This window comes from Leuciscus leuciscus (genome assembly GCF_965113295.1).
Source record: "Leuciscus leuciscus genome assembly, chromosome: 6".
NCBI classification, from domain to species: domain Eukaryota; kingdom Metazoa; phylum Chordata; class Actinopteri; order Cypriniformes; family Leuciscidae; genus Leuciscus; species Leuciscus leuciscus.
The window spans coordinates 39,467,180-39,611,358 of NC_138730.1; the positions used below are offsets into that span (position 1 = coordinate 39,467,180).

Below are 144,179 nucleotides of genomic sequence, written 5' to 3' on the forward strand. Positions count from 1 at the left end.
ACATGAAAAACGTGCAATGAACTTACTGTAGGCTACTTTGTAACTTTAATTTGCACCACTTTTGTTTTACATTTAAAACGTCAATACTTAAACTTCAATTTTAGTTGGTTGATATAACACGGAAACCTGTAACCCCTCTTAAGATCGGAGCGAGGGGCCCTATTACATCTGAAGTCTGAAAACGAGAAAGAGAGTTATAAATTATGAAAATTATAAATTATGAACAGAAATGACCTACTGCTGAGCGTGTACATCAAACCATATCTTCAGTCACTTCGCTTCTGTTTCAGTCCATCACTTCCTTGCAGTCTCTCCTCAGAGCTGAAACATTGTTCTTGAGTTTAATCATAATGGCATTTTTTTTTCTCCATAGTTCTATGAAACACATCCCGGGGTTATTTGGTTTTAGAGTCTAAACTAAACCAGGGGCGCTTACATTTCTCCAGTGTGGCGTTTGCCTCTTTATTTATGATGTCTTTTCTTCCACCGATGTAGAAAATTTCTGACTTGGATTTTTCACTCCAAAATTGATTTGACACGGATATCCAGTATCCCTTTAAAGATAATCAAACTGAGTCTCTCCTCATTCCGCATATATCCCCACTCACTTTATGACCATATCGAGTTACCGCGAGCCTGTTGTGTGCAATAGAAATTCTTCAATCTGAAAACATTATTATAGTGTTTATTGCACTGTAAGCGGGGAAAATAGCTCATGTTTGTCCTAAACATTTGTTCATAGCAGGATTTTTTGAGATATGCAATGCAAAGAATTAATTAAAATAAAGTTGAATTACACCCCCCCCCCCCCCACACACACACACACATACACACACACACAAGCACGCAGCCTGAAATGCACGAGCAACCACAGGCCAAAGTACAAAGAAACAATTAGTAAACAGTCAGTTGAGCCAAAAGTAGCCTACCGAAATGCAAAACTTAAGGAAAATGCATAAAGGTAAACAGGATGATTTTCTTAAATCTGAAAAACAGCCATATTATACTAACATTTTACAGCACACATGATAACATCGCATTCATACTACGCAAAGCATGCAAAATAATAATGAAATTACTGTCAACGTGTTTTGTCAGGAAACCGAAAATGTGCTTTATGTGGTTAGGTTATTTATGTAATTCTACTCTTAAATGAACTGCTTTATGTCATGAAAGCAAGTCATGAATATGATTTATTTAACTTTTAACAGACCTGGCTAGGGCAACAACGAGTTATTAGGGGTATTTTGTAGTATTTTCTTCTGATAGTGGGCTACCTACATTTTGACTTTTACGTTGTATTTAATGCAGGCCTATCCTATATTAAATAACTACTGCGACATTTTCGCTAGTTGACTTTCCCTGAGACAAATTCCAGCCTACTAGTTAATAGACTCAACTTTAACACAACATCACTTTTCCTTTATTATTGTGTGACTTAAATGAGTTCACCTTACAACTTAGTTTTAAAAATGAGAGAAGTGTTAATAGTGCGTAAATGAACGCGATTTCCTCCATCTGTTGTCGAAGTTTAAAGTATTCTTTTTTATCTATTATTATTAATTATTAATTATTACTATTATTATTATTATTATTGCTCAGGCTACTTTTTTTTGAAAAATTAAGAAAAACAACGATGTTAGTTTAAAACATGTTAGTTTTTTTGTTTGTTTAGGCTACAAAGTTTAAATGAACGCCAACAATAAACAACCTTTTTCTTCTTCCTCCACTTCTTGTTGTTACATTTTTTAAAATAAAATATAATACAAATACTATTAAATATGCTATTACTAATATTAATATGGGATTTTATGGGGTTTTCGATAGATAGATAGATAGATAGATAGATAGATAGATAGATAGATAGATAGATAGATAGATAGATAGATAGATGAGAAATGTCCGATATTAATTGCAATGATTTCACTTCACTTTTGATGTTTTGTCCCTCAGGCCAATCCGGCAGAAACGGTCAGATGTCAATTAAAGTCAGTTGTGCGTCTGTGGGCTTCTCTTGTTCTGAGGGCAGCCTGGCCTGTGGCGCACCGCTCGGGCTCCGGGCTCCACTCTCCACGCCGCTGCGCTAATCCGTTTATGAAGCACCTGGGACCGCAATAACATGCGCTTATCCGCCGCCGCCGCGAAACATGCGATAATGCCTACATCCCAGAGGACCAGAGGGGCACTTTATACCCTCTGATTGAACTGTCGACGTCTCTGAGATGACAGCCAGCGTATTTGTCACATTAGTCTGATGGAAATCGGATTCAGGACTTTATGCCCCCTCTCTCAGTATTGTAATAGCAACAGAACTAAGTTTTTTTTTTTTTTTTTTTTTTACTCGGAGTGGGTTCTTCTGTTTGAACAGTTGAAAGTGTGATAGTTTTTCTGTTTGATTGATAAGGGGTCACTCTGAATGAACGGGCCCGTTTGACTGACGTGAGGTTCTCAATGAGCTCCTGCAAAGAAAAGGAACTTCAGTGACTGCGGGGAACAGAGGGGGAGCATCTGAATGTGAGATGGAGAGAGTGAGAGAGTGTGTGTGTGTGTGTGTGTGTGTGTGTGTGAGAGAGAGAAATGCAGAGTAATGCAAGAGAATGAGTGGGATGGATGGCTATATTGAATGTCTCTGCGTTATAAATAACGCTTCTTCACAATTGTACTCGTCTCCACAGACACATTTTACGGCACTCTCGGCGTCATACCCTGCTGAGACCCCCGCAAGCTGCTCCTTTCATTCTGCAGAGACTCTACTGTCCACAAGCATACAATAAATACCTCTGTGCTGTGCAGCTTTGGGGTTTTTTACTTAAAAGTTGGGGTTTGAAAAGGATTCATGTTCAATAGATAAACACGGTTGTGACAGAAGAACGCAAAATGCATGGAGCAACTCTGAAGTGCTTCCCAACTTTGTTCCTGAAAGCTTCCCTACTCGTCCCACTACATTTTGTATATCCTTCTTAGCTGACTCTTCCATTGCAGGTCTTGTGGCCTCTATTAACGATAAGTTTGATAAGGAAGGCATCAAAATTGTTTAAATTTGGAGGGCTTTTGGGAACGGTCGAGAACCACTGATCCAAACCACTGCATTAAAGAAACTGAAATGTTATTGAAATGAAATCATTTTCGTCAGTGCGTCAGTGTTATCTTCCAGATTGCTCTCAGCATCACAGTTTATGTCTGAGGGTGTTATCAGTGACACATCCCCTTGAACTCCCGAGGTCATGGCACAAGAAAGTTTCGAGATTTGGACCAATCAGAAGGCTTTCCCAGATCTTTGGACCCTCCCTCCTTGACCAATCACAGTCCTCGATGGGTAGAAGGAGCCAACAACTCAACAACTGATAAAATGTTTCGCCACTGATCACCATTTCAATTCACAACAACAAGTGTGTCAACAACAACGGAACTGAAGCTCTGAGAATTGTATCTTCCAAACCGCTTTGAGAAAACCTGGATATCCGTGATTAACTTCAGAGGATTGACAGCGACGTTTTGACTTTTGAAGTTGACTTTTCGTTTTTAACTGAAGACTAGCTGTACTTCAACAGTCCACTGACACTTGACGATAAGTGCTTCTCCTTTGGATAAATCCCCTTCTTCTATCAAGTGCTCGTGAACCCGTTTATTTCCGCGCAGAGGAGATATGACCGCATTAGCGGGGGGCATTTCCAGGATGATGCGCCCCACGCCACCCCAAAACTACCCGAGAGGAGGCTATTCCTTGGAGGGTAAGGTGTTAGCTATACTACACAGCCTGGGCTTAGATGCATTCACAGACTTGATTCTTCATAAAGCAGATTTGATCTGATGCACTTCAATGTTCTGATTGGAGAAAGAAAAGGGACATTATAGACCTTAATATTGGAAATTACAGTGTAAAAATTTCAACTCACTAACATTGAAAACTTGGGTCTAATTCTTTTGTGGTGTCAAGGTTACAAAATTGTAGTTTTTCAACCACGTTCAAGCTGCAACAAAACAAAGAACAAACAACATAATAGCGAACATTTTGTACAGTGATATAAATTTAGTAGAGTAATGAAATGAAATGTATTTAATAGCCTACTTAGCTACCATGTTCTATAAAAACTTTGGGTTACACTTTATTTTAAGGTGTCTTTGTTACACTGTAATAATACATTTAAGTACTGAGTAATATTAAGTAACATGTACTTACTATAGGGTTAGGGTTTGGTTGAGGGTTAGTTGCTTGTAAATATGCATAATTTATAGTTATTACTATAGTAATTACATGTTACATATGTAACAATGACACTAAAATTAGTGTTTCCAAACTTTGTTTTAGCCTATATAAAATATTATATATATATATATATATATATATATATATATATATATATATAAACTTTACAGGTTTTATATAGCTACTTTTTAAATACTTTAAGTGTAGTAGCATTTGCTAATTATTGTTATTCTTTTTTTTTGTCAGATGGCCAACAATTTTTTTTTTTTTTAGTTGTAGTATTTATAAATAATTAGCATTTGTTATTAGTATTACGCAATTAGTTTTATTGTTGTTGTGTAGTTGTTTTGGAGGCTCGCTGATCATAGGAAAGAACTTACCGCTGTCATGCTGAATATATTTTGACTTTTAGCACAAGGAAATGGTTGAATACAGTGTCAGTCACTGACTTTTCCTCCTCTTGCTGCAGTCTCCACGCCGTTAGGTCAGGGCCGCGTGAACCAGCTCGGTGGAGTCTTCATAAACGGACGGCCTCTGCCCAATCACATCCGCCACAAGATAGTAGAGATGGCCCATCACGGGATACGACCGTGCGTCATCTCCCGACAGCTGCGCGTCTCGCACGGATGTGTGTCCAAAATTTTATGCAGGTACCAGGAGACCGGATCCATTCGGCCCGGTGCTATTGGTGGCAGTAAACCCAAGGTAGGACATATGTATAGGGCTGCATTGTATTATTGACTTTATTATACAGTTTGTATCAGTTTTACATTTAACTTTGGAGTTTTGCAAATAAAGAGTTTTGATTGACTTCAGAACTACCAAATGTTTGGTATTTTTATGGTTGTGCCCATAGTTGTTTTTTTTCAGTAGACAGAATAAAGGCTAATATTTTTAATGGTTCCCACCTATAGGTTCAGCAACAAATAAGTCATTTTGTATGGTTCTAATTAGCCAAAAATGTCTTTATATCAGTTAATTTGTCTGTGAGTCTTTTGAAGCACCAGTGCATTGATTTTTTCTTTAAAGAATTAGAAAATAAAAAGGTATTCCATGGCATGAGTTTGTCAAACTAATTGTTTAAGTGCAATGCGAATTTACTGTAAATTGTTTTACAACCCACAATATATTTTCCCCTCGTTTAATGACTGCCAAACAATGAAATAAACATTATATTATGTTATGAACTTCAAAAAACTAAATACAAACCGATTATTTTACCCATACATCCTTGTTCTAATTGTTGCTAGATATTTTAAAAGTGTTTTAGAAAACTATATAAGGATATAACAATTTAATAAATTATCGTGTTACCTTTGTAATAAAAGCAGAGCACAACTCCCGATGTGGAAAAGAAAATCGAAGAATACAAGAGAGAGAATCCAGGGATGTTCAGCTGGGAGATTCGGGATAAACTTCTGAAAGATGGAATCTGCGACCGAAATAACGTGCCCTCAGGTACTGAACTTTATCTGGCAATCTCTGCAGTTTAGTTCATGTTTTTAAGATATTGTTTTACCACACCTGTTGCTTAAAAAAAACAAAAAAAAAACACGTGTGACTTTAAAACAGCCCTAATCTTATATATTAAGATTTAAATGCCTCGTGTTAAGGATTTAAATGTTATACTAGCGCATTTTCAGGCGTTTAAACATTCAACAAGTGCAATTGTGTGATGTGATTTCATGAAGCTTTCCATGTCTCTCCGCAGTGAGTTCCATCAGCCGCATGCTGCGCTGTAAATTTGGTGGAAACGGAGATGAAGATGAGGATGATGATGAAGTGGAAAAAAGGGAGATCGAGGAAAACGAAAGACGAGCCAAACACAGCATCGACGGGATTCTCGGCGACAGATGTAAGTTCTGACGAGTTTTATTTTTTTCCTTGCGGATTTGAGATAAGCACAATGCGTTTAGTTTTATTACAGCCTTTAACATCTTTTACTTAATACCAACAACAACAATAATAATAATACTAATAATAACAATACAATCATGCATATTATTATTATTATTATTAGATGCTAATATACATATTTTCTGTTAAGACAGTAGCCTATTTAAAAAGAAAAGAAAGCGGAGGGGTTTGGAAGTGCGTGAATGTCATAAGCACATTAAGGTTGTTTTTTATGGATTTATTTTTCCCCGAATGAATATCGCTTTTAATGTTTCAGTTTGAATCTTTTGGCACCAAAATGCAGTAGGCTAGGCCTATATTTTTAACGTTTTTTGTTGTTGTTGTTGTCTTTCCTTAAACTCATTGAAACTGAATTGAGGAGCATCGGAGATTAACCTCCTAAAACGAGACGTTCCTGGAGTGAAACTGGCCGAATCAGTAAATCAAACATTTGTCCAAGAATAGCGTTCACTAAAAGACGCTCCTGCGGTGCACAATCGGACACTTGAGGATGAACTTGGGAAACAAAAGCGAAAGAGTCCATGAGACTCACGCTTCAGTTTCCCCAGGACAAAGCTCGGCCTAGCAGTAGCTTGGTCCTGACAAAAGACTCCAAGCTTTTCAAAATTTGGAAAGAAAGGAAGAAAAAACGGTCCAACAAAAGGTGCAGAGAGGACATTATGGACGGGCAATGAGAGATGAATTATTCACGAATGACCGTAGTCCCGACTCAGAAGTGTTTTAGACTTCGAGGCCTGAATAATGTGTCCATTTCTAGCTAGATCATGTCTTGGAACTTTCTCTTTCACCCTAAAAAACGACGTCAATAACATTAAGAGGTTATGCTTAATTTTTAGGATGTTTTAATATTTACCTACATTTAAGCATAAACTTAACACTTGTTGATCAGCATGTAGGTAGGCTAAGAATTTTAAGATCGAGGCCATTAAAAATAACGTTTCACATTTAAATACTTGGATTTAAATGTAATTCCTTGTTCGATTGTTTAAATTAAAAGTGATTAATAGGCTTAATAAAAATAATTTTTTTTTTACATAATATAGCCTATTTTTTTTTAAAACAAGTAAATAATAGGCTATTGAAAGTTTGATCATCTGGCCCCCATGATGAACTTTCCCAAGGATGTCAAAACAAATATAGGTTGATGTCTGAAATTGATTCTTTTTGCATATGCTGTTTAACAATCGTTTCAGTAACCATAAAATCAAAATTACGAGTTCACATAAGGTAGGCCTATTCATATCAGTTCGCCGCTCTACGCTTTCCTGTATCAAACGGTATATCGACAAATCAGAAGTGGCCTACTCTCAGATCATTTGTTAAAAATGCACACATCACATATATCATTAAACAAAAAAAAAATGTTGTGCTTAAAATGTTGCTTGTTTAAAATGCTTTACTGATAGTTGATTGCTAACATTAGTTTGGGATACACGATAACGCCGCGAAAATCGCTGAAAAGTTCGAATAGATATAGTAATTCGTTAGATATGCCTAATTAGCGAATTTAAACTGCACTTTTTTCATTGAATCTTAATTAGTAACTCAAACATTATCATAAAAACGTTTTTGTGCTTCAAATTTTGCTTGTTTAAAATCCTTTACTCCTAGGCCTAGTTCACAGTTCCCACGGCTAACATTGCTAAGTGTTGCGAGACACAATAACGAAAATCGCTGAAAAATTCGCACAGATAGTAATTCATTAAATAGGCTTAATTAGCCAATCAAACTGCATTTTTTTCATGGAAATTTAATTAGTGACACTCAAATGTCAAAACAACGTATCAGAATATCATAAAAATCTTTAACATTCACACAGGCGATAGCCTCGAGGCAAAACCCATTTCCCCAGTTGAAGAAGAAATTGTATGTATTAACTTGGAAATTGATACAGGCAGCGCGTTTTTCTAACCCCCACAGGCCTGAAATTCTTGCGCAGTGGAGTTTGTTCTAGATGTCAAGTGGAGAGAGAAACTGAGCTCTGTGCGCGCTATAGCCGGATTCACCCCGCGTCATGGGCCGCGCTACAATTGGCGCACATTATACTCAGTCATTGCAATGAAAACCTTTTCTAGTAGATTAAATCGAGCCCTTTATTCCTCCCCACTTTCATCTCAGGACAAAAACCCGCCCCCTTCCTCTCCGCCCGGGGCGCGCATTCATTCCTCACTGGCCTTTCCCTTCTCTCTTTTCCAGCACCGCCATCACGAATACAGATCAGTTGGTAATTAGTTTAACAAACGACTGTCGATATGTTGTTGTTGTTTGGAGATTGATGATTGATATGAACTTTTGAAACGCACAACTTTGCTAATGCACTGTTAAAAACCTTGCTGCGTTAAGAAAAACTAGTGAAGTAAACTCAAAGTTGTTTTAGTCATTAGTTCAACTCCAAATTGTTATTGTATTGTATCTTGACTAACTTTAGATTGTGCATTGCCTCAGTTGATATAGGCATTTTATTTTGCTTTTTAAACGTTGAAATGTGTATATTAAACAACATGCACTGTTCATTTGACCTGCTTTATTGTTTCAGTGACTTAATCCAGTTAAACAAACTTCTACAAAAAAAAAAAAAAGTGCTCTCAGGTATATGGAGTGTTTTTTAATCAGATATGAGAAATGTTGCTGATTTGATAAGAGTTTGTTGCCAGCTCCCAACAGGCATTTTTAAGTATGAATGTGATTGTTACAGTATGTTTTGCTGTTTGCAGACTCTTTCCGTATGTTTAATTACACTTAATCCAACCACTCTGAATTTATTTGTGATGTACTTGCCAGAAATGATTGTGATAAGTCAAAACATAGAACTTTTTTTTTTTAACAATGTAGCAGAGCTAGTTTTCATGAAACTTTTTAGGGCTAAAGCTTTAGAAGCTTTTTGTGTTGTATTTGCATGCATTTAAACCTGGACTTGCAACACAGTTAGTTAGATGTCTATATCTGCATTGGAAAAAAGAAAGAAAGAAAGAAAGAACAAAACAGTGAATGAAAGAAAGGAAGCGCAAGGGGAAAGGAGAAAGGAAAACAGCCTTTTCAAAGCCCCGTTAATGTTTTTGTTTTCCTAGAAGGATCAATCACCTCTGGCTTTTATTCACATGTAGATGTGTCTACATCATAAAACTCAATGAGTCCTGATCTCCATTGACACACTGTAAACTTCTCCTCTCTCCATTCACTCTCGTCCGTTTGTTTGCAGTGGGCTGATTCTGCGCTGGCTGTATTTCACTCTCTCCTCCCTGCTTGTGGGAGTTGTTGTTTTTTCCTATTCGGTACTCAGTTAAAATCTCAAAAGGGTGTTTTCAGAATCAAGAGGGTGTTCTCTAGCCAAATATTGATTAAGTACATGTTTGCTGAGTCTATAGTTGTCGGGTAAGAGGGGTGTGTTGGATCTGGGCCCCTGCTCCTTCAAAACCTATTGTTGGGCCCCTTAAAGGCTTGAGATCAAAGCAAAGTCCCCTTCAGATTTATTTGTCTGGGAAAAGGCAGAGTAGAGGACCATTGCTTACTAATACATGGATTGAGCATACGCTTTAAAATATGTTTCTTGAAAGTTGTTTGATCAGGAGGCTCAGAGCAAACATTTAGATTTTTTTATCCTGTAATAATTTGTGATTTTTAAATTATTTAACATTCTTTACACTTTTTTTAATGTTGAAATAAGTCTCTTATGCTCAGCATGTCTGCTTTTATTTGATAAAAAATTCAGTAAAAACAGAAATATTATTACAATTTTAAATAACTTTTTTCTATTTAATTATATTTTAAAATGTAATTTATTCCTGTGATGCAAAGCTGCATTTTCAGCATCTTTACTCTAGTCTTAAGTCACATGATCATTTAGAAATGATTCTATTTATATAAAAAAAATATAAAAAAAAAATATATATATATATATATAGAGAGAGAGAGAGAGAGGGAGAAAAAAAATCATGTTTTTCATAAGTTGGATTTCCACCCTTAAAATTATTGGATCAGTCTGGCCTCCTCTCTTGTTTAGGTTAAAAATATTATAATGACTTCAGTTAACAAAATGAAAGCTAATACGTTCAAGACAGTTTTTAAGAACGTCAAGGGACGGTTCTAGTGCCTGGCGTCATAAGTTAATCGATAAAACTTCTCCCACAATGCTGTGTTTGCCTGAGCACATCCCCTCCTTTTTCCTATACCATTAACTTTGGGAAAACTGACAATCCTCGAGCCTCATTTAGCTAATTAAAAGTAACTAAAGTCATCAAAGAGCCACGGCCCCTCTCTCACAGATTCTCATTCACGGCAGGCGAAAAAGAAAACTCAGAAATACAAACAGTCAAAGGGATCAAGTTTTTTTGAAAGGGAGTCCCGTGGAGGCCAATTGAATGAGCTTAGTGCTTTCAGACGTGCCATGGTGAACGCAGTCAACATGTAATAATTAGTTTCATTGAGCTGCATTCCAACAATCTGCTGCTTTTCTCCTGGGCTCATTGTCTCCCAGCAGGCCAATAGCCAGGAGGACAGAGAGAATCAAGCAATGACAACACATGAAAGATTCAGCTGCCTTTGTCCCAGAAAGCAAGGAGGACTTTGTTTGTGTAAATAAAATAGGGCTTTTGCCTGCTTTGCTGACTGGATACTTGCTCAATAGAAAAGGGGGGAGATCGAGGAGGGAGAGCAAAAGATGCACGGCAAAAAAAGACAGCTGTGTCACACAATAACAAACAGATATTTTTGGGCCGATTTCTTTTTTTCGCAGCCACAATTGTACTCGGAGCTGTAAAGCCAGATGTATTTGTCCAAAACTGGACCACAGATGGGCAACTATAGCCATATCTAGCTCGTTGGGGTCTAATTTTATACATTCTTTTGAGATCTGCCTCTTCGATCAATAAACAAGGGTTCTTCTCTCTCTGCTGGAATGTTCCTCAGTCATGATTCCGGGGCCCTGCGGGAATGGAGATGAGCAATCATCTGCCTTTTATTCAGCAGTTCCTTGAAACCTAACAAGCTTCGCCCTTCTCTCTCCGAGTTCATCGAGGTTACGGATCGCAAAGTTATCCGAACATCAATCGAGGTTTTTAGGCGGCAATAAAGATTAAACGTCTTTTGACCGAGAGACAATGTGTAGAGTCGTTGTTGTCCCATTCGCACGTTTGCGTGGCGTTCTCAGAAACGACGTAGACCGTGCATCATTTCCACATGATGTCATTCCATTTGATTTCAAAGTGGCACGCAAAGGAAGAAAACATGCATGCACGCGGTCGCACCAAGCTTATCTCCAAGTGAATGCTGCCTGTATGCTTCATTAGGTCCGCTTTATACGCTGGCACCAGCATTGTGATCCTCAAATATTAATTCAAAGAACAATTAATGAATGCGAAGCATCTTTGAAGTGGGGGTGCGGGGTCAAACCCGGACCAGCCCCTAGCGACTGATGGACTCCTCTTCCACTCCTCTCTTCTCAAAGACGGTTTGAAGTGTCCAAAAGAAAAAGTGAGCAATAGAAGGTCAATGAGAATAGGGGCTCCTCGCCGAATAGAGCGCTCTGTTTTCTTGCAAGTGTTTGTGTGAGTGAAACTCTGGCAAAGGAGCGATGAAAAGGAGGAGAAAGGAGAGGTCGAGGGTTTCAGGGGCCTTGCCATAAAGACTCACAATGAGGCAGTTAATTGAGAAGAGCTAGACGCCGTTGTCAATCACTTAACTTGAGGAAATTCACTACTTAACTGCCAAGTGCTGCTGGTGAGAGAGGGAGAGACCCGGAGAGAGAGGGAATCTTTTAGAGATGACGGCAGAATCACGTTAAGATGGCTAAAAGCTTGAATGAGCGGAGTTTTCTCGTTGTTCTGGAAGGTTTAGTGGCTGCATGAAGCTCCAGCCTTATGACTTCAAGCTTCTACAGTGGACCATTGTTAGCTGACTTTATTTACTCTATGTAACTTAGACGAGCAGAAATCATCGTTTCCAACTCAAACGTGCAATTTCTGATTTGTTTCAGACAGAATTCATTTGGTTTTGGAGAATTTACAGAAGACTGTCAATTGAAACTTCAAACATGTTCCAACTGTTGTTTTTGCCTGTTTACATCATTTTAAAAAGTGAGTTTAATGAGTACAATTTTCAGGGGAAACGCTGTCATTTTACAAAACCAAGTCTCAAATATGCTTTGTTTAGTGTTTCTTATGCATTACACGCTTTGTTGTGTAGGTTTTTGAACTTCATGTTTCATCATTGCATCATAGCCTTTGAACATTAACAATTACGATTCTTCAACGCTGTAAAAAAAATATTGTTGCAGTTACTTAACAACTTAAAATTTGTTGAGATAACTTAAATATCAACCTTACCTAAACCTAACTAAAGTTAACTAAACTTAATATTTTAAGTCAAGTACAAACACATACCTTTTTTTTTTAAGTTGAAACAACACATTATTTATTATTCAAATTTTTTATTTTTAAATTGTGATAAATAATCACAGCAATACTTTTTTTTTCTTTTTTTTTTTTTTACAGTGTTTCTAGGTTCAACAAATACCTGTATTCATATAAAGAATTAGGTTAAGTTCACTCAGTGGTATTTTGTTGGTGTAAAAACTTGATGTTGCATATATACATCGATTTGATATTTTAAATAGGTTCCTTTTGGCATTAGACTGTAAACCCCTTTTTGATTCTTTTTTAAAAAATGTGGTGCATATTAGCTGTTGTTTAAAGAAACACAAGACGTTTTACCTACTTAGTGTGGTTACCAAGTTCCTGCTGAATCCAAACGTTTGTGTGTATTTGAATCAGGGCCGCAGGGCATTGCATAGGACTTTCAGTCTCTTATTTGTACCCCAGAGAGGGTGAGATGTGGCTGGGCAGGGTCAAGGGGGAGTCCTGGGTCAGTGGCTGTGCAAACTCCCTCTCTGTTGGAAGTGCGGGTTAAGATAATGTGTTTGTTCAGTGTGACAGGTAACAGACACTCTATGATGGCCAATAAATGCTTTGAAACTAAAGAACACAAAGGAGAACTGATTTGCATTAAATGGTTGCATTATACTGTGTTTTGAATGTGCTATTTAGCATCTTTTTCCACAGAAAATTTTAATATATGATTCAGAAACAATGTAAAAAATCAAATTCTTAATCACTATATTTGTATTTATTTTTTTGTTGTTGCAAAAAACATCTAAATATCCCTAAAACAAGAGAAATGTTGCATAATATATCAGATTTTCAGAGCATTCTTGTTAAATAAAAATATATTTAGTCTTAAAAAAAATAAAAATAATATTTTAAATATAATTCATATAATTATTTTTAAATATTATATTAAAGATAAACAAAATATTTGTATTAAATTTTTATTTAATTTTTAAGCATAAATGATTCAATTAATTCTACAGTTTATTTCAAAATGTTTTAATGCTGTGTAATAAGTTTTAGTTCTTTTGTAGAAGTAGAAGTGAATATCAAAGATAATGTGTTTTGTATGTTGAGAGGTGCGGTCTACATTTTGCTCCACATGTGGATTGTATCTGCAGTGATGTTTTGTGTCATTTTGTCATATTAGCATTTGACCCACCTGTCCCAGTAATGGCTTACTCAATATGTGCATGTTTGGTACAAAAGCATGCATAAATATAACGTGATGTCAATGTAATGAGCGCGTATATTTAGGAGCATGTGGTGTGTGTTCCTGCGGTGCAGTCGCTGCGTGGGTGCTGCGTTTTGGCTTTGTCCCGTTGTTGGGAGCGATTCCATGCTGCAACAGGCACCTCTGTCCTGTTCTGACATCATAATGAGCAAAGCATGCTGGGAACCCAAAATGCCTCAGCATCCCACCTTTATGTTCCTTGTGTCCTTCTCTTAAATTGGACCTTAACGTATTTCTTTTTAATACACAGAACAACGATTTAAAAACTCACGGGCTTTTTTTAAACCATAATTCACTTTGTGTGATTATATATGAATTTATTTATTACATTAGCAATCAAAAGTTTTGGGTCAGTAAGGTTTTTTTTTTTTTTAAACAAAATGAATACTTTTACTCAGCAAGGATGCATTAGATTGAACAAAAAGAAAGTAATTAATAAATATTTCTATTTCAAATGAATGCTGTTCTTTTGACATTTCTATTCATCAAAGAATCCTGATAGAAAAAAAGAAATAATATTAGGGTTTTCACAAAGAACTTAAAATAATGTCTTTACCAGAAAATCGGCATATTAGAATGATTTCTGAAGGATCATGTGACACTGAAGACTGGAGTAATGATGCTGAAAATACAGCTTTGCATCACAGGAACAAATTACATTTTAAAATATAATACAATAGAAAACAGTTATTTTTAAATTGTAATAATATTTCAGTTTTTACTGAATTTTTTTATCAAATAAATACAGCCATGGTGAGCATATTTCAACATTAAAAAAAATCTTACTATCCCCAAACTTTTGAACAATAGTGCATATTGATAAATTGACATTATATAATGATGTAGTAAATAAATATCATATGAGCATTTCCAGGCCATTTTAAATTTATGTTTAATAACTTTTGGATCATGCATATTTTGCACCCATATAGGCAACAGGCAAACTCGACCCCTGATACCATAGTATTTTTAACAGTAAGCACAGTTAGTCATCCAGAAAGTAGGCCTATTTCAACACTGTAAAAAAAAATTACATCCCCAAGTCAAAAATTTCTAGTGACTGATAACATCTAAATTTTTCAATTAGTCTGACGTATTATTTCTCATCGAGTCAATGTTAACAGACTATTGCAACAAGAATTGCACTTGGGCCAATTTAAAAATTTAGATGTGACCAGTCACTAGAAAATTTTGACTTGGAGAGGTTAGACATTTTTTACAGTGAAGGATGATACTGTCCAAAAGTGTCCGATCTTGTTTTAGTCCACCTGCAAGGTTAAAAATGATCTTTCAAACGCGCTCTTCTCCTCTTTGTCTCTCTTCCTCCGTCTTCCTCTCTTTCTCTCTCGCTCGGTTTCTCTCGGGGCAGCTGCTGGGGTCGTGGCTCTTTAGCGAGTTGAGTGACTCCCTGCTCCTCCCTCTTAACAAAATGCCAACCCCAGATGGAGTCGTGATCGTTCCGTTAACCATTCTTCTCCCTACATCTGCTGGGATTCTATATACTCTTTAATTCACTCACCAGTGGCTGGCTGGGGCGCGGGCTGAAAGGGCCAGCACTCCTCCACGCTGCAAATAAATGCTTCATTTGTCTCTTCTCTCTTTTGTTTTGTTTGGGGAACACATGTCAGGAGCTCAATTACCCAACCATTTAACAGCCCCTGAGGAGGAGAAGACTCTCCCCTACCAGGAGCTATAAACTGCCCAGATGGTCGTCTGTGGACTCTGATGCTCTCGCTCCAACATCCCTGTGTTTACTTTCACTTTATCTCTTTGTTTTTGCGGCTTTGTTTGCGTGTCAAAGTGCGTGTAGCGTTAGAGTTGCCAACCTGACTTTCCTGTAGGAAAATCACAAAGGAGATCTTTTCCAAATCTCAATTTCTTCAGCAAATCGAGTCTGTTTCCTCTGAGGAAAACCACTCCAGTTATCTCACATGTTGCAGATAAGACCCTTAAAACGCCTCAGACTGCGCTCAGATATGATGTCAGGTTAAAAGAACTCAAATGTTTCTCCTCAGATTCTTCCAAGACTAAATTCGGATTCATTTTATTGTATGTTAATAATGAACACAGTTTTTGTGTTTTAAGAAACATTGGGAGAAGCATCTGAGACAAAGTTGATCATTAAAGGATAGTTCACCATCCCTCCTCCCCCCAAAAAAGGTCATCATTTACTCACCCTCAAGTTGTTCCAAACCTGTATGAGTTTCTTTCTTCTGTTGAACACAAAAGACGATATTTTAAAGAATGTCGGTAACCAGAGAGTTGACGGTAGCCATTGACTTCCATAGTATTTCTTTTCCCCTACTATGGAAGTTAATGGGATCCATCAACTGTTTGATTACCAACATTCTTCAAAATATCTTCTTTTGTGTTCAACAGAAGAAAGAAACTCATACAAGTTTGGAACAACTTGAGGGTAAAATTTTCATTTTTGGGTGAACTATCGCTTTAAATAGAAATTGTCATCATTTACTCATCCTCATTTTGTTTTAACTTTCTTTCTTCCGTGGAGCATAAAATAAGATATTTTGAGAAGTAAGTTTGATGACATGCTGAGCTATGAAATTAGCAACCTTCGAGCAATAGTTTTCCTCTGGGTTTTCAAATCCATCATTTTAAAGTCAGCAAACTCTCTTCGAGTTTTGCATAAAGCTGCGTTTGCTTTGCGTCATTTTGGCTTCTGTTTTGCAGTCTTCTCTTGTTTCTCTGTGATTATGCCTGGAATTCACCACATCCACTTTAACGTCCATCCAAATGCTACGGAGTTCATTCAGAGCACTCATTTCTCTCTCTCTCTCTCTCTCTCTCTCTCTCTCTCTCTCTCTCTCTCTCTCTCTCTCTCTCTCTCTCTCTCTCTCTCTCTCTCTCTCTCTCTCTCTCTCTATCTCTCTCTCTTTTCTCGAGTGCACTGATAAATGCTGTGTGTAGCTGGCAGGCTGCAGGTTTGTGGGGTTTGTCCTGTGTGTGAGAGGAATATAAATCTGATGTGTGAGCGAGAGGCACCATGTGCTGGTATCGTGAATTAACGCTCACTAAATAACAATAGACCTTCTGATGACTCTTCCTGTGGTTAGAAGCTCCAAAACTTCCACACATCCTCCAGCTAATGGGATATTTAAGCAATGACTGCAGAATTACTATTATATATAACTACTGTGAAGTTAAGCAGTCATTTTAATACGTTTTGATAATTTCAGACATATTAAAGTGTCTATAGGTGTAAAAATCTGACAAGTGCGATGTTTTGATTACAGAATTTTATTTTGAATGTAATTAGTAACCAAAATAATTTATTTGAATTAATACAATAAAACCCAATGTAATGTGTTCATTTTCTATATAAAAATAAAAATGTTGTCCTATTTACAGGAAAATTCCTCCATATCCAGATCATATCAACTCGTAGGTGTAGATTGTCCTTCCAGTTACACTTTATATTTGAAAATAATATAGTCATACCAAACGAAGCCAAACCAAATCATGACAAAAATTCCAAATTTTGTGACACATTGCATAATTTAGTTTTTCAAAGCAAATGTTTACTCCCCTAGTTCTTATGTATGTTGTTTCATAATTTAATTTGGTTGAATAATGTCTTTACTTTTACTTTACTTTTACTTTTAAGTGGTCCACAAGCTACCTGTCTTGCCTCCTCAGTCTTTTTCTCCTTTTCTTGGTGCATCATATCACTCATTGTAGCGAGACATTCAGTTGTCTGCTTTAATGGATTTTTTGCAGATGAAAGACAAAACCTCTGTCAAAAGTCAAAGAGATGCAGAGTAGATGAGCGTGAGAAGATAGATGGGCTGAGCTGTCGGTGGTGTATTGGGACAGGTATGCTGTGGGAAGTGGACACAGTGTGAGTTTCCTGTCCTGCTGAAATTCTGAAGGACAGTGACTGAATCTGTGAGTTTGTCAGTGTTGCCGAGATGTTTTCAAGTCATAAGACCCTTGATTTATTAAGAATTCAAACATTTTCAGTGCCATTTTCAGCAGCTTAACAAGTGTTTTCACACAATTACAGACTAATGGTATGTTTACGCAAGAAACAAGAAAAGTTTTTCCTTTGCGTCTTTCGCGTAGAGACGACAACATTGTCAAAAGGATCCCCGTTCACACGGATCCGCGAAACCGACTACAAACGCTGTATCATTCATGCCAGGCCAGTACGCGCCTATACACTGAACAAGTATAGACTGAACAAGCACGTGCATGAAGTCACTGTTTTCACAAATTCTCATTTTTGTAGTTTACAGGGAGACGATAACGCTATCTTTTACAGTAACGCTTGAACTTTGAAACCCGTTTTCAAAAGTTTGTGTATTTCAGGCCACCAAAACACTGTTGTCGTGTAAATGAACTGCCAAAATGTATAAAAAGTTTCCCTTTTTTAGTTGAAAATGGTGTGTAAACGGCGCCTAAGATGATTTGTTGACATACGCTACTCTCCATATGGGAAGCTTTTGGTATTTCTGTGAAAATTCGATGCATTTTTACTTTGTCATTTAAAAAAAAGTGTTGATATTTAAAGGTTGTTAAAATCCTGTTTCTTTTTAAAGGGGAATTATGGGAGAAATTTCTGTCTGTATTGATCTGATTCTCAGAGTAAATCTGGGGTAACACTTTATTTTACAGTGTCATTGTTACATTGTTACATGTAGTTACTATGGTAATAACTATAAATTACATGTAACTAACCATAAACTAAATTAAAACCTAATTCTAACCCTATAGAAAGTACATGTAGTTAATTAATATTACTCAGTACTTATATGTATACTTACAGTGTAACAAAGACACTTTCAAATAAAGTGTAACCAAATCTGGTTTATGATGTTAAATGAATCTCTAATCTGATCTATGGCTGTATGGCTGCTTTGCCGGTGAAGTTAAATATCCATGTAAAATCATGGAATGATAATTTTTTTTCCGAGAAGTGCCTGTTTAGCGTACGTCAGTGCTGTAAATGGACATGATGGACGAGACCGGGGCTGACAATCATCTTAAACTAGAATCGCTATTCCCACACACCCTCTCTAGTCACTAAACTAGTCCCCCAGGTGCCATTGAGCGATCAGCCCCCTCTTCTTCATCTTCTTTTTTTCTCCTTAACTCTCTCCATATCGCTCTTTCCCCGTCACCCCCCCGCCACCTCCACCTCCGTAACCCCCTGGCCGTGGAGGAGGAAGGGTTCGGGGGCGGCCCCCCGCTGTTCCCCTGCGGAGCCCCCATTGCCCTGCGTCCAGCCCTCATTGTGCCCACCTCCCCCCCCGCCCCCTGCCAGGCAGGTGACAGGGGCCTCAATGCTGCCCGGACCCAGCTCATGGAACCTACAGATGGAGCGTGGAAATCAGACTCCAAAGAGCTCAGTCACCATTCTCACTAAACAGGCCAACAAAAGACTGCCAAATAACTCCCCAAAAGAGATGGAGTGAGAGAGAGAGAGAGAGAGAGAGAGAGAGAGAGAGAGAGGGAAGCGCGCAAGAGAGAAAGAGCCACATGAAACAGTGTAATTTACAGATTACAGTCTATAGCGTTTGACTTTTTTTTGCTGCAGTAATGATAGAAACTCAAGAGAATTAGGTTTTATTTGATTTATTTACTTTTTATTTTGGGTTATTTTTTATTTTATATTACTTTATTTATTTGCAGCGTTTGACTTTTTGCAGCAGTAATATTAGAAACTCAAGGGAATTATGGGAAGACCGACTTGCTTATTCACCTATTATTTCATTTTATTTATTTAATTTTTAATTTTATGTTTGCAGTGGCAATAATAAAAATTCAAGAGAATTAAGGGATGTTTATTTTTTTGTTTTATTTTTTCAATTTTTCCCCAAATTATTTTTTTGTACTTTACTTTTTTGCAGCTGTAATGATAGAAACTCCAAGTAAATTGGAAGACAAAGAAAAAGAAACCGAAAACTGAGATGTTTTGCTTCTAAAGTGATTTGAAAGCTCTCTTGCTCTTTTTTTTCTTCTTCTCTTGCCCCTATAAACTTGATTTGATTTCTGGATGTTAGTTTTGGGAGAATAACATGTTTTTATGTGCTTTTTTAATTTGTGAGTCAGTTCTCTGAGGGCTTTCTGTATGAAGGATATGATGTATACCATGTCCTCAAAAACTGTCCGTTCATTCATTCCAGTCTACTGAAAATAGTCCAGACTTTTGGGAAAAATGGCATGAAAAAATAGACTTTTCACTAGTGTTAGAGGGTGGAAAAGTGGTAAAGGACAGCCATCCCTGTCTCTCTTTCCATTCCAATTCCTGTGAGATGCTGGAGAGATGCAGTAGCATTTCCTGTGTGGCTCCAGGGTGGAGACCGAAGGGTTTGCTTTGCGTGACTCTCACTAATCATTTTCAATTAAACCTTGAATTCTCTCTTCTCTTTCTTCTTCACTCCGAAGGAGAAATACACCTGTATATTTGTTGGGAAGTCCAGATGAGTTTTTGTTTGTGAAATAGAAGCATTACCTGGTATATTTATGGCATCTGCATTACTTTTTCCAACTAAAAAAGTCAAAAAGATTTGACATCTCTACTGTAAAAATGTAGTAGATGAGTTCACATAGATTACTAAAGGAAAATTCATGCGATTGACACATTGCGGATCCTACTTTTTGCATATCCTTTACTTTTTTGGTTATTATACTTGGTGAATGTGGACTCAAGCTTAATGAAAAGTAAGTTTAATGGACGTTTTTAATTGCAGTTTTAATTTTAGGGTCTGCGGATGCGGTGTGGCTTGGCGAAGTCTGGGCGTCTTTTTACGTTTTGTGTTTTCAACCATATGGGGGTGAAAATCGAAGAGAGAGCGAACAAGAGAAAGGAGATGGCTAGTGTCAGACGAAGCAGATGTGGCGTTGGCGAGTTCTGGACGGGGGCTTTCGAGGCGTATTACTGGACAATAGCTGGCTGTCACGCTAGTTTGAGGAGCCTAATCATTTGATAGGGCCCCCCTCCTCTGGGTACAGATTCCCCGAGCTTTAGTCCACTCACACTAACATTCTCTTCTGCTGAATTAGCTACGAAAGAACCTCTCACCCGGTCCAACTTCACCCCAAATAATACCTGCATATGAGCGAGTGATGTGTGACGTGTGTATTGGGTGAGAGTAAATCTTACAGATACTCGCCTTCAATATTAAGCAGGTGGAAACAAAATAACTCACAACAATATTGCAGTCAATTTATCTAGCCCCATGTAAAGTTTTTAAATATAAATGTTCAGATATTGGTTTGCAGGTGATTTATAGAATTGTCATGCTGTGAATTCTGTATGCTGTAACTTTTTTCCTTATGGTATCTTGTACATTCTTTACATTAAATGTGTATGTTTGTGTATTCAGGATGTAGAATTTGTTTAATTTAAATATTAGTGATCCCTTGTGCATCAAGACATGAACTACAACATAATTTCTAGAGTATTGCTGCTCAAGGACTAGCGGACTTGAAATTATATTTTATTTAATTACATTTTAATGTATATATTTACTTACTTTTTATTTTATTTTATATTTTATTTTATGTTATATATTATCTAATGTCTCCTTGAAAAAGTCAAGACTTAGGGGGAAATGGCTTTTATTTTATTTTATTTTATTTTATTTTATTTTATTTTATTTTATTTTATTTTATTTTATTTTATTTTATTTTATTTTATTTTATTTTATTTTATTTTATTTTATTTTATTTTATTTTATTTTTATTTTTTTTATTCCAAACCTATGACTTTCTTTATGCTGTGGAATACAAATATTTTGGTCACTCTTTTCTATATCATGAAACCCATTAAGGACTGGGGTATCATAAAAATGTATCATAAAAGAGTCTTTTTAGCTATATATTCCAACTCATTTGAAGCCATGCTTTGTACAAGGAACTGATCTAAATTCTAGACAATAACTTCTCATTTAAAAATGTGTGCTCTGCTGAAATAAATGAAAATCTCTCACAGCTGATAACAGAGTGCTGGTTTTATTCTTTATGTAATAATAATCTAATTTTAATGTTTACTTTGTAGCAAGCCACTCAGATGAGGGCTCAGACGTGGACTCAGAACCGGGTTTGCCACTAAAGAGGAAACAGCGGCGCAGTCGGACCACGTTTACGGCTGAGCAACTGGAGGAGCTGGAGAGAGCTTTCGAACGCACACATTACCCTGATATATACACCAGAGAAGAGCTCGCTCAGAGAGCCAAACTCACAGAGGCACGAGTACAGGTACATTCATGCACAGACTTGTAATATCCAACTCTTTTTCTTCCTGTAGAAGTTTTGTTAATGATGTGACCATAACATATTTGGCTCTTTTTTGTGTGTGCCGGTGATCACTCTACACACACTTTCTCGTAAGTTGCATTGCCGCTAAAAAAACGTTAATGTGGTTTACACTGGGAGACTAAATTTACCAGCATTTAGCCCTGCACCCCTGCCCCGAAGTCACATGACACACTCGCATAAACACAGGCTTCTTTGTGCCACGTCTGACCTCTTGTTTTTACCCTAGTATTCTGTCGCCCAAAACCCCCAAAACAGAATCTTTTAATAAACTCTATTATTAAGTCCTTCTAACCCAATTAAACTAGAACCCGTGACGTGATGTCATCGCTTTTTAATGAGCACAGATGTTTCGATTGAAATCAGACCAAACAAGCTTCGAGCTACTGAACACACAAAGAGTGCCTGTGTAAACTCAGATACATGACACACACAAACACATTCTTATAGGAATAACATGGTTGAATATCATATTCCTGAATAAGAAGGGGTGTTATAGGAAGTCCATGCTGAAATGTGTCATGTTTTAAGTTTAGTACCAGTTTGAGTATAAAAACAATCTTTCGAGTGTCTGAATGTTCAATATAAGTTTTTTTTTCTTCTTTTTTTTTCTGTCCTACAGGTTTGGTTCAGTAATCGAAGAGCTCGCTGGAGGAAGCAGGCAGGAGCCAATCAGCTGATGGCGTTTAATCACCTGATACCTGGTGGTTTCCCACCCTCTGCGATGTCGAGTCTTCAGCCCTATCAGCTGGCGGACAGCCCTTACCCTCCCTCATCTATCTCACAAGGTGAGAACTGTAAAGCATTGTAATACACTACTTGTCAAATGTTTGGGCAGTAAGAAAAAAATAAATGGTAACACTTTATTTTAGTGTCCTTGTTACATTATGTTACATGTACTTACCATAGTAATTACAGTAAATTATGCATAATTACATGTAACTAACCCTCAACCAAATCCTAATCCTACCCTAACCCAATAGTAAGTACAAGTAGTTGCTTAATCTTACTCAGTACTTAAATATATAATTACACTGTAACAATGACACCTTAAAATAAAGTGTAACCAAAAAAAATATATATATATTTTTATTCAGCAAGAATGCATGAACTTGAACAAAAGTGACAATAAAGACATTTACAATGTTACAAATGATTTCTATTTCAAATAAACAATGAAAAAAGAATCCTGACAAAAAATGCATCATGGTCTACACAAAAATATTGAAAATAACAAGAAATCTTGCCTGATCACCAAATCAGCATATTATAATGATTTCTGAAAGATCATGTGACTCTGAAGACTGGAGTAATGATGCTGAAAATTCAGTTTTACCATCACAGGAATAAATTACATTTTAAAATATTTTCAAATTGAAAACAAATATTACAACAATATTACAAAAACAATGTTTCTGTTTCAGCATATTTTTGATCAAATAAATGCAGCCTTGGTCAGCAGAAGAGACTTACAGAAATCTTACAGACCCCAAACTTTTTTTGAATGGAAGTGTACTTCATTTTTTAAACAATCATGTAAATGGTTAAATAGTAGCCCTATGGCACTTTCGAAACAGTTTCTGAAACTATTTTTGGTTCATTTAGTCCTTGGAAGCTCAAAGATATGAATTTGGATGGTATTTACATCAGCACAGCACCTTGATGTTTTTTTAAAGAAGCTGTGTCTGATTCTTTACAACAATTATCATTCAAAAAGTCCTAGTTTTTACAAAGATCAACTTTTAATAATAAAACGGTATATAACTTTAACAAAGATTTTTCATTAATATCTTCTTGCCTCTGTCTTCCCTTTTTCTCTTTCTCTTTCTCTCTCTCCCACCAGTGTCAGATCAGCCCAGCACTGTGCACAGGCCTCAGCCTCTTCCCCCCACCTCAGTGCATCAGTCTGGGCTTGGCAGCGGACCGGGGGCCCAGGAGGGGAGTTCGGCCTACTGCCTCTCCTCTGGACGTCATGGATTCTCTGGTTACTCGGATGGCTATGTGGCTGCGCCAGGCCATGCAAACCCAGTGAACCCCAACAGCCTCCCATCACAGGTCAGTATCATCTCATGTGACATATACGGTTCTGGATATATAGTATATGGCTGTATATATTGACCAGTTGCCAGAGGTTTCCACCACACAATCTTGTGTTATGGTTGGGACATTGTCGTTACTCAATTCTTTAGGCAATCATACAGGGTCATAAGGAACTCTTAAAGGTACAGTAACAAAATACAGCTGTTTAATTCAACGAGTCTTACTAGAAAGTGTTGACCGCTGGACTGTAGTCATTATCAAGGTTAGTACAGATACAGTTTGGGGTCAACATTTAAAAAAAAAAATTTGTAAGAAGCATCTTATAATCACTAAGGGTGCATTTATTTAATTAAAAACACAGTAATATTGTGAAATATTGTTACAATTTAAAATAACTGTTTCCTATTTTAATATGTTTTAAAATGTAATTTATTCCTGTGATGTCAAAGCTGAATTTTCAGCATCATTACTCCAGTCTTCAGTGTCACATGATCCTTCAGAAATCATTCTAATATGCTAATTTGGTGTTTAAGAAACATTAAATATTATTATTATTATCAATGTTGAAACCAGTTGGACTGCTTAATATTTCTTTAGAAACCGTGATACATTTTTACAGGATTCTTTGATGAATAGACAGTAACTTATATTTGAAATCTTCATTATAAACGTCTTTATGGTCACTTCACTTTAATCAATCTAATGCATCCTTGCTGAATAAAAGTATTGATTTCTTAAAAAAATTAAATAATAATAAAAATAATCTTTCTGACCCCAAACTTTTGAATAGTCCATACATGCTTTATTTATTGTGATGTTGCTTTCTGAAGGTCTCTGTTTTTACACCGAGCGGATTGGCAATGTGAGTGAATGTGAGAATGAAGGTGTGAGAAGGGGTAGGACATGACCGATAGGATGATGATGGAAACGAGAAGTGAAAGACAATTATTTGTGATTACACACTCATCAGCTGTTATCTGTCGGCTCGCCTGCTGCGCACAACGTGCTAACAACCAGAAAATGAGCTCCTAACTGCCTCAAAGCATCCGGTATTAGACAGGAGCGGCATTCTGGGTACTGTCCTCAAGCTCAAACCCCTCTGAGTGCTGCGTGATACAGATAAATAGAATGAGAGATATGGACAGAGAGAGAAAGAAATGGACACGGAAGAAGAATTAGTTTAGATAGAGAGCGGCCCTGAGGCTATGAAACAGAAGATGGTGTTGAGAATGAGGTTCTTTCTCAAAACACACACACATAAAAGAGACAAAAGCCTGAAAATGCCGGGAAGATTTATGGAAAACAAGCAACACTGCTGTCTAAACACATATCGCCATTGATCAGATATGATATGTCACAATAACGTTTTTGTTAAAGGGGTAGTTCACCCAAAAATAAAAATCCGGTCTTTATTTACTCACCCTCATGTTGTTTCAAACTTGAATGGCATTCTTTCTTCTAGAGAACATTTTGAGGAATAAAACAACAGCTCACTGTTTCCATGTCTCCAAAAAATAAAACACAAAAAAAGCACCATAAAATTATCATGAGTCCATACAACTTAAATTTGGGTGTGTTCCTCATAAGTCTATAATATTCATGGCTCCAGAAGACCACTTTTATGCTTTCACTTTTGAGACTTGACAGTCGCATGGAAAAATCTGCTTGACAATTTGACTTTTGCGTTTCATGGAAAAAATGGAATGACATGATGAGTAAATAATGACAGAATGTCAACATTTCGTATGAAAAGTTTGGAAATGCTTTACAATAAGGTTCCATTTGTTACCATGACCTAACAATGAAAAATACTTCTAAAGATTATATTATTGTTATGTTCATTTCAATCTTTACTATTACATTATTCAAATACAAATTGTATCTGTATCTCTTAATATTATTGGTTACACTTTATTTCAAGGTGTCATTGTTACAGTGTAATTAATGTACTTACTATAGGGTTAGGGTAGGATTAGGGTTTGGTTGAGTGTTAGTTGCATGTAATTATGCATAATTTACTGTTATTACGATGGTAAGTACACGTAACATGTAACAAGGACACTGTAAAATAAAGTGTTACCATATTATTTAATGAACCTGAGCTAACATGAACTAACAATGAACAATTGTATATTTATATAATGAATAAATACTGTAACAAATGCATTGCTCATTGTTAGTTAATGTTTGATATCTAATGTTAACTAATGGGACCTTATTGTAAAGTCAAAAGACAAAATAAAGACAAAATGTCTTTATTTTTCTAAATATGCAAAAGTTCACTTCATGATTTTAAAAAGCGTAAACCTTATGAAAAAGCGACTCCACTCCGTGGATTGTGACTATCGCCTCGTGTACAGTAATTGAACTGCACAAAGTTATTTAACATGACGTATTAATTGAAGTGTGTCTAATTGCAGCGCCCCCAGCAGCAGGGTTTGTAATCAGAACCAATTCCTAGTCATTAAGCCAGCATTCCTCCGTCAGGAATGACTTAGAGGTCAGGTAACTCTCACACTCACACTCAGTCTGTTATTGCCATTAGTGTGTGTGTGTGTGTGTGTTTGTAACCTGGCACAGGGTCGGCCAGTGCCGTTGTGTTGTTGAAGGGCAGGGATTCTCGTCGTCATGACGATGTTAGAACTCTCAGCGTCTGGGATTCTAATTATGAGATCCTCCAGACTCTTAATTGATTGGAATGGGAGAATTTACCCTCCATAATGCGCTGTGTAATTTATGCAAATGAGCCACTTTGTTGGCTAATTGTTTGAATTATGTATTTATCTGTGGTTTAATGTATGCTGAAATAAGCTTGGGATTCAGGGTGTGTTGAGGAGGGTTGTCCCTGCAGATTGGTTTGTAATTTATTAGCAAACGAAACTGTGATTATTTAGAATTATATATTATTATATTTATTATCTATTAATTTAACAAAAATTATGATTGTACAGATATGTTTTAGATGGAGATACTTTGATAAATACCACGGTACTGAATGATTGCCATGGTACACAACATGAACAGATACTATATATATATACACAGTACACACACACACATGGTTTTCTGATCCTATTCACTCTTTTTTTATCCCTTAAATTCCTGTCCATTGTCTCAAGTGTACTTTTTAGTAAAAAATAAAACATTGTGGTAACACTTTATAATGCATTATAAAGGTATACATAGTGTATGTTATATGGCATTATATCTTTTCCTAAATAATTGTAAGCAAAGTTAAAATACATTATAATATTAGCAGATTCCTTGATATACCTGAAGTGAGTTGTTTGTCATGTTTTAATGCATTATACTTTCTAAAAATGTGTTCAATGAATAGATGAGTATCATAATAAGGATGCAATTATTTTCGAGATCATACAACGCATTATAATGTCCATTAAAAGGCATAATTAATGCATTAAAAATACTTTTATAATACATTATATATAAAGGCTTTGTTACCAAATTCGTAGTAAAACTCCGTAAATAGTGCTAAAAAAGGCACTTTTGTGAAAAGAAAATGTGTGTTGTGTTTTGCATGGTGTTATTGTTGAAACACAGAGTTTAAATCAAATTAAATATAAAAAATAATTTCAATTTATGCATCAGTTTGTAAAAACAACAACAAAAAAGAATTAGTAATTACAAAAATCGCTTAACTTGTATTTAATCTACAATATTCCATCAAAATGGCACTTTATATGGATTTGCTGTTTGAGCTCTAGCTGTGGTGGGATGCTTTATCCCACAGGTTCCTCTGGACAGCTGCGTACATGCATCACACTGGCTGGGAAAATGTTTTATGAGGAAGCTTTTTGTCAACAACTCCTGTCTGTGGTCTCGACATGGAAGGAAGATTTTCTCTTTCACCTCACATGTAGCCTGGGCCCGGGCCCCCCATGGGGAGGTGAACGAGAGAGTTTAACCTCCATGTGCTTTTCATTTGTTAAGCATCACACATCACCGTGTGACTCACACATGCGCTGCTGTACATGATATACGCTGTCAGCTCGTGTGACCGTTGAGTTATCTGCAAGGTGGGGAAAGCACCTGAAAATCTGTGAGCGCTTAGAGCTTTGAGCCCGTTTCTGTCCTGAACAGCTGTTGAAGATGAACCCCGAGAGGAATTTCATGACCCTTCACACAGCTTGTAAAAGTGTTAACCGCACAAACACACATGGTTTCCTAGCTGAGCACCATAGATGCCTATTGTTTTGAATTAATATCCTGGGTTTAAAACAAGCTCATTGCACTGCATTTGTGGCATAATTCTGATTACCACAAAAAAATTATTTCGATTGTCCATCATTATTTTATTTTTTAAAACAAAAAAACTAGGTTACAGTGTGGCATTAGAATGGAAGTGAATGAGGCCAAATTTTGAAGGATTAACTCTTCTATTAGAACTTTCATTTGTATTCATTTTTATAGTAATTTTAGGCATTGCATTGTCAGAAAAATGAATGGAAATTTACACAGAAAAGTCAAGCATTTTTTCATGCTCATCATATTCAATTTTAGTATCATTGGGATGCTTTTATAGTTTTTATTAATATTTTTAATTAGTTTTATTTTTATATTGTCCGTTTTAATTTTAATTTTAATTTTAGATAAAGGTTTGGTAATTTTTTTTGTCATTTTAAATGTTTTTTTTTTTTTTAAATGTCTAAATATTTTTATTTTAGTTATTTTAGTATGTCAAGATAAACTATACGAAAATAAAAAATATTGCCTTGGCATCTAGCCGAAATATTTTTTTTATATTTTCTTTGTTAATTAACGTTTATTTTCTTTTAAAATATATTGTATAGTTTTAGTTTTAGTTAACTGTAATAACCTTGGTAAGTGCATCACTGCAACCGAGATTTTTGGTTTTAAATAAATAAAAACATGATTTATGAATTGTTTTTTCAATTGAGGACATTTCCAGATGTCCCCAAAGGGAGGTTTTTGTAAGATTTAGCTCACATCTGAGGACAAATCTGTCCCTAAAGTATATCTAAGCAAACCCACCCACGTATTTAATGTGCAATACTTTCTCTGCGACTGTTATTCCTCTTCCCACAGCATGTGGCACAGGCATTCCCTCTGCTTTTCTTGTTCTATTGGATTTCTTGATAGAAAAAAGAAGAAAGTTTTCTTACTCTTCTTGTTTTCTCATCTGGTTATGCTCTTTACCCAAACACACAACTCTACAGTTTTTCAGGAACGGGGAAGGAAACACAGCCCCTCTCGTCTGACTCCGCCCCCTCTTTGGTTGCACCGGGTAACTGTTTAAAAGGAACCATGTGTCCTGCAGGATGGGGAATAATTTGACTCTCATGGACTCTGGACGGAGTCAGTGGGCCGGTTGTTCAGGCGGTGTGCTGGAGATTTTTTCTGGGCCGGGCTGGTTTTGATTAATGATTAGCAGGAGGGAACTGATATGTACTTGGCCCATCAAGGAGCGGTCGAGAGCTCACAGACACTGATGGCACACTCACGTCCCACTTCCATCTGTCTGTCACTGGTGTCAATTAGACACGGGCGGCCAGAGGCGCTGTGTGTGAGCTGGAGAGATCTTTACTCGCTGTCACCGAATCATTTCAGATGGTGTTTGATAGAAAGGAGGGTTTTTTGAATTAAAAACTTTACCGTTGTCATTATGTTTAGTTTGGTATGCTGAATTCAAATTAAAAGCAAATGCTCATGGTTTTATTTGGTTGAAAATGCAGCATTCTCATGGATCTGGGAACTTTAGTTATTCCAGGTGTATTAAAAATGGAAAAAAATTATTTTCTTAGCTCTTACTAAGAGCTAAATGTAAATAGGCTACTATGTATTTACATACACAATTCAAAAATGATTACTTACATTTTCTGAAATGGTCGCCAGGGTATTGCTAGGTGCTTCAATGTAAGTCAGTGGGATTTTTCACCCATTTTATCATCTGCCAGGTGAAAATTTGAAGTCTGATCACTTGGGAAAATAATAGCTTACCTGCAGGATTTGAGGTACCAAACAGTTTGAGCACAAATGTGGGACAAATTATGTGCCATTTCATATTAAAGGGATTGTTCACCAAAAAACGAAAATTCAGTCACTATTTACTCACCCTCAAGTTGTTGAGTATTTCATCGGTAGCCATTGACTTCCATGGTATTTTTTTTTCTCCTTACTATGGAAGTCAGTGGCTACTGTCAAATATTTGGTTACCAACATTCTTCAAAATATCTTCCTTTGTGTGAAGCAAATAAAGAAACTCATACAGGTTTGGAACAACTTGAATGTGAGTAAATGATGACAGAATTTTCGTTTTTGGGTGAACTATCCCTTTAAGTTTACTAAGTATGGTTAGCGGCTTGTTTAAAACTTAAACCGAAAGTATGAGCAATAGTAAAAGTGATGCTTGTACCAAAATGTGGTCATGTATCAGCCAATGAGAATAAACCAGCCTGAACAGCACAGAAATCTATACTGGTCCAGGCTAGTCTTTTCAGCAACTTGCTTGTTAAAAAAAGGAACTCAACATAATGTTCTCTTCTTCTTCCTTTCTCTCAGGTGATGGGGCTGTTGAATCCAGGTGGAGTTCCCCACCAGCCGCAGAGTGATTTTGCCCTCTCTCCGTTGACGGGCGGTTTGGAGCCCAGCGCGGGCATGGCTGCCAGCTGCCACTCTTCTCAGAGACTGGAGGCTCTGCCAGGCCTGGCCAGCATGCCGACTCTGCCCAGCTCCCAGTCCTACTGCCCCTCCAGCTACAGCTCACCTGGGTACAGCGTGGACCATGTGGCATCTTACCAGTACAGCCAGTATGGGCAGAGTAAGGTGAATACCAGCACTGTTTGTACTGTAGTGAGAGTGACCCACATATTTCTATTCTAAAACATTTAAAAACATTTAATGTTCTATTTTGGAGTTGCTTTGTAGTATGTGAGAACACAATTTAAATGTTTAAGAAAAAATCCACCAATGTTCTTCTAACATTGTGAAAAGTTTTAGCAAATATATATATATTTTTTTTACATTTATTTATTATGCAAACAAATACTATATTAGAAAAAAAAAATATTAGCAAATATTCCTAACATCATATGCATGTACCATTAAGGTTGGCATGAAACAATAGTTGTGATTTTGTCAGAAGTTTTCTTTTCTTCCTTAATGTGACGTATATCCGAGTGAAACGGCTTCTTGAACAAGAAACAATGTAGGGTGGGATTTGATTTTGTCCATTGGAAATTGATTGGATGGTTGGATGGTTGTGGTTTGCTATTGGTCGATCTCATGTGCGTTTGTCCCGCGCTCATGCCAGTATTCATGTCATCAAAGAGGAGATGTCGCTGCAAGAGGGAGAAGTTATTTTGATTAAAGATTACGAGGGCACACAAATTTAACAAATAATGATGATCTGCACAGAAAAATAATTTATAATGCTGCAATATTCCATAAAAAATAGGATTTTACCATTTTGATTTCATGGTGACTTTAAGACCCTTCCTAATATTTACACGTTCACATAACATTAACCAAAGAAACAAAATACTTTAGCCAACTGTTTTTTCCCTTCTGCTTAGCATATGACATTTTGGAAAGATTTTTTTTTCTTGGTTAACTTGGTTTAGCTTTTTAAAGTTGCGATGTAACAGAAGTAGTGGCAGGAAGAAGATATTTTAATTAAATTATACAAAAATGATCAAAATAAAATAAAAATTTAATTATATGCATGGACTAATCATTCACAATATGAAAATAGGATGAATTTCCATTTCATGACGACTTTAAATCATCTCTTTACTGAAGAGTGATTCATTCTACGGATGAAGACTTTAGTCTTTTCAAACTTTTGAAAAATTGCTTTTTTTGATAAGTGCATCAATGATTTGATGATTTTGATAAATTGCATCACCACAGCTCCACTTTTTAGAGTAAAAGTGCTAAGCTACAGTCCTTCCAGAGAACTTAAAAAAAGGTCATTGATTCTATAGAGAAACACGATCATCTGAACGTCAACTGAGATTATTTCCAGTGGAGTATTCGTCTTCTAATCTGAGACGTAATCATCAGTTTACGTTAGTTAGTTAGTTGTAATCCGCTGGGCCGCCGCACAGGTTAGCGCTGTCATGGTTTATGATGCTTAACCCGTAACCTTTCACGACCCTGTGAGATGAGCTATATCTCATCAGCTCCAGGCATCCGTCAGCCAGCCATGTAATGAGCTCTGGGTAACAAAGATATCGTTCATGATCCACTCAAACAGTGAAATGAGAGGAGCAGCCATCTCAGAGCTTGTTTGACAGAATCGGAGGGGGGGAGGCCTTACACACCAGGCCTGCATGTCGGGTGCCCAATCCAGGACTGCATCTTGATATCGTTAATTTGCTGGGGTCCGCACCCCGTAAGCACAGAGCTGGGGGTCCGTGGAGGAGTTAGCGGGGGTCTCGTGTTGGAGTAGAATGGCCCGTGGCAGGCAGATATTAGAACCATGTGTTTCAGACGGGTCAGATCTGTAGTTGCTGTTGATCATTGACTCTGATCCATACAGAGCTGAATATAGGACAGCTCTCTTTTCACCCTCCAAAAATCAATTTTTTTGCTCTGTCTGTCTGTATTCTTAGAGGAATTGGCACGCACTGGCTCTCTCAATCATGTGCTTTATTTTGCTGGATCTTTTGCATATTTCAATTTGTCTTTCTATTGGCAAAGGCTATGTTGAGATAATCATATACTGATGTCAGTGGCCCTGTTTACAACTGGTATTAAGATGCGTTTTGGTTGATCGGATCAGAAGTAGACGAGGGAGACACATTCCTTTTTACACCTGGTGTTTTAATCCGTCTCTGTTGCCCTTTTTCGACCAGGGGTGCGTTTCCCGAACAACGACGTTACTCACTGCTTAACTACCATAGTACGATGCATCGTTGGAGAAATCAACTAGCTAGTCACGACTGTTTCCCGAAACCGTATTGTCGCAAAGTGGTCGTTCAACCACCTTGGTTTATGACGTCACCCACGTGGTGGAGTTATAACTTCTTTTAATGAATCTGTTTGAGATCGAATTAACGCTAGATGTTTTGCTATAAATTACAGACATGACATCTGAGGACTATTTCTCAGTTATTTTGCTTTATTTCCAGATTCAGTCTTAGGCTCGTTCTTACATAGTAGAGCACGTTCACACATGCGCACTCTTCAAAAACTACGCTTTAAATCTCTTGACAAACTAAAAGTCATAAATGACATTTTTATGTATTCTAAATAAAATACACGGGTTGTACTGAATGTCAGCTTGCTTATTTTGCTCAAGATAAGGATTTATTAAGTCCACATGTCATGCAAACTAGAAACTATGCTTCTAACCACAGGTCGAGAGCTATCGTTTCAACTACACAACTCTGCGATGCTGTTTGTGAATGTTCATTTGAACGATGGTTTCGGGAAACACAGACTCGTTGAACTATGCTGATAACGACGGAACTTGCCAAAATACAGTAGTTGGCTAACGATGCTTTTGGGAAACGCACCCCAGGAGGGCTATGGGTGGGTAAATGTATGTTTTTTTGTTTGTTCAGATCTATCGATCTAATGGACAACATTTTTTTCATGGACTCGACCAGAGACGACAGAAAAACATGGAGAGCAGCAGCTTTCGTTTCTGCTCTTATAGCCGCAAAACAACGACAAACACTGTGTGTGTGTGTGTTAGAAATCAGGAATGGTGAGCGAACATTGCGCTTGGTACATTTTTCGTCTTCAAACCAAATTTGGGTCTTCAGGCGACAAAGTTTAAATCCCGTCTGGCTAGTGTGTTTCCCGTAATGTTTACTCATTAAGTCAGTAGGCGGAGAGTAGACGGTCTTTTGTGGCTGTTCAAACACATTCGACCACATGAGCGTTTACACTACAAAAGCAATCTGGTCAATGAGTTTTCGACTACCTCTGGAAGTGGTTGAAAGTGGACAAGCTCAAAATGTTTTAGACCCCGCTTACACCGCAAAACACATCTTAATACCAGGTGTAAACAGGGTCAGTGTTTCTCAGCCATTGTCCCAGGGCCCACCAGGAGGCATCAGTAAACTTCCCAATGTTTAAAATAATTTTATTCATGTAAATATTTCAGGCCTATAAAACAATAAAAAAAATTCTAAAGGCTACTAAAAATATTAAATTCTGCAACATATAAACAAAACGGTCAAATTTTAATTAGTCCCCAAAACAATTAGCAAAGGTTAATTAGCAAAAATGATGTGATATTTATTGTATTGTATTTTGTTATTTTATTAAGTTTATTTACTCTCCAGAGATATTTACTGATGTTAAATTTGTCCACAGAAACAAAGTAATATAAAATATTGTAGAAGCAGGTTGAAATTTACATTAATTTATATGCAATTATATACATTTAAATATGTATTTAATTTTTTTTAAACATAGATGTTTAAATTTGTGTACTGTATATTCAATAAAAAAAATGTATCATTCATTTTAATTGAATTTAATCAGTATTATTTTAGTATCATTGATATTCTATCATTGTTTTTGGCAATAGTTTAAATTTCTTCTGATGTTTTCATTTTCATTTTAGTTAAAGTTTTACTATTTTTGTTGTGTGTCATTTTGTTATTTAAATTTTTTTTTTATAGTTTTTATTAAGTTTTATTTTTATTTGTAGTTATTTTAGCATTTCAAGCTAAACTATTTGAAAATGAGAAATGAAATAAGTGAACTAGCTAAAGTAAAATGTTTAATTTGTCATATTTTTAATGTATGTCTTTGTCTCTTTCAGGTGCCTTTCATTATCTGAAACCCAGCATTGACTGAATGAAGACAGACAGGAAGGAGATGAAGAGATCTATGGATGGCCTGACCATAAACTCTTGCACTTGAGCTCTCCTTGAATGTTTGACCAAAATGACCATCCATCCTCAAACTCCCGCTCCTCACTGGGTCTCTGAGCGAGGAGCGTTGTGGAGTAGCCAGGGGTGACGGCGGTCCTCCCCAACGCACGTGGGTCCAAAGTGCGACTGAGTTGTTTTTATGAGGGGGATATTGTGGGTAGGGTTGGGTTGGGTTTAGGACCAGGATCGAGGTGAGTGGTGGAAGGCTTAGTTTGACAGTTTAGTCCTGGAGGAAACAGCCTCTCCGTATATCCATCCCGTTTTGGAGCAGGCCACTGCATCACACGTTCTCACGACACTTACTGCCTCCTTCCTGAAGAGCGACATGGGACACACGGAGGACAAAGGGAAAGGACAAATAAACAACTCAAAGACTGAGACTGTGCTTATAAACAGCATGGAATGGCAGGGAAGATATACTCTGATATCAGCTGTCCACTGACGGACGCACTTTAGTGACGGTGACTCTTTGGTTGAGACATTTTTATTGATATATTTAGGAAATAAGGGCTCGGAAAAGTGTGCCAACTTTCCTTGTTTTTCATCCATAAATAGACAATAATGACATGTTCGCAAGTCAACGCTCTCAGGTCCTCTTCAAAGAGAGAAAGAGGTTGACCTTGAAGGAATGCACTCAAGTGTCCGATGGCATTTCAGTTGTGTCAGAGAGATAGATGGACTAAACAAAGTGTGATCCCTTTACTACCAGTTCATCTGAGCACACACAAAATACCGTAGTATGAGACAGAAGTGATGTTCAGAATGGAATACTATCGTATCGCTTATTGCATACTGTATACTACAGTATATACTAAAATTGTTTGAGAAACAGAACATATGCAATGATAAATACTGTCAATTGTAGTATGCAACCTGTTGCATTTTAATGTAATTTAGTGTAAAACATCTTTTGTATGAATCAAGAAATTCGGATTACTATCATACATCTGTCATACATCTGGCGCAATGCAGCGCCAGGCGCGACGCAAGTGTGTTTTGCTAGTTTCAGCCCGACGCAGTTATCATTTTCTCGTCCTGCGCCACGTTGTTTAAATAGCAAATGCATTTGCGCCCATCTGTTCGCCCATGGGCTGCTGGTCTGAAAACGATGTGTGTTCGGGCGCATTGATGGCGCATTGCTATGAGGCAATTGAAATAGACTGTGCCATTGACCAACTGAAACCTGGTCTAAAGTAACAAAACAAAAACGGTCTTTTTGTTATTTAAAGAGTGCGTTATTAATATGCGCCTATAGTTTCCTCGCTAGAGAAGTGGTCAGTTTTTCCGCTTGCAAATTCCGTCATGTATATAGCGAATCCGCCAAGGTGTGAGCACAACTGGCTTTTAAAGGGAATGGGAGATGAGACTCTGATTGGTTTATTGCACGTTACGCCCAAAACACACTTATTACTCTTTAAGAGAATAGGGACAACCCTTTTAGACCATGCGCCGAGCGCGCCGACCATTTTTCCCGTCGTTAAACTAACAAAAGCCGATTCGGACACGACCTAAGTGCACTTGCTCCGTGCGCTTTAGACCATGCGCTTAGATTGTTAAGATAGGGCCCAAAGAGTTCATTGGTCACAATGGAATAGGAAGGTCAAGTTGAATCTATTGCATTGTGGCATTACGTATTTCACAGTGCAATGGCAAATGTAGAAGGTCATCTAGTTAGTTTTGCTTGCAGAAAATTCACATAATACACATATTGCATACTGCAGAATTAGCATGAGTCGTATGGTAGTACGCTATTCTGAACATTCAGAGAGAGACACACGCCACAAAACGAACCCAATGAAAGTGCAATACACACTCAATACCTCATAAACACTCGTCTGTTCTCACTCGCTCAAGAAGATCATCTGTTCTTCAACTCTGTGTGTTCCGATTGTTTTTCGTGCAAGAAAAGATTCCAGATGACGCAGCGGTTCATAATGTTTCATAATATTTTTACACTGCAGTTTGCATAACTGAGTACTTTGTTCTGTCTCTGTAACACAATGTTCATCTGCCTTCACATCTTAAGAATTGGAAAAAAATTTTTTTTACCTTGTTTGTTTTTTATACTTTATGTTTTTTTTGGTTCTCGACTGCATATAATTGTTGATGGAGAATGTGTCAAATGCAGCACTATTTACTATTTATAAGAAAAAATAAATAAATTGCATTCAAGCTTGTTGTTTTGAAATTATTGATTTTTTTACCTTTAAAAAACAAAAACAAAAAATGGGATCTTTCTTGTTCATCTTTATCTTTCCCATCTTTTTTGCTCTCCCTTTTTTTCCCCTTTCATTTTTTTATAGTCCTTCTACATTATTATTTTTTTGTGTGGAAATAAACAACAAATTGCATTATCTTTCTGGATCACGTCTAACATTTTTTAAATGATTCTGCACTTGTGTAAAACAATAAACCATGTATGAAATTCTGTTTTTGGAAAATTAGAATGAGGGTTCAGAATAACTATCAGGTTTATTCAGCCGTTAACTTCATTGAGCAATTTTATTCATTCAGAAATATATTGAGTCTCATAAACACTCTTTCATGACAAAGTCCTTCTCTCCAGGGAGCTCTTAAAGGGTCAATGACTGAAGCACAGCCTGCTGTAAACCATCAAACACTACAGGGATCTTTCTTTCACTCTTTCTTTCTTTCTTTCTTTCTTTCTTTCTTTCTTTCTTTCTTTCTTTCTTTTGCTCGTTCACTCTTTCTTTTGCACTGTCACTTTTTCTTTTGCTCTTTTTCTTTTTCACTCTTTCTTTCCTTTCACTCTTATAAGATTCAAGATTCAAATACCTTTATTGGCATGGTGAAAGAAATCTTTACATAATATCATCAATAACACTATACAATAATAATAAAAAAATTATAATAATAATGAAGAAAATAAAAATCTCTATCAAAGTGTCTATAGTGAGTGTGGTGGTATAGTTCATTCTTTCTTTTGCTCTTTCTTTGTCTCTTTCAGTTTTTCTTTCGCTCTATTTCTTTTGTTTTTTTTCTTTGGCTATTTCACTCCTTCTTTCTTTTGCTCTTTCACTTTTTCTTTCGCTCTTTCTTTGGCTCCTTTCTTTTGCTTTCACTTTCTGGGTTACGTTCTGACGTACAACCCAGACGCGCTGCGCTGTTACACTACGTGAACTCACTCAGAGGCCCACAGAAGAAAATGAATAGTTGAATAAAGTTGTTATTTTTGTTGTTTTTTGCCCACAAAAAGTATTCTCGTCGCTTGATAAACTTAAGGTTGAGCCACTGTAGTCACTTGGACTATTTTAACGATGTCCTTACTAACTTTTCTGGGATGGCATATCGATTACCTAGCAGCCGATGAAGGAGTGAGCCAGCTCTCAGATTTCATCAAAAATATCTTAATTTGTGTTCCGAAGATGAACGAAAGTCTTACGGGGTTGGAACAGCATGAGGGTGAGTAATTACTGACAGGATTTTTGGGTGAACTAACCCTTTAAAGGGGTGGTTGATTATGATTTCACTTTTCTAACTTTAGTTAGTGTGTGATGCTGTTTGAGCATAAACAACATCTGCAAAGTTACAATGCCCAAAGTTCAAAGCAAAGGAAGGAATTTGCTTTTAAAGAAATAGTTTTTCAGGACTACAACAAAAGGCTGGTAGGGCCTACAGGACATTCCTCCCGGGTTAGTGACATCACTAACCCTAAAAGGTACAAAAACCCCGCCCCCGAGAACACGCAGTCTATGTTGAGAAGGCTGTGTACATTTGTGAGTCTGCTCAAGCTGTCGCATCCGTCTTTTCACATAAATACAGTACGTAACACAAATGCAATAGCATGTCACTCTGTAGGCATCTTAAACAGTTCCCACACGAGCGATTTTATAGATTATCATGACAGAATATGCTAATTAAAAAATAGTTAACTCCACATCAGCAACATAAATTTATCAACTAACCATTCAGAAATGTCCTGTTGCATTCTACATGTTGTCACTTCTTCTTGAGTCTCTCCATCATTGTCCGACTCCAGTTAAACATAAAAGGCAGAACAGTTTCTGACATTTTAGTGCTTGTCTGCGTGAGGTAATAGGAGCTGCTAACACACATGAGCTCTTGAAGCTCCGCCCTCTGTGACGGGAGCTGCAGCTCATTTGCATTTAAAGGGACACACACAAAATGATGCGTTTTTACTGACACTCAAAAAGGGACAATTTTAACATGCTGTAAAAAATTTATCTGTGGGGTATTTTGAGCTAATACTTCACATACACATTTTGGGGACAACAGATACTTATTTTACATATTGTAAAAAGCCCATTATACCACCCCTTTAAAGTCCCCCTGTGGTGAAAATCAAGCTTTAAGATAAACCATGTGTAAATTCATAAGTCAACACCATTGCTGAGTATTTTCTCTATAAAACTGCAGTGAATCAAAAACAGGCTCAAAAACGCAGTTTGAAATCACTGGTGTTTCTGACGTCACAAACTACCTTGTAACATCAAGGAGTGGATCTCTGAGCTGGTGTGAGTGGAGGCGGGGCTAATTTGCATATTCATAGAACCACGTATACTAAATGAGGCAAGGGTGTAGAGTTACATTCAAGCTATTTTAAGGCATGAAGAAATGTTTATTTTTTTCTCAAGGAAAGTAATTTTGTGTTTCCCAACCCGTTTTTCCTCTTGTGCCAGTCTGAAGTGTGAAACCAGATCAGAAATGTGTTCCCATCCACATTAACTCACAAAATGCACACCCATTTTTGCTAACACTTTAGTTTAGGGTTCAATTCTCACTTGCTTAGCTTGCATATTACTAGGATATTGGCTGTTTATTAGTACTTATAAAGCACATATTAACGCTTCATTCTGGATGACGATATTCTACATCCCTTAATCCTATCCAATACCTAAACTTAACCTTACTAACTATTAATAAGCAGTAATTAGGAGTTTATTGAGGCAAAAGTCGAATCAAATCATGAGATCATTAACTAAATGTATCGAATGAATTTTTAATTTTGCCCTCATATTTGTATTTTAATTCCATCAGTTTTGTTTTATAGGCTTTGTCAGAGCAGTTCAAATCTTTCCATCTGTCTGTTTAAGGATCCCCTGGGGTTAGGAATCGCCGCTTTAAACCATCCTTTGGACATTAAATTTAATGTAGCACATCTTTTTACATTTGTTTTTCACATCCACAAAATCTGGATGGCTATGGAAGTGTCCCTCTCTTTTGCTCGCTTTTCCAGCATGGAGCCTGGTGTCAGACACAATAACATATACTGGAGACAACTTAACCTTTGACCCCTCGCACTCTTTGAAATCAGTAGACAATCACAGCATAGCTGACAGGGCAAGAGTTTCTCCCCACTCCCCCACGTCATTCTGAGACAGACGGCTGAAAGAGGAGAGAAACGGTAAAAAAAATAAAAAACAACAGGGAAAAAAAACATGAAAGACATGAGACTGTTTCTCGCAGTAACAAATGACGTGGAATTTGGTCAGTTGAACCTTTCGGTTCATGCACAAACATGCAGGACAGAATGTGAGAGCAAATAATTCAGGAGTTCAACAACTTTTTGAATGTTTTTCAGTGTCCTGAACAGCTACATCAGTCCTACAGAATTAATCATTACTGAAATATTTACAGCAGTCATTCTGAACTGGACCAGAACGGCTTGCATGTCTGTTCTGATTGGTCACGGACAGCTTGGAAAAAGATAATGCTTCTAAATGCTAAGTGATAAAATGCAACTAACTATACAATTGTGTATAGTTACAATGGCAAATAAATAGGCTCAGTAACTAACTCAGTAAGTCAAACGCTAATGTGTTTATTTGTCACTTGGAAGAGATACGGCCTAATTAGACAGATGCCAATGTAGATGAGTTGCGTCACATGTTCTCATGCTCAAAAACCTTCAAATACTATTGTTTTTTAAATGATTGTTCATGGTAATATTACAGTTTTTTTATTGCTTACACACAATTTCTCAAACTATGGCTCCTTTTCTTACTCTACACACAAAGCCATAAAACACACACACACAAAATGCAAAATGTCACACATCTCTTGCAAAAGCAAACACTTTATTCATAACTATTTTAACTCTTCTAAAAATTGTGTTTTTGTAACTCCATACACAAAGCATTAAATGATTGGCCACATACACGTCAAACTACACACAGACGTGAAAAGTGTAAATCTGTGTATTTTGCTTGTTCAGTGTGCAATGGAGTGTACAGGAGTTTGTCACATGTATAATACATACACTGTATATACAGTATGTATGCACACTGTACGGTTGATGAACTTTACAGTTATTGAACTGAACTGAATCAACACTGAACTGACTTGAGCTGTATGATGACACTTTTGGCGTGTTAGAGCTGCTTTACAACATAATTTGAATATGTAACTATTGTGAAGTCGCTTTGAAACTATTTGTATTGAATAAAGTGCTATAGAAATAAAGGTGATGACTTGTATGCATATTCAGAATACATTCACAAAATAAACAGGAATGATAGGGTGAGACTTTTATTTGTTTCTCAAAACATTGAGGTATATTTATACACTTAAACAATGCAAGGGGGTAAAATTATTTCTTTCTTAAAACATTGAGATATCAGTTAGGTACATGAGAGATGGGTTTTGATTCAGTGGGCATCAAATACCACTTTTAGTGTGTAGCAATTTTAAAAAACTTTTTTTTTATTTTATTTTATTCATCTAGATATATAGGATATATATATATATAACAAAAACGTGTTTGCATGCGTGGTCAAATTGAGGTTAAACCACTGGAGTCACATGGGTTACTTTAACAATGTCTTTAATACCTTTCTGGGCCTTGAAAGTGGCAATTGCTTAGGCTGTCAGTGGAGGGATAGACACTTCATCTGTGTTCTGAAGATGAACGAAAGTCTTAAGGGTTTGGAAAGACATGAGGGGGAGTAAATAATCACAGAATTTTATTCTGGGTGAGGTATCCCTTTAACATTGTTTTTCTATGAAATGATGTATGGTTAATCAAGCAAACCTATTTTGCTTCAGTCCAGTAAGTTTTCATCTTGAAATATTACTAACAATATAAAAAGTGATTGTAATGTTTACTTTATAAAAGATTAGTAAAGTTTTCACAGCAAATAAACACATGCATCACGACCTGAAGGTGGACATTTTTATATAAAAAAGTATAAACTATCAATCAGACGACAGAAGGCATGTTGCAGATTGTGTGTGTTCAACAGGTTTATCAGCAAAGATGATTATGCATATTTGGTCATTATAATAGGATTGATTTAGAATTGCATTGCTGCTCAATATGTAGGTCTACATGACTTTCAGCTGTATTTGTCAGATAATAAATCAAATAAATAGTGACGTTCTGTTGTCAGCTTTAGAAGAGCATGTGGACCATGTATCCTACTGTATGTTCAGTATAGTGGTGGTGCAGGGCCTTTATCACAGCATGAATGATAAAGAGGGTTTATCATGGCAGTGAGAGAACAGACAGCATTCCTTTCCAAAAGTGTCCCGCTATCGTTTCTCTCTCTCTCTCTCTCTCTCTCTCTCTCTCTCTCTCTCTCTCTCTCTTTGGTCATGGCTATGGTGTTCATGCAATAGACCGAAACCCTCACAATCATCAGAGCAGCTCCAGTGGATGAACTTCAGCAGAATCCTATTAAAGTCTCTCTGACATGAAGTTTAAGGAGCAAAACAAGCTGCTTTCGATAATTGAGTGACTCCAGCATGTCCAGGACTGAAGTTGAGTGACAAAAGAAATCAGAAGCCTTTTTAAAAATGTCTTACTGAAGAAAAAGAACTTCAATCGCACATTGACATTCTGGAGTAAACGCCTCCATCAGAGCGGCACGGATAATCTATCCCATACTTCTCCAGCAGCTCCATATCTACTCTTTACATCAGTATCAGCAAGTCTTAGTGAAAATATCAGCGATGTTCATGGACAAACAGTGTATGTTCTGAACTATTGTTTTTACCACAGCTCAAGGTGAAGGAGTCTTTTTGACCTTCTGGAGAACCACAAACAGATGATTTCTTGAAATTCAGTGAAGTTAAAGCATCTGTTTCCTCTTGAGAGATTGAAACCTTGAATCTCACCACATCATTAGTATCAATATGCCTCTAGGTGGCGCTACAACGAACCAAACTTTGCTCCTCGCTCTGCTGGACAGGTGCAGACAAGCCATTCTGAAGGAAATGGAGACGAATCTTCAGGTTTCCCAAGAGAATGCGAACACAACAGCCCCGACATCCACGGCTCCCGTCACAACAAGCAGACGTTCCTATGACAACGCCTACTTCTACATCCTGTTTGTGATGTTCTTCTACTCTTTCCTGGCTCTGACTCTGTTTAAAGGTTTTGTTCAATATGATAAAGGCAAGAAGGATTCCTACGAAGAGTTTATGACCCCCACTGACTCCTCAAAGCAGAAACACAACGCAGGCCCAGTCGCTGACAAAATCGATTTTGAGGAGGAGAACAGCATCTGAGTATCTATATTTCTCATGCATCGGCTCAGATTCTAACAAGAACGCTACCGTTCAAAGTTTGGAGTCAGTGAGATTTTTTTTTTTTTTAAAGAAATTTTATTTAGCATGTATTAAATTGATCAAAAGTTACAGTAAAGTCTTTTAAATTGTTAAAAAAATCTATTTCAAATAAATGCTGTATGAAACTTTCTATTCATAAAGAGATCCTGAAAAAAAGGATCACGGTTTCCATAAAAATATTAAGCAGCACAACCGTTTTTCGCACTGATAATAATGTTTCTTGAGCAGCCAATCAGCATATTAGATGGTTTCTGAAGGACCATGTGACTGAAGACTGCAGTAATGATGCTGAAAGACATCACAGGGATAAATTACAGTTAAAAAAAAAAATATAAAAATATAAAACAGTTAATTATAATATTTCACATTATTACATATAAGCTTATTAGCCTATATATTATATATGTTGAACTGTAACAACGATTTAACAGTTACAATTGAATATGTCTATATCAAAAGGCAAACAAAATCTTAGCTAGGTTCTATAAACAAGCTTTGCATATAAAACAACAACATTAACTTTTACTGGCTGTAAAATTCATGGAAGAATATGCATGAAAAACAAGATGTTTTACTTCATCCAAATATGAACATACTGAACCATAAATGTGTCTATGCAAAAAATAGGATGTTTTAAAAATCTACTGTAAACACTGAATATGGACAGTTTGTCACCTTCAGGACCTGACCTGCATTAAAGTTTAAATGACACTTGTCTGAATGTATGTTAGTCTAGTTTGTGTTCACTTGTTTACCCAATAGGTGATATGGTAATATTTACATTTAAAAAAAAATACAACCCCTATGGCAATTTCCATCTTGTCTTCCCTGCTATGTTTGAATCAAATAAAACCAGTCAATTTATGTTTTTTTTTGGTGGTTATTTGGCAACACACATTATTTGACAATGTAAAAAAGTTTATAATTTGAAAAAAAGTGAACTTAATTTTGAAGTGACCATTTTTAATAGCAAGACCAGCCGTTTCTCTCTCAGTGACCCCTGTGCGTAAACTTACCAGCAATTGCAAGGTGAATTTACAAATTAACAAACGCAGCCCTGTAATTACATTTGTTTTGACAAAATCAGTATTAGGAAGTAAGGTTATACGACGTGTGCTCGAAGGTTTTCTGATGTGGAGAGGTTAGATTTAATCAAGCAGAAGGCAGGAGGCAGGGATGCGGAGCATGGGACGGTCATGTACGGGATCTGATCCGTGCAGAAAGCGGCGCAGAGAGCGCTCGTCTAATTTCAACCTCCCGCTGACCCCGTGTGATCTTCCAGTGAGCGGCGAGGACTCGTGGAACCTTAGACTTTATCGGTTCTGTGAATTAACGTCAATTGCATCTTGCAAGGACGGCGGGGATGCCTTTAATGAGAACATACGCTTTTCATTTTGACGACATTCTCTCGGCCAGATCATGAAAGCCAGATTGAGAGAGAGAGAGAGAGAGAGAGAGAGAGAGAGAGAGCGAGCAAGCGGTGTAATCTTCAGTAACGGACCAACAACTTGCTATACTTTCCTCGAGTTTCCAAAAGCTAATCAAGGGCGCATCATATGATGGTGGTCGGAGCTGGAGATGTCGGAGGGACCTGAGCGTCACACTGAAGCTGGAAACGGGTAGGCTACCTACATATAGCCTAGCATTAGCGAGGACAGGTTAGTTGTGGGGTTGGATGTTTTGTAAAAATAAATAAATAAAAAAGTATTTGATAGAGAGATAGACAGAGAAATTAGTACCACAAATATGAGAAGGTCGTGATTGTGAGATGAAAAGCAAGAAATAAGGTTCAACATAACAGATGGACCAAACACATGCAAAGAGAGAATGTACCAAGACAGATTAGGGGGTTTTCAGTCTTTTAGATGTCACGGACCCCCAAATATGACCATCCTCGTGTGAGGGACCCCCAATGTCCCCATCCTAAAACTTAAAAGGCTTCTATCTTTGATATACACACAATTAATGCACAGACAAATTAATATTACAAATCTAAAATTCTACTCTATCTATTAAGTTACAACAATTATATATATATATATATATATATATATATATATATATATATATATATATATATATATATATATATGCTACTTATATGTATATACGTATATATATATTCTTACTGTTAAATGTATTATTTATTTATTTGCGTATTTATTTAATTTTAATCCCATTTTTATTTATTTATATTAACCCACATTTTTTTTATTCTATTCTAATCTAATTCAATTTGTTTAATCATTGTTATAACTAATAATTTGATTTATTTTAATCTAATTTGTTTATTTATTTATTTTTATACTATTAATTAATTTACATTTTATTTTATTATTATAATGTTTTTTACAGTTTTTGTCTAGATTTTTCCACGAACCCCCTGTGACTCCCTTGCGGACCCCTGGACCCAATTTTAAAACCCTGTACTAGAAGGTGTTAAGGAGGAATATTTATTTTTATGTATTTTACATAGTGCACATACTAGTTATTATAGATATTACTATAACTGGTAGTAAGGTACTAACCCTGAACCTACCCCTAAACCTAACCGTAACTCATGCAGTTATCTTATATTAACCAGTACTTTCTTAGCTAAGGACACTGAAAGTTAATGTAAGTGCATGTACTGTAAAATAAAGTGCAACCCATTCAAGTGCTGTTTTTATGTGATCAAATGTTTATTGAACAAAAATAAAAGGCCAACAACAAACAAAACAAGGAATCTAAGTAACAAATCAATACACATATATTACAAAACAAAACAGAAATAGGGGGAATTACTCAAGGAGCTCAAATTAACGAGTAAACAGAATTGGATCAAATGAATTTAAATCAGATAGAGTGATCACCTCTGCCAGTCTTTCAGTGATGACAAAGTGTTTTCTAATTTGCAGCATTATCTCGAGCAGTAGATAGCTCGTCTAGAAGAATCACATCCAGAATTATAATAATCCAGTGTTTAACAGAAAGTGAATGATCAGGGTTTAATACAATAATCTTTTTAGAAGCTGTGAGACCCGGTAGTACAATGTGCCTATGCAAATTATTAATATTCAAGCTTGTCAGCTTGGTTAATAACAAGACGGGCACAGTTACAGGCACCAAAACCAAATTAGACAATCTGGAGGCTACCTGAGTCCAAAACTGAGCAACTGGTGGACACTCCAACATCATGTGTAGAACGCTACCTGCACCCTCAGAGCAATGGCTGGACCGGTCACTCTTCATCAAATAAAGCTTGGGAGGGGTTAAATACGTTCTATGTATACAATTAAAATGTATTTGTTGGTGGTAAGGATTACAAGAGGCCTCCTTTATATTTACTCAAACTCCAAAGTAAAGTCTGGGTTCAAATTCGGGTAATCACATCTCCACAGCCTATCTAATGGCAGTTTATCATTTATCACCAGAATAAAAGAATATAATATGGACCAAGCCTCTATTATTCCTTTGCACAGTAATCAATTTATACAACGGGTGCACCGGCAAAGGTTGTTGCCAAGGGGACCGTATGCTTGGAGGGTCGATCTGAGCTGGAAACTGAAGGAAGTGCTGTTTGTCTGTCTATATCAGTTGCACATCTGCAGTGGCTTGTTTCCAGCTGTTGGGTCACAGTGGGCCTCTCAGTTTGGCCTCAAGGCAAAGGCTCATTTGGCCGGGTTATAATCCATCATAATCCATTCAGCATCTTAATATTAATATGTGTTTGTACACTATACCAAATCTACCCCACTAAAACTGAAATGATAAGATGCTGCCTTAAGTTTTTAGGTAAAAACACATTTCACAAGTTCTTTGCAACCATATATCCATTTAATTTTTCAATGAAACTGAAAACTTTGGAATTATTGCGACAAGTTTAATTTAATGATGATTTTTCTTTTTTTACACTGCTCTCTTTCTCTGCCAGCAAAGGTTTTTGCACAGTAACCGCAGGGATTCATTCTCTGACGTGTTTGAATGTTGTTAAATCACAGCATGTCTGATTTGCTTAGAAAATAAATTTGAACTGAGTTTAGATTGCAAGAATTTTTTTAATAATAAAAAAAATATATATAATTTATAAATGAATTATTGAGTGGGTTAATTTCATCACTGATTAGAATTACACACTATGTCTGCAAAAAGTTATCAAATGAAAATGAAAAAATGTATAAATTATTTAACAAAAACGTAGACTAAAATCTTGCATAAAAAGGTTTAATGCAGTTCCAGTAAAATCACTGCAAGGAGTGACTTTGAGTGGCTTATTGTAAAATACCTGCAACAACAATCTAATTGAAGACATGCTAAGTTTTATTTTTCTAATACATTATAAACATATTGTTTCAAAGCAGATTTAAAAAAAAAAAAAAACTGTGCTTAACAAATCACAAATCCCCAGTGAACAGTGAACATAATATATATGTGTATATATATATATATATATATATATATATATATATATATATATATATATATATATATATATATATATGTGTGTCATACACTAGAGCCCAGAAACTGTTTCTCTGAGGGCAGCTGATATCCTGGGTCAAGAGAGGAGCATCCTGACCCGAGGAAAGGCCCGACCTGTCTTAATTTAATCTATCCGCCCGCTGTTCTTTGAAGACATGTTGAAGCCTGGGGGCAGAGCTGAGCTGACCATCTCACTTCTGTGACCTGATCATACCTCCACAACTTCAGAGAAGAGCCAAGACAAGCTATCAAAACAAGAGATGTTTTCAGTCGCAAAAAACTGCTCGACTCAACAGATTATTTTACAGAGTGACCATTTTTATTTGACTTCAAGATTGAAAATAATAATGACCACTTTACATTGTGTTCGCATAATTAATAATTCATGGTAACACTTTACAAAAAGGTTTCATTAGGTAACATTGTAGTTAACTACATTAGTTGACATGAACTAAAAAAGAACAATGCTTCTACAGCATTTATTAATCTTATTAAGTTCATTTCTACATTTACTAAAACATTTTTAAGAATTAAAACATTGTATCTGTTAATATTAGTTAATGCAATGAACCAACATGAAATATCAGAAATATCAAACTATTGTTTTGAAAAAAAGAAAAAGAAAGACTACAATAAATAAATTGTATCACTTTTTTGGGACATGTGGCCATGTTTTTTTCTTGATGAAAGGGACTTTTAAAGTTTTAAATGTACATTTCACTGTATTTTCTGGTGCATTTGGCTTTGAGTTATTTTACAACTTTTCCAAGAATAAATAATGATTGCATAATGTTGAAGTAACGGATTTGATTTTTCACAGAAACATGCATTATCCATAACTCTACAAAACAAAACAATCAGTCTATTGAATAGTGTGACAATATCGTCTTATTTTATTTAACTTTTAACAAATTTTTGCTTTTAGGTAGGCCTAATGATAATAAGATAAGATTAGTTGCAAAGATAAATAGAAAATATATAAAAAAATATATAACTCAAACTTTACTTAAAACTTAGCAAATGAGTTACTTAGTTTATTATTATTATTATTATTATTACATGCTTGTAGAAGAAAAATGAGTTAGGCCTACTTAGTGACGCACACCAAACGATGTTCTAATACAGGTTTCGTTCTCTAGTGCCATCTAGTGCCATCATTTACACACCGCGCGCGGAGTATTAACCAAACAAACCACACGTGGAGGAAGAGCAGATGCAGAAGGTCAGGTAATAATAAACTACTAAAACATTACAGAGGTATTGCTAATGTAGTAAAAATTATCTGATGGTATGGTCAGAGTTATTTCCTACTAATGTTTCGCGCTCGTACTGCATTCACATTGCTGTTTTGTTTCCTCATCAAACCCTCGTGGTGGAGAGTGAACTAAAGCCAGAAAGAAAGGAAGTAGGTTTATAGATATTCCTGACAGTATTATTATCTAATTTGTGCTGTAGCATGTGTTATGAACGTATTAATGTTAATCAGCACTCCAAATAAGTTCTCCCTCAAATAGCCTACCAATGATCAAAAAACAATAACTACACTTTATTGTAATTTTCCAAATAATTAATTATTTGCTACCACTGTCAAAAATATAGCGTCTTAAATGTGTAAAAAAAAAAAAAAAATGCCAACTATAAAATGGATTATAAATATTTGCATCAGATAGATCAGATGTCAATCAAATTTAGGCCTATTTATTACATGTTTAGTTACAAATGTTATTTTTAGTCATGTAGCCTAATGAATCACAAATATTAATAATCTGTTCCAGCTTCGTTTTCTGAAGACATTTACCCAGCACTGGCAACTAATTACCCAGATTTATGCAAACAGTGATGAAATTAGTTTATAATCACTTATGATTATTGATTGATATTTGTTGCAAAGATATATAGAAACTCTAAATTTAATTTAATTGAATTAAGACTTTAAGAGTTATTTGTTGTTAGGCAATCCATGATGTTTGGTTCTCTAGTGCCATCTAGTGCCATCATTTACACACAGCGGATAATTAAACAAACACCTGGAAGAAGACCAGATGCTGAAGGTCAAGTAATGAATAACTACTAAAAATCAGTGCATTATCACACAAGTTTTGCTGCTCTAATATAGTAAATATGATTTGATGTTATGATCAGTGATATTTCTTGCTGATGTTTAGCACTCGTGTCCTGCAGTCTTCACATCGCTGTCTCCTCATCAAACTGAGGTGGAGAATGAACTAGTAAAGCCAGAAGGGGAAAAAATAGATATCACTGACAGTGTTATCTAATATGAGTGTGCTGTATTAATATGAATAATCTCTCAAAATAAGAATCACTTACAGCCTGCAAAGATTTCCGCAATGCCTCCTCATTGGCTGTGGAGCGAACGCGTATGTGGAAGACTGTGATTGCTCTGATATTCTCTGAAAATTATGGAACATTGCACAATATATTTATTCCAAGGAATTTATGCATCACTTTGTCTATTCTATTCTATTCTATTCTATTCTATTCTATTCTATTCTATTCTATTCTATTCTATTCTATTCTACTGAAATTAGAGTTGAGTATCAAAATGTAAGAAATATCTAAGATATATAATTATGCACAGCAAAACAACATGGTTTTGACCACAATTTGCATTTGAGCATTTTCAGTAGTTGAACAATAGTATAATGTACCTTTTTGCTGGGGTGTTGAAGAGGATGCAGAGGTTGAAGGTGGTGAGGTTGGTGATGAGTATAATGATGTTGGTGATTGGTTGTTTGTAGGAGAGGTTGATGAAGAAGATGAAGGTGGTGAGGTTGTTGATGAGAATAATGATGTTGGTGATTGGTTGGTTGTAGGTGAGGTTGATGATGAAGAAGAAGAAGGTGATGAGGTTGGTGATGAGGATAATGATGTTGGTGATTGGTTGGATGTAGGTGAGGTTGATGAAGAAGATGAAGGTGGTGAGGTTGGTGAGGTTGGTGATGAGGATGATGTTGATAATTGGTTGGTTGTAGGTGAGGTTGATGAAGAAGAGGAAGGTGGTGAGGTTGGTGATGAGGATAATGATGTTGGTGATTGATTGGTTGTAGGTGAGGTTGATGATGAAGAAGATGAAGGTGGTGATTGGTTGGTTGTAGGTGAGGTTGATGATGAAGATGAAGGTTGTGAGGTTGGTGATGAGGATACTGATGTTGGTGATTGGTTGGTTGTAGGTGAGGATGATGGTGAAGATGAAGGTGGTGAGGTTGGGGATGAGGATAATGATGTTGTAGATTGGTTTGTTGTCAGTGAGGTTGATGATGAAGAAGATGAAGGTGGTGAGGTTGTTGATGAGGATAATGATGTTGATAATTTGTTTGTTGTAGGTGAGGTTGATGATGAAGAAGATGGTGGTGAGGTTGGTGATGAAGATACTGTTGTTGGTGATTGGTTGGTTGTAGGTGAGGTTGATGATGAAGATGAAGGTGGTGAGGTTGCTGATGAGGATACTGATGTTGGTGATTGGTTGGTCGTAGGTGAGGTTGATGATAAAGAAGATGAAGGTGGTGAGGTTGGTGATGAGGATAATGATGTTGTTGATTGATTCATTGTAGGTGAGGTTGATGAAGAAGATGAAGGTGGTGCGGTTGGTGATGAGGATAATGATGTTGGTGATTGGTTTGTTATAGGTGAGGTTGATGATGAAGAAGATGAAGGTGGTGAGGTTGTTGATGAGTATAATGATGTTGGTGATTGGTTGTTTGAAGGTGAGGTTGATGAAGAAGATGCAGGTGGTGAGGTTGGTGATGAGGATAATGATGTTGATAATTTGTTTGTTGTAGGTGAGGTTGATGATGAAGAAGATGGTGGTGGTGAGGTTGGTGATAAGGATAATGATGGTGAGGTTGGTGCTGAGGATACTGATGTTGGTGATTGGTTGGTTGTAGGTGAGGTTGATGATGAAGTTGGTGAGGTTGGTGATGAGGATACTGATGTTGGTGATTGGTTGGTTGTAGGTGAGGTTGATGGTGAAGAAGATGAAGGTGGTGAGGTTGGTGATGAGGATAATGATGTTGGTGATTGGTTGGTTGTAGATGAGGTTGATGATGAAGATGAAGGTGGTGAGGTTGGTGATGAGGATTCTGATGTTGGTGATTGGTTGGTCGTAGGTGAGGTTGATGAAGAAGATGAAGGTGGTGCGGTTGGTGATGAAGATGATGTTAGTGATTGGTTGGTTGTAGTTGAGGTTGATGAAGAAGATGAAGGTGGTGAGGTTGGTGATGAGGATAATGATGTTGATAATTTGTTTGTTGTAGGTGAGGTTGATGATGAAGGTGGTGAGGTTGTTGATGAGGATACTGATGTTGGTGATTGGTTGGTTGTAGGTGAGGTTGATGATGAAGAAGATGAAGGTGGTGAGGTTGTTGATGAGTATAATGATGTTGGTGATTGGTTGTTTGTAGGTGAGGTTGATGAAGAAGATTCAGGTGGTGTGGTTGGTGATGTTGATAATTTGTTTGTTTTAGGTGAGGTTGATAATGAAGAAGATGGTGGTGGTGAGGTTGGTGATGAGGATAATGATGGTGAGGTTGGTGCTGAGGATACTGATGTTGGTGATTGGTTGGTTGTAGGTGAGGTTGATGATGAAGATGAAGGTGGTGAGGTTGGTGATGAGGATACTGATGTTGGTGATTGGTTGATTGTAGGTGAGGTTGATGATGAAGAAGATGGTGGTGGTGAGGTTGGTGATGAGGATACTGATGTTGGTGATTGGTTGGTTGTAGGTGAGGTTGATGAAGAAGATGAAGGTGGTGAGGTTGGTGATGAGGATAATGATGTTAGTGATTGGTTGGTTGTAGGTGAGGATGATGGTGAAGATGAAGGTGGTGAGGTTGGGGATGAGGATAATGATGTTGTAGATTGATTTGTTGTAAGTGAGGTTGATGATGAAGAAGATGAAGGTGGTGAGGTTGGTGATGAGGATAATGATGTTGATAATGTGTTTGTTGTAGGTGAGGTTGATGATGAAGATGGTGGTGGTGAGGTTGGTGATGAGGATAATGATGGTGAGGTTGGTGATGAGGATACTGATGTTGGTGATTGGTTAGTTGTAGGTAAGGTTGATGATGAAGATGAAGGTGGTGAAGTTGCTGATGAGGATACTGATTGGTTGGTCGTAGGTGAGGTTGATGAAGAAGATGAAGGTGGTGAGGTTGGTGATGAGGATAATGATGTTGGTGATTGGTTGTTTGTAGGTGAGGTTGATGAAGAAGATTCAGGTGGGGAGGTTGGTGATGAGGATACTGATGTTGATATTTTTTCTGTTGTAGGTGAGGTTGATGATGAAGAAGATGGTGGTGGTGAGATTGGTGATGTGGATAATGATGGTGAGGTTTGTGCTGAGGATACTGATGTTGGTGATTGGTTGGTTGTAGGTGAGGTTGATGATGAAGAAGATGAAGGTGGTGAGGTTGTTGATGAGGATACTGATGTTGATAATTTGTTTGTTTTAGGTGAGTTTGATAATGAAGAAGATGGTTGTGGTGAGGTTGGTGATGAGGATAATGATGGTGAGGTTGGTGCTGAGGATACTGATGTTGGTGATTGGTTGGTTGTAGGTGAGGTTGATGATGAAGATGAAGGTGGTGAGGTTGGTGAGGATACTGATGTTGGTGATTGGTTGATTGTAGGTGAGGTTGATGGTGAAGAAGATGAAGGTGGTGAGGTTGGTGATGAGGATACTGATGTTGATGAAGAAGATGAAGGTGGTGAGGTTGGTGATGAGGATAATGATGTTGGTGATTGGTTGGTTGTAGGTGAGGTTGATGATGAAGAAGATGGTGGTGGTGAGGTTGGTGATGAGGATACTGATGTTGGTGATTGGTTGGTTGTAGGTGAGGTTGATGAAGAAAATGAAGGTGGTGAAGTTGGTGATGATGATAATGATGTTGGTGATTGGTTTATTGTAAGTGAGGTTGATGATGAAGAAGATGAAGGTGGTGAGGTTGGTGATGAGGATAATGATGTTGATAATTTGTTTGTTGTAGGGGAGGTTGATGATGAAGAAGATGGTGGTGGTGAGGTTGGTGATGAGGATAATGATGGTGAGGTTGGTGATGAGGATACTGATGTTGGTGATTGGTTGGTTGTAGGTGAGGTTGATGATGAAGGTGGTGAGGTTGCTGATGAGGATACTGATTGGTTGGTCGTAGGTGAGGTTGATGATGAAGAAGATGAAGGTGGTGAGGTTGGTGATGAGGATAACGATGTTGTTGATTGGTTGGTTGTAGGTGAGGTTGATGAAGAAGATGAAGTTGGTGCGGTTGGTGATGAGGATAATGATGTTGGTGATTGGTTTGTTGTAGGTGAGGTTGATGATGAAGAAGATGAAGGTGGTGAGGTTGTTGATGAGTATAATGATGTTGGTGATTGGTTGTTTGTAGGTGAGGTTGATGAAGAAGATGCAGGTGGTGAGGTTGGTGATGAGGATACTGATGGTGAGGTTGGTGCTGAGGATACTGATGTTGGTGATTGGTTGGTTGTAGGTGAGGTTGATGATGAAGATGAAGTTGGTGAGGTTGGTAATGAGGATAATGATGTTGGTGATTGGTTGGTTGTAGGTGAGGTTGATGGTGAAGAAGATGAAGTTGGTGATGAGGATACTGAGGTTGATGAAGAAGATGAAGGTGGTGAGGTTGGTGATGAGGATAATGATGTTGGTGATTGGTTGTTTGTAGGTGAGGTTGATGATGAAGAAGATGGTGGTGGTGAGGTTGGTGATGAGGATAATGATGGTGAGGTTGGTGATGAGGATACTGATGTTGGTGATTGGTTGGTTATAGGTGAGGTTGATGAAGAAGATGAAGGTGGTGAGGTTGGTGATGAGGATAATGATGTTGATAATTTGTTTGTTGTAGGTGAGGTTGATGATGAAGAAGATGGTGGTGGTGAGGTTGGTGATGAGGATAATGATGGTGAGGTTGGTGATGAGTATAATGATGTTGGTGATTGGTTGTTTGTAGGGAAGGTTGATGAAGAAGATTCAGGTGGTGAGGTTGGTGATGAGGATACTGATGTTGATAATTTGTTTGTTGTAGGTGAGGTTGATGATGTAGAAGATGGTGGTGGAGAGGTTGGTGATGAGGATAATGATGTTGGTGATTGGTTGGTTGTAGGTGAGGTTGATGATGAAGAAGATGAAGGTGGTGTGGTTGGTGATAAGGATAATGATGTTGGTGATTGGTTGGTTGTAGGTGAGGTTGATTGTGTTGAAAATGACGGTGAGGTTGGAAATGGTGTTTGGAAGGATGGAGATGGTGGTGAGGTTGATGATGAAGAAGATGAAGGCGGTGAGGTTGGTGATACAGAGATTGGTAGAGGTGGTGATGGTGAAGATGATGGTGTGGATGATGAAGATGGTAGAAAAGTTGGAGATGAGGATGGTGAAGAAGGTGCTAAGGTTGATGATAAAAACAGAATTAGATATTTATTTATCAAACAAATCCATGGTTGTAGTTATATCATTCATTAATTAGCAAATTGTTGGCTAGTGTTTGTTTCAGAGAAGGACTAAACTGGGACTCTAGTGCCTTCATAGATTAATTTGATCAGTTCCAATTAACTAGTTACTGATTAATGTGGAGATGCTAGTGGCCTCTTTAACTTGCAAACACTTGTGGAAAGAAATGTTGCAGATTTGTCTTTTTTCAGGCACTGTTGAGCTGATTCTAGTGGATGCATATTTTATGTTAAGAGTAGTCTTACGTAGCTGGCATGTTTGAATGTAGTCAGCACAGCAGTCTCCGAATGTGACGCAGAACTCATCACAGTAACAATCCTGTGTGCAACTGTCATTCCTGCCAGCACAGCAGAGCACTGTGGGTGCTGAACACAGAGCTGAAAGATACAAGACCCGAGACAGGACAGAGTTGAGTTCAGCTCTTACAATTATCAAGACATGACAACATCAACAACATATACTTGGGGATCCAAATTTAATGGATATATCAAGAGAAAACATCTTTTCACAGTTTTCAAATCAACACTTTTGGCAAGTTTTTAACCCCCAATTCCTTCCCCTTGTGGTGCACATTGCAGCTTTTGGGCTATCTGAAATTATACCAAAATATCTTCTCATGCAGCGAAGAAAGAATTCAAATTAGTGGCTCTCTTTTAAAGTTTCTGGTGCTTAAAAATCTATTCATATTTACATTATATACAGTGAGGAAAATAAGTATTTGAACACCTTGCTATTTTGCAAGTTCTCCCACTTAGAAATCATGGAGGGGTCTGAAATTGTCATCGTAGGTGCATGTCCACTGTGAGAGACATAATAAAAAATAAAAAAATCCAGAAATCACAATGTATGATTTTTTAACTATTTATTTGTATGATACAGCTGCAAATAAGTATTTGAACACCTGAGAAAATCAATGTTAATATTTGGTACAGTAGCCTTTGTTTGCAATTACAGAGGTCAAACGTTTCCTGTAGTTTTTCACCAGGTTTGCACACACTGCAGGAGGGATTTTGGCCCACTCCTCCACACAGATCTTCTCTAGATCAGTCAGGTTTCTGGGCTGTCGCTGAGAAACACGGAGTTTGAGCTCCCTCCAAAGATTCTCTATTGGGTTTCGGTCTGGAGACTGGCTAGGCCACGCCAGAACCTTGATATGCTTCTTACAGAGCCACTCCTTGGTTATCCTGGCTGTGTGCTTCGGGTCATTGTCATGTTGGAAGACCCAGCCTCGACCCATCTTCAATGCTCTAACTGAGGGAAGGAGGTTGTTCCCCAAAATCTCGCAATACATGGCCCCGGTCATCCTCTCCTCAATACAGTGCAGTCGCCCTGTCCCATGTGCAGAACCCCCCCCCCCCCCAAAGCATGATGCTACCACCCCCATGCTTCACAGTAGGGATGGTGTTCTTGGGATGGTACTCATCATTCTTCTTCCTCCAAACACGTTTAGTGGAATTATGACCAAAAAGTTCTATTTTGGTCTCATCTGACCACATGACTTTCTCCCATGACTCCTTTGGATCATCCAAATGGTCATTGGCAAACTTAAGACGGGCCTTGACATGTGCTGGTTTAAGCAGGGGAACCTTCCGTGCCATGCACGATTTCAAACCATGACGTCTTAGTGTATTACCAACAGTAACCTTGGAAACGGTGGTCCCAGCTCTTTTAAAGGCAGACTAGCAGGTCTTTGAGGGTCAGAATTCTAGCTGATAGACAGTGATATATTGTGATTTCTGGATTTTTTTTTTAGATTATGTCTCTCACAGTGGACATGCACCTACGATGACGATGACGGAGAACTTGCAAAATAGCAGGGTGTTCAAATACTTATTTTCCTCACTGTATGTATTAATTAATTATATATATATATATATATGTATATATATAAAAAAATCTTACTTACCCCAAACTTTTGAACAGTAGTGTTTAATGTTACAAAAGCTTTCTATTTCAGATAAATGCTGTTCTTTTGAACTTTCTATTCATCAAAGAATCCTAAAATATGTAAATGTAAATAACTGTTTTGAACATTGATAATAATGAGAAATGTTTCTTGAGCATCAAAGAATCTATTAGAATGATTTCTGAAGAACCACGCGACACTGAAGACTGGAGTAATGATGCTGAAAATTCAGCTTTGATCCCAGGAATAAATTACACTTTACTATATATTCACATAGAAAACAGCTGTTTTAAATTGTAGTAATATTTCACAATATTACTGTTTTTCTTAGTTTTTTTTTTATCAAATCAAATATGTAAAATATTTGTTGACATATTCCAGTTAAAGTTTTTACAGAGTGGAGTTTTGGATTCTCTTTTATCACTCCATAAATCAAAGTAAAATGTTTTATAAATCAGGTGAATGATATACGAAACTTTCAGAAGCATAGAATAAAACTGGTAAGTCTGGTGTATGTAAGTGCTTCTGAAGTGGAGAGAAAATGCCTTTTAAAGATATGCAACTGAAATCTACAGACGCAAATAGATAAAGTGTTATAAAAGAAACAGTTAAATGTAGGCTATACTTTGAATGTTTTCTTTCCACTAGTTAAGAAAGCAAAATAGGCCAAAATCTCTAAATTGACCAATACGTGAAAGTTTCTTTTTACATGTAGTTTCTCACAGAACATGTGTACACACATGGCAGGTTACCTGTACAGTGTCATCTGACTTACCTGATGCCAGGTTCATGTTTCTTTGGTACAGGAGTAGAAAGAGAAGCCAGAAGTGGACAACTAAAACCTTCATTCTCTTCAGGTACGCGTGTCCAATTCAACTGACGTTTGTCATTTAACTGTGTTTTCTACTTGACCTGCTTTGTTTTCTTGAGGCTACATACAGATTGCATCTTGCTCAGCAGGTTTTGCTGTATATCAGTGTAATTTGTCATCACGCATAATAGTCTGAAACTATGACAGGAATGCTGGAAAACAATTATGTTGTGATTTTGTTAGTTAAAAAAAGTTAAATAAGCAACAGGACCATCACAAAGTTTTATTGGATGAAATTTAAATGTTTATTAAATGCAAGTCAAAAACACGTTTGTCTCACATATTATGTGCAAACACACACACAAACACACAACAACTTTTGACAAAAATAAGTTTGCTAGTTTTCAAATGATAATAGATACATTTTTGAAAATTAAAATAAGCATATGGACATTTTGTGGATGTTCAAACATTAGTGGAACATGTTCATAGTTGTGTAATGGATGTGTAATGGTTGTGTAATGGAGGAACTAGGAGACCTTGTGAACTTGAGAAGAAAATTCACTGTGACATTAGGGGTTTAACACCTTATCTATAAAAAGCTGATAAGCATTTTGTTGTACATCATATAATGAAATGACTATGTTAGAGACTGTTATATATAACCGATACTTCCTTGGTAAACAACACCAACACACCCAGCTTCCTAAAGATCTTGCTAAAACTAGTGTGAGTGATTGATGAGTTATGATGAGGAGGAGGTCCATATCGACAGGTGCTGTCAGCTGATTGTTTGCCACGTATAAAGTAAGTCTGTTTCAGCTCAAGCCTGAGAATGTTTTTTTAACAGCAAGGACCGCCTGCATTTCAAAGATGAAAGAAGAACAATCATACAGGTGTCAATTATGTTTGTAAAAACAAAAAAACAATAACATTGGCCAACATCACTGGTTCATAAACAGTCTAAAATTGCAAATCAGTAAAGGCTATTTTAACCTAAAACCTCTCTTAACCAATTAAAATGTGATGTAAAACAATGATGAAAAAAAAACCCGCATACTAATATTTTTATTATAGGTGACTCACAATATTATAATCAAAAAGCATTTTTAGTTTGATTTCTAAAAACAGTTTGCATAATTTCCTGTAATAATCCTATTACATAAATTGCACAATATGGTTACTAAATTAATCACTCTCACACATAAGATTGCGACGTAAAAATGCATTTTCACATTTTGTTATGTTGCAGCCTTATGCTAAAATGCTTTTTAATTAATGTTTTCACATCAAACTACACTCCGTACCTCATAATGAAAAGCAAAAAACAGATTTGGTAAGGCTGATGTGAAAGAAAAAAAAGATTAAGAAAGGCTCTCTACCTTCTTCTTGCTGTGCTTTTGTCATCTGTTGCTTTCCAGTTGTCTCCAAACGCTTTCTTATTTTTGACTTCCTCCCCGTTTGACATTATCATGTTATTTGTGAGTTTACCGTCAGCATTTCCATACGTGTCAGAGAGAGTGATCTCTGCAGAGTCAGAAAGAGATTTCACTGCGATGCTTAAGTACTGAAGTTACATAATCCGGCTAAATCTATTTATTACTCTTAACACATTAGGTCACAGAGAGTAGGAACATACCACTACAGGCTCCTCTGTGCAGTGAGACGTCATCAATGGCAACATCTGACCGGACTGAGCTTCCTCTACGGCCCTCAAAGATCACCTGATTGAACAATAACAAAGATTACTGTATATTATTTCTTTGTTCAGTATGTTCTCTTTAACGTGGATTATTCAAAGAAGAAAAAGTAGTTAGTTTTTACTTTTACTGACCTGAAAATGAACATCTGGTCTCAGGTCCACCTGTGCAAGATGCCACATGTTTCCTTGGTCTTCTCTCTTCCTCCACACCTCTTTGGCCACATTGCCATATTGCAGCAAGTAGACGCTCAATCCCATGGTCCAGCTGGAACCATGCATGTGGTACCAGAACTGAAGACACTGAGGTTGAGGGTCAGCACATTGTGCACTGAGGAGACGGGCCGTGTCGCCATGTTGAGCACTGTCACCCTCGATGTACATATAAAAACCACCTGGAAATGGGGATCAGGAGACTCTTGAGCAGAGAAATTGTCATATAATATGTGCGACACAAATATTTATTTATTGATGTGAATTAATTGTTATTTTATTGGTGGAATGACCTCAGGACCTAGAAAACCAAACCTACTTCCTGTTGTGTGGTCAGAGGAGGGACCAGTCATTGATGTGGAGGTGGAGCCTCTGTGTCTTGTCCAATCAAAAACATCAGTTGCCAACTGAGTCCAAGCACAAATGTCCCTTTCAAAATCACAGTTTATGCCACAAGCTGGAAGAAAGAAGCAAATTTTATTTACTATTTCATTACTTTCTTTCTGAAAACAATGGAAGATGCAGAGAATGAATCATGGGAGTGTTATTTTCTGACACCATTAGTCATAACAGAATGTGATCACACTGCAGTGGTGGATAGTGAACTTACACGCTGAGGGGTTTGGTATTTCTCTACGTTGGATGGGTGACGATTGTGGCAATGGGACTGAAGGTGGAGCCACCTGGTTTGGTAAATCTGAAAGATATTTACAGTTCTTAAAACATTAAGTTAAGAACCATTTAAAAAAAAAAAAAAAAAAAAAAAAAAAAATTATAAAGAATAAGTTGACATGTTTTAAAGCTGAATGTTTTTTACAAAGGTCCGCCACAGAAGTAGGAACATACCACTACAGGCTCCTCTGTGCAGTGAGACATCATCAATTGCAACATCTGACCGGGCTGAGCTTCCTCTACGGCCCTCAAAGATCACCTGATTGAACAATAACATAGATTAGATTAGTAATTATAGTGTTGTATGTTTACTTTACCATGTAAAACATTTGAAGAACATTTGGTAGTTCTCAAATATTTACTGACCTGGAACTTAACATCTGGTCTCAGGTCCACCTGTGCAAGATGCCACATGTTTCCTTGGTCTTCTCTCTTCCTCCACACCTCTTTGGCCACATTGCCATATTGCAGCAGGTAGACGCTCAGTCCCATGGTCCAGCTGGAACCATGCATGTGGTACCAGAACTGAAGACACTGAGGTTGAGGGTCAGCACATTGTGCACTGAGGAGACGGGCCGTGTCGCCATGTTGAGCACTGTCACCCTCGATGTACATATAAAAACCACCTGGAAATGGGGATCAGGAGACTCTTGAGCAGATAAATTGTCATAGAATATGTGCAACACAAATATTTATGTATTGATGTGAATTAATTATTTTATTGGTGGAATGACCTCAGGACCTAGAAAACCAAACCTACTTCCTGTTGTGTGGTCAGAGGAGGGACCAGTCATTGATGTGGAGGTGGAGCCTCTGTGTCTTGTCCAATCAAAAACATCAGTCGCCAACTGAGTCCAAGCACAAATGTCCCTTTCAAAATCACAGTTTATGCCACAAGCTGGAAGAAAGAAGCACATTTTATTAATGATTTCATTAGTCTCTTTCTGAAAACAATGGAAGTTGCAGAGAATGAATCATGGGAGTGTTATTTTCTCACATCATCAGTCATAACAGAATGTGATCCCACTGCAGTGGTGGATAGTGAACTTACACGCTGAGGGGTTTGGTATTTCTCTACGTTGGATGGGTGCCGATTGTGGCAATGGGACTGAAGGTGGAGCCACCTGGTTTGGTAAATCTGAAAGATATTTACAGTTCTTAAAACATTAAGTTAAGAACCCTTTTGAAAAACGTTTTTTTATTTTTATTCTAATGAATAAGTTGACATGTTTTAAAGCTGAATGTTTTTTACAAAGGTCCGCCTGAGAGTAGGAACATACCACTACAGGCTCCTCTGTGCAGTGAGACGTCATCAATGGCAACATCTGACCGGGCTGAGCTTCCTCTACGGCCCTCAAAGATCACCTGATTGAACAATAACATAGATTAGATTAGTTATTATTGTGTTGTATGTTTACTTTACAATGTAAAACATTTGAAGAAAATTAGGTAGTTCTCAAATATTTACTGACCTGGAACTTAACATCTGGTCTCAGGTCCACCTGTGCAAGATGCCACATGTTTCCTTGGTCTTCTCTCTTCCTCCACACCTCTTTGGCCACATTGCCATATTGCAGCAGGTAGACGCTCAGTCCCATGGTCCAGCTGGAACCATGCATGTGGTACCAGAACTGAAGACACTGAGGTTGAGGGTCAGCACATTGTGCACTGAGGAGACGGGCCGTGTCGCCATGCACAGCACTGTCACCCTCAATGTACATATAAAAACCACCTGGAAAAGAAGTTGTGCAACACAGCTTTTGATTTGATGTGAAATAATTTCTATAACTTTGATGTTGAATATGGTGGATTGACCTCAAGATCTAGAGAACAAGACCTACTTCCTGTTGTGTGGTCAGAGGAGGGACCAGTCATTGATGTGGAGGTGGAGCCTCTGTGTCTTGTCCAATCAAAAACATCAGTCGCCAACTGAGTCCAAGCACAAATGTCCCTTTCAAAATCACAGTTGATGCCACAAGCTGTAGAAAAGGAGCACATTTTATAAATGATTTCATTAGTCTCTTTCTGAAAACAATGGAAGATGCAGAGAATGAATCATGGGAGTGTTATTTTCTGGCATCATCAGTCACAACAGAATGTGATCACACTGCAGTGGTGGATAGTGAACTTACACGCTGAGGGGTTTGGTATTACTGCAGTTTGGATGGGTGCAGGTTGTGGCGTTGTTGCAGCTGGTGGTAATGGGACTGAAGGTGGAGCCACCTGATTTGGTAAATCTGAAAGATGTGTAAGACTCTTAAATTAAGTTAAGAGCCTTTATTATGCAAAACGTAGCAGTTGTTCAACTGAATATGTTGACTTATTCAGTTAGTCAATTCTTGATTTTAAAGCTGAACGTTTTTTTTACAAAGGTCCGCCTGAGAGTAGGAACATACCACTACAGGCTCCTCTGTGCAGTGAGACGTCATCAATGGCAACATCTGACCGGGCTGAGCTTCCTCTACGGCCCTCAAAGATCACCTGATTGAACAATAACAAAGATTACTGTAGATAATTTTTTTTAGAGTGTAGTATGTTCACTTTAAAATGGATTATTCAAAGAAGAATATGTAGTTAGTTTTTACTTTTACTGACCTGGAACTTAACATCTGGTCTCAGGTCCACCTGTGCAAGATGCCACATGTTTCCTTGGTCTTCTCTCTTCCTCCACACCTCTTTGGCCACATTGCCATATTGCAGCAAGTAGACGCTCAATCCCATGGTCCAGCTGGAACCATGCATGTGGTACCAGAACTGAAGACACTGAGGTTGAGGGTCAGCACATTGTGCACTGAGGAGATGGGCCGTGTCGCCATGCACAGCACTGTCACCCTCAATGTACATATAAAAACCACCTGGAAAAGAAGTTGTGCAACACAGCTTTTGATTTGATGTGAAATAATTTCTATAACTTTGATGTTGAATATGGTGGATTGACCTCAAGATCTAGAGAACAAGACCTACTTCCTGTTGTGTGGTCAGAGGAGGGACCAGTCATTGATGTGGAGGTGGAGCCTCTGTGTCTTGTCCAATCAAAAACATCAGTTGCCAACTGAGTCCAAGCACAAATGTCCCTTTCAAAATCACAGTTGATGCCACAAGCTGGAGGAAAGGAGCACATTTTATTAATGATTTCATTAGTCTCTGTCTGAAAACAATGGAAGATGCAGAGAATGAATCATGGGAGTGTTATTTTCTGGCATCATCAGTCACAACAGAATGTGATCACACTGCAGTGGTGGATAGTGAACTTACACGCTGAGGGGTTTGGTATTACTGCAGTTTGGATGGGTGCAGGTTGTGGCGTTGTTGCAGCTGGTGGTAATGGGACTGAAGGTGGAGCCACCTGATTTGGTAAATCTGAAAGATGTGTAAGACTCTTAAATTAAGTTAAGAGCCTTTATTATGCAAAATGTAGCAGTTGTTCAACTGAATAAGTTGACTTATTCAGTTAGTCAATTCTTGATTTTAAAGCTGAAAGTTGTTTTACAAAGGTCCGCCTGAGAGTAGGAACATACCACTACAGGCTCCTCTGTGCAGTGAGACGTCATCAATGGCAACATCTGACCGGGCTGAGCTTCCTCTACGGCCCTCAAAGATCACCTGATTGAACAATAACAAAGATTACTGTAGATAATTGTTTTTAGAGTGTAGTATGTTCACTTTAACATGGATTATTCAAAGAAGAATAAGTAGTTAGTTTTTACTTTTACTGACCTGGAACTTAACATCTGGTCTCAGGTCCACCTGTGCAAGATGCCACATGTTTCCTTGGTCTTCTCTCCTCCTCCACACCTCTTTGGCCACATTGCCATATTGCAGCAGGTAGACGCTCAGTCCCATGGTCCAGCTGGAACCATGCATGTGGTACCAGAACTGAAGACACTGAGGTTGAGGGTCAGCACATTGTGCACTGAGGAGACGGGCCGTGTCGCCATGTTGAGCACTGTCACCCTCGATGTACATATAAAAACCACCTGGAAAATTATAGAATTTTTGCAACGCAAATTTATTTAATAATGTGAGACAATTATAATTTTAATGGTGGAATGACCTCAGGATCTAGAAAACAAAACCTACTTCCTGTTGTGTGGTCAGAGGAGGGACCAGTCATTGCTGTAGGGGTGGAGCCTCTGTGTCTTGTCCAATCAAAAACATCAGTCGCCAACTGAGTCCAAGCGCAAATGTCCCTTTCAAAATCACAGTTGATGCCACAAGCTAGAGGAAATGAGCAAATTTCATTTATTATTTCATTAGTCTTTTCCTTAAAACAATGGAAGATGCAGAGAATGAATCATGGGAGTGTTATTTTCTGGCATCATCAGTCACAACAGAATGTGATCACACTGCAGTGGTGGATAGTGAACTTACACGCTGAGGGGTTTGGTATTACTGCAGTTTGGATGGGTGCAGGTTGTGGCGTTGTTGCAGCTGGTGGCAATGGGACTGAAAGTACCTGGTTTGTTAATTCTGAAATATTTGTACAACTAATTAATTACGAACCTTTTTGCAAAACGTATTGGTCGTTCTACTGAATAGGCTGACTTGTTATTTTTAAATCTGAATATTTTTACTAAGGTCCGCCACAGAGTAGGAACATACCACTACAGGCTCCTCTGTGCAGTGAGACATCATCAATGGCAACATCTGACCGGGCTGAGCTTCCTCTACGCCCCTCAAAGATCACCTGATTGAACAATAACATATGTCAATAGATTAGCTCTAATAATTTAGTTTATTTTGAAGAAGATTATGTAGTTCTCAAACTTTTCCCGACCTTGAACTTAACATCTGATATCAGGTCCACATGTGCAAGATGCCACATGTCTCCATGGTCTTCATTCATCTTCCAGACCTCCCTGGCCACATTGCCCTCCAGTATGTGGACGCTCAGTCCCATGGTCCAGCTGGAACCATGCATGTGGTACCAGAACTGAAGACACTGAGGTTGAGGGTCAGCACATTCTGCACTGAGGAGACGGGCCGTGTCGCCATAAGTTGCGCTGTCACCCTCGATGTACATATAAAAACCACCTGGACCAGGAAAAGGAGACATCGGAGTAAGGAAATGGTCAACAATGGTCAATTTTACAAGATGTAAAATTGTGAATGTTGACCTACTTCCTGTTGTGTGGTCAGAGGAAGGACCGGTCATTGATGTAGGGGTGGAGCCTGTGTGTCTTGTCCAATCAAAAACATCAGTCACCATCTGAGTCCAACTGCAGATATCCTTTTCAAAATCACAGTTCATTTTACAATCTGTCAAAACAAAGCAACCATATAATTATCATGCAAAGAAGTTAACCACAGTCTGATCCACCAATATTATGCAGCATATGAACGCAACAACAATATGAACAGCATCTTACTTTTCAATCTCTCCCTTTTTGGTTGTGTAACGCCCACTTTTATCAGTTAATTCATTTCACATTAATATTCACAAGACACTTTTATGTTTTTATTGCATTGAAGATATACTGCACATTTTATCAGCTCGTGCATTACCTGAAATAATACTCATGTTCTCTGCAGTTTAAACTACAAAAACGTGTACTAGAAAACTTACTTATGAATAATATTTAGTCCTGCCAAACAATTGTTCTCATTGAATATCCCATTTTACTTGGAAAAAACAACAACAACAACAACAACATCATTACAAAATTAAACAGGGTTGTGTATCCCAGTGTTTTGCATCACTTTTAGATAAACATTATAATAGAAAGTCTTACTTGGTTGGGGATTGATTGAGTTTGGAGTAGTCAGATGGGGTGCCAGAGTGGTCGAGTCTGAATCTTCTGCGGATGAATCTGCCAATGAGATCAAATCAAATTAACTGAAGCTTGCTTTGATCATGTAATATAAAAAAATTCAAAAGGATTATGTAAATAAATTAATATCCAGTTAACAACAGCATTTCTGAAGTAGAGTAAGCTAAAAAAAAAGACTAAGTGGTCATGGATCATGACACACAAAAATAATCAGATTCAAAATATGTTTATAGATCAGTCTATAATAGATTTATATCTACAACACTTACAATTACATGCACCATACATTATTGCCACATCATCTATAGCCACATCTGAGCGTTGATTTGAGCCCCTGATGCCTTCTATGATGACCTGAAACAGTCCATATTAGAGTATTAACAAACAGTCTTTCATCCATCATGTTTGCTTATGCAATTAATTTTGTCCTCTGAATTCATTAACAAGTAAAATGCGTTGATGTCATATCAACACACAGTAACTTACCTGGAATGGCTGTTGTGGTTGGATTTCAACCTGGCCTTGGTACCAGCTGTTGCCCTGGTTGTTGGCTCTGGACCATATTTTGATGGCGCGGTTGTTCTCATATATGTAGAGGTTGAGAGACATAGCATTTTCCAGGCCGTACATGTGGAACCAGAAACTCAAACACTGCCTGCCGGAAGTGTTGCAGACAGGACTCATCATTCGGGCTGAGTCGCCATGGACCACACTATCCCCCTCAATATACATGTAAAAGCCACCTATATAGAACAGTCAGAGAAGTGAATGAGACAGTAAACCCAGTTTTCAGTTGTTTTACCCAGGTATTGACTGGGACACGGATCCAATGTCTTCATGAAATCTGCTCCACAGAATTCCAACAGAATCCCATAGTCTACTTCATATTTTATGAACCAATTTTCCCAGCAAACTTACTTCCTGTGGTGTGGTCACTGGGTGGTCCAGTGAAGTTTGATGGCGTTGTCCCTGACCATCTGGTCCAATCAAAACTGTCTTGGATAAGTTGTTCCCACCCACATTCATCCTGATCAAAGTTACAGCCCCACAGGCAACCTGTATGATAGAAATAAAAAATTGTATATACACTGCTCTGCCAAAAAAATACATAAAAATAAAAATAAAAATCATTGAAAGTCTTTATGATGTGCAGGAGTAGTACAAGATCTTGACCAAAAATGTATGCACCTCTCAACATTTATTTCCATCAAGAGGTGCATACATTTTTGGTCAAGATCTTGTATTGACAATGCAAGTGTCCATCACTCTGTAAAGTCTCCTCCAGCACATTCCAAAGACTTTCAATGAATTTACGGTCTGGACTCAGAGGTGCCAATTCATGAGTGAAAATGATTCTTCATTCTTCCTCAGTCCCTACCCTTCTTTCACAATTTGAGCTTGATTAATCTTGGCTATGTCATGCTGGAATATGGTCATTATGTTTCTTCCTACATGGTTGTTTAAGAAATTAAAACACTCCATCAATTAAGGTTAGAAGAAGTGTTGCCAAACATATAACATACTAGAAACATAATAATCACTGCAGAAATGATCCAATCATAGATTCTTAAGCATTTTAAATCCAAACCGCAACTTTTTTTTCTTTTTTTTTTTTTTTGGATAATAAATATTTTTTATTTACATAATAAAGAAAGAGAGAAAGACTGCTTACTTGCAGATAGTGGGGTTGATGTGGGGTTGTCTGTTGGTGGTGGTGAAGGATTGGCAACTGTATGGAAGCAGAAAAAGTTCAGAGATTTAAGGTTTCATTTGAGTTGTTACCTGACCGTTTTTTCATCTACTATATGAAAGAAAGAAATTATTTAGCAAATTACTCCTATGTTAAGTGAAGGCAGGGTTATTTATGTTGTACATTTAATACAATGATAATTGTTTTACATAAACAATAAAGAAAAAAATATTAAAAGCATGCAAAATTGAAAATTATTTTATAATATATTAAAGTAAAAAAAAAAGTAGCAAAATAAGCAGCTAAAAGAAATAAATATATTTTTATTCCAGATTTGAATAGGACAAATGTTTAATAAGACAAATATGATTTTAGAATATTATTGAACAATATATAGAATAAAAAACGATGCACTTACAACAGAAGGTGTGATTTCTCCAGTCTGGCAGAAACACCTCTGCTATCTCACAAGCAGACACATAGTCCTCAAAAGAGGTGCAGAGCAGAGCCATGTCCCCCTGGGAAATACAGTAATCAGAAACGCAGCTGCTGACGTAGATCTGTGGTGGAACGAACCAGTGGCACTCTTTGAAAGCATCTTCAAACAGTTCACTGCACTTTGTATATGCATCATCCTCCAGGTCTGGGTGACACGCAGGGGGGTCTGGAGAGCCATCACTGCAACTGGGAAAAAGGTAGGGGGGAAAAAACAGTACATTATGTATTTAATATTACAATGTAGCTTTTTTATTATAATAAATGGATACATTACTCATTCATTAATTTAAATAGTGTGGCAGACGTTTTTATGCCCCTTTGTAACTGGCATTTGATGAATCAATCACCATCACATCCCCAGTTTAAAGGGATAATTCACCCAAAAATGAAAAATAGCCCATGATTTACTCACCCTCAAGTCATCCTAGGTGTATATGACATTCTTCTTTCAGACGAATACAATCAGAGTTATATAAAAAAAATGCCCAGGCTCTTCCAAGCTTTATAATGGCAGTGAATGGATGTATATTTTTTGAAGTCCATCAAAGTGCATCCATCCATGATAAAAGAGCTCCACCCGGCTCCAAAAATATCCATATTTAAAACTTTATCGACTAAAATAACTAGCTTCCTGCAGATGCTGTACGCATCGATTTACGGTGGAAGACTAACTCTTGACCTTGACGCACCACGTAATGACGAACGCGGAAGCGCAGAGGATAGAGCAGAACAAAACACCAGTCACGAATTAGAAGTCTAAACCGAACATTTTTAAAGAGAAATGTCAGAGGAGCTTGAGTTTGTTGCCCAGCCCTGTTTGTTCGAACAGCGAGAGGCGTCAAAGCTCACGCTACTCCTATGTCATACATCGTCAAGTGTTACTCTTTTGGCATATGTCGACTTGCATAGGCCGTCTGCCGGAAGCTAGTTATTTTAGTCGATAAAGTTTTAAATATGGACATTTTTCTTACACGAACGCATCGCTTCACTTCAGAAGGCCTTTATTAACCCTGCAGAGCCGTGTGGATTACTTTTATCATGGATGGATGCACTTTATGGACTTCAAAAAAAAAAAAAAAAACACCCATTCACTGCCATTATAAAGCTAGGAAAAGCCAGGGCAGTTTTTTTTTTTTTATATAACTCTGATTGTATTCATCTGAAAAGAAGAATGTTATACACCTAGGATGACTTGAGGGTGAGTAAATCATGGGCTAATTAATTTTGGGGGTGAATTATCCCTTTAAAATAGCTTGGTAAATGAATCATGAACGATTCATGACTGAATCATTCAAAGCGGTTTTGTGAACAGGATCAGCCAATTCATTACGATTACTTCACGAATCGCTCATTGCTACATCGCCAAGAAAAGCTTGACTGAATGTAATTTGCAGAGAATAATAACTTAAATTTCGGTCTGTTTATCTCACTATCATATGGCTTTATATACAAATTATCCTATATTGTTTTTTGCAATTTGGAGCCTGAACGCCCTAGTACTCATGATGAATGAACTATCCCTTTAAATCGTCAGGCGCAAAAATATTTGGAGTTTTTCCTTTTTTGTTTGCTTGAGGGGAACAGTTTGTCCTTTTTTTACGGATTCAACTGAATATTTTAGGACGTATTATGAATTCTGTGAGGATTCAGTGAGCTCTTACTGCCAGTCACTGTCGTTGGTGTTCCAGCTGCTGGCGAACTTGTACGAATCCGCTACTGTGTTGCCGTCGGGTGTCAGGAAATCGTCAAACTGAGATCCGGAGTAGGTGCCGCACAGGCCGCACAACACTCCTCTGTAGCGTTCATCCACCTGGACGAACAGCCTGGCGTTTCCAAACAGCAGCCTCAGACCGAAGTTTGTATCAACTTGGACGTAAGGTCCTGACTGAGCCACAGACACAGAAGAACCAAACTCCACGGGGAGGCGAACCTGACTACCGTTTACCTGGAGGGGGGAAGAAAACAAGGTGAGGAATTTTTCAGTGCATCTCTTGAAGCCTGTGAAGAACATGTTTAAAGGAAAAGAGAGCTGTATTTAGGACCATTCAGATGTACGATCACATATATTTTTATTAATTAGCATTATATATTTTGGCTACTGTAACTACAGTTACTGTTAGGCCATTTCCACATTAAGGTGGAAGTTATTTTTTTGCATTACAGTATTGAGGCAATGTAGGCTACTTAACCCACGGTTTCGCAGACAAGGCTTAAGCCAAGTCCCAGACAAAAATGCATGTTTGAGGTACCTTAACTGAAAGCAACTTGCCCTGACATATCTAGTCATATTTAAATGTGTTGTCTCAAGATGCAACCAGTAATGTTTTTTAAGGCACGTTCATAAAAGCTACTTAAATGTCCCAATTAAACTAAAGCCTAATCCTGGCTTAATCTAAACCCTCTCTGTGAAACCAGGCCCAAGTATTGAAGTGAGATTAATTGAGTGAGTTTATGCTTATGATAAGAAAAACTATCTGTCAGTGGGGTCAGATTTTATTTATTTTTTAGTTCAAAGGGAAATTATTATTCTTGTTTTAAGCATGTTTAAGTAAAAACTAGACTTCATCCCCCCGGTTTCATAGATGAGGTTTAAGCCTATCCCAGACTAAAATGCATGTTTGAGCTGTTTTAACTGAAAGCAACTTGCACTGGCATGTGTGTCAGTGCCATTGTTTTGTCTCAAGATGCACACCAGTAATGTGGTTTTCTAAGGCACATTTATAAAAGCTACTTAAATGTCCTAATTGAACTAAGGCCTAATCCTGACTTAATCTAAGCTTTGTTTGTGAAACCAGGCCTTCATGTCTTGAATTGTCACCATGGGGAAAAAATGCAATGGTCCTAAAGTAAGAATGGATTTTTTTTTATTATTAAAATCAAATGACAGGTGCATATTTTTTAAAGGATATTTGTGATGTTCAGCTTTTAAGACTGGGGCATTACAAAATTGAATATGATAACATAGATTCTGCTAAAATAATGTTTATCTATTCTGCTATAAAATCATGATACATTTAATGTAGGATCTCCTTCAAACTGTCTAAGATGCTTTCAGAATCTTCTGTCATTTTATTAAAATATTTTGTTACTGGCAGCTGATGCCAAGTTGGCACAGTTGTATTGTAGTAAACTGGAGTAACTTTGGTAATCTGCTGGGAACTATGTTAGAATGGTAAATGTTTGATAATGGATATTTTATAATAGTCCCAAATCATTGTCAATCATAAAAATGTGCTTAGATTTGTTCAAACTGGGTCATGCGTTTGCTGGCACGTTGTTTTATCTTTAATTTAAGGGCCAGAGAGTGTCGTGTTCCTGATAAGATCAGTTAAAGTGTCTGAGTCACAAAAGTGCTTGTGATTGAATACTTTTTTTTTTCTTTTTTTTTTTGTGACCGGTTTAAACCTGCATATCAGAAATCTGATCATGTCAAGCAGAAGTCACTATCAGGACACTCCTCAAATGTTATCATTTGAATTATGGCATATTATGTCATAAGCACACATATTTCTTATCACTTACCTCTAAAATATGAACATTTTACTTCAGTAAACACTATTTATGAGTCATACATTCTAGATGGCAGCTCCTGACAAAATTTTTTTTCCACGAACTGCCCATGTATATCATGAAAGATTAGGGAAGTGCTACGTGGAGAACTATGTGGAGGCCTCATAAACTTCCCCTCACTGTACTCTAATCCAATAGCGTTTGCTTGTCTGGTTCTCTGATCATATCTTTCTTCCTCTAGTTTCTGATCACTTATCTAATCACCAGATAGGCATTGATGTGTAAATGTGGACAGTCATCTGTATGATGTGACCAAAATACATGTTCTTACTCAGTACTTTTGTCTTGTTTCTCAGTACACATATCCAATACTTAATAAACTCTTAAATCAAGATGCATTTGCTTGAGAATCAAAAATGACTTAAGATATTAAGTCTTGTTTTCAAAAAAAAAAAAAAAAGTAATTGAGTGAGTTTATGCTTATAATAAGAAGAACTATCTGCCAATGGCCAAGAAATATATTTTTTTAGTTCAAAGGAAAATTCGTTTTGTTGTTGTTGTTATTCTTGTTTTTTATTTTATTAAATTTTTTTAGCAAGACTTTAGATCTTATGCCAATTTGTTTCTCAAGTAAATGTTTTTTCTTGTTTAGATATTTGTACCGGAAAGCATGGCTGAGTAAGAAATTAAATTACTATTGGAAGTTTCATTAAATCTTTTTGGAATAGGTAGTTTTGAGTTTGAAAGTTATTTTTAAGTTTCATAGTAAGCTGGAGAAACAATATCTCATTCCTCATGAAGTGATTCCTTTGGTGTGCATATGTGCTATGGACATTTGTTAATAATGAGACTTAAAATGGTTAAATGTGCATGGTCTATTTGTGGTGTAACTGAATAAATAGTTTTAAAATAAACGGTGATAATATGGCCAATTCCTAATGAATTACAAAAACAAGACACTCACATAAACCAGCTTGTTCTTCCCGATGACAATGTGTAGGCCTTCCATGTCAAGAGCTACAGAGTTAAGAGAGGAAGTTGCAGAGTTGTTCCGTCCCTCATTTCGTGCGGTTATTGTGAACTGGGTGTCAGTGGACCCACAGGTCTTTGCTATTGTGTAGTTGCAGGTGCCCCAGAAGGAGTAGGCCTTGCCATCGAAAGTGATGTAATGGGGGTCACCGTAGACACTGCAAGTCACCGGACTGGACGGGAAACAACCTTTGACACCGTCTTTAACCATGCACACTTCATCAGCCGTGCAGGAAGCAGATGAACAGTTAATGTTCCCACGGCCCAAACACTGGCACTGTTGCTCACATTCACCCTCCATAAATGTCTCACTGATCTGGATAGGATAGGAGAAAGATTTATGGACACATATACAAATTAATGATTTATGGACAAATAAATATACATGGTTAAGCTTATTTACCGAATAATGCTGTCCATTAGCCCAACATCCACAGTCTTTAGCTAGCACACATGCTCCTCCGCTGAGCATGAAGCCATCGTCACACTCGCAACGCTCGTCACATATCCCACAAGGCCCTGCGGTGTCCAGGCTGGAGCAGGTCTTGGGACAGCCACTGGCACAGGCGTTATGGTGGCTGTGTAGGCCACATGACACAGCTACAGCAGAAACCAGAAGAATCAAACATAATTCATCAAAACAAAAACAAAAATTACAGTATGTTTCCCAGTGCCTTGTTAGATTTACAGTATGTTTGCCAGTGCCTGATAGATTTACAGTACTTTTCCAGTGCCTGTTAGATTTACAGTACGTTTCCCAGGGCCTTTGTGGTTTGTAATGGAAAGTTACGGGTCAGCTGGTGAAGGTGTGGGAGAATATTAATTAATAACCAGTGAGTAAGTCGAGTACTTCTGTGTGGATTGTTAGGTGGAGACTAGACTGCTGATTACAGAGGTCTGAGATAGGCCTTTTGCTCAACAGTGGCTTAAATCAGGTAGTCTGATCTGACACGTCAAGCCTTAATTTATATTTATGATTTGCTTAACAATACTGGCAGTTCTTGAATCGCTTGTCTGTATTCTTGCCCATTGTTTCATAGACTTGGGTGGAGATGAGATAATAAGGCTTTAAAGCAATATTCAAGGTTAAATGCATTTTGGTTGACCTCAAGGCCCGTTTCACGCGTGCTGTGTGTGATCAGCAGTGTGTTGATTTTTTGTTGATATCTGATGTTTAATTTTTTCTGCCTATTTTAAGATGTGAAGATTAATTTGTTAAAAAAGTTAAAGCGATTGTGATATATAAGTTACATGCATCAATCTGAAGCATTTTAATAGCAAAATTAAGAGCTCCATCCCCCTTTTTTGTGACCAAATTTAACAGATAAAAAATGTACTCAAACCTTTTTTTAAGTCGTGATTATCAGTCCGCATTACATTCACATTAGTGTTTTTAATCAAGCAATTTGAATATATTATTATTGTCTCTAATAAATGAAGAATGAATATTTCTAAATAAGTATTAATTATTTTTTATAGTAACCAAAGATTGATTTTGCTGCATTCACAGTGAACTAAGATGTTGAAAACACTGGCTACTTGTGTGAACACAGTGCTGTGCTTCACTCTGAAACAAGGAGCATAACATACTTTTTTAATTAAATTGCAGCCTTTTGTGATTTGAATATCACACTAAGCCATTTCACAATTTTAATTTGAGGTCATTTGACACATGATTTGTCAAAGAAATGGCGCAAAATATGTAATTTTTTATCTTATGAGAAGTGGAGTTATCCTGGAGTTTTTCAAAGCATTCCCTTCTCTGTTATTATGAGCAAAAATTTTACAAAAATCGTATGTGTTGTACATCATAATGTTGGTTTGAACATAATGCCTAAATTCACTTGCAGTATAAAGAAAGTAGTATAGAAACATTTATAATATTTATAATATATAATATATACTATTTATTGGTTAACACCCATTAAAACAATTATTGGCTTATTGGCCATAATATTGGTTCTTGCTAGTGCACTTTTTACATGGACCATTTAAAAAGACAACTTTAGAGATCAAATAATAATAAAAATAAACAGATTTAACTGATTTACCTATTTTTACTAGTCAAGTTTGAGTTTTATTTATCCTAAAATGTTTTTTTGTTGATAATATTAGCTATTGTTAGCCACTTACGACAGAATGTTGAGTTCCTCCAGTCCGCAACAGAGATCCCAACTTTGTCGCAGGTGGCACTGAAGGCCTCAATGGCATTGCAGAGTGCAGCAGGATCTCCGTGAGTTGTACACATATCGAACATGCAGTTTTGGAAGAAACTGTCTGCATTGAGAACAGATGAGCATGCTGAGAATGGACCCTGTCTGGATGCCAGCAGACCACAGTAAACCTCGCTGGCGTACTGCTGCTCCTCTGCACCTGTGCAGACCCTAGGCAGGGTGGGCTCATCACACACGCTCTGCCCTAAAACAGGAGTATCCTGCACAAGTGACCCGTCTATGACCTTCAAGTCGTCTTCTGTCTCCTGGTTGAAGTTGCCGCACATGCCACAGATTCTGTTCGAGTAATGGCTGGGGATGATCACTTGAACAGCACCGGAATGCATGTAGAAGACAGACAGTTTGAAATCTGTCTGAAGGACCAAAGCATCTCCCTGGGCATTAACCGTAACTCTGTTTCCCTTCATGAGTAGAGGGAGATCCTTCCAGATCCCATTAACCTGATTAGAACAACAATAGAAGGTGGTTAAGACAAAAATGATAATCATAAATTGTGGTTAGCAGTTGACCGACATATGGCTAAGGCCGATATATCGGCTGATATTTGGTATTTTTCAATTGCCGGCATCGACTCTTTCTCTGGACCCATAATCGACAAAACTTCAATCCTTGATTTCAAATACTGCACTAATTATCCAGTTGGATAATTTCGTATTCATGTCATATTCAATATAAAATTAGCGTTACCTGGTCTTTACTTGAGAAAATTTGATTCCCAGTGCACACTTACCAGATTACTGAGTGCACTGGTTAGGTACATTGTATACTTCCAGTTTATCTATTTATATGTGAAAAATGCTATTGTAGGATTACAGAATCAAGATGTTTCAATCTAAAGATTACATGTTTATTTTTCAGATTTTTTTATGTTCAAAATATATATATTTTTAAATATATCATTTTCAATTTCATTCTTTCTAATTCAGTAAATATGTCAAATAAATATAGATTTTATTCCAGAAAATGTTATGCATGTATTTTTATTATCTTTAAATTAGCCAAACCCAATAATCAACATAATCTTAGATCAAACACAGGCAAAAGGAGCAGAAACAAGCAATAAAAGCATAGCCTAGCTTATGCTTGTTTTAGTCTTCAAAAAAAAAAAAAAAAATCTCAGGTTTTTGGTAATGAAACGTAGCATTCAGGTATTGGTAAAAACAATGCACAAAACTAGAATGAAACTTTTTAATTTTTTTTAAATTTTTTAAAGCAGAGGCTCTGTTCTTTCTTTTGATGTAATCCATGTTCAGAATCAGAATCAGAATCAGAATCAGAATGAGCTTTATTCGCCAAGTGTGCACAAACACACAAGGAATTTTTTGTGGTTTTTACAGGAGCTCTTGGTACATACATACATATATGACATTAGAACAGGCATTTAAATGAGAACATAAATAAATAGAATAAACAATAATAATAGTTCTAGTATACATCTGAAACAGAAGACTTATGTACAGATTTGTGCATTGTGTGTACAGCTCTATAAATAAAATTTGTATATGTATTTACACAAAAAAAACCTCTTGCTTCTCTCTCAAGTACTGAATGAGTTATACAGCAGGTGTTAATGGCTGTTTTAGCTGTTTAAGCTGGAGATAGCATGGGGGAAAAAACTGTTTTTGTGCCTAGATGTTCTAGTGCGCAGAGATCTGTAACGTCTGCCTGACGGCAGAAGTGCAAACAGGTTTTGGCCGGGGTGGGAGGGGTCTGTGATGATGTTCCCTGCCCGTTTCTTCACTCTGGCATTGTACAAGTCCTGAAGGTTGGGGAGGTGTACACCAATGATCCTTTCAGCTGTCCTAACAGTCCGTTGTAGTCTTCTTATATCTGATTTGCTGGCTGACCCAAACCAGACAGTTATAGAAGTGCACAGAACCGACTCAATAACAGCTGAGTAAAACTGAGTCATCTGCGCTTGTGGTAGGTTGAACTTTTTCAGTTGACGAAGGAAGTACAACCTCTGTTGGGCCTTTTTGACAATGGAGTCAATGTGATTGTCCCACTTCAGGTCCTGAGAGATGGTAGTGCCCAGGAACCTGAATGACTCCACTGCTGTCACAGTGCTGTCCATGATGGTGAGAGGGGGGAGTGCAGGGGGGTTTCTCCTAAAGTCCACTATCATCTCCACAGTTTTGAGCGTGTTCAGCTCCAGGTTGTTATGACTGCACCAGACAGCCAGCTGTTCAACCTCTTGTCTGTAAGCAGACTCGTCACCGTCCTGGATGAGGCCAATGACTGTGGTGTCGTCTGCAAACTTCAGGAGCTTGACGGAGGAGTCTTTGGAGGTGCAGTCATTTGTGTAGAGAGAGAAAAGCAGTGGGGAGAGAACGCACCCCTGGGGGGCACCAGTGCTGATGGTAAGGGTCCGAGATGTGACTTTTCCCAGCCTCACTAGCTGCTGCCGGTCTGTCAGGAAGCTGATGATCCACTGACAGATGGAGGAGGGCACCGAGAGCTGGGTTAGTTTATTCAGGAGGGTATACGGGACGATGGTGTTGAAAGCGGAGCTGAAGTCCACAAACAGGATCCTTGCATAAGTCCCTGGTTTGTCCAGATGTTGGAGGATGTAGTGCAGTCCCATGTTGACTGCATCATCCACAGACCTGTTTGCTCGATAAGCAAACTGCAGGGGGTCCAGCAAGGGTCCAGTGAGGTCCTTCAGGTAGGCCAGCACCAGTCTCTCAAATGACTTCATGACCACAGATGTCAAAGCAACAGGTCTGTAATCGTTAAGTCCAGAGATTTTAGGTTTCTTGGGTACCGGGATAATGGTGGAGTGTTTGAAGCAGGAGGGGACTTCACACAGCTCCAGTGATCTGTTGAAAATCAGTGTGAAGATGGATGACAGCTGGACAGCGCAGGCTTTTAGACAGGCTGGTGAGACACCGTCTGGGCCTTTGGCTTTCCTTATCTTCTGTTTCCTGAAGACTCTGCATACATCCCCCTCACTGATCTGAGGTGCAGGCTGAGAAGCAGTAGGGGGGAGGGAGGGGGGTGTTGATGGTTGTGTGTAGAGACGGTCAGAGCGGGTGTGGGGTGTGAGAGCAGGCTTTTCAAATCTACTGTAAAATACATTGAGATCGTCGGCCAGTCGTTGATTCTCAACAGTGTTGGGGGATGGTGTCTTGTAGCTGGTGATGGCTTTCAGGCCTTTCCACACTGATGCAGGGTCGTTAGCTGAAAACTGGCTTTTCAGCTTTTCAGAGAAGCTCCTCTTAGCTTCTCTGATCTCCTTTGTCAGTGTGTATTTGGCCTGTTTGTACAAGGCTCTGTCCCCACTCCTGTAGGCATCCTCTTTGGCCTGACGAAGATGTTTTAGTTTTGCAGTGAACCATGGCTTATCGTTGTTATATGTTATAAAAGTCCTAGTGGGGACACACATGTCCTCACAGAAGCTGATGTAAGATGTCACAGTGTCAGTGAGCTCATCCAGATCAGTGGCTGCAGCCTCAAAAACACTCCAATCAGTGCAGTCAAAACAACCTTGTAAGACCTGCTCTGTTTCGCTGGTCCATCTCTTTACAGTTCTTACAACTGGCTTAGCAGATTTAAGTTTCTGCTTGTAGGCTGGGAGAAGATGAACCAAACAATGATCAGAGAGTCCCAAAGCTGCTCTGGGGACAGAGTGGTATGCGTCCTTTAAAGCAGTGTAGCAATGGTCCAGTATGTTAGTGTCCCTGGTGGGGCAGGTGATGTGCTGTCTGAATTTAGGCAGTTCACGGGTGAGATTAGCTTTATTAAAATCGCCGAGAATGATAGTGAAAGAGTCCGGGTAACTTTGCTCCGTGTGTGTGATCTGATCAGCCAGCTGTTGCAATGCCGCGCTCACACACGCATCAGGGGGAATGTACACACTCACCAGAATAAATGAGGAAAACTCCCGCGGCGAATAAAAAGGCTTACAGTTAATGAAGAGAGCTTCCAAATTAGGGCAGCACATCTTCGTCAATACTGTCACATCTGAACACCAGCCTTCGTTGATATAAAAACATAATCCACCGCCTCTCGTTTTCCCAGTTAACTCGGCGACGCGATCCGCTCTGAACAGCTGGAAGCCCGTTAGATTTAGCGCACTGTCCGGTATGGAACCGTTCAGCCATGTTTCTGTGAAGCAAAGAGCAGCCGAGTTTGAAAAGTCCTTGTTTGTGCGGGTGAGGAGTAGTAGTTCGTCTGTTTTATTTGCTAGAGAGCGGAGATTTGACAAGTGAATGCTCGGCAGCGGAGTCCTGAATCCGCGCTGTCGAAACTTCACGAGCGCGCCCGCGCGTTTCCCTCGTTTGCGTCTTTTGAAGCGCTTGTACAGGATCGCAGCTCCGCCAACTAGGATGTCAAATAAAATGTCGGAATGCTCAAAAGTCGGCAAAATTTCGTTTGGTGTGTTGTTCCTGATGTCTAGGAGTTCGTTCCTAGTTAAACTGACGGGGAAAAGGTTACATAAAACAGGACAAACAAACAAAAACAGTAAAAGTACTGAGGAGCTCAAAACCGAAGCAGCCATCCGCGGCGCCATTTTTTTTTTTTTTTTTTTTTTTTTTTTTTTTTTTTTTTTTTTTTTTTTTTTTTTTTTTTTTTTTTTTTTTTCATGTTCAGATATTCATGCATCAAAATATTCTGGGGGCCATTATATTTTAGTGAAAATGATCAAAAACGCTGGCGGTGACTGGCAAAAAAAAAAAAAAAAAAAAAAAAAACGCTGACGGGGAAAGAGTTAAATGTGATATGTATCAGCTTTATATCTCTAAAAATCTCTCTAAGATATCGGCATCGCTATTGGCATTGGTCATTAAAAAAAACAAAAAATCAATATCGTTTAACGAGTAATTGTGGTTGATCGCTCACCATGACTCTGCTCCTCTCTGTCCTCAGCATGGTCACTCTCAGACCACTTATGTTGACGTTCACCTGCTGAATGGAGGAGACGTGCGAGTCCCCTTTTCTCTCATTCTGCACCTCTACTGCAAACTCCGAAAGCAACCCTGAAGCATCGCAGACCTTTGACAAAACGTAGGTACAAGGACTTTCAAATTGGAAGCTGACCCCATCAAAAGTAGTGTAATGTGGGTCAGAGGCCACATGGCAGATGCCAAAGGTGTCGTTGGACATGGGGATGTGAGAACAGATGAGTTGCTCATCAGTGCAGGAGCAACGAGTGCTTTCATCAGTCCAAAATGTAGCTCTTCGCTGACATTGTGGCCCTGTGGATGAGAGTGGCGTACTGCACTTTACTATTTCACAAAGGCTAATAAATGTGGTGATGATAAATCTCAGTGTTAGCCTGAAGATGTTTTTATGTTTCTAAATGACATAATTCTAGGTCAAAATAATAATGACCCTACCGCATTGTCCCCTCTGGATTCTTATTCTGTCAAAGGCAGTTTCCCCATCCTCATGCCGTCCTTGTGATAGCTCAAAAATAACCTGCCAGAAGCACAATTACAGTTGCAGTGAGTAACACTGATTCTTCAGTGCTTGCAAAAGACCAAAATGTACCTATTACATTTGTGCACATTACTTTCACAGATGCTCATGCTTTCTTATCAAACAACTCACAGAAATTCTTGTAGTGCTTTAAGACGGCAGACAGCTTATCATAGAGCTCATACGCGCTAAAAGAGAACTCTTGGAGGTTTTTTCCAAAGGGATCCCACTTAATCAGTCTTCACTGTTGAATTGTGTTATTTGCATATCTTTATTGTATATTCCAAAAAACAATTACAAGCAGAACCACTAATAATTTATTTATTTACGTTTTGCACTCAAAACTATGGAGCACCTAAAGGGACATGGTGATGGAAAAAAATTAGATGGGAGAAAAAATTATAAGCCAATGCTTTTGCGTTCTCACAAATTATTTTTGCCTTCCCCCGAGAAGCTTTGCGCTTGCTCGCAAAAGTTTTGCGAGGGAATGCAAAGGTTTTGCAAGCTAATGCAAACGTTTTGAAATTAAATATATTTTTTCCTCCCATCTAGGCGCTCCGTACATTTGTGCACAGATGCTTTCTGATCAAACAACTTACAGTAATTTTTGTAGTGCTTTAAGATGGCAGACAGCTTATTATACAATTTAGACTTCTAGAAAACTCTTGGTGGTTTTTCAAAGGGATCCTACTTCATTATTAATCATTGGTATTTGTACGTTATTTTGTATCTTTATTGTATATCTCCAAAAATGCTCATTGGACACCAGCCATTGATGAATGTTGGATTCATTTCTATTGTTTCCACTGGCATTACTGTGCTTTTTCACTGTTTAATTGATTAAGTTTGGTGGTTTTGGTAGCAAAACTTTAAACTTTTTGTATACACAGTAAAACTATGCTAATTTGCATTGTTCTCTAAAATGTTTCAAACAAACTCTAACCTTTTACCATTATCTGCTATCTTTCACCATAAAGATGCCCAACACCTAAATCTGAATCTTTAAATTGCTCTACCTGGATGTTGTCGGATTGCTTTGTCAGAGGGATGAGAACTTGTCTCCAGTCTCCACTGCTAGAAGTCTCCGAGGTCCAAATCACTGTCTGCAGAATGTCATCCACTACCAGAACTTTGAGTTCAGAACTCTTCTGGTTGGGTTTATGGTACCAGAACTCCAGACAGGAGTCTTCTGAGATATTAAGAAATCCACTCTTGAGACGAAACACACCAGATGAACTCACGGGATGGAGAGAGGTTTCCTCTGTAGCACATTGACAAAAAGAAAAAACATGCATACATTTAAGTGATTTAAAAGAGAGCTGCTAGGTTTTTTTCAGTGAAGAGTTTTACCGCCTTTCAAAGTTTGTGATTTTTTTTTTTCCCTTTCCCCTAAGTATACTAATACTTTAGTTTTACTGCTTGGTTTGACAGATATCCTGATACATTGAGCTGCTTATGTGGGCTGTGCAAGTTCGAATACGGCTTTCATTGTTACCTCCCTGTGCCTATAGGTGGAATAAACGCCAAAAAAACGTCTCGGTTACGTATGTAACCCTCGTTCCCTGAGTAGGGAACAGAGACGTTACGTCGGATGACGACGAATGGGGTTTCGCTTAGAAAGCCTGTCATCTTCGAGTATATAAAACGAGCCAATGGCAATGAAATGCCATGGGTCTGCGGAATTTGCATAGCGTAAGTCCGCCCCACCCTGGGGGTATATAAGGAAGTACGCTGGCAACATGCAGATATGTCTTCGCTGAGGAGCCGAGACTGAACTCAGGCGTTTCCCAGCGGTACAGCGGAAGTGGCAGGGAGACGTAACGTCTCCGTTCCCTACTCAGGGAACGAGGGTTACATACGTAACCGAGACGTTCCCTTTCGTTGTCACTCCGAGTTACGTCGGATGACGACGAATGGGGTTCCCAGTGTAATCACGCCACCTCCCGACTGTCTTCCAGTGCCCTGCGTAAGTGTGAGCTCCCTGTCGTGAGACAGGCACGGACGAAGGACTCCTACTTAACACAGGATTAAACCAAGGTACACTGGGAAGCATATCTCAGTGGAAATATGCAATCATGCCCAACCCGAAGGGGGGGGACTTGGAATACACATATGACCCAGGAGGACTGCATATGGAGAACACTGGGGTGTCCAGCCGCAGGTGGAATCTTTCAACCCCAGGGGTGGCAAGGTGGCTTGCCGAGGGAAAGACACATGCTCAGAGAGGCTTACAGTGGAAATACACACGTGGGGGTCACCCAGAGGGGGAACCATGCACATGGAGGCACCTAGCCAAGCGCGAAAGCTGCCGGTGGCAACTCTGGCGATGACATCGTCAGTGCTGGAGGAGACTCAGGGCTTATGAGGCTCACCTGAGGAATAATCGCACGTATCCCATCCGTGGAGAGGAATGGCGAGCAAGCGAAGACACCTGAGCAGAATCTATTACCGGCTAGTTGAAGCGAGTACATGAGAAGAAACTGGCTCCACTCGGAGATTATAGAATCTCGCGAATGTGTTAGGTGTCGCCCAGCCTGCAGCTCTGCAGATGTCTGTTAGCGAGGCGCCATGCGCTAGAGCCCAAGAGGATGCCACACTCCGGGTGGAGTGGGCCGTCACACCAAGGGGGCATGGTCGACCCTGCTGCTGGTAAGCCAAAGCAATGGCGTCCACTATCCAGTGAGACAACCTTTGCTTGGAGAGAGCCTTTCCCTTCAGCTTCCCACCATGACAGACAAAGAGCTGGTCAGAGGTCCTGAAACACTGCGTTCTGTCTACGTAAGCACGAAGGGCGCGTACTGGACAGAGCAGTGCCAAGGCTGGGTCTGCCTCCTCCAAAGGCAGCGCTTGCAGGTTCACCACCTGGTCTCGAAAGGGTGTGGTGGGAACCTTGGGCACATATCCAGGCCGGGGTCTCAGGATCACGTGAGAGTTAGCCGGCCCGAACTCCAGGCACGCTACGTCAACCGAGAATGCCTGCAGGTCCCCTACCCTCTTGATGGAGGCCAATGCAACCAGGAGCGCTGTCTTCATCGACAGGAACTTAAGCTCCACTGATTGCAGAGGCTCGAAGGGAGCACTCTGCAGGGCAGTTAAACCACTGAGAGGTCCCAAGAGGGAACGAGAGGAGGGCGAGGAGGATTCAGTCTCCTTGCTCCTCTCAGGAACCTGATGATCAGGTCGTGCTTTCCTAGAGACTTACCTTCAACTGCGTCGTGATGTGCGGCAATGGCGGCAACATACACTTTCAGGGTGGAAGGAGACAGCCTACGCTCCAACCCTTCTTGCAGGAAGGAAAGCACGACACTGATCGAGCATTTCGTGGGTTCTTGATGTTTAGAAGAACACCAGTTGACGAAGAGGTTCCACTTCAACGCATAGACATGTCTCGTGGACGATGCTCTAGCGGAAGTGATGGTAGCCACCACCGCTGGTGGTAGGGTACTCAAACCTACCTCGTCCCGTCCAGGAGCCACACGTGGAGGTTCCAAAGATCGGGATGAGGGTGCCACAGGGTGCCCCGTCCCTGAGAAAGCAGGTCCTTCCTCAGAGGAATAGGCCAGGGAGGTGCTGTCGCGAGGAGTACTAGTTCTGGGAACCAGGTGCGGTTGGGCCAATACGGGGCAACCAATATCACCTGCTCCTCGTCCTCCCTGATCTTGCGCAAAGTCTGCGCAAGAAGGCTCACTGGGGAAAACGCATACTTGCGTAGGCCCCGCGGCCAGCTGTGCGCCAGTGCATCCGTGCCGAGCGTGCCCTCGGTCAGGGAATAAAACAGGTCGCAATGGGACGAGTCGTGGGAGGCAAACAGATCTATCTGAGCGTCCCCGAACTGATCCCAAATCAACTGGACCGACTGGGGATGGAGTCTCCATTCTCCAGCGAGAGGTCGAAGCCGAGACAGCTCGTCGGCCGCACGGTTCAGCTCTCCCGGGATATAAATGGCTCGAAGCGACCTCAGATGCTTCTGACTCCATATGAGGAGGTGGCGGGCGAGTTGCGACATACGGCGGGAGCGTAGACCACCTTGACGGTTGATGTACGCTACTGTGGCAGTATTGTCTGATCGGACTATTACGTGTTGACCCCTGAGCAACGCCCGGAAGCGGTGCAGGGCAAGGCGTACAGCCAGCAACTCGAGGCAATTGACATGCCAAAGGCGTTGGGGACCTGTCCAGGAGCCCGTGGCATCATGTCCATTGCACATGGCGCCCCAGCCCGTGGTGGAGGCATCCGTTGATACAACAACATGCCTGGAAGCTCGTTCTAAGGGCACTCCGGCCCGTAGAAAACTGAGGTTCGACCACGGGGTGAAGGTCTGACGGCAGGCCGGAGTCACTGGGACTCGGAGCGTGCCGTGTTGCCATGCCCACCTCGGGACTCGATCGCGAAGCCAAAACTGAAGCGGTCTCATATGAAGCAATCCGAGCGGCGTTACTGCGGCTGCGGATGCCATATGCCCCAGGAGCCTCTGAAAGAGTTTCAGTGGGACCGCACTCTTGCCCTCGAATTGACGAAGGCAAGTCAGCAGTGACTGCGCGCGCGCGCTCGCTCGTAAGCTGCGCGCACATGGCGACCGAGTCGATATCCATACCGAGAAAAGAGATCCTCTGCACGGGGCAGAGTTTGCTCTTCTCCCAGTTGACCCGAAGGCCCAGACGAGCTAGGTGCCGGAGCACTAGGTCCCTGTGATCGCAAACCTGGTCTCGAGAGTGAGCTAGATCAGCCAGTCGTCGAGATAGTTCAGGATGCGAACCCCGTGTTCCCGAAAGGGAACAAGGGCTGCCTCGACGACCTTCGTAAAGACGCGAGGAGACAGGGCTAGCCCGAAAGGGAGAACCGCGCACTGGTATGCCTGCCCCTCGAAAGCAAACCGAAAGAACGGTCTGTGTCGAGGAAGAATGGAGACATGGAAGTAGGCGTCCTTCAGGTCGATCGCTGCAAACCAACCCTGCGGCCGCACGCATTAGAAAATGCGTTTGGCCGTGAGCATCTTGAACGGCATCCTCGGTTCAAGACGCGCAGGTCCAGGATTGGTCGTAACCCACCGGTTTTCTTCGGTACAATGAAGTAAGGGCTGTAGAAGCCGGACCTCATTTCGGCTGGAGGGACAATCTCGATCGCACCCTTCGCCAGTAGGGTGGCGACCTCCGCTCTCATGACAGGGGCATTGCCACCGACCATAGTGAAGCGGACTCCCCTGAAGCAGGGAGGAGACCGCGCGAACTGAATCGCGTAGCCGAGCCTGATGGTTCTAGCGACCCGGCGGAACAGTCTGGGAGGCTCTAGCCAGGCCTCCAGAAACTGCGCCAGCGAACCACAGACATACCGTCGGAGGTGCAGCGAGGCGGAATGACCGGCCCAGGCAAGGGTGGCATAGCGGCCCTGTGCGGGGGCACGGTCATTAGCCGCGTCCTGCCAGAGGAGGCCAGGGGAGGACCAGCGTCCCACGGGGGCGTGCTCTGGCAGGGGTCTGGCGACAGAGGGGGATGAGAGGAGCGTGGCCCGTGGGCGGCGCGTGCTGTCATCCATAGCCTCTTGGGGCTCAGAGAAAGAGCATCAGTTCTTTTTGAATGAGATTCTCACCCAGCCCTCACCGGGGAAAGAACTGAGCCCTAACTCCAGGCTACCTGTCTCAGGAGTGCTGCTTAGCCAGGTGTTAGCCGGCTAAGGGCAAGGACAGGCGGTGCCAGCCTCCAGCGACCTCCTCGTGCTCGGGCCGGGAAGGGTCGAGGGGAGGAGCCGCATGGAAGGGGCGTCGGCGGGAAGCAGACTAAGGAGACCACACGGACGGATGACCGTCAGTGCAGAAGCCTGCGTCCGCTTCTGGAGTAATCGAAGACTGTTGGGCGCAGTCCTCAACCACACCGCCGACTAAGCTGCCCGTCTCAAGAGTGCTGCTTAGGCTGGCGTGGCAGTCTAAGGGGCGGAGACGGGCAGCGCCGCCCTCCTGCGACCTCCTCCTGCTCAGGGCCAGTGAAGGCCCGAGGGGAGGAGCCGCATGGAGGTGGCCTCGGCGGGAAGCAGACTAAGGAGACCGCACGGACGGATGACCGTCGGTGCAGAAGGCCTCAGTCTGCTTCTGGGGGGGGGTCAAAAACTGTAGGGTACAGTCCTCAACCACACCGCCGAGGAGCCCAGCCTGGGACATGAGGGAGCTGAGAAAATGAATTCTCAGACCCCCTCACATCAACCTGGCTGAGCCCATGTCTGGACCACTCTAGTGGACACCACCTGACCCAGGATCACGCAGGTACCGATGTCGCCCGAGAGCGAGGTCAGTAGTGTGCGCGGCGGAACGACCAAGCCGGGCATGGGAGGCATAGCGTCCCAGCAAGGGGGCGTGGTCGAGTTTCCGCGTTCTGTCAGTGTTGGCCAGGGAAGGACTAGCGTTCCACTGCGGCCGGTTCCGACAGAACTCCCGAGTCAGCACTGCCTCGAAGGCGACACACAGCACTGCATGCCTGTGCCACGATAGTGACAGAGAACATACAGCCCATGATCGCCACGCGATCGAGTGCAGCGAAGGCGGAGGACGCCCGCGGGCCGCGAAAAGTCACGTGGACTCCCGCGGGCCGGAAGCGTCCTGATGCATATCCGGGAAGCCTACAGCGCTCAGGGGGAGGGCGGCGCCACTCCAGCCGATGCTTTCAGCTGCCCGGGAAAGCATGGCCATCAGCTCTGGATCTGACTCGACTAACGCTGACACTCCAGAGGGAGGCAACGCAGTCGAATCCTCATTTCCAGAGGAATCAAGCCCGCCTTGTGATGCTGTGAGTGACATGACACCACCTGCTGGAGCCCCGAATGAAAACACTGGGTCCCTAAGAAGAACCAGGTACACACGGAAGCCCCACGGTTTGCGATGTGGAGGGGGGCGTGGCCCGAGGAATGCTCGTCGGTATTATGCCACACTGTAACCCTCAGATCACCCTGGCCACCAGCCAAAGTATCCCCTCTCGAGGAAGAGATAGATTGGGGTGTGGCAGAGGGGACTCTACCCACACGGGGATCATTGAGTCTCGATCTATAAACATCGCGATGGTCACGTTCCCGCAGAGAAAACGTGACTCACCCACGAGCGCTGCCGAGCGTGAATCAGCCCAACACGCGAAACAGCGCTCGTGACCGTTAGGCAGATGAATCACGCGCCCACATCCAGTAAATACACGGGCGAGCCGTCTTGAAAAAGACGTGCCGCGTGCAGCTCTTTTAGAGAGAGGAAAAGCTCAGCAGAGTGCTGAAGCGCCCAGGGAGAAACACACACACTGTCGGCAGATCACTGCACAGATCAGCAGCAGGCAATGCGATCTCGCTGGAACACGCCGTCACACCAACACACTGAAGAGCCGCTCGTCTCGTAGAGTGAAGATGATACAGAATAGCTTGTAGGAGTGAAGAAAACTCTTGGCTCCGAAGCGAAAACATATCTGCATGTTGCCAGCGTACTTCCTTATATACCCCCAGGGTGGGGCGGACTTACGCTATGCAAATTCCGCAGACCCATGGCATTTCATTGCCATTGGCTCGTTTTATATACTCGAAGATGACAGGCTTTCTAAGCGAAACCCCATTCGTCGTCATCCGACGTAACTCGGAGTGACAACGAAAGGGAACTGCTGTTTCACTGTCAGTTTTTCATTAAACATTGAGTTGGTCATGCTTTCATTGCATTGTGGCAAGCACAGGCTGTATTAGTTACATGCATTTAGTTCATAGATTGGAAAAGCATGCTGTCATAAAAATGATTATCACCCGCTTCCATACTAAAAGCTTACATGTGCCACAGGTTAGACTCTGATCTGAACTTTGTGTTTTGTGAATTCTAGCAGTTTAGCAACAGCGTCACGATCAAGTGGTTGAATGCGGTGCCTTGCATACTTGAAAGTCAAGTTGAAGAACATAATTTGAGGAATAAAGAAGTTTAAAGAAGCTCTGCTACGTGCTGTTAGAAACCTATTAGCGGCTGCTGTTGTTGCCACAGGTGAATGGATTGGCAGTAAACACCAGCGAATAACACAAACTATAGCAAATGTCTCTGCAGCAATTTCATCTCAGCAGTATAATTACCTGTTGCCGTCTGAACGCTGATGGGTCCCTCAGAGGTCCAATCACAGGATGCTGGCAAATCACTGCCAAAATCACACTTTGCGAAATAATCTACAGCACAGGAGGGAAAAGTGATTAAATGACGATAAAAAAAGAGGAGTGAGAATAAGAACCTAATCGAAAACAAGAAACAAACCAACAATATATTTCTGTTTGGCTTGTTATAACAAATGTTCATGTCCTAAGTCACTCTTGCGAGAAATTGGTCATACCAGTTGGTGTGAGTGCTTCTATTAGAAAGGCCTAAAAAGTACACAACCATCAGTTTAATGGCATGGTTTCTAACAGGTTCTTTTTTCAGTACTCCAGAAGATTTTCAGGAACACTTAAAGCCTTATGTATAATGTATTATGAAGTTATTCATACTGTATGTTGTAATGCATTATATCTTTTCATAAATAATTGTAATCAAGCTAAAAAGCATTATAATATTTCTTGATATATCTGAAATTGGTTGGTAACTTGTCATGTTTTAATGCATTATACTTTCTAAAAGTGTAATAGTGAATACGCAAGTATTTTAGGTTAGTATTATAACTGTGGTTACAGATTACAATTCATTACAAGGCATACTAAAATAAATACTTATATAATGCATTTGTATTTAAAGGTTTCAAGTAAAGTGTTACCGTCAATGCATTAAAATATTAACCTTATAAAAGTGATGCATACAATTTTTACCTGCATTTGACCTCCAGTCAGGAAGAGTGAGTGGGAAACTTCTGCAGATGATGAATGGAGAAATTGCGATGTAATAAAATATTAAATGGAGAAACCGCTTTGTTAAACATAATATAAAAGTAATAGAAAGACAACCTACCCTGAATGAGCCTCAGTGTTCAGAACACATAAATAGGCTACCACATAGAGCAGCCTCTGGTACGTGTCCCCTGGCATTGTGTCTGTCCCAGTGACTTGCTAATATGTCCTCGGGTGTTAACCACTGAGGTGAGTCTAGACTGTACCTCCTTTCTCGGGACAGTGAGAATGGTTTGAATGTGCTGGCTTTTATAAGGGTGATGGAAATTGCACCATTGACCCTGAGAAGGTGTGGTTTTGTTGATGATGCCTCTACAAAAGGGCAGGGGTTTTGATGTATAGTTACAGTAACAACGAGAAATTGATGAGGTAAACTGTAGTTTCATTTGTTTAAGCTCCAGTCACCTCCGTATCAAAGTCCAGTCATTGTGTTGCAGCAACTCTTTAATTACTACAATCTAATAGAACATTGCTAATGCAATATTAGATAACATAATATCAAAGCAAGCTCCTTTCTTGGAAAAAAAAGAAACCATGCTGGGTGGTGAGGTGGTCTCTGCGTCTGACCAGCTAAGAAAAGACCAAGTAAAAAATAATAATAATCAAGTATAACATTTGTCTGTGTATGCCAGATAGATTTTCTTAACCAGACACCATTGTGATTGTTAAACGGATACACTTTTTAACAGTGTGTTTATTATTCAAGCACTGTATTACAGTTCATGCAAATAGATTTGCCGTGTCCTCAGGTTAATTGAACCATGCCAGTCCATTAAACACACATTTGAGACCTATTTTATTTACTGTGCTTCACTAAACATTACATTTGCAAAGATCAAATAGGAGCAAAGCCACTGTTTAGATTGATGCCAGACGTTGACACCTTGACCTTGTTATCTGTAGTCGTACCTCTGACCCGTTTAATGTGTAGTTTTCTTTTACTCCAACATTTTTTATGGGGTGGCTATATTTGAGCTAGACCTAATTAACTTTATTCCTGTAATTATGTCTCAGTTCTTGGATTTATTTGCAATATAAGACATAAGTTTCCAAATGTTACCTTTTTAATCTTTAATTTTTTTATTATTTTATTCCTCCTATTCTTCTCTTCAACTTGTCCGACAGATAAGATAACACCAGCAACTTTGCATTACGAGAGATTGATTGACTCAAATATCAGATAATAGCTTTCTTTAATGATGTCACCTCAGACATATGCAGGTGGTCTGATACTGATAGGATTTCCAGGATGTGGATGTCATACATCTGCTATCAACTAAACTCTTGGTTTGCAGCAAACAAAACTCCTCCTTTACAGTAAGCTGAGAAACAGACTGCAGTTGAAGAGACCGGTGAATGACTGCGATTTCAACTCAGATAAGATTACATTTTCTATTTACCCCAGTGGATCATTAAGTGTCATCCTCTGACAGATGTAATACAAACAATATTACAAAATGAACATTGCTTCTCTCTCTGTGCTTGGATTTAATGAGAAAGTGGGCATGAATGATTTGAAACGAAAGCCCTTGGAGAGGTTCGAAATGGCTTCAATTTCTTTATGCCGAGTTGTTGCATAAATGAGTGCTAAGTTTAAAGGAAAGTCTGTTCATTTGGCTGCCATATTTGCAATGCCTCTGGGCAGCTGTTCAAACCCACACAGCAACATAGTGTCGGCCCAGATCCGGCCCACATCTGGTACACGTGGATTCTACACGATCCAGATGTGGGCCGGATCTGGGTCGACACTATGTTGCTATCTGGGTAATAGTCCTATTTGAATGGGGGAATCCTGAAATCTCAAAAACTGCTTTCTCCCATTTATAAGTAATAGGAGTAAACCGTCTTTGTATATCTATAGTCTTTGGTTACAACCTACACTGGTTTACACTATAACTACCACTTACTGCTAAAAACATGCAAACTCAGAGCGAGGGTTTAAACTTTTATTTTGAAATCACAATGAACAATTACCATATTTAGAAACATACTGATGTATTCTCCTGTGTTGGCGTAGGTTTATACATGATTTACCTTACAAATCTGATGAAATGACGAATGTTGTTTTCCCAGACGAACGTTATAAGCAACCCAAACTCATAGCTTATGCAGAGTTTGTTAACCAAGCTGCTGAGACGTGCTCCACGTAAATGATAATCACAAATCACAAAGTGCATCAGACTTTATGCGTTCCCAAATGTATGTTGTTGGAAACCCAAACAAACAACACATGCAGAGACTGAGTTTGTGTGGAGCAGCATTTACTGTGAGCAGAGCTGCTCTGAGACGCTGGAAGAAACATGTAATAATATCAGCGTCGAGCTTCACTCTGAAACCTGCAGGGTATTTATTGAATTGAATCGCAGCCTCATCCGAGGAATGTGCCACTTCCGGTATGTTGCCGGTTAATCGACACGGGTAAATTGCAATCGAGCATTTTTTTAAATAGAGTGCTCGAATTTAATCGATGCATTGTGACAGCCTTACATTAATATTGTGAAATATTATTACAGTCTAAAAAGTTTTCTATTTTAATATATTTTAAAATGTAATTTATTTCTTTAATGGCAAAACTAAAACAATCAATAATTTTAGTACAGTGAACTCATTGTCATGTTCAAGAAACCAATTTGAAATGATTCGAGCTTTGTGACATGGTGCATTATCCTGCTGGAAGTAGCCATCAGAGGATGGGTACATGGTGGCCATAAAGGGATGGACATGGTCAGAAACAATGCTCAGGTAGGCCGTGGCATTTAAACGATGCCCAATTGGCACTAAGGGGCCTAAAGTGTGCCAAGAAAACATCCCCCACACCATTACACCACCACCACCAGCCTGCACAGTGGTAACAAGGCATGATGGATCCATGTTCTCATTCTGTTTACGCCAAATTCTGACTCTACCATCTGAATGTCTCAACAGAAATCGAGACTCATCAGACCAGGCAACATTTTTCCAGTCTTCAACTGTCCAATTTTGGTGAGCTTGTGCAAATTGTAGCCTCTTTTTCCTATTTGTAGTGGAGATGAGTGGTACCCGGTGGGGTCTTCTGCTGTTGTAGCCCATCCGCCTCAAGGTTGTGCGTGTTGTGGCTTCACAAATGCTTTGTTGCATACCTCGGTTGTAACGAGTGTTTATTTCAGTCAAAGTTGCTCTTCTATCAGCTTGAATCAGTCGGCCCATTCTCCTCTGACCTCTAGCATCAACAAGGCATTTTTGCCCACAGGACTGCCGCATACTGGATGTTTTTCCCTTTTTACACCATTCTTTGTAAACCCTAGAAATGGTTGTGGCTGAAAATCCCAGTAACTGAGCAGATTGTGAAATACTCAGACCGGCCCGTCTGGCACCAACAACCATGCCACGCTCAAAATTGCTTAAATTACCTTTCTTTCCCATTCTGACATTCAGTTTGGAGTTCAGGAGATTGTCTTGACCAGGACCACACCCCTAAATGCATTGAAGCAACTGCCATGTGATTGGTTGATTAGATAATTGCATTAATGATCAATTGAACAGGTGTTCCTAATAATCCTTTAGGTGAGTGTATAATCCCATGCGCTCTGGCTCCACTCCGGGTTTTCCATTGCTCAAAAAACATTCAAATACTTCGCAAATAACTCAATTTAATCTATTCTCTTGTTTTGAAGTATTAAAAAAAGTTTAATTAAAATGTTTACCTGTAAATCCACTGTGTATTGGGTAGATCATACTTTTTTTCAGATATTGAATAATATTTTCTAGTTGAATGACTGCATAATACTCCCTGCTTTAAGAGATGAATGCATGCGTGTGTTTGAATATTAAGCCATTGTGTGAAACTTTTTTGATGCAGATACATTCCATATTGTAGCAGATTAATGGCCCTTATGGGAAATGTACAGGTGTGTAATGTGTACACAGAGCCCAGATAAAGGCTGGTGTCAATGTGAGTGTTTGTGCAGAGTGTATTTGCCACCTGTCAGAGATAAGAGAAGCCTCTCAATGAGAGCTAAAGTCTGACAGCTCTGAATGGACATTCCCTCGGCCGTTCCCTGACACTTACTGTCATTTGTGTCAATACCCACTAAACTTGAAAAGAATATTAATGCTCCGTTCTGTTCTCTCTTTTATTTTGTCTCATAAAGTCTCTATGAGATTTGCACACAGGGAGAGTTTGGCTCTCTCATGAGAGAAATGATCATCATTGTTTAATGTTACATTTCAACTATTTCATTTGATACATTTTTTTTTAAACAAATAAGTGAAGAGATGTGACAACTAGATGCCACTTTAGATGAATCCAGTACACTTTGGTGTCCCACTGTTCCTAGACCCTTTTTTAAATCATTGTGTGTGTGTGTGTGTGTGTGTGTGTGTGTGTGTGTGTGTGCGTGTGTAATATATTTTATAATAATTTTTGACGCATGTTGTTTTTTCCACATTTTTGTTGTAAGCCCTGTCAGATATATTTGATAAACTTTCAAAATAAAATTACATAGCACATACACATATAGTTTTAAGCACATATATTTGGCTGTATATCTGTATTGAATTATTCAACTTACTGCATTTTTATTGCATTTTTTCAGTTCAATGCATTTTTTTTAAACTTGATAATTATTATGAAATAAAAAAATATAAACATTAAAATAGATTTTTTTTTTATTTTTTTTATAAATCATATAAAGTTCAGACAATGTGTATGTTCCATTATATTACCTTGGCATCTCAGTAGTTTGGGCTCTGTGTGGGGTGGATTTCTTCACGTTTTTTTTTACAAAAAAAAAAGTAAGTTGTTTCTACTTGGTCCTTAATTAGAGTTTCGGAAACTTTCCTGCAGAGACCTTCAAAGTGTGAGCGGTTCAGAAACTTGTGAGAGACATGTTTGTGATTTGTTGCTCAGCGAGGGATTTGCTGCGGAAGCCCTGGTGAGTTAAGCTGAGAGCTGCTCTGTGTTTGAAGTGTAACGTTGGAGAGGTGATATATTGTGTGCTTTTCCAAACCATTTCCCCTGGACACAGACTGTACTCTTACAGAGTTCCACAGTGTTTCATTTCAGACGTCATCTGACCCATTTCAAAGTCCCAAACTGTCCCAAAATCACTAGAACTAGTGAGAAGATGTTGTCAGGTTGTTCATTTAGAGCATGTGTGTAATCATCCACATAGTTAAGACTCATTCTAAGGTCATCATTAATTTACACATTTAATTTTGGTTCTATACTTTGATTGTCTGAACGGTGGTAGAGTGCTTATAGTTAGTAAATTAAAACAATTATACAATATACACTTTCTTACACATAGAATACTTGAGGACATGTAAGCTAAATCAGTTAAACACGAAATGTTATACATGCAAGTCAACATGCTTGCATATTGTCATGCATTAGCATGTCAGTTCCAGCAGAGAGTGCCAAACCCCAGTGTTTCTTCTCATTCTGCTTTTTATTTAAATGTTGTGCAAGAAGCATGAGGGACAGGAAATACAATGTCAAATTTATGTCTTTATTGTAGAAAATAAAAAAAAGTAATCAGAGTATGATTGAAGGATGCATTGTTACAGCGGTTTCATGCAGTCTGAAATGTGTGAAGTTCATTCTTTCTTCTTTCTAAATATCAGTGCAGGCAGCAAAATAATAGTGTTAAAGGTTTAGGTGAGTGTTTTTAGAGAGTTGTAGGATTTATTTCTGTGTAAATGACTTGGTCAGTCAGTCCAATGGCTATAGTTCTGGGGTTTTTAAACGGAGGTCTGGGGGGCGCAAGGGGGGCAGGGGGTCCATGGAAAAGCCCAGAGTAAAACTGTAAAAAATGTAAAAACAATAAATAACATTATAATAAATTAATGAATGAATAAAAAAATTGGTTAAAATAAAAAGTTCGTTTTTAACATTTAAAATTGTACAATTAAGTAAAAATTACATTAAAATTGAACAAATTAATAAATATTACATTTAACAGTACATTGTGAGAAATGTATATATATATATATATATATATATATATATATATATATATATATATATAATATTGTATATATATTTTTTTTTTTATGACAATTTTTTTATTTTTTAAATGAAACAAACCTAGGAGATTGCTGCTTAAGTTCAGTTCATACTTTCAGTTGATTTCACCCAAAAGAGTCCTTGATTCACAATAAGTCTCAACACAAATTACGTTTTTTTTTTCAAACTCAAAAAAAAAAAAAAAAATACAAGAACAAACGGTCTTGTTGGAAACAAGAAAAAACAACAACAATCCAACAAGCAATTGGTGTGTGTGCGTGTGTAGTGAGGGCGTGTATGTGTGTGTACACCAGGCGTGTATGTGTGTGTGAAACACACTGAACATTCAGGCCTGGAAACGAGTTTGGAGACTTGGCATGGGGTTAAAAGATGATGGACATCAATGCTAGTGCCTGTGGCAGGAGAAACAGACTGGAGTTATGTTGCACCAGGGCAGGCCAACCGTGCAGAACTCAATTCCTCCGTCACATTGCGATCGCACCCTGTTAGTGCACACACAGATTCCAGCAACAAAGAGCAGCGACTGGCCTTCAGGTAGCGTGTGCCACAAACTGTATGCAGTTATTACAGTGACATCATCACTATTGTTTCTACTTTAAATTGTGAAACTATACGTTACATTTTAAAGTGACATTTTACTTAGTTCTTACAATTTTCAGTATAAAACTATGTTGCTAGAATTGTTATCAGTCTGCATTAGATGAACTTCAAATGTGCTTTGTGTAATTGCATGTTGATATAAAACAACTGAAGATGTTTTCTGAAGTCTTGTGTATATATTTGCATGCATTTGAATATGATCTCCCAAATTTTGTGCAATGGAAGAAACTTAACATTTCAGAGCCTGTTTAGACCTTTGCATCTTTACATTTAAAACCAAAATGGATGTTAATAGTTTAAATGGGCTCTTCTAGTGCTTGTCTCTCAGAGATTGTATGTGTTTGTGTGTGTGTGTGTGTGTTTGTGAGACTGTGTTTGAGTCCAGACCTTGACAGGGACACACAGTTCTGCTCTCAAAGTCATTTCCACGCCCTGCATGCCACCTCAGCATCACGCTAACCCATCAAAACTGAGAACAAATGCGAAGAAGTATTAAAAAAAAGACTAAAAAGAGAAAAAAAGGGATGAAGAACTAACTCCCCTTCGTTCCTCCCTTGGTCTCATCGATCCGACGAACTTCAGAGAGGAGACGATCTTATGCTTGTTTCTTTCTGGATGGCCAAAGCAGAGGGGGGCACTAAGATCAAAGAGCTGTTCCTGTCTTTCTAGCCCTCTATCTCTGGCTGTGAGTGGAGGAGAGGAGGGAGTGAGAAAGAGGAGAAGAGGAGGAAGATCAGGGCATGAAAGGAGGAAAGATCTTGGTGGATTTAGTGGATCTGAGGGGATGGCACCCCGCAGTGTTCACCTTGCATACACACACACACACACACACACACACACACACACACACACACACACACACACACACACACACACACACACACACACACACACACACACACACACACACACACACACACACACATACACACACACACACTTTCCATCACTGAGTTTGACCGCATTGAGGAGCAGGGCCGTCGCTATAGGGGAGAAAGGTGGTGATGATACTCGGGCCCCCTGCGATTTTAACCGAGGGAGACCCAAAACCTCCACCCCAACCACAAGGGGGACACCCCCTCAAAAACAACAACAACAACAACACAAGAACCTGCACCTGGACCCCGGACACCCTAGCTATGTCCCTGTTGAAGAGTCATGTAGTATGAAGGCATTTGAGATGGTAGCATGGGTCACTTTACAAGATTTATAATGTACATTTATTATGTTACAAAAGATTTATATTTAAAAATGCATCACGGTTTCCAGAAAAACATTAAGCAGCAACACTGATGATAATAAAAATCTTGTGCAACAAATCAGCATATTAGAATGATTTCTGAGTAGTGATGCTGTTGCCATCACGGAAATAAAGTACATTTTAAAATACATTACAATGGAAAACTCTTATTTATAATTTCACAAGCTGGTTTTACTGTTTTGATCAAATAAATGCAGGCTTGGTGAGCATAAGAGACTTTTTTTAAAACAAAAAAAAGATTTTTTACCGATCTCAAACTTTTTAACGTCTGTGTGTTTGTTTATATTTTTGTGATTATTTAGTGATTTATATATATATATATATATATATATATATACACATACATAACATAAACATATATATATATAAACATATATATATGTTTGTGTTATATATATATATATATATATATATATATATATATATATATATAAATATATATATATATATAATGTATATAAATAAATAAATAAACACACACACACACATATACGTATATATATATATGACAGCTTTATCCAGGTTTAAATCACTTGCTAAATCTTGCTTTTCTAGTTGAATTTTTTATATGAATTCTTTGAATTTCAATTCATTCTAATTCTGCATCCTTGCATTCCAATTTGAATTGCGGTTCTGTATCCTATTTGCTGCTGTACCTCAATTCAAATTGCACACAGAAAAACAAATTGCAAAAAAAAACAGTCTACTAAACATAAATGGCTCCAAACAAAGACAATTTAAAACAAAACTCAACAAAAGGTGTCTCAAAAGAAGTCACTCCCTAAATAAACACAGTCCCGCTTCTCGGAGCAGAAATGAGAGTGAATTATAGGATTAATTGAATATATTAGCTGTGTGCACCTGTGACCTGACTGCATGATGAACTGCGGGGAATGGAGGGGAATGTCAAATGAGAGCATGATGTAGAGAGATGAAAGAGGGAAGGCTTTCTGTAGCACTGTGCATTACAGAATTCCCAAACTACACACCCTCATTTTTGTTCCAGTTTTGTGCTTTTTTTTTTTTTGCTGGAGAGTCATTTTCACCTAAAGAACTTTCCCAGATGGGTCCAATCTTGTGCTGGTGTAATCAGAGAGCCGGGCCAGTCCACTAGGTTTCACCTTGCTCCTGCTTGTATGTTTTTCAACATCTTATCTGTGCGTCGTGGTTGCTTTTCATTCAAAGTTTGTCATTTACTTGTTTAAATGAATTTCATAAGCTGTAAATTCATTCCTGCCACTCTCCAAAGCACTTTTTGAAGTGTTCATTACAGTTTGCACTATAATTAGTTGTTCCTGTCATGTTTTGGACCGAACTAATGACTGATGAAGTTTGTTAATGAGACTGTTGCATAACTTTGAAAAATGCTGTGGTTTGATTTAGCATTGCTGTAAATGCTCTTTTCTAAGCAGAGCCAGAATCTCTTCTTCAGTGGATGCTATCTGTAAACCTGCATGATACTTTTATTTTATTTTTATTTTGTCCCTCTGAATATTACAGATTTGCACCTCACCCATTCAGACAAGATGGATAGAGGGGAAGAAAGCCAAACCTGTAGTCTCCAAAGTACTATTAGACAACTTAGACAACTCTCTGAAAGCAACCATGACCTTTAGATGTTCTTTATAAATTCTGGTACTTAGGCTCTAAAGTAGTTTTTTCAACGTGTATTGAGTTTAACCATGCAATTTAAATGTTCCCAACTCCCATCTTTTATGTCACAGCTCAGGTTAGTCACTAGTGAAGGGTTTAGGAAGAGTTTGTTCTTGTGTGATTAGTCATGTGGTTTTTTTCTGTTTAGGTGATTGGCTCAGAAAGTTCTGAATGGTAGATTTCAAAACTTGTGCTTTCACAGGGTGAGACTGCAGTTGTGTGTTTGCCTTTAAGACGAATGCTAACAGCTTTATTCAGGTGTCTTCTTGTGAAATTCCTGTATTTGTCCTCTGATATCCAGTCGCCTATAGGATGGGTTGCTGGTTTTAGATCAGCTTGGGCCTTTAGTACAACTCAGGCCATGATTGAGCACTGTAAAAAAATCAACAACAAAAAATCAAAGGGTGCCACAACTAAGGAGGTCAGTTGTGTCCATACTTATGCAGTTAGTTATTCCAATTTTTTTTTTTTTTTTTTTTTTTTTTAGTTTGGTTTTCCGTGACTTTGCATAGGTTGTAATTTTTACATTAAAAGTGCAAAAGTTATGCCATGATTTATCTTTAATTTTTCACATTACAAAAACCGGCTGTTTTAACAGAAGTGGGTATACTTTTTATATCCACTGTACACCAGGTTGGAGGACTAGCTAGACCAGATTAAACCAGCTAAAACCTTCAAACCATCTTACCATCAAACCATCTTTCTTTGTTGCTTCTTTTGTTATCTATGAAATACCCCCACACACGCGCACACACAAACTGTTTCTTTCTCTCTATCTCTCTCCTTCTCTTTGTTTGTCTAATCAGCAGGCCATCTCAGATCCGGTCCTAAAGGTCAGCAGGTGGAGAGAATCAATCTACACCTTGCCCTTTTTAACAGAGGTACAGGTCACACCGTGCAGTAGAGGAGAGGATGTGTACTGCATCATCTTCCTGCTGCTCACACACACACACACACACACACACACACACACACACACACACACACACACACACACACACACACACACACACACACACACACACACACACACACACACACACACACACACACACAGATTATCAGGTCAAGGTCATTGCTTTTGTTCCAATCTGTTGCACTCGCTGACCTTTCTTGTTCTCGTCTGCAGTCTCTGCTGTATCTGTCTGTAATCAGGATTCCTCTCTCACACTGAGTCTTATTTCATCTTCAGACCTTTTAAAAGCTTTTAAAAGTCAGGATAGAAATTCACTGTTTGTGCGGCATTTGGGAGGATATTGAGAAAGAGGGTCACCTTTGATAGCTCAACTCTTTTAGTTTCTTATCAGGACCCAAAGCATGTAATGAATGGGTAAATCTCCCGCCCACAAAAAAGGTATATGTATATGTATATGTATATGTATATGTATATGTATATGTATGTGTATGTGTATGTGTATGTGTATGTGTATGTGTATGTGTATATTTACCCATTCATTACATGCTTTGGGTCCTGATAAGAAACTAAAAGAGTTGAGCTATCAAAGGTGACCTTCTTTCTCAATATCCTCCTATATGAAAATGTATATAAAATATAACTCCTCGTATGTATTTTTTAAATATAATATAAATAATATAATTATACATTACATTATACATATGTTTTGTTTGGTATGTTTTGTTGTGCTACCTTTAATTTAGTATATATATTAAAAAAAAGTAATTTGTGTAATATTTAACCAATTTTGGTCAAATTACTGTATTAAGTCATGAAAATCTCCATGAAGAATAATAAGAATTACAAGAAAAGGCTTAAAAGTGAAACTTCCCGACACATTAGTAATGGCTATTCAAGGGCAAATGTGCTTAATTGTCATAAAAATAATGTTACAATGCAAAACACATCTCAATGGCTTTGTTTTCTTTATGCAAAATACAGTTAATTCTAGTTTTCTTTTAATTTGGGGTAAAATGTGATGTTTTGTGAGATTGACGAGAACAAGTGTTAAATGAGCAGCAGATATGTATCTCTAGATGTGCGTCCGTCTTGCCGAGGGTGGATTTCTGGCTGGATATGGCTCCTGTTGTTCTACATTGGCAGAGCAGTGCATTGTGTAAGATATGATCAATAGATGTGAGCAGCCAGCGTTTAATTGCCTTTTGTTAACATGGAGGTGTTTGACAGAAGGAAAGGAGAGTCCCCTAGGGCTGAGCAAGGGTGTGAGTGCATGTTGGAGTGTGTGTGTGTGTGCCTTTTTACATGCAGGACACGCTTGTACCTTTGTTCCTGCTGATGCCACATTAATTGCAAATTCAACTCAACAGCTCTGCTAACGTTGCCTGTTTTCATTTCAAGGCCCGAAGCGTAGCCTATATGCAAGTATGCTAACAGAAACGCTTCTAGCTACACAAACCTGCGTCATTGCATTATAAAACGTGTCAGTCTGCAGTTCATCACGCAAGACAAGGACTTATAGCACAGTCCCACCAGGCCTGTTTTGAGGTAAATATTCTCTTTCACGCCAACTGTTATCATGAATGGGCAGCAGTTTGAAGAGAATGTTGGAAAAACATAGAAAAAAGATGATGTTTATAGCAGCTACCTAACCTGGTTTAATATCATAGACATTTGAAGAGATTTATTAGCACCACAAAAAAAGCAATTTTAGTATGGACATCCAGCGGCAGGGCCTGTGATGTAATTCTATGGAGAGGAGCTCATGAATATTAATGAGCTTAAGCTGACCTTAGGGTTATCTTCCTAGACCATCCAGTCACATTACCCAATTAATATTCTTGAGCCACAGAAGTTCCATGCTGCTTTAGCATTGAGATGCAATATCAACCAGTTTAATGCTCAGTTACTTTTACTTTAATATATATTCCTTTACTTTAATATATATATACTGTATATATATATACACACACACACACACACACACACACACACACACACACACACACACTACCGTTCAAAAGTTTGGGGTCAGTACGATTTTTTAAATGTTTTTAAAAGAAGTATCTTCTGCTCACCAAGTCTGCATTTATTTGATAAAAAACAATAAAAAAAACCCAGTAATATTGTGAAATATTATGACAATTTAAAATGACTGTTTTCTATTTTTATTTATTTTAAACTGTCATTTATTCCTGTGATCAAAGCTGAATTTTCAGCATCATTACTCCAGTCTTCAGTGTCACATGATCCTTCAGAAATCATTCTAATATGATGCTCAAGAAACATTTATGATTATATATGTTGAAATGTTGAAAACAGTTGTGTACATTTTTTCCCCCAAAATTCTTTGATGAATAGAAAGTTCAAAAGAACAGCATTTATTTAAAATAGAATATTTATTATTATTATTATTATTATTATATAAATATAATTTATTATTAATATTTATTCCAAATTATTTCTTTTAATCTTTTTTTCCCTGAAATGTGTCAGTTTGGTTTTCAGAGACTTCATAGGTTGTACTTTTTACATTAAAGGTGCAAATGTTTTGATATGATTAATCTTAGTTAAACTTACACATACATTTAGGTTCTGTGTTCTGAAATGTGATTTGGGTGCTGCTCAATCTTTTTTGCTCAGTTCATGAAAGCAAATGCGTAAAAAAAAATTTATATACATAACATAACATAACATAACATAACATTACATTACATAACATAACATAACATAACATAACATAACATAACATAACATAACATAACATAACATAACATAACATTTATTATCCTGGCCAAATTTGCCCCTTGGCCTCTGTCCATCATGGCCTCCTAATCATCCCCATATACTGATTGGCTTCATCACTGTCTCCTCTCCACCAGTAAGCTGGTGTGTGGTGGGCGTTCTGGCGCAATATGGCTGCCGTCGCATCATCCAAGTGGATGCTGCACATTGGTGGTGGTTGAGGAGATTCCCCATTCCATGTAAAGCGCTTTTGAGTATTTGACCCAGAAATGTATATAATGTATATAAATTGCTATATAAATGTAACAAATTATTATTATTATTATTATTAACAATAATAGCAAATGATTTGATAACTTGTTACACCTGACAAAATACACACTTGAATAAGGTAAGCTATCTTAGATGTGTTTTAGCAGTGTGTGTTTTCAGACTTTTCCAACAGTTTGAGATTGTTAATGTCCCTCTCTGGACAAGCCTGGTCTGGCAATCCGACAGATACGTTGCATGCTCTGGAAATGTTGTAGATCTGTTCATGGATGCTTTGATCTGCCTTTTTTTCTTAGTGCAAGGCTAAAAGGCCACATGTGCATGTTTAAAATTGCATCAAGTGCTAAAACTATCATAGTCATAATAAATGTGCTTTTAATGCAAGCCAATAACATATATGAACAATCAGTAAGCAACAAACAAAACACTGTTTGAGCCAACACACTGAGATAAAAACATGGTGCTTCATCACAGGAGAGCGAGGGAACGGAAATATAGAGGTCCAGCCAAGACTAGTTCAAATTGTTTGTGCCTGTGTGTGTGGGTGTGTGAGATCTTACTGTGTCTAAATGAGGATACACACATACAGGGACTTTTGTGTGCGTATGTGTGATATTTTTTTTGGTGTTGCAATCATGTGATGTGTGTGTGTGTGTGTGTGTACTTGTATAAATGAGGAAGCTTGCATGCAGGGCAGAGAGGACACATAGCTTTGAAGTGTAAATTACTGGCACAGGAAGTGTGTGTTTGTGGTGCTGGGACACATTTCATTATGCTCCAGCCTTTCTGTTTAGCATTTAGGTAGACTAGATAAAATCACAAAGTGTGTTTTGGTCATGTAGTCTGTTAATGACACTGTATGCCCATGAAACAGCATCATATACTGTATAGCCATTCAAATATGGGGAGCAAAGAATGAACTTTGACAGCTTCAGTTTTTAATGGACTTTGTCATGTTGGTGTTATGCTGGGATTAAAGGGTTATCCTTGTGGAAAGAAGTACACTTTAGCATACTATTAAAAAGAGTACTTATTACAGAAATACTATACCTTCAGTTCTCACTTGTATGAAAATGTATTATAGTTTGAATTTATATTAAATACAGTTAGCAGATTGGTTGACCCACTCAAGTAGTATTGAAGTTTATCTTTATATATGTAATTTCATAATTACTTATGGCTTATTACTATTGCCTTTGAAAAATGGTTAAAGAGAACTGCCAAATGTACTGAAAAGCATTATGGTAAACTAAAATATACTTTTAATGTCATTTCTATAAAAACATACACATATAAACTAAATTTAATTTTGAATAAAAATGATAATCAACTAATTGTGCTTTAGCATGTTAGTCAACACAACAAAATAAATGCATCTTTAAAGCATGACAAAAGATTATTAAAACAAAGATTTAAAATGTGCTTTAAATTGAAACTTAATTTGACTTTATTATGCAGTTTTGTTTTAAGAAATAAGTTATCCTTAAGGACACTTAAGTTGCCTTGCCTTTCATTTATATTATATCTTGTACAGTTTATAAAGAACATATATTTAAGATTTGAAGCGAAAAATCTGTGTTTTTTTGTCAATACAATAAAAGTCAATGGGGTCCAGTGTTGATTTGAACTAGAGGTCTTCTCGGGTCCTAAAAACTGTACCCGACCCGAATCGACCCGAATCACTACTTACCCGAACCCGACGTGCATAAATTAATTTTTTTTAAAGAAAAACCCGACCCGAGACAGACCCGATAAAATTAGACCCGAGTCCGACCCGACCTGACGCCATTTCCTTTAGAACCCGACTGGACCTGAACGTAAATGGCATTTACATTATGCACAGCCTGCAGCCCTGCGTTTCTTAAAAATGCACTTAACATAGACGCGCAAAGGCCTACGCGCTGAAGTGCTGAAATGTCAATCACACATCACTGTAACCCATTACATTCTATAAAATTTGGCATATGTTATTTACCGGACCATACGATGATTAACATTAGAACCACCACAGGGTAAAATTTACCGATGGCTGTTTTTCAAATGTAGCCTATAACAGATTTTCAATAAAATATCCAAAGTCTCCCAGTCATTGACTTTTACTAAAATTGTGTTATTTAGCCTACAATCCCGTTGTTAAAAAGTTGTTTAGATAAAACCAGATTAAAAACAAGGCATTAGAACCGCCATAGCAGGTCAAATTTACCATGTAGGCATGTCTTTATTTTTGCAACTTTTCTTTATTTGAGCAACGTGTCTGCTTACTGTAAACAGTCACACAACGCACGTTCAAAATAAGTTGTTTTAGCCTACTCATAAATGTTCAAACTTTGGATTAATTATTAAAACATTTTTTGCAATTTTTATCGTTTATTGTTTGCTGCTATTTATTCAAGTCTGCCCGTTTCCTGAAGAAAATTCCGATCTATGATGTAGCCTTATGAATTTTTTTTTTTCTGATTACCCCAAGTTTATTGGGATTGTTCTCTTATTCAAATTATAAATGATATAACTAAGCAAATTAATAACTGAGTAAATAAATGCGGAGGCAACCGTGCTTATAGCCCATTGCACGTAGAAGCGCGGATTCGCTCTCTCACTTAGAAAAAGTGAGAGAACGGTGTCATAGAGTTGTTTTAAATAATGCCCAACATAGTTTGGGTCTTCTCGGGTCCATTTGGAAAAAGCATATTTATTTTAAATTACCCGAGACCCAAGGCCACTAATACCGAACCCGACCCGTGTCCGAGACATTCGTCTGAGTTTTGGACCCGAAACCGCTCGGGTCTCGGGTCGGACCTCGGGTTTTCGGATCCAAGTGGACCCATGAAGACCTCTAATTTGAACTCCACTGGCTTTTAATGGTATGAAGAAAAAACCCAGCTGAAACATTCTTCAACATATCTCTCCTACGTTCCACAGACAAAAGAAAGTCATACTGTTTTATAACAATAGGAGTAAACAATTTTCATTTTTGCAAGAACTATCCCTTTAAGAAGAAATGGTTAACTGAATTAATGACAGATTTTGTCTGGTGACGTGTTTCATATCTGTCTCTTTGTGTGTCTCACTCTATTGAACATCAGTGTGTATGACTACCCAGACACCGGCAATGCAAGATATCACGCTCTGCCAGCCTGCAAACATGAACACAGACACTCTCTCTGCAGAGATCTGGCCTGTTCTGTCTGGCTGGAGTGTGCCGTTTCAAATGTGAAAGCATTTAAACATGAGAACAGTGGTATCGATGCTTTTCTCTGTCTCTGACATCAAGAGAACCTAACCAAGCTGCTCCCTTCTACAACAGCAGAGGAACCCTCAACTGTAATTGGTGATGAGAGTGTGTACACACACACACACACACACACACACACACACACACACACACACACACACACACACACACACACACACACACACACACACACACACACACACACACAGAGCCACAAAAGCTTCGCTTAAGGACATTTAGCAGCGGTTTGCCAGCAACAGAGACTTACTGCACTTTGAGACTCTGTGTGAAATGCTAAGGCCGTTCTCTTTGTCCTAATGTGTCTTTCCATCTCTTGCACCCCTGCCGTCTCTCCTCACTGCGTTAGGAACACTGAGCCCTGACCTCTGACCTCCAGACTTCCTTTTGAGTGCGCGGCAGGCACAGATAACGCTCCGTTCCACAGTCTCACGCAGGTACAGAGCGCCTGAGAATGTCAAGCGTCAAATATCAGAAGTGTGCTGGGAAATGGCAGACATTTCCTATCGATTCTTTCAGAATCTCTCTCTAGCTGGGAATAATAATAACAGGAATAAGGTATGAAATGTTTTAAATGTATGAGTGTGATTTCTTTCCCTCAGATGTAACGTGTCTTGATTTATTTTTCACCAAAGTGAATAGTTTTGTTTTGGATGAATAATGAATCAGTCAAAATGCAGGGAACTTTATTTGGCAAATCATATGAAACTTGTCCCTTAACCACTTAAGCTCTGCAACATATTTTGGATTTTTTTGAGAATTAGGCATACCTGAATTTAAAAGAGTGTCCTACCCACATACATTGGAGTAAATAGATAAAAATGGTCTCATTTTACAGAAAACACTCTGAATTTTAACACAGTGGTGGAATATTGCATATATTATATTGTATATATTCACAATTTTATGATAAACACATATAAAAAGTCATTTTTTGATACAGTTTTTAATTAATATTTTATAAAAAAATAAAATAAATTTTTTTTTCCTTTTTTTTCTATGTCCCTTCAGAAAGTTTCTTTTGATTCCACTAGGTGGCAGTAAACAGGGGCAAACATTTTTTTTAATAGAATAATAGAAAATAATAGAAAAAATAAGATTTTTTTTTAATTGAATTAAAAAAAATAATATATTTTTATCTTTTTTGTAATTCCTATTATTATCAACATTTAATTCTTATGAGTTTAATACAGTATTTTGCATTAAAACTTTAATTTAATTTATAGTACATTTTAAATAATTTGTCTTTTAATTTGCATTACAATGATGAGAAATGGGGGACAGTTTTTTATTATATGATATTATTTAAACAGGGACAGTACACATTAAAAAACATTACTGTAATTTTGACAGAATTAGCTGAGGCTATTTTTCATCTGTAGTCCCTGGACAGAATGAAATAGGCAGCCGAATAGTTAAATATAAAATTCAAATTACCAAATTATTAAAATGTTTGGTTATTTATAAAAAAAAATGTTTTTACAAAACTGTAGCACAAACATAAAAGGCATGCATGGTGTATAGATATATAAATCTTTGCTTAATTATCAGCCAAAAATTTGTTTAAAGGTGCAGTATGTAATATTGACAGCTAGCAGTTGAAATGGTCTCTTCTGCAGTCCAAATTCAAAATATCATCAGACTCGATGCTCACGTGGGTTAGCAGATTGAAGATGTGCAACAGGAACAAGCACAATTCACAATGGAAAGCAATCAGCCTTACACTGTAAGTTGATCAGATAATGTATACGTGTGCAGTGGTTTTATTGTCGAGGCTTTTTAGGTCGGTAGAATCTGCATTCTCTGACCCAGTTTGTTCGCTGGCTTCCATGGCTGCAACATGCTGTGTTTTCCGCCAACTGGCAACCTGTGGTGGTGAAATACTTTTGGGTAAATTGGCATTGTGTGGGATCACACAGACACAGACCAAAAACAAAAACAGTCATTATGACACTGAACACTCATTTCATACTAGAATATACTGCTGTAGAATTGTTTTTCTGAGAAAGAAGTATGTGAACGTATCATGTTTCCTAAATCTCTACAAACATATAGTATTTTTATACTTTAGTACAGTCCAAAAATGACATACAACACCTTTAAATGGTTTTGAAAAGGAGCTTCATTTTAATTATGCAATATATATATATATATAATTTTTTTTAAATATAATTACATTTTTTTACATTTATTATTAATCATCCTTAGTTCAGTTACTGAATTTAATGTCTAAATGGGGAGGTAGAGAATATTTAGGACATCTTTGTGTGAGAGAGAAATGGAGAAAGAAATGTTACTTGTAGATAAAAGTTTCTTCACATTGTTCTTGAGGTTTGTAGTCTGCTCTAGTGCTCTTTATAAATAGTTGATCTGATGTGAGAGATGACACATTTTTGTTGGCTGGGTAAAGGAATGCTCATGGTGATTTTGGGACTGAGGTGACTCATCAGACACAGCAGATGTTAGGGTGGTACTGAGATCAGACACACATTAACATGAGACACTCACCTTGGTCTTCCTCGAGAGCCCTGAGACAGGCAGAGAGAGAGAGAGAGAGAGAGAGAGAGAGAGAGAGAGAGTTTTAAAGGGGTCATATATAAAATACCACATTTTCTTTGCTGTTTTGCAAGGGAGATGTATTAATCTCTGTTATATGACCATTTTAAAATGATATTTTCATATCAGTATGTGCATTCATAGGAATCAAACCCCAGTCCTTGGGGTTGCTAGCATCATTCTCTGACAGTTGTGCCACAGAAACACTAAATTATGGCTGTTTTGCGGTCAAGAAACCTGACTAGTATTATAACTGAGACAAAAAAATAAAATGGTAAAGAATATGGGCGAGGGCTCCTTGACAGCGCATTCCTCCTTCCTCCCGGGTTTCGGCACCAGTGTAACACAGTTCGTTGTTGTGGGAAGAAGGAGGCGGGAACCGGCGAAGGCCGAGGCCGTGAGAGAGTGATGGCGTGATTACTGATGAGCGACACCCGCGCGACGCACCGGTCTCGTATCTCTCACACGGAGGAGCGGAAGCATAAAGGATGAGCGACGACAGAGGAGATCGAGAGAGAACAGGCCTGAACTTGTGTTGTGTTTTATTTTGTCCGTGAGGGGCTGCTGTCTTTTACTTTACTTTCGTTTTGTATTTGTTTTATTTGTATCATTAAAGTTTTAGAATGTTCGCCGGTTCCCGCCTCCTTCTTCCCATAACAACAAACTTTGTTTCACACAGCGTGATTTTTTCAGCTTTTTGTTTGAAAGGTTTTTTTTTTTTAAATTAAGAAATTTACCCACATCAAGTTTTGATTAAAAAAAGAATGAATGAAGCTAGAATATATATATATATATATATATATATATATATATATGTGTGTGTGTATATATATATATATATATATATAACATACATACATACATACATACATTATTATTATTATTATAATTTTTCTAATAGAGTCTCTGTTCTTTTGAAATATTGACAGTTTACATTATTCAATATGATCAAAAATGCTGGCGCTGGCTGGGAACTTTTTTTGTGTGTGAAAATGCTGCTGGGGAGCAAGTTAACACATGTAAATCCATCATTCTGGAGACAGACTATCATATCTGAGGTTAGGACGAGGGCCTGTACACATATACACAGACTTAGTCGATAGACAATCTCCTGGATCTTTTCAAAATAAATACACTCTTTGATCCAGCTGGCTGACATGTGATTTCTGAAATGTCAGACAGTGGATTATTGACTGATGCCATTTTAGTGATATATTGAGGCATTCTATGAAACAGGTTCCTTTTCCATTTCGAAAATGTTCTGTTTTGATTTTTAAAGTAGATTTTGGTCAGACCCTTTTTCTTTAAATCAAAGAATGTTTTTAAGTGCTAATTTCATTTGTATTTCCTAAATTAATAATACATTAATATGTTGGGATTTTCTGAATTTGGGAACTTGCCAGGACCGGATTATTCATGTGAGAATTTGGGCCACTATTCAGGGCTGTATAAATGTTTTCAAATAGCAGGAGATGCAATGCTAAAGGCCAAAGATGTTCCCCACTGGTCACATGGAGATTGGCTGCCAAAATCAACATCGCCAGGGGCCCTGTGATACCTTAATCTGGCCCTCGCTGGGACAGCCATGTTGTCATGGTTCCGTTCCTATCACTAACATTTAAGAGTCAACCATATGATAATATTAAACACTTCTGTCTATTTTATGTGAGGAAGTCAAATGTCATGGACATAGATGCATTTATTTATTTTTGAAAATATTATACTTATAATATTTTATAACAAATTATAATACATCCTTTATAATATACTATAGTAAATACATAATTCATAATTTTTTTATTTTTTTACAAATTAAATGAATTAATATTTTTAAATGTTTTTCTATATAGTGTGATTAGGACAATCAGTTTTATAATTTTAAAGTTTTGTATGTTGTTTTTAATAATAAATAATATTTTTGTATATTATATAAAAATTCTTCCTTTAAAATATTTATTTAAATACTGAATTTAATGCTTTAATATTTAATTACATATATTTAATTTGGCAAAACTCTTGTTTTTAGCATTTAGTAACTTCATCATGTTGTCGATTCAAAGTCTTTCTTGACTCTCAATATTCTCTTCTTGTCATCTAGAAAGACAAACTAAGGTTAAGATGCTGCTAACTCTGTGCAATGGCTTATCAGAATCAGAATCAGAATCAGAATCAGAAAGAGCTTTATTGCCAAGTATGCTTGCGCATACGAGGAATTTGTCTTGGTGACAGTAGCTTCCAGTACACATACAATATAAAGTGACAAGACAAGTGACAAGTAACATAGGTATAAATAAAATAAAAAAATAGAAAAAATAAAAATAAAATAAAAATAAAAGATTATAAATTATAAATATATATAAAGTTATAAGGTGCTATAATGAAATGTCTGAGGGAAGTATTGCACATGTTTGTTCCACAGTAGGGGAACATTTAAGTGTTCATGAGGTAGATGGCCTGGGGAAAGAAACTTTTCCTGTGTCTGGTTGTTTTTGTGCTCGGTGCTCTGTAGCGTCGACCAGACGGTAACAGTTCAAACAGAAAGTGTGCTGGGTGTGACGGGTCCAGAGTGATTTTGCGAGCCCTTTTACTCACTCTGGATGAGTGCAGTACTTTGAGTGTGGGAAGGGTAGTGCCAGTGATTCGCTCAGCAGTCCGAACTATCCGCTGTAGTCTACGGAGGTCGGTTTTGGTAGCAGAGCCAAACCAGACGGTGATGGAAGTGCAGAGGATGGACTGGATGACAGCTGAGTAGAACTGTACGAGCAGCTCCTGTGGCAGGTTGAATTTCCTCAGCTGACGCAGGAAGTACAGTCTCTGTTGGGCTTTCTTCACAATAGAGTCTATGTGAGTGTCCCACTTCAGATCCTGAGAGATGGTGGTGCCCAGGAACCTGAATGACTCTACTGCAGTCACAGTGCTGTCCATGATGGTGAGTGAAGGGAGTGCAGGGGGGTTTCTCCTGAAGTCCACGATCATCTCCACTGTTTTGAGCGTGTTCAGCTCCAGGTTGTTATAACTGCACCAAAGAGCCAGCTGCTCCACCTCCTGTCTGTACGCAGACTCGTCACCGTTCCGGATGAGTCCGATAACAGTAGTGTCGTCCGCAAACTTCAGGAGCTTGACAGAGGTGTCTTTAGAGGTGCAGTCATTTGTGTACAGGGAGAAGAGCAGTGGTGAGAGAACACATCCCTGTGGAGCACCGGTGCTGATGGTGCGGCTGTCGGACGTGATTTTGCCCATTCTGACTAGCTGTTGTCTGTCTGTCAGAAAGCTGGTGATCCATTGACAGATGGAGCTAGGGACAGAGAGCTGGGTCAGTTTGGTCTGGAGCAGTGATGGGACGATGGTGTTGAAGGCAGAACTAAAGTCCACGAACAGAATCCTTGCATAGGTCCCTGGTTTGTCCAGATGTTGTAGGGTGTAATGCAGTCCCATATTGACCACATCATCCACAGACCGGTTTGCTCTGTAGGCAAACTGCAGGGGGTCCAGCAAGGGTCCAGTGATGTCCTTCAGATATGCTAACACCAGTCTTTCGAATGACTTCATGGCCACAGATGTTAAGGCAACAGGTCTGTAGTCATTGAGTCCTGTGATCTTTGGTTTCTTCGGGATTGGGATGATGGTGGAGCGTTTAAAGCAGAGAGGGACTTTGCACTGCTCCAGTGATCTGTTGAAGATCAGTGAGAAGATAGAGGCCAGCTGGTCAGCGCAGGTTTTCAGACAGGCTGGTGAAACACCGTCTGGGCCTGGTGCTTTCCTTCTCTTCTGTTTCCTGAAGATCTGACGCACATTATCCTCACTGATCTGAAGTGCAGGGGGGGAGGGGAGGGGGATGGCTGGAGGTGTTGATGGCTGTGTAGAGAGATGGTCAGGGCGGGTATGGGGTGTCTGATCGGGGGTCTCAAATCTACAGTAAAAGACATTCAGCTCGTTCGCAAGATGCTTGTTGCTGTCGATGCTGGGGGATGGTGTCTTGTAGTTGGTAATGTCTTTCAGGCCTTTCCACACTGATGCAGGGTCGTTGGAGGAAAACTGGTTTTCCAGCTTTTTGGCATAGCTCTTCTTAGCCACTTCAATCTCCTTTGTCAGTGTGTTCCTGGCCTGATTATACAAGATCCTATCCCCACTCCTGTAGGCATCTTCTTTGACCTGACGAAGCTGTCTGAGTTTTGGTGTGAACCATGGTTTATCATTGTTGAATGATAAGTAAGTCCGATGTCTTATGTAGTTTGTCTTATGAACGATATGAAAGGAATCGTCACGATGTGACTGATTCTATGCGTTTATGAAGCCACAGACAGATTAGAGTGTGGCTGAGGGCTTGTATGTTTGTTACAGTTGCCCCACTGCTTTTCACATGAACCTCGGAGTCTTTGAAGACAGCACGAGTCAGGATTCAATCATCTCTAATCTTCCTCTCCCCCTGACGGCGGACCCCAGAGATCCGCTCTCAACCGCACATGTCCTCTGAGTTCTCAGGGTAGCCTGCTCCTCCTCTAAACTTTCTCCACCCTCAGCCCATATTTCTGCTTCTCTCTTCTGCATTTCCCTCCTTTTATAATTTCATGCGATAACTCTTCTCATCTTCCCACTGTTAAATGGTTGGTTGTGGATGTTGTTAACCAGCATGTCTTCAGGTGTCTTCACCATGCTTCCGAACTAGCTTAACCTGCAAGAATGGCTCAACATGCTGGTGATCTGCATGACTGTTCTGGTTTACCAGTTAAACCAGCTTAAACTAGCTTGGACCAGCTTGGAAATTAATGTCTCCTGAAGATGTTCGTTTTTGAACAATTGCTCAATTGAAGGTATTTAAATGATCTTAAATACGGTCGAGTTATTGAGCATAACTGTTGTTACGATCAAGCATGAAAAAGGAAATATAGTTTTCCCTGCCATCTCATATTTTTTTCATCACCATGTCCCTTTTGGGGCTCTGGAACAATGTTAGGTCTGTGCACAGCATGTGTGTGGAGAAAACAAACACCTTTTTGATGTCTTTTGACTCGCAAACAACTAAAGTATTTATTCAGTCTCAATCAAGGACACACACACACACACACACACACACACACACACACACACACACACACACACACACACACACACACACACACACACACACACACACACACACACACACACACACACACACACACACACACATGTTTTTTAAGCAGGCTTTTGTGGTTCTGGTGGGAGCAAGTGCACCTCTAGTTGTTCACACACTAACACACTTCTGTTTGCTTATCGTGTTGAGGACTTCTATTGTTTTTATACTGAGCTAATGATGTCTGAGCTAATGATGTTTTCTATGACCCTAATCCTCACACAACCTTTTCGTATTTATACATTATACATTAGGTCATTAAGCTGTTTCCCTCATGGGGGCGGTTGGATGCTCTTAACAGTGTTGCTGATTTAAACTATTGCTGTCCTTGAGGGCACATTTCTGGACCATTGTATTTTTTAAGCCAGGCTGTAAACTGCTTTTGCTCATGTAAGGATTTTTATTAGAGTAGTAAATACCTGAGAAATTGGTATCATTGAGTACAGTATCAGTCGGTGAACTACAGCTGAGAACCTGTCTGTACTAAAACAACTTAAAGGGATAGTTCACCCAAAAACGAAAATTCTGTCATTAATTACTCACCCTCATGTCGTTCCAAACCCGTGATACTTTTGTTCATCTTCGGAACATAAATGAAGATCTTTAAATAGTGCTTTTCTCTGCACTCAAAGCGCTTTACATTGAAGGGGGAATCTAATGTGCACGGCAGCCATATTGCTCCAGAACACACAGCTTATAGGAGGATCTTTGTTGACATCTTTGTACGCATGCGCGAGTGGTTGTGTGGCAACAAAACAAACAGTATTGCGGGCAGTAAAGACGCGACGAGCATTTTCAAGAGAGTTAGCGGTCGAAATCCACAATATATAAGCACTTTAACATCTGAAGACCGGAGGAGGTTTGGAGAGAAGCTCAAAATTTGTATTGGTGACAAAATCGAAGTTATTCAAAGCCCATATGAGATCTGGGATGACAAAAAACGTTGGTCCGACTTGCCCGTGTCTTGGCCACCAATCTGCTGGGGAGACATTTATTCTTATTTAATAGAAACCCCTGGACCCTTCACTCATGAAAGATTAAAGGCTTTCAAAAGTCTGGAGGCCTATGATTATTTAGTTTTTTCGAAAAGTTGGGCCGATCTTTTCTGCCAAACAGAAAGCAGTGATCGTGCTAAAAGCAGAGGTTAGAACAGCCTTTTCTTTTGCTTTTAAGTTTTGCGATCCAGAATAGCCCATTTTGATGTGAGGAACATAGTCTGGGTGCTGTGGATCGCGGTTTGGGACACCTGAATCAGAACGCGAAAACATATGACTCGGTTGATTTGACTCAGTTTTATTATTTTTTTTATTCAATCTTCTATAAATACATAGTCACTAAGACTTAGGCCTACCATGAACAAAATGAGCCTCACAAACTCGATCAGTAACGTTAGCTGCAGGAATCCAGGCTTTCTTCGGAGCGTCCAGGTTCAATCGCCTAATTGCACGCAACCATTTCTTTCGTTTTTCGCGATCCTTTTCGGAGGGAATTCGAAAAAACTTTTTATCAGGCCCCCAACGAGCCGTACTCGACCACACAGCAAGAGTGAACCATCCTCTTCTCTAAATCCTCCTCCAAACGTGCAAAACAATCAAATTACAGGTATCTAGCGGTGTTTCCTGCCACACGATTCCCATGATGCAACGCGACAAACATAAACAATGACGTCACAAAAGATCCGCCTATAGGTGGACAGGAGACAGAGTGATGAAGACAATCAGTATATGGGGATGATTGGAGGCCATGATGGACAGAGGCTAGTGGGCAAATTTGGCCAGGATGCTGGGGTTACACCCCTACTCTTTATTCAAAGGACATCCTGGGATTTTAATTGACCATAGAGAGTCAGGACTTCGGTTTAACGCTTCGTATAAAGGACTAGCATTAGTTTTACGATCTCTTTATGAACTTTTTGAAGCGTCAAAGTGGTAGTTGCGTAGCTGTCAATGGAGGGTCAGAAAGCTCTGAGTTTTAATCAAAAAGATCTTAATTTGATCTTAACCAAACTTTGGAGTCCAGGAAGCGCTCCTCTACTCCTCTTTTTTTCATTGGATCTTAATTTGTGTTCCGAAGATGAACGAAAGTCTTACGGGTTTCAAACAACATGAGGGTCAGCAAGTAATTACAGAATTTACATTTTTGGGTGAACTATCCCTTTAACTTTTCCGTGACTGATGCACTAATGCTCTCTGTCTCTGTCTCTGTCTCTGTCTGTCTCTCTCTCTCTCTCTCTCTCTCTCTCCCCCTTCATATTTCTCTTTTGATTCATTTAAGCAGGCATAGAGTGAGGTAAAAATAAATGAGAATGGGATATAACAGGAGAGAAATAAAACGAGATGAAAGCTGACCTGTCACTGCATTGACGAGTGAGTTGTTTGCATTTCTTTTGATGTGGTTCCCTGGAAACAAAACTTATGGAAATTAGTCAGGTAAGTAATCATGTCGGGAAATCGTTATATTAGCATTTCTCTGTCTGTGTGACCTTTCGACCTCTCTCACGAGACCAGGAAATAAAAGTAGCTCAGAAGAAAGGTAAAGTGAACAAGAGGAGTACAGACATGTTAATTTAGTGAAATGATGTGGGACATTGAATGTGAAATAATGCATGCTTATATAAATATAGCATGACCCAGTTATGCCAGATTTGTTTCAGCAAAAATGCTTGATTTTTTTGTAGATTTACCTAAAAGAGCATAATGTGTATTTAATATACTTTAAAGGTTTATTTAAATATATATAAAAGTTTGACTCCGTAAAATATAATAAATAAATATTTATTTTTAAGACGCCCTTTTATTTTTATATATGAGTGGAATATAAGTAAAACATTATTTTGTTCAAACATCATTATGTTTGTTTGTTGTTTGACATCATGTCATTTTTTTGAATATTTTTTATTAAAATGCAGATGCTTAAAAATGTTGTTTTTTTAACTAAAAAAATTGGTAAATAAGAGATGAATAGGGTGTGTTATAGCAGTCTTTACTTTAAATTAGGTGGTTATCACTGCTTTGCCTTTGTATTTCTCTCTATCCCCCCTCCTCTCTCTTTGTGTTTGAGATCATCTGGCCCTGCTCATGTGTGCCATATTTAGGCCACTCACGCAGTCTATCTCAGTCTTTTGCACCTTTTATTGATGTCATCTGGCCACCTGCTGACCCTTTTTGCTCTTCAGAGATCACTGCCTCTCAGATGAGTTACCTACTAGTCACAATGACCTGCTAACATGTGGTGCATCTAATGATAGGGGCTCAAGCTGGACTTCTAAATGTGATCCGTCAGATTAATGAGCATTTTCAGATCCAAAACGAATATAATCAATAGATGAACGACTTCTGCTGGCACCACCGGGAGCCAGAAAGCAAAAGTAAACAGGCCATTAGCCAAAGCCAAAGGTCAAGAGCTGATAAATGCAGAGTAGACCAATATGAACTGATTCTCCATCACTTCCAATTTAACAGCATTTGCATGTTAGCTGAGTAAGTAACCAGGTGAGATATTTACGACAGCAGGTCACCAGCACCCCCCGCTGTTTGCCATCAATTAGCGGGTTTGCTGAGTACAGAAAAGCGCTAAACATGAGATCATAATTACCTGGTAAATTGTGCTGCATAATCAGCACACTGGTGGCTTAGCAAGAAATTGTTAATATCTTGTGAAAGAAAGTCATATTCTACATTGTAAGTCATGTGTTTTGTTTTTAAAACAATGTTAAAAAGAATTTGGCATGAAATGAAACTAAATTAAATTGAATTTTGAGTCTGAATACTGAATATAAGGTATCGAAATTAGTACCCATTTTGTACCTATTCATGAAAATGCCATCTGAGTTCTGTCTGAGATTTGGTTCATCTTAAATCAGCACAGTGAAAAATTGCACTGCTCTTGTTTGTGCTGGTTCGCGTCATGTTTATTTCTGTCATTATGGGTGTCTGCTCATTCTGTAACCCTCCGTGCTCTATTTCAGATGCTTTACCGGCCTGAAAATGTCATGTCTGATGTTCTCAGGTGCCGTTCTGGATATCACACTCCATCCGCAGCTCCACCGCATGCTCAGTCACACTCAACATGCCCTCGGGTTCACGCCAACAATTTCAGTCACATTAACCCGCTGCCATGAAGAAACACTAACCGCGTTATAGAACAACACGCCCTAGCATGTACGCTCTTAATTAAAACATCAGCTCAACGTGCGGGATGGCAGTTCATTGAACCCAATGATGCGTTTTAGCCATTTGGTTCTTTGAACAGCCATCTTGGCAGATGTAATCATGACATTCAGATGTTGTACAAGATAGCTTATGATTATTACCTGCCATTGTGGACGCTTCCTCTCACTGCACGGTGATGCTAATGTGATGGGAGTCGTGGGACACGTTGTAATAGGTTCCACCTTTCCTATGACACGGATTCATTAAACAAGCACAGGAAGAAGATAGAAAGAGCCCCTATTTGTGGAATGTTACAGATATTTTCTGCTCTACTGACAACACACTGGCAGGAAATGACAAATCATAATGTAAGAATAAGGTACGAATAAAGGTCGGGCGCATTATCTGAAATACAGTGTAAAGAGCTGTCATGATTATCTATTTAAGTAACTGCAACACATTTATACCAACTCATCCCAGTTCAGCATTTAGTCTGTTAGGAAAGAAGTAGGACACTTACAGTTTGTAGTGTCAATGGCAAAATGTACTTGTTTAGCAGCTAGATTGTATTATAGGCATAATTTGCAGGTAGGACGAGTGGGACATGTCAATTTTGTCCCCACCACTTTTTGAAAGACATTGAAAAATAGTGAGAGGAAGGTTTACTGTACAATGCAAAGAAAAAGCACAACTATGCGTCTGCACTCTTTTGCTATGTGTTCAAAGAGAGGAAGTAAACAGAATGCTTTCCATTTACACATTTAGATTAAATATGCCACTCTCATAAATGGAGTTAGGCTCACAAATTACATTAATTAATTATCCAGAAGTATATGAATTTAAAGTGCTCCTATTATGCTATTTTAAAGTCTCCCAATTTTGTTTTGGAGGTCTCCTACAACAGGTTTACATGAATCAAAGGTAAAAAAAATTGTTTTCATAATAAACATTGCACATCACCATATTTTTCAATGATTCTCAAATGACTCTGTGGATGAATCAATCTCTCTAAATCCCTCCTTTCCACAAGCTACTCTGCTCTGATTGGCCAGATGGCCCAGTCTACTGCGTACAGCGCGTGTTGAAAACAATCGTCTGCTCCAGCCGGAGTCTTCCTACAGCTCAGCGATTGTACACCGTAAACTAAAGACAGTAAAGGCTGGTTCACACGGGACGATTTTAAAATTGTCGGCCGATTTTCCAAACCTGAGAGACCCCACACACGGGGATAAAAAATCACGGGTCTAACAGTTTTGGTCGTACAGTGTGTGGTGCGCAGCCACACGGCAAAATCAACACATCACACACAAACCGATTTGACTCCCGAGCATTCCCAGATCAGACGGGAAATCGCGCAAAATACCTCGAGATCAAACGTGACTTCAGAGTAAACAATCATGGCGGACGAAGAGGATGCAGTGGCGATAGTTTTTAGTTTGTTTTTAACCGAAAAAAAACGTTATCAAAAGAAAAGGCGATAATCTCTGACGTCCACCGGACTTTCTGGTGCGCCATGCCGCCAGCTGTTTTGATTATATTTCCCGGTGTTTCCTCGCCGCCTCGTCACCTCGCTTTCTGATTGGCTACACTCCACACTCCACAGGCTGCGTGCTCGGGGGACACCACACACGAGAAGAAATCAGGCCAAATAAATCCAACATGTTGGATATCCCCGATTTGAGATCGGAGCGGTCCCGACGTCCTTCCGAGCAGACGAGAGCAGCCTTAACACACCACACACGGCAGGAATATCTGATCAGATTATTTTACGATAATCGGAGCATCCTTAAGATTGTCGGAAGGGGTGAATCGGGGCTAAAATCGGCCTAATTATCCTGCCGTGTGAACCAGCCTTTACGAACGATGACGCCGATTTTAGCATATCAATCTGACCGTGAGTCCGAGAACATTGGAAGAACTAGTTATTCAACCCGAACCTCCATCGTAAGGACGACTCGAGCAGGACGTTTCTCAGTGATACACTACTCAGTTTGAGGTACATTATGAGATGTTGCAACTGTAATTCCTCACCATCAGCATTAACAAGTAATTTGTCCATCAACAAACCCATGTGTATATTTCTAATTTATTGTGGTGAACACGTGGAAACTGTATCAATAATGGTGCATACATTAGCCGAGCTCTAGCGTGAATGACTGATGTAACATAAACGTTGGTAAAACAAATCTTGCTCCATCCTTTATCTTTACTCAAAGTAAAAAGAACGACAGACAATCTGCATTAATAGACATAGGTTTAGGTAATAGTGGCCCACAGCTGATAAGCAGAAGTATTTCAGTTATAACGTGATAACGTGATTTAGCCAGTTAGCAGGAGACCTACACAATATAAAACACAAAATTAAGTATTTTGAACACCAGTAGAAAATATTTTTACATCAATAATTAGTCATACTTACATGTTGTGATTCTGAGGAGCAAGTTGGTCCAAATAAACTGGGTACTGACCCATCTTTCCAGAGCAAGCGTTTTGCGAATCCCGCGTTGAACTCTGAGATTTGAGAAGCAGTTGTCAGTAAAATGAAGGGAACACAGCAAAAGTTTGGGATTACACTGCTGTGGTATCGTGGTAATTGGTAAAGATGAATTTTAACGTCTGATTCTTCACAGCCTCATCCTTTGGAAGTGAAAATAAACCGAATTCTCTTTCACAGCGGAGTAACGACATGATATGCACACGAACGAGCTACAGCAAGATGTCCTGTCCACGCAGAACGTAGACGGTCATTATGCAAATGTTGTAGTGTGAACATTGTGAAAATAGATTCGAACTCCAAACGACTCATTTGAGCGATTCAGAGTCGACTCTTTCATTTGAGATAAACTAACTTTTTTTATGATGCACTTTCAGCTTTACAACTTTGCTGACTGTTTACATTCACAAACAGCTACATTACACACTGCATGAAAGGTCATTTAAAAAAAATCCATAAAACATTAATAGGGGCACTTTAAGGTAGAAATAGAAATAGATGCACAGCTATTGAATCCTTTTCCAGTGACATGCTACATTTTAATGTTTTTTTTAAATGAATATTCTGCTTTAAATTGTGTTCTATTGCAGAAATCACAAAGAAAATGTTTTTATGAATAATCATCAATGATGCACACTTGACGCCAAAGATGGCTCAGGAACTTTGATGGACTCATTTGGTGGTCGGTATGTTTAAACAGATGTGATTATATAATCAACATTTTTAAATCAATACTTTTATATTTCTCCATCTGTTTTTAATTTGATTATTGTTTCATGGGATTGTACTTTCGCTCATTAAAGGGATAGTTCACTTTGAAATACATTTTTGGTATGTCTTAGCTTACCTCAAGGGCATCCAAGATGTAGGTGTCTTTTTTTCCACAGTAGTTTCAATTTTTATATTTTTAGGTCAAACCGTTCTTGTCTGTCAGTCATAATGCAGGTCTATGGTCATTATCTCAAAACACATGCACAGAGTCCAAATTAAAACAATTCCCCGTCGTCCAAATTAAACAATTCCCCATCGTAAGTACACATTGATGGCCTAAGACACGAAACGAGCGGTTTGTGTGAGAAAACGAACAGTTTTTATATCGTTTTTACCACTTATTCGCAGCCATGTCGAAGTGCTCTGATCTGACGTGTGCGCAGACTGGTGCATAGATATATACACACTAGATGTCGCCTTGTCTACGGCAGTTCATTGAACGAATGTCTTTAAGGCGACATCTAGTGTATATATCTATGCACCAGTCTGCGCACACGTCAGATCAGATCACTTCGACATGGCTGCGTATAAGTGGTAAAAACGATATAAATACTGTTCGTTTTCTCACACAAACCGCTCGTTTCGTGTCTTAGGCCATCAATGTGTACTTACGATGGGGAATTGTTTAATTTGGACGACGGGGAATTGTTTTAATTTGGACTCTGTGCTTGTGTTTTGAGGCCGTGACCATAGACCTGCATTATATGACTGACAGACAAGAACGGTTTGACCTAAAAATATAAAAATTGAAACTACTGCTGAAAAAAAGAAACCTACATCTTGGATGCCCTTGAGGTAAGCTAAAACATACCAAAAATTAATTTCAAAGTGAACTATCCCTTTAAAGCTGTTAAGTACACAGTCTTGCACTGAGGGCTGGTCAAAGTAGACCTTCTTCAGGAAGGCAATGAAAACCATTGGCTGGCTTTGTTACTGTTACGTATTTAACAGGAAGTGAGACTGGATGACACTGTAGTTGTAGCTGAGGCCTGGAAGAGTTTGGTTCCTGTTGTCAACATGTCTTAAAGACGCTGTTTTCAGCACTGAAAATCCAGTTTTCATGCATTTCAAAAGGATGAGGAGTCACACTGGAACTGAAACTGACGCCATCTTTACTGTTCATACAGTATCACTGTGTTTCAAGCTAAGGAAGCCTCCGGAGCTGACATTCAGATACAGTAATAAGTGTTTCATTTCCAAAACGCTCTTTAAGCCGTAAAAATCACAACTGAATGGGCCGTCTTCCTCTGAGGAGGCAAGGGAGGCAGTGCCTCCTCAAAAAAGTGGATGAGAAAATAATCCATATTACAAAAATAAAACAATGCAAATATTACAAAGTGTGACATTAAAAAGTGTATAAATCATTCTCCATTCTTCTAAAGTAACACTGTCCAACAGTGACAGCATCAGGTAAAGTTACAACGGGAGTCCGCGTCTCTCTTGCCTCCCCTGCATCAAGTTTTAGCAGACCCACTAAAGCGTGCGGTGGGTTTGACGGGGGGTAATTGAGATAGAATGTGGGGGGGAAGTCACGTGAGAGGAGACAGTGCTCCATTGCATCATGATTATGATTGGTTGTGGTTGGAAACTGGTTTGGTTGGAATATGGTTGTATTGGTTTTTGCGATATATCCTGCCTTTTGTTTTCGTGCGCGTTCGCGTCTTCGCGAATTGGTCTGAATGAACAAAATGATGGCATTAATGGGAAGATTAATTAATAAGTAAACAACTATCACCACTTTTGACAGTTTTTTTTTTTTTTTTTTTTTTTTTTGCAATCAGCTTGGTGAAATTAAAGGTACATCTTTCTATCTGTGACCAGTGTTTACAGAGCTTGATGATATATTGTTTAAATTATCCCTGAGCCTGCCTATAGTTATTTTTTATTTTATGCTTTAAAACACTAACTTACTGAGAATTAATCTTGGTTTTAATAAATAGAACATTAATTACAATTAAATTATCCTTAAATACAATGTAAAAATACAAAATAGAATTGTAGTTGGTTTCTATTTTTTATTATGTAATGTTTCTTTAACCAGGAAACTGCACTGCACAAACACTTAACAACATTAAGTGCAACTGGAACATGAATTTACATTTGATTTATTTATATTAAAAAAATTATAATAAGTGAGGACTTTGTCTCCTCATTTCACAACCCTATAGGTGTTTGCGTGTATACTGTATACGCTATACTGTACGCCACTGATGTAAACCTATTGTAGGAGACCTCCAAAACAAAATTAGGAATCTTTAAAATAGATTCCTATTTTAAAATTCTTCCAGAACTGAGGCAGCTTAAAAAGCAAAAAAGGCACTTTTACACTCTATAGTAATAGTGATGTTTGCCTTAGCTCAACTAATTAAATGACTATAGTTATGAACTTATGAATGTCATGAGTGTACGTAGCCATATCATGAGATGCTGTTATGACCGTATTGATAGCTTTAGGTGAGATGGAGTTATCCAGTCTCCCTCAGGGCTTCCTGTACTCTTCATCATATCAGTCTCAGACAGATGTCACCCGCGAGAGCCCGACACCCACAGGGGTCCAAGAAGGAGATTTGGAATGCCAGGCTAGACGAGCTTTCCAACTGAGTAACAGCCAACTAGCTTGTTGCCCACTGGCCCGTCCCGTGAGCTGAAACCCTCTCCCGGCTCTCTGGGGTCTGCAGCAGAGCTAGCGTCTGCACCCGCAGGGGGGGTTGAGCGTCATGTGTGACTGTCTCTTTATTAGTCTGAGATAGGCTATTACTCCGCTAAGGTCCTGACATACCCACTGATTAGCCAGCTAGCGCCGGATGTGCAGAGGCATGCTAGCCCTGCAGCACGACTGAACTCTTTTGCTTTTTAACAGACATTTTTACAGAGGTGTTAATGGAAATGTTTCTGTTTTTAAATGCCTTGATCTTTCTGTTTGTTTGCAGGTATAAATTATATTTCGAATATGACATTTTAATGTGGTCTCATACTTGTTGTCATCTCTATAGATTTTGCAGTGTTTATTGTATTGTAAACTAGACATTGATACCATATATCAAGTAAATTATAAATTATAATTATTTAAGTTATATATATATACATTTGACAATATACTGTTCAAAAGTTTGTGGTCGGTAAGATTTTGTCATTATTTTGAAAAGTCTCTTATGCTCACCAAGGCTGCATTTATTTTATCAAAAATACTGTAAAAACAGTAATATTGTGAAATATTATTGCGATTGAAAATAACTGTTTCTACTTTAATTTATTATAAAATGTCATTTATTCCTGTGACGACAAAGATGGATTTTCAGAACCCTTTTTTTGCACTCTTTAGTGTCACAAATCATTTATAGGCTGATTTGGAAAACATTTATTCTTATCAGTGTTAAAAACAGTTCTGCTGCTTAATGTTTTGTGGAAACCATGATATATATATATATATATTTGGTAACACTTTAGTTTAGGGTCCAATTCTCACTATTAACTAGTTGCTTATTAGGATACATATTTATATATGCATACTTACAAAGCATAAACGTTACAACGTAAACCTAAACCGTAAACCTAAACGTAAGAACTACCTTCCTGACTATTAATAAGCAGTATTTAGGAGTTTATTGAGGCAAAAAGCCATAATAGTTCTTTAATAGTGAGAATTGGACCCTAAACTAAACTAAAAAACCTTTAAGGAAGTTACATACAACTCATAACTTGATTTTAAACCGTCTCCTGTCTCTGCTGGTCAATTTTCCAAAAGGCGCCACTCTTTTCTTTATCATTTCTTATTATTTCAACTGTATTGACAGGCTCGTTGGGAGAATGAAATGTGATTATAATCTCATTCAGGTATACCCCATCCTCATCCTCTCAGTCGGCTTCGTTCAATACTATTTTAGCCGGCATTAAGACTTCATAGTGGTTTTGGGTGCGTTTAATCCATCTTAGTGAAATGTTGGATAATGGTCTCTAAACCCATTATTTATTGATAAGAAATCTCACCGATTCATAGTAGAGGCTCACAGTCGTCCTAATGATCCATCTCTCACATTACCATCCATTATTTAGCTTGAATCAATAAATTATTGACTACATGTCACCAAGAATTGAAGTCCTTCATGAAATTGTAATATGTATTAAAAAGTATTGCACAAAAAGATAATGATTGTATAATGTCTATGTGCTTTTAGGGCCTTGACAAGCACTTTCATGTCATATACAGTGTTAACACGTAAAAACACCAATGCTATCTATCCATCTATCCATCTATCCGTCTGTCTGTCTGTCTGTCTGTCTGTCTGTCTGTCTATCTATCTATCTCTGTCTATCTGTCTGTCCGTCTGTCTGTCTGTCTGTTTGTCTGTCATTGGTGTTTCTTAAATTTGACCTTAAAAAGTGTAAAAATCACTTGTTTTTCTAAACGGCGGGAGTCCGCATCTCTTTTGACCCCTTTGAGCCCATTTAGTTTTGACAGACCCCCTAAAGTCACCCCTAACACCCCTAAAGGGTGGTAATTTTAGGAGGGTTATTGAAAATGAATGGGGGAAAGTCATGTGAGTCATGTTTGGTCTGAATAAACAAAATTATGACGTTAAGACTAATTTACAAGTAAACAAACAGCTCGCACAATTAGATATTGCTGCTTTATTTCTCATCAATATCAAACGTGAAATGGCCTGAGAACATTTTTTAGTGAGTTATCAGCTTTGTGAAATGAAGGGTAGATCTGTGTCTGTGACCATTGTTTACAGCTTAATGATTGATGATCCGAACTAAGTTGACTATTAAAAAGAACCGATGAACATCAGTACACAAATAAAACACAGATATATTGTTTAAATTGTTACTGCTTTTAGTTACTGTAATAAATGTAAAAATGCTTAAAAACAATAACTTGATGAGATTTATACTTGGTTTTAATTAATAAATAGAACATTAATTACACTGTTAATGTAAAAATTCGAATATGGAATTGATTTTTTTAATGTAACATAACGTTATGTTCATCTAACCAGGAAAATGTGACAACATTAAGTGTAACTGGGATAATCAAATTTTTTGATTTTACAGAATGTCCTGGTCTCTTTTACAGCGTTATTCTGTGGCTTTGATTTCAAATACCACATCATAGATCAGTTGTGGCTTTGATGAACATGCTTTGTTTGTTTGTTTAATGTCTGAGTTGAAATGAAAGCCTGTTGCCTGTCTCTGTAGTCTGAATTTGATGCGCACCCACAATGCTCGTCTTTTCTCATAAATATCAAGCGTAGCGTGAGTTCTGGCAGGTCACCTTAGTCAAGCTCGCATCAGCTGACTCTCAGCTTGATCCACGTCTACCTACAGTATATATAGGTGAAAAATATATATAATAATTCCTATAGGATATATAATGAAATAATTCCCATAGGAATACGACACCTATCATTGTATACATATATAAGCTTCTATATTATCAGCAGCTATCGCGTTTCTCAGGTGTTAATACCCTCCTCCATCCCCAGCTCCTCCTCTCGTCCAGTCAGGTTTTGGCATTCTGATTCCCCTTGAATCAGAATAAATTCTCGATTATGTTGTACTTTAAAATCTTGAATTAATCATATCTGCATTACATTCATGTTGGTTCTGTTCTGTTTACCCTAAGGGGGGTTATTGCTTACGGATGCGCAGGGAGTTCTCGCCCAGAACAGAACCATACCGCCAAGCCTAACTGTATGCTAACTGTCAATCGTATTTGACGATAGTGGGCCTGACAGAAATTGTCATTTTCTTGACAAAAAGTCTCAATTATTTCCACTCTCAAGCACTAAAGCTAATTAGTGAGAAGAGTACACAGGATGCTCTACACCTCCATCTTTAAACAAAATGAAAATCTTTTGCGCAGCTGCCAAGAATTAAAACAAATCAAAAGGTAGTTTGAGCACATTTTTCTTTCACTTCCTCACAACTCGCTTTTTTTTTGTTTTTAATTAGTCACACAGCTTCTAAATGACCTGCTCGGGAAAATGCAAAAACTTGCATTTGGGTATTTAATTAAAAAGAGATGCTAATTGGCTGCACACCCACAGATAGATCTTGGAGTTCACAGGACCCATAAAATCAACTCCTTAGCTTTAATACAACACTCAGCACTAATGCTTAAGACTTACTCTAATTACTAAGCCAGAATAAAATGTAATAATTGAACACACTCATGTAAGAATGCACTGAAAAATGTCCTCGCGCCCCCTTGAATCAAAATTGGCTTCTAAATTCTACTGCGTAACATTGATAATACATCATCTACTCAGTGATGTGTTTTTGTGCTAGATTGATATACTCTGTACAGAGCATGTGCAGGTAGTTCAGGTGGAAAATATTGATCATATCACCCAGATTTAATTACTGTAAACTGATAACATAATTTCAGATAATCTTTTACATGGAGGCAGTGCAACTGCAGTATTGATGTTTTAGTTCAGTTAGCTTACAAATAAACTTATTTTTTCATGCCATTGTATGACTTGACCAGTTTGAGCCATAATGGTTGTGTTTTGATTCTAAATTCTGATTGGATGTGCTACGCTCAAAGCTGTTTATAAAGGCAACAATCACACAACTGCGACCACCATACTGTTTTAGGGGCCGTTCACACAGAAAGCATTTTTCCATTCCAATGCGCTCCTTTTCCATTGTTTTTCTATGCAAGCGCAACGGTCATACACATCCGTCTAGCTCGTGTTTACATAGAAAAACAATGGAAAGTAGCGCATTGGAATGGAAAAACTGTCCCTTAATGTGTCATGTGATGTTGCTTGGCAAATGTAACTAGCCTACAGTTATGTTAATGACCTTAATTATTAGGGAACGAGCACTGATGGTGTGAGGACACTCTTGAAATTGCTCCGTTTATTATTTTATGAAAGATTTCAATGATTATTGTTTATTATTATTATTATAATTAAATACATTTTTTTATTTATTGAATAGTATTTAATTGCTTTTATTTAATGTCTTATTGCTGTTACTTTCATTTCATACAAGCAATAAAATCAATTTACGGTAAATAATCTACTTTATGTATTTTTTTCATCTTATAAAGAGTTTAGAAACATTTTGCATGTCTCTAAAACTTTTAATTAAAAAGTGAAGGAACATGTTTATGTTCTAACATACATTTTCTCCAATATCAGAATATGGTCAGGGTTTCCATCTCTGTCTTATTCTTTGTGTATCCCCACCCTCTGTTTTTTTCTTTTTTTCTTTCTTTTTCCTTTTCTTTATTGGACATTCATCCAAAAAGGCTATAAAATGCCTGCTTGACGACATGGGTCTCTAAATACATTATCAGCTCAATGAGCTCATTTCAGACGTTCCCCTATTAGAGCTCTCTGCTTCCTATTAGTTCTTAATAAATACGGATTAAATTACATTACATACCAATTATGTTATATAAGCCTCTGTTTCATGGAGACACATTAGCATGTTTATGACAGGTTTTATGCATTGAAATGCCACACTAATAAACTTAGAACCTGTATTAGTAACATGAAAAGAGTTTGTGGAGGTGTAAATCATCCAAGGCGTTTAAATTACATTGTAATGAATTCATTTAGTGGGCAACTTTGTTTAAACAGTCACATATTACTGGGATATATATTACAGTTAAATAGAAGATTCTTCACATTAAATTTACAATAAAAAGAAGTATAAAATGGCCAATTGGTACTATTGTTAAGAAAGGGGTTTTTGATTGTTTTGAGGATAAAGAACGTAGCACAATGCACACATTAGAGTGCAATCAATGAGGAGTGTAATTTTTGTGCAATCAAGACGCATGAACGTTCACTAGACAAATGTTTTAATGAAGGGTTCTGAGTTTGGGTATTTCATGCAGGTTCAGTCTGAGGTGATGTGTATTCTGTCTGCAGGGTGGCAGTGATTGGGCAGATTGAATTGTAGTCGGGTAGCTAGTAGGCCAGAGCTCAGAAACTAGATTTTTTACTTGAGATGAGGTCATGGAAAATCGGAAAATATCATTGATTAAGTGCTTTAAGCCTACCTTTATTGGACATTAATTACATTAGTAATAAGAGTAATTACTTACTCTTAAAATTACATCCTTAAAATGTTTACAAATGCATTACACACACACACACACACACACACACACACACACACACACACACACACACACACACACACACACACACACACACACACACACACACACACACACACACACACACACACACACACACACACACACACACACACACACACACACACACACACACACACACAAACACACACAAATATGTGGGTTATGGGAACTTTCCATAGAAATAATGATTTTTATATTGTACAAACTGTATATTCTATCCCCTAAACCTACCCCTAATCCTAACTAAAAGTTTGTTTTAAAGCACTTAATTTATGACATTTTCAGAAATTCCATGACCTAAGTGAGAACTATTTATGGTAATAAGTTGTTAACAAAGCATTATCTAACTATGTATACTGTATATGAGTGACAGTTAATGAAGAGCTCACTGTTCATACTGTATATAGTCAGTTAATGCATTAACTACTGTTTATACACTATTAATTAACTATAAATATAATAGTTTTTAGTATTAGGTATATTTAGGGCAGTTTTATTGGATCTTTGAACAAAATCAGTCTTTTGGAATTCTGTTGGAAATGTCACAGTGGGTTGAAATGACGAGGGACAACAGATCTAATCACAACAGTGATATCGTTTATTTAACAAAAAACTAAGAAATCAAGACATAAACAGAACAACCGCACTAAAATGTGATGAGAACGGACAATGAACAGAACAAAACACAGGGCTTAAATACTCAGTACCAAACCAATTAACAAAATGAATCTCACTGGTGCAAACATTAACCAAACAATGAATAACCACGGAAACAGAAGGAAACAAAGGAAACTGAACTAACACATGGACAAAACCCACCCAAAACCAAAGCGCAAACAGATAAACCCTGACAGGAAAACACAATTATGCCCATGTACTGACATAACTAAAGCAGTGTGCATTACCGCTCTGTGGGAATTATAGTAGCAAGTAAACCAATCACTGTCACTCACAAACCGGTGAGAGCTCTTGAGAGGCATGCTGGATAAATACAATCTCTCATCCCATTAGTCCAACAGCCATGTCACTTTGGCATCTAATGTATAATGCATGTCATCGCTCGTTCCAATTTGTCTGTGTAAGCGCTGGTAACGGTGGGAATGAGGGTCAAGACCTTTATTCATTTTATACCACCCCTCTCTCTTAACTCCTTCCCACTCATGCCTCCTTTTTGTGCTCTATACGGTGGCTGGAGTTGATTTGTCACTTGTAGTGACTTTGTTTGTACACCTGCATAGTCCATTTTAATGCTAAGGGGAGTTAGCATCACTTTATTTAGTGGTCTTGTAAACACTATGTTCAGATTCATCATTCAGATTGAAACAAAAAGAATCCATGTAAACGTTCAGTAGCTAGTGTGTGTGCTCCAACATTCAGAAGTGCTGCTTATATGCAGGTGACCCGTAACCTGGTTCGGGTTATATCCAAATCTCAATCCTACTCCTCATCTTCATTTCCTGTCTCTTTTATCACTGTCTTCACCAGTAAAATGGCCAAAAATGAAAAAAAACTTCCCAATGCTACATTCTAAGACATTAATGGTCGGTGATGTTGTGACCTTATCAGCATGACTGCATTCTTTTCTCTGCTCAATCTCAGTCATAAATGAATGTACAGATCAGGGAGGATACAGTAATCCTCTTCTTAGTCAGCTCTCTCCATATGCTGAATCCCAGTATGTGTGTAGATATCATTCGTCTGAGAGCTGGGCCAGTGATAATTAGAGAGTTTACTACGGCGGAAAAAAACAAACTGTCATACTCTGGTGGAATTAAATCTGTGTTTTGATCACCTAAATACCCATGTGTTCATCACACCGTATGTAGGATGTGAAGGCATTACTGTAGTTAATTATGATTAGTAGCTTTACATTAAAGAAGGTGCTACAGTCTAGTGAAAGCTGCGCTTCAGTGTGTTCTCTCTGGCAAGCACAGCTGTGTGGGTCGTTACTAACAAACTGTGTGCTTCATGTAATTGCAACAACATCATCCCATTAAATGCATTTACAGTATGTTTTATTGAGGAAACTCATTTTTACAGAAGCAAACATTGACTGTTATGTTACAGACCAATTTTACTATGTGCTCAGGATTTTACCCCATCAGAACCAGCAGTAGTAGAAGTAAATTTGCTCTGACAATCATAAAATTTGATTCAATTACAATTATTTATTAAAGAGTTAGTTCCCCCCGAAGTAAAATTTTATTTAATCGATTACTCACCTTCATATCGCTTCATATCTTCTGGACAGAAATGAAGATTTTTTTAAATGCATACCGAGAGCTTTCTGTCCGTCCATTGACAGTCTACCACTTTGACGCTTCAAGAAGTTCATAAAGAGATTGTAAAACTAATTCATATGAATTGAGTGTTTTAGTCAAAATTTTCTGAAAAGACTTCAGACTTCACACATTGCTCAGTGAACTTAAACAGAAGCTCAACCGTACTTGCTTGATGCGAGAGAACAAACCTCATTGGTTTCTGCAGAAGCTCAAATGCGCTGCGTAACACGAGAACAAACCTCACTGGTTCCTGCAGAAGCTCAAACGCGCTCCGTAACACAAGAACGAAACCCATTGGTTCTTGCAGAAGCTCAAACGTGCTGCGTAACACGAGAACAAAATCCATTGGTTCCTGCAGAAGCTCAAACGCGCTGTGTAACACGAGAACGAAACCCATTGGTTCTTGAAGAAGCTCAAACGTGCTGCGTAACACTAGAACGAAACCCATTGGTTCTTGAAGAAGCTCAAACGTGCTGCGTAACACGAGAACAAAACCCATTGGTTCCTGCAGAAGCTCAAACGCGCTGCGTAACACGAGAACGAAACCCATTGGTTCTTGAAGAAGCTCAAACGTGCTGCGTAACACGAGAACAAAACCCATTGGTTCTTGAAGAAGCTCAAACGTGCTGCGTAACACGAGAACAAAACCCATTGGTTCCTGCAGAAGCTCAAACGCGCTGCGTAACACGAGAACGAAACCCATTGGTTCCTGCAGAAGCTCAAACGCGCTGCGTAACACAAGAACGAAACCCATTGGTTCTTGCAGAAGCTCAAACGTGCTGCGTAACACGAGAACAAAACCCATTGGTTCCTGCAGAAGCTCAAACGCGCTGCGTAACACAAGAACGAAACCCATTGGTTCTTGCAGAAGCTCAAACGTGCTGCGTAACACGAGAACAAAACCCATTGGTTCCTGCAGAAGCCCAAACGCGCTGCGTAACACGATAACGAAACCCATTGGTTCCTGCAGAAGCTCAAACGCGCTGTGTAACACGAGAACGAAACCCATTGGTTCTTGAAGAAGCTCAAACGTGCTGCGTAACACAAGAACGAAACCCATTGGTTCCTGCAGAAGCTCAAACGCGCTGTGTAACACTAGAACGAAACCCATTGGTTCTTGAAGAAGCTCAAACGTGCTGTGTAACACGAGAACAAAACCCATTGGTTCTTGAAGAAGCTCAAACGGGCTGCGTAACACGAGAACGAAACCCATTGGTTCCTGCAGAAGCTCAAACGTGCTGCGTAACACGAGAACGAAACCCATTGGTTCCTGCAGAAGCTCAAACGCGCTGTGTAACACGAGAACGAAACCCATTGGTTCTTGAAGAAGCTCAAACGTGCTGCGTAACACTAGAACGAAACCCATTGGTTCCTGCAGAAGCTCAAACGTGCTGTGCAACACGAGAACGAAACTCATAGGTTCTCACACGTCAAGCGAACATTCTTGAGCTTCCGTTTACAACAACTGATGTGTGAGTTGATGAATTTTTATGTGAATAAAAGTTAAAATTAAATCTGTTCATCACAATAAGCACAATACATGATAATGAACAATAGACAATTATTAAGTAATCAGTGCATTAATCAGTGCATTTGTCTTAAAATAAAGAAAAGTAAAAACAAATTGGGAAAACAAAAACAAATTCTTTGATAGGTTAATATTAAAAATTAATATTGAACATCAAGTGGCAACCCAAAACAGTACCAAAGTTATTTATCGTACATAAGTAAGACAAAAATGCCCATGAAAAAAAAAAAAGATTCATAAAAATGTGTGTAATTTTCAAGAATAATATCATACAAACTGTCCATGTTGATATATGTCTAATTTGGCCTTTGATATCAAAAGAAAAATACATGGTAAGCCTTTGTGTTGTAAAAAAGGAGACCAATTTTTATTTTATTTTACTATTAGTAGCATTTTATTATTTGCTAGAAGCATTATTTTTTTCTGCTTTATATTCAACTTTACCCCTGTGCCTAGAGCTCTTTTATTTACCTTGTGGTAAATATGATCATTAATTGTCTTTGCTAATAGGGTTTACTACTTTTATCACTGAACTGAGACCTGTTATGGCATTTCTGTTCAAGTTCAGTGTTGTGCTTTGGCTGGAGGAGTCTAAACCCTGTCCCAGAGCAGCCTGAGGAACTGATAGATGAAGCGCAGAAATAAAGGAAACAAAAAGCTGCAAATCAATGACTGGCAATGGCGGCTGACATGAGAGAAGATCGAGTTTGACACTTTAATATCTTCTATTTATCGAGTGTCAAGGCTGCTTGCCAGCTGACACAACCCCTTGAACCCCGTGTTGATTTCTGCCTCGTTGTCTAAATCACGCAGGATTCTGACAGGACACTATTTTTTAACCGAAGAAATACCTTTGCACAGAGATTAAACACTAATCATCCTGCTGCTGTAAAGTGTCAGATGCTTTAAAAGAAATAATGTTCTACTCTGTAGCGCATCTATTTTTTTGGTTGTCATGAAAGCTAAGCTAACATATACATAAACATAAAAAATACAAACATTGGGTGAAAATAGGACATATTTTTAGTTTGATCGTTTTTATCGATGCTCTTCATTATTGAAATGAATATACTTTTTACTGAGCCTGTCACAATGTATTCTGGGATTGCCATGTCTGCTAAGTATACATGCAATGCGGAATTAGAATAAGCCTAAATTGAAGTGATCTTAAAAGTCAGCATCATTTCCTACTTTAAAGGGCTTATACACCCAGAAGTTAAATCTCTCATAATTATTTCCTCATCCTCATGTTGTTCCAAACCCATTTATCCTAATTTCTTGCAAGTATCTCTTTAAATTCAAGCCTTTTGAGTCGCCTTAAAATGCTAGGTTTTGGAAAAGACCTCCAGTGTGAGTTGTGTGTAATTGATTGTTTATTGTCCTAGAAGGGATGAAGTCGTGTGTGTGTGTGTTTGCTGTCTTTGGCCCGTGCTTCTGTTTGGGAGTCTGTGCAGGGTGTCATGATCTGACCATTATTGGCAGGGTCTATTAGGGGACCTCTAGAGTTTTCCCAGAATGCCTTATGTTCTGACAGAGTCTGTAATGTGGACTGAGCCTCTGCTCTCACACAGCCGATGAGAAGCACCTGCTGTCAGTGAGCATCTCAGCCAATCAGCTGGTCCTCTGTCCTGGGTTCAGAACAGAAGTGTGTGAGGAATGTGATAATATTCCCTGCAGGGGGCGTGCCAACTATTATTTAATTTTTTTTTTGACAAATTCACATTTTAATTTATATAATTGAGATTGAGTTGCAAAAACTACTAAACATAATTTAATTTAATTTAATATTCTTCTATAAAAAGATCCACTGTGACAAAGCTGGGCTACTCTTGTGCTCAGCGTTGATTTAGTATAATTTATAATATTATTTATTAATATTTGAATTAGCTTTTATTTTGAATATTTTCAGTTTTTAACTTGCAGTTTTTATTGCAGTTTAATTTTGTATATATTTGTTTTGTACTTTTGTCATTTTTGAAAATATATATTTCTATACAGCTTTTATTTATTTATTTATTTATTTATTTTTTTCAGTTAGTAATTTCAGTACTTCATCTTGAACTTATTTATTTGCCAAGGCAACATTTATAATTTTCATTAAGTTAGGTTTTTGCATGCATTATTTCTATTTTATTTCATGAATACCTGACTATGTGGCATAATTAATATTCATGAGCCAGGCTGATATGTTTTATAATGTGTTCCTCTGGCTATTTTCAGATGGCTCCTGTGCCACTGCCTGCAGGTGGATTGAGTTCAGTGGCTCATTTGGAGCCATTTCAATCACTGCTCAGGACTGGCACTTACTTTGATCCTGTGCTCATATTTCTGAACCATACGAGAAAAGTGTGTGTGTGTGTGTGTTTGAGTCAGATGAATAATGCGGGTCCTTTATTATTTTATGTGGAGCCACATTTCCTGTCTTCGTCTCCTTTGTGGTTCATTGGTTGGCACCACCTCTGACAGCTACACTGGCACTCGTAATAATAGCCAGTTTTTTCCAGTTCTTTCTTTCTTTCTTTCTTTCTTTCTTTCTTTCTTTCTTTCTTTCTTTCTTTCTTTCTTTCTTTCTTTCTTTCTTTCTTTCTTTCTTTCTTTCTTTCTTTCTTTCTTTCTTTTCTTTTCTTTTCTTTTCTTTCATTTCCCTTTCATTTCCCCTTCCCTTCCCTTCTGTCTTTCCGATTTCTTTCTTTCTGATTTCTGATTTCTGATTTCTGATTCCTTTCCTTTCCTTTCCTTTCCTTTCCTTTCCTTTCCTTTCCTTTCCTTTCCTTTCCTTTCCTTTCCTTTCCTTTCCTTTCCTTTCCTTTCCTTTCCTTTCCTTTCCTTTCCTTTCCTTTCCTTTCCTTTCCTTTCCTTTCCTTTCCTTTCCTTTCCTTTCCTTTCCTTCCTTCCTTCCTTCCTTCCTTCCTTCCTTCCTTCCTTCCTTCCTTCCTTCCTTCCTTCCTTCCTTCCTTCCTTCCTTCCTTCCTTCCTACCTACCTACATTTATTTTCTTTATTTCTTTATCTGTCCATCTCTCTTTCAGCTCGGGGTGATGGGCGTGCCGAAAGGTGATTGCTACAACAGAAACTAACCCCTAACCCTACCCCACACCCTGACAGACAGTTTTAGCAACCAATTATAATGACCTTTCTCCATGCCCCTACCTTTCGTCATGGCCATTACTCAAGCCTGCAGATATCCACACTTGTCTTTTTCTGAATCCAGTCCTGGCACTGCATCCAAAACCAAGTCCCAAGCGTAGCAGCATCATGTTTTGTAAAACAAGCATGTTAGGCATGAATAAAACATGGGCCATGAAATGAACTGGAAATGAGAGACAAAGAGTGTGTAACTGCTTAGTGATAATTACACACATACCCAAATGCTTGCCAAAGCCTGCAGACTGGCAGAAGCCTGTGATAAAAGAGACTTTTCACAAGATATCGATAGACGAATCTCACAAATCTTTCCAAGATCCGGCCTGTAGTCCTCCACCAAAATCAAAAGAAAAAATAAGAAAAATGTAAAATTTATATTTTTTATATTAATTATTTTTGTAGTTAATATTTTTTTATATTTATTATCTATTTCATGTTTATATTAAGCCTATGTTTCCTGGTTATATAATGTGAAAAAAAAAAAAAAACATTTTGAAGTATTATAGCATTTGTGGTACTCCCTGTAATTTATGCTGATTAAATTCAAACAACAATTGTATTGCAGCATTTTTTTTTTACTGTAAAACATAAAAAATTCTATAATAAGCCCAATTTACATTGAAAATAAATGTGTTTTTGCTGAAAAGAAGGATAATGACTTAATTTACTGTAAATACACATGGCCCAGCACTATCATCCTTTAAAATAAAGGGTTCTTTATTGGCATTGATGGTTCCATGAAGAACTTCCATGGAACCCTTCCATTGCACAAATGGTTCCTTAGATTTTTTAAATGTTCTTCATACTATAAGAAAAAACTGTTCACTGAAAGGTTCTTTTTAGAACCAAAAATGGTTCTTCTATGGCAGGAGTCGTCAAATAGACCCTGGCTTAGTTTCAACCGGACCTCGAGACATGATGACAGTGGTAGCACCATTTTACCGTTTCTACAGTTTTAAAGAGAGCAGCGCATCAAAACAACAGAGCAGTTCATACCACAAGTGCTAAGCCGTTTATGGTAATGATCTTTCTGTGTTATATACTCTAATATTTTTATCTACATCCAAACGTGCTGCATTCAATCCCTTTATGTTCTGTGAACTTTGCTTCTTTATACCGCTAAAGACGCTAAAGTGCCAAAAACAACAAAAAAAAAAAAAAAAACAAAAAAAAAAACAGTGAGAAGCAAAATAGATTGATACTTTTGCTGAAACACTGCAGAAAATCCAGCAAATCCAATTATTATTTTTTATCTGTCATACACATGATTCTAACCATTCAAATAGAAGTATTTTTTTGATAAGAAGTTTTTTCATCTACATTTAGCATCATTAATTAGCATGTTAAGAGCATTTCTTAATAAATAGTGATATAATTTGGAAAACTATTTGTAGATGGCAAGGAAAGACAATTACAACTTTGAAATTAGGCCTATTAGTTTAACTTTGTTTTCTGATCATGATGAGGGTGTTTTGATTATTATGTGCATTGTTTGTTTGTTTGTTTTCAATATATATATATTTTAAGCAAAAATATAAAGATTGTCATATACATAATCCAATTGGGCTCAACTGTGGAATTTTTATTTGTTTATTTTTTAGAAACATTACTTTGACTCTGAGGGCCCAATGTACTTATACAATTTTCCCTTTACAACATACTGCTGCCCATGGAAATGTATAACTATTCCAAAAAAGTATTGTCTGGACCTCTGCTGGGAAGGAAATATAGAGACCAGTGCCCGGTTGCATAAAGCACCTTAAGTGTAATTTTCCCTTAAGTTCTCCCTTATGTTTCCCTTAAACCTAAGGGTGTTGCAGAAAAAAACCCTTAAGTGTTACTTAAGGGTTTCTTTTAGTGAAACGTCATAAACACTTAGAATTTCCCTTAAACGCTGTTTTTTCACTTAAGTAATCCCTTAAAAAGCGTCAAGTGTTCCATAAAACCCCTTAACGGTAATTTCCCTAAGTATAACTTAAGGTTTGGAAATCGTAACCTTAAGAGTAACGCGGACAAAAATAAGACGAAATGGCTGAATTTATGGAACCAGCTGAAGATCATTATGTGCCAACAAAATTGTTGCAGGAATACCGATTTGATCGACGCGCAATATTAGCGGGAGATGTTTTCCACGTGCATAAATCGTCTGTCAGCAGAGAGGTTCACCGGGTTGCGGGGGCTTTCCCGTCATTTAAATGCAACGGTCAAAAATTGTTTTTCTTTTACCATATTTGTCAAGAAGAATGCATTTATCCTCCTCTGTCCAATTAGGCTCTCTTTTTTTTGTTTTCTTTATCCATTCCGATATCCTAGCCTACTTTATTTGATTGCGAAAGTGTTAGTGTTTTGCGTATCTATGGCAACAACAGACTTTTATAACGTGAATCCAGGATCGCTGTCGTGAAACACTTAAATGTTTCCCTTACCTAAGAGAACCGTTTAAGAGATTATATGCAACACCCTTAAGTTATTCTCTTAGGTAAGGGGAAATCGCCCCTTAAGTATCATACTAAGGGAAAAACTTAAGGTGCTTTATGCAACCGGGCACTGACCTCTTGGAACTTTAATTGAATACCCCTGTTCTAAGGCATTGCAGTGAAAACACCATTTTGGAACCTTTATTTTTAAGAGTGTATATTGCACATTACCTTATTAATCTGGATTGCAAGTGGTATGGATTGAGTAAAGATTTCTGTGCTGAAATACCACACGCATCTTCTACTTCAATCTGAATTTTTGTCCTCTATTCTAGTGTTGATTTCTCCGGGGGAACTGATTTCCGCTCTACATAGCACTCCAGCCCAATCAAAAAGAAAAGCCCTATCACATTCAAATAGAATGACTGACACCATTTTTTCTTCTTTTTTTGTGCTGTGTTAAATTTTCATCACTTCCTTTCCTTTTGCCTGTGGTGTGTACAGTGCAGAGGGTCTAATTAAAGAGCAGAGATGATGCTTTGATGGTGCAGTCGTACTGCGGTAGTTTTTTTAATGCTGCGGTGTTCCTCACGGTTGTGTCTGTGGAGATGAGAGCTTTTAGGACAGGGGAGAGGTGACATTAGCACACATGCATTTTACATCAGCACTGCATTCTAGCCAGCATTTAGACAGATCCAGGGGACTTTACTCTCCATAAGAGAACAGGTCAGTCACTGAATAATGCATCAGAGCATTAGGCAGGGATTGCGCTTAAACCGCCATTCCCTGAAGTGTCAAAGGAGCAGAAGTGTTTAGAGTCTATCAGTAATAGGATGAAATGACGCAGATCAGTTTTGCAGATTCAATCTGGGATGAATAAAGCTGTGGTTTTACTTATTGCACTGTTGAATTAAATCACATGATTCAGTGACCTGACCTATCAGCCAGACTGCCTATCTATAATTTCATTGCAGAGGCTTTGGTAAATCAGATTGGCCTGGTAATCTGGTGAAATGAGTTGTATTGCTGAGTTTGGTCCCTATTATACATTGAAAGTTCATTCAGAAATGAAATTTCGTTGGATATTCTTACTTATAACATTATATAACAATGTATAGGCCTATGCATTATAATGATGCATACATTGTGGTCTGTAAGTCTGTACAACTACATGAACTTCCCGTTTTTATAGTATTAGTAGACTGCATTCTTAATATCTGTTAACTCTTTATTTTAATGGTCCCCCAACAGACATTCTACTGAATATAAGTAACTTTCAAGCACATAAAAGGATTCTACTAACCCTAATCCTAAACCTAACTTTACAGTCTGCTAATACTCTAATGGAAGTTAGTTGTTAATGAGCAAATTAATGAGAGTTAGTTGACATGTATCTGCAAAGTTACTCATAGTTAGTAGAATGTCTAAAGTGGAAGATCGAAATAAAATGTAACCTACAAGTCTTCTGAAGTCATTAGGGAGGGGGGGACGACAAAATTTAAGTTACTATTCACTTTAAATATTAGGCTTAGCTCTCAAATCGCAATTGCATAAATTTAGATGATACAAATGCACAAAATTACCAATTACAATTGAGGTAATTGATGTCAAACCTGGTGCGACATGCTTGTTTTTAGTCAGCCAGCTTCATCATAAATACTATGCAGGTTCATGAGCAAGTTTAGATCTCTGCCAAACCAGCATAAACCAGCCTGGACTAGTGTGGCCTAAGCTTTTTTTCTAGCAGAGATTTGTTTTGAACAGTTCTATCCCACATTGAAAAGGACAAATATAGTTTCTCATTTGCAGTGAATTCAAACTTCATTTCCTTCCTGTCAAGTCTAAAACAAGAGATGAATACTGTGGAAGTGTATTTCTAAAATTGCGTGTCTTGTTTCTCATTCACTCTCGCCTTCTGGACCTGCTCAGACTCTGTGCCAGATTTATCACTTTGAAATCCTCTAAAATGAGTTCAATTATGGAGACAAAGCGAGTTAAAAACTTCATTAGAAGACAGTCCAAAGTCCTGAATCAATTTGAATATTATGTCATGGAGTGTGACAAACTTTGTCTCTGAAAACAGAAGACGAGTTCTCTCTTGCTCACATTCTACTAAATACAATTACATTTGTAAAAGGGAAAAAAGAGTCTTAACTTCTGTGAACAAAAAATGTTCTCTTTTTTTTGTATTTTCTTTTTTAATCTGTTTGGATTTTCACTGGGGCTCTTCAGCGTCTCCTTGACAAATCCAAGGATAATGACTCAGGCTGGTGTCTCGGGGAAATCATTAACTTTCAAAACTGATCCAGAGTTTTTGTGCTTTACCCAGTGTTCCATTCAAACCTATTTAATTGTCCTGCTAAGCTTTAGGCTTATCTTCAGCTGGACGAGCGAAGCTCTGCAGTCTGGATCTGCTCCAGGGTCTACGCTCACCAGTTTAATCAAATGCCAATTAAATGATTGGAATCTGGCTGTTTATTAATCAGTTTAACCAAAAATCATTTAACCACAGTGTCTGTTAATAATAAAACTGTTTGCTTAATTTTGTATAAGCCATTTCACTTAAACATTAATGGATGGTCTACACGTATGTGGGCCACATATGTATACACTAAACGTACAGTGGAATTCAAAAGTCCACTAGGGAAAATGCATTCAATGCATTTGCATTTTCAAGTCAATACACTTTAACCCCAGTAGAACAACTTTATTAAAAGGTTAAATAGAAAACATTTAGCTAATTTGGAAAAATATGGATGAGTACTGTAAATACAGACTTATTTATACTTGTTTATACCAGCTATTAATATTTTGAGTGAATTATTCATTTTAGTGTCAAAAGTCCACTAGTGAAAATACATTTACATTTTCCCCCATTGCAAATTATATTATTAGTTGGACAATTTGAATAAAAGGTTGAATTGAAAAATTTGCATGAATTGCATAATGTTTTAGTGTTTAGTTTGTATATAACAGAATCACTTGAGCTGCATGAACCTCCACAAGCTTGTGTAAAACCTGATGATCATGTGATTCAGCATGATTTGACAATGATCTAAAGAGATCTCGTGCTTCAGTGGAAACAAGAACATCTGACCTTTTGTCCAACATGGTCTAGATCACAAATATGCTCATTTATCAGTGACCTAGAATGAGTTTAATATCTTAAATCAATAGTTTCTGACATTTTTACTCCCCCTCGTGTCATTCCAAACTGGTTGTTATTTTCTTTGTGCAGCACAAAATGAGATTCACGTTTTTTAGTGACCAGAGTCTCTAAGCACTCTAAAAGCATCATAGAAGAAGCCCATATAACGTGTGCACAAAATTCCAAGTCTTCTGAAGTCATTTGATAGCTTTGTGTGTGATGAACAGGCTTAAATTTAAGTCATTATTCAGACATAAGCTCCATATTGAGTTGCATGAATGATTTGGCTATAATTTGGCCTGTATGACCTCCGAGGACCAGAATGTACTGCATACGTCGTAAAGACTATGCATTTTGTCTATTTCAGAGTTTGACAATCTGCGGTTCACACAAACAGTCATTGTATACGCTTAGAAATAAAGGTTCCAAAGGTTTATTTTTTTCCAGCAGTGCCATAGAAGAACCATTTTTGGTTCCCCAAAGAACCTTCCAGTCAACAGTTTTTAGAAGTGAAACTTTGTCTAATGGAACATTTGTTCCATGGATGTTAAAAGGCTCTTCATGGAACCCTCACTTCCATTAAAGAACCTTTATTTGTAAGAACATGTGACCCTGGACCACAAAACCAGTCACATGGGACAATTTTTTTAAATCGAGATGTATACATCATCTGAAAGCTGAATAAATAAGCTTTCCATTGATGTATGGTTTGTTAGGATAGAATATTTGCTCGAGATACAACTATTTGAAAATCTGGAATCTGAGGGTGCAAAAAAATCGAAACATTGAGAAAATCGCCTTTAAAGTTGTCCATTTATGTTCTCGACTGTGCTGCATTCACTCACAGAAATAAATGTTTTATATATTTACGGTAGGAAATGTACAAAATATCTTCATGGAACATGATCTTTACTTAATATCCTAATGATTTTTGGCATAAAAGAAAAATCTATAATTTTGACCCACACAATGTATTGTTGGCTATTACCACAAATATACCTGTTCGACATATGGAACAAGCACAATACTGTACATTCATGATGACCACAAGTCCAATCAGTGAAAGAGCGATGGTGAATTTGCTAAAATGACTTTGCTCTCTGCTGTTTTGTCCTCAGGGGCGGTCATTCCAGTTGAAAGACAGCCACTTGTTAAAATGAAAATCTCAGACGGGCAAATTAAAATTCTAGCACAGGATCAGGTGAGACAATGTGAGAGGTCCTGATTGAAGCTATGCAAATGACAGCGTGTCCACAGTGAGTGGCAGCTCTTTCTGAGGAGACTAAGATGGCTTATTAAAGGTTCTCATTTACCCCTGACTGAGATTAATCACAGCACACACACACAGCCCTCCCCCCACACACACGCTTTTTCTCAGCGTAGACGAGGTGCAGAGAGAGCGAGCACAGAGATCAAGTGTGGACGGCAATGAAATGACAGGGGCTGCTCGACCTTGCTGGGAGAGAGATCACCCTTGGCTCTCTGTCTCCTGGTCTCTATCTCACTGTCTAATGCTCTGTTTATACCCAGCATGACCTTGTTCCTTTGAGTGACTGGAGGTCATCGATTGCGATTGGGCATCTTTGAACAGTTTTGCATGGCCTGTGTTGCTGTGAAGTGACAGCAACAAGTGTGCCTGAGGGATAAATGTTCATTTAACTCTACTGAAAATACCAGTGCAGACTCGCTAACGTGATTGACAGCATAATCACACTGACCACAGTTAAGAAACTTAACTGAAATTTATGATTGCACATAATATAAGTATCCATCCATGCATTCATCCGTGGAGGCTGGTGTCTCAGGCTGGTCTGTTTGCTGGTTTTAGAGGGGTTTTGGTCGCTTTTTTCAGTTGGTGAGGCTGGGAGACCAGCTAGCTGTCCAGCTAAACACCAGTTTGACTTGACTGGAAGATCAACTGGACCATCTGAAGACAAGCATGAACCAGGGGTGCGTTTCCCAAAAGTTCGCAAGTTCCGTCGTTATCAGCATAGTTCAACGAGTTTTCCC

General features: G+C 38.4%; 2 protein-coding genes and 2 long non-coding RNA genes across 10 annotated transcripts; 1 reads left to right on the forward strand and 3 right to left on the reverse strand.

Moving 5' to 3' along the window:
• The first annotated feature begins 3,389 nt into the window (after nt 1-3,389).
• On the forward strand, nt 3,390-37,195 carry pax3a (paired box 3a). The gene is made up of 9 exons (XM_082172284.1): nt 3,390-3,731; nt 4,677-4,912; nt 5,536-5,665; nt 5,919-6,062; nt 21,762-21,961; nt 22,641-22,806; nt 23,862-24,073; nt 30,599-30,862; nt 34,821-37,195. The coding sequence occupies exons 1-9, from the start codon at nt 3,647-3,649 to the stop codon at nt 34,836-34,838; spliced, it is 1,455 nt and encodes a 484-aa protein (XP_082028410.1). The 5' UTR covers nt 3,390-3,646; the 3' UTR covers nt 34,839-37,195.
• A 12,622-nt stretch (nt 37,196-49,817) lies between these two features.
• LOC309500746 lies at nt 49,818-50,742 on the reverse strand. Its single transcript, XR_014206682.1, has 3 exons — nt 50,613-50,742; nt 50,272-50,354; nt 49,818-50,168 (listed from the first exon to the last, which is right to left on the reverse strand). It is a non-coding gene; the product is annotated as an uncharacterized lncRNA (long non-coding RNA).
• A 519-nt stretch (nt 50,743-51,261) lies between these two features.
• On the reverse strand, nt 51,262-58,222 carry LOC309500747. 3 transcript variants are annotated; one of them, XR_014206683.1, is made up of 3 exons: nt 58,102-58,222; nt 55,666-55,797; nt 51,262-51,335 (listed from the first exon to the last, which is right to left on the reverse strand). It is a non-coding gene; the product is annotated as an uncharacterized lncRNA (long non-coding RNA). The 3 variants fall into 3 exon arrangements; XR_014206684.1 differs by lacking the exon at nt 51,262-51,335 and adding an exon at nt 53,596-53,642; XR_014206685.1 differs by lacking the exon at nt 51,262-51,335 and adding an exon at nt 55,220-55,355.
• Nucleotides 58,223-58,430: 208 nt separating this feature from the next.
• Nucleotides 58,431-89,953, reverse strand: LOC309500666 (MAM and LDL-receptor class A domain-containing protein 1). 5 transcript variants are annotated; one of them, XM_082172340.1, is made up of 41 exons: nt 89,804-89,953; nt 89,665-89,705; nt 88,945-89,034; nt 81,891-82,135; nt 80,793-80,874; nt 80,296-80,651; nt 75,353-75,893; nt 73,623-73,819; nt 73,155-73,535; nt 70,342-70,625; nt 68,601-68,866; nt 68,165-68,221; nt 67,411-67,548; nt 66,979-67,235; nt 66,762-66,846; nt 66,454-66,531; nt 65,843-65,980; nt 65,499-65,755; nt 65,324-65,408; nt 65,093-65,191; nt 64,802-64,939; nt 64,439-64,698; nt 64,240-64,324; nt 63,977-64,081; nt 63,686-63,823; nt 63,317-63,576; nt 63,118-63,202; nt 62,854-62,958; nt 62,563-62,700; nt 62,194-62,453; nt 62,002-62,086; nt 61,773-61,859; nt 61,482-61,619; nt 61,088-61,347; nt 60,896-60,980; nt 60,660-60,746; nt 60,369-60,506; nt 59,972-60,231; nt 59,777-59,861; nt 59,520-59,664; nt 58,431-58,997 (listed from the first exon to the last, which is right to left on the reverse strand). In XM_082172340.1, the coding sequence occupies exons 1-41, from the start codon at nt 89,878-89,880 to the stop codon at nt 58,961-58,963; spliced, it is 6,735 nt and encodes a 2,244-aa protein (XP_082028466.1). In that variant the 5' UTR covers nt 89,881-89,953; the 3' UTR covers nt 58,431-58,960. The 5 variants fall into 5 exon arrangements, with proteins under 5 accessions (XP_082028466.1, XP_082028467.1, XP_082028468.1 ...); XM_082172341.1 differs by lacking the exons at nt 61,773-61,859; nt 62,002-62,086; nt 62,194-62,453; nt 62,563-62,700; XM_082172342.1 differs by lacking the exons at nt 59,777-59,861; nt 59,972-60,231; nt 60,369-60,506; nt 60,660-60,746.
• Nucleotides 89,954-144,179: the final 54,226 nt, after the last annotated feature.

Excerpts from the sequence above, each read along its gene's own strand:
- LOC309500666 (XM_082172340.1), bottom strand. The coding sequence starts at position 89,880 with ATGCCAGGGGACACGTACCAGAGGCTGCTCTATGTGGTAGCCTATTTA. Across the intron at positions 89,035-89,664 it reads TGACTGGAGGTCAAATGCAG|ATTATTTCGCAAAGTGTGAT; the intron begins GTAAAAATTGTA and ends CCTGTGCTGTAG. Across the intron at positions 64,325-64,438 it reads GACCAGATGTTAAGTTCCAG|GTGATCTTTGAGGGCCGTAG; the intron begins GTCAGTAAAAGT and ends TTGTTCAATCAG.
- pax3a (XM_082172284.1), top strand. The coding sequence starts at position 3,647 with ATGACCGCATTAGCGGGGGGCATTTCCAGGATGATGCGCCCCACGCCA. Across the intron at positions 4,913-5,535 it reads TTGGTGGCAGTAAACCCAAG|CAGAGCACAACTCCCGATGT; the intron begins GTAGGACATATG and ends TTGTAATAAAAG. Across the intron at positions 21,962-22,640 it reads TCACAGAGGCACGAGTACAG|GTTTGGTTCAGTAATCGAAG; the intron begins GTACATTCATGC and ends TCTGTCCTACAG.